Source organism: Capsella rubella, unplaced genomic scaffold (genome assembly GCF_000375325.1).
Source record: "Capsella rubella cultivar Monte Gargano unplaced genomic scaffold, Caprub1_0 scaffold_8, whole genome shotgun sequence".
In the NCBI taxonomy this organism is placed as follows: Eukaryota; Viridiplantae; Streptophyta; class Magnoliopsida; order Brassicales; family Brassicaceae; genus Capsella; species Capsella rubella.
In genome coordinates this window covers 12333305-12465324 of record NW_006238916.1, presented here as the reverse complement: position 1 = coordinate 12465324, position 132020 = coordinate 12333305, and the positions used below count along the sequence as shown (strand labels likewise).

General features: G+C 35.0%; 33 protein-coding genes, 2 long non-coding RNA genes, 2 other non-coding genes and 1 pseudogene across 42 annotated transcripts in view; 22 read left to right on the top strand and 16 right to left on the bottom strand.

Annotated features, from left to right (window-relative positions):
* Nucleotides 1-158, bottom strand: part of LOC17876765 (zinc-finger homeodomain protein 1) — a 1149-nt gene extending 991 nt beyond the window's left edge. Inside the window, exon 1 of the mRNA XM_006280836.2 lies at nucleotides 1-158. This exon is cut by the window's left edge and continues 991 nt beyond it. Coding sequence (XP_006280898.1) covers nucleotides 1-53 — 53 coding nt within the window. The 5' untranslated portion in view covers nucleotides 54-158.
* A 3094-nt stretch (nucleotides 159-3252) lies between these two features.
* LOC17877048 (esterase FUS5) lies at nucleotides 3253-5268 on the bottom strand. Its single transcript, XM_006280912.2, is given in 7 exon segments — nucleotides 3253-3495; nucleotides 3654-3755; nucleotides 4062-4206; nucleotides 4408-4449; nucleotides 4577-4675; nucleotides 4911-5234; nucleotides 5236-5268. Coding segments are annotated over 7 exon segments (840 nt in total). The 3' UTR covers nucleotides 3253-3400.
* Nucleotides 5269-7668: 2400 nt separating this feature from the next.
* On the top strand, nucleotides 7669-8388 carry LOC17876031 (classical arabinogalactan protein 7). The gene has a single exon (XM_006281258.2). The coding sequence runs from the start codon at nucleotides 7792-7794 to the stop codon at nucleotides 8176-8178; it is 387 nt and encodes a 128-aa protein (XP_006281320.1). The 5' UTR covers nucleotides 7669-7791; the 3' UTR covers nucleotides 8179-8388.
* Nucleotides 8389-11136: 2748 nt separating this feature from the next.
* Nucleotides 11137-14759, top strand: LOC17875840 (protein DETOXIFICATION 27). The gene is made up of 9 exons (XM_006280315.2): nucleotides 11137-11481; nucleotides 11588-11875; nucleotides 12176-12429; nucleotides 12523-12609; nucleotides 12849-12905; nucleotides 13700-13938; nucleotides 14036-14154; nucleotides 14231-14320; nucleotides 14435-14759. Exons 1-9 carry the CDS (start codon nucleotides 11206-11208, stop codon nucleotides 14483-14485), a joined length of 1461 nt encoding a protein of 486 aa, XP_006280377.1. The 5' UTR covers nucleotides 11137-11205; the 3' UTR covers nucleotides 14486-14759.
* A 3011-nt stretch (nucleotides 14760-17770) lies between these two features.
* On the top strand, nucleotides 17771-18768 carry LOC17875680 (protein MIZU-KUSSEI 1). The gene has a single exon (XM_006282257.2). It carries the CDS (start codon nucleotides 17771-17773, stop codon nucleotides 18530-18532), a length of 762 nt encoding a protein of 253 aa, XP_006282319.1. The 3' UTR covers nucleotides 18533-18768.
* A 1570-nt stretch (nucleotides 18769-20338) lies between these two features.
* LOC17876258 (agamous-like MADS-box protein AGL75) lies at nucleotides 20339-21205 on the bottom strand. The gene is given in 3 exon segments (XM_023777679.1): nucleotides 20339-20497; nucleotides 20499-21149; nucleotides 21152-21205. Coding segments are annotated over 3 exon segments (864 nt in total).
* Nucleotides 21206-22904: 1699 nt separating this feature from the next.
* Nucleotides 22905-24483, top strand: LOC17877280 (transcription factor bHLH99). The gene is made up of 3 exons (XM_006281696.2): nucleotides 22905-23310; nucleotides 23491-23880; nucleotides 24015-24483. Exons 1-3 carry the CDS (start codon nucleotides 22909-22911, stop codon nucleotides 24102-24104), a joined length of 882 nt encoding a protein of 293 aa, XP_006281758.1. The 5' UTR covers nucleotides 22905-22908; the 3' UTR covers nucleotides 24105-24483.
* A 2348-nt stretch (nucleotides 24484-26831) lies between these two features.
* LOC17875855 (homeobox-leucine zipper protein ATHB-5) lies at nucleotides 26832-29069 on the top strand. Its single transcript, XM_006280770.2, has 3 exons — nucleotides 26832-27300; nucleotides 27689-28101; nucleotides 28230-29069. Exons 1-3 carry the CDS (start codon nucleotides 27234-27236, stop codon nucleotides 28695-28697), a joined length of 948 nt encoding a protein of 315 aa, XP_006280832.1. The 5' UTR covers nucleotides 26832-27233; the 3' UTR covers nucleotides 28698-29069.
* Nucleotides 29070-33604: 4535 nt separating this feature from the next.
* On the top strand, nucleotides 33605-33689 carry TRNAM-CAU. The gene is given in 2 exon segments: nucleotides 33605-33642; nucleotides 33654-33689. It is a non-coding gene; the product is annotated as a tRNA-Met (tRNA).
* Nucleotides 33690-35486: 1797 nt separating this feature from the next.
* Nucleotides 35487-36135, top strand: LOC17876999. The gene has a single exon (XM_006281189.2). It carries the CDS (start codon nucleotides 35535-35537, stop codon nucleotides 35997-35999), a length of 465 nt encoding a protein of 154 aa, XP_006281251.1. The 5' UTR covers nucleotides 35487-35534; the 3' UTR covers nucleotides 36000-36135.
* A 193-nt stretch (nucleotides 36136-36328) lies between these two features.
* Nucleotides 36329-41488, bottom strand: LOC17875066 (LMBR1 domain-containing protein 2 homolog A). 2 transcript variants are annotated; one of them, XM_006280010.2, is made up of 14 exons: nucleotides 41072-41488; nucleotides 40442-40530; nucleotides 39969-40127; nucleotides 39541-39754; nucleotides 39149-39235; nucleotides 38938-39077; nucleotides 38697-38777; nucleotides 38519-38583; nucleotides 38147-38322; nucleotides 37891-38021; nucleotides 37700-37781; nucleotides 37384-37597; nucleotides 37200-37300; nucleotides 36329-37128 (listed from the first exon to the last, which is right to left on the bottom strand). In XM_006280010.2, exons 1-14 carry the CDS (start codon nucleotides 41237-41239, stop codon nucleotides 36631-36633), a joined length of 2205 nt encoding a protein of 734 aa, XP_006280072.1. In that variant the 5' UTR covers nucleotides 41240-41488; the 3' UTR covers nucleotides 36329-36630. The 2 variants fall into 2 exon arrangements, with proteins under 2 accessions (XP_006280072.1, XP_023643820.1); XM_023788052.1 differs by having other exon boundaries at nucleotides 39969-40105; nucleotides 41072-41162.
* Nucleotides 41489-44123: 2635 nt separating this feature from the next.
* LOC17877365 (lanC-like protein GCL1) lies at nucleotides 44124-45449 on the top strand. Its single transcript, XM_023787486.1, has 3 exons — nucleotides 44124-44249; nucleotides 44389-44615; nucleotides 44696-45449. Exons 1-3 carry the CDS (start codon nucleotides 44124-44126, stop codon nucleotides 45276-45278), a joined length of 936 nt encoding a protein of 311 aa, XP_023643254.1. The 3' UTR covers nucleotides 45279-45449.
* Nucleotides 45450-45716: 267 nt separating this feature from the next.
* LOC17874795 (actin-related protein 2/3 complex subunit 5B) lies at nucleotides 45717-47046 on the bottom strand. 2 transcript variants are annotated; one of them, XM_023787501.1, is made up of 5 exons: nucleotides 46831-47046; nucleotides 46376-46510; nucleotides 46226-46298; nucleotides 46048-46148; nucleotides 45717-45944 (listed from the first exon to the last, which is right to left on the bottom strand). In XM_023787501.1, exons 2-5 carry the CDS (start codon nucleotides 46471-46473, stop codon nucleotides 45809-45811), a joined length of 408 nt encoding a protein of 135 aa, XP_023643269.1. In that variant the 5' UTR covers nucleotides 46474-46510; nucleotides 46831-47046; the 3' UTR covers nucleotides 45717-45808. The 2 variants fall into 2 exon arrangements, with proteins under 2 accessions (XP_023643269.1, XP_006282145.1); XM_006282083.2 differs by having other exon boundaries at nucleotides 46376-46506.
* Nucleotides 47047-47190: 144 nt separating this feature from the next.
* Nucleotides 47191-48439, bottom strand: LOC17875477 (ras-related protein RABA4a). Its single transcript, XM_006280990.2, has 2 exons — nucleotides 48164-48439; nucleotides 47191-47694 (listed from the first exon to the last, which is right to left on the bottom strand). Exons 1-2 carry the CDS (start codon nucleotides 48394-48396, stop codon nucleotides 47247-47249), a joined length of 681 nt encoding a protein of 226 aa, XP_006281052.1. The 5' UTR covers nucleotides 48397-48439; the 3' UTR covers nucleotides 47191-47246.
* A 391-nt stretch (nucleotides 48440-48830) lies between these two features.
* Nucleotides 48831-51670, top strand: LOC17874615 (polyadenylate-binding protein 2). The gene is made up of 6 exons (XM_006279435.2): nucleotides 48831-48981; nucleotides 49098-49197; nucleotides 49405-49475; nucleotides 50847-51038; nucleotides 51138-51265; nucleotides 51360-51670. The coding sequence occupies exons 1-6, from the start codon at nucleotides 48859-48861 to the stop codon at nucleotides 51406-51408; spliced, it is 663 nt and encodes a 220-aa protein (XP_006279497.2). The 5' UTR covers nucleotides 48831-48858; the 3' UTR covers nucleotides 51409-51670.
* Nucleotides 51671-51761: 91 nt separating this feature from the next.
* On the top strand, nucleotides 51762-53419 carry LOC17877368. The gene is made up of 3 exons (XM_006280817.2): nucleotides 51762-52487; nucleotides 52777-52887; nucleotides 53040-53419. Exons 1-3 carry the CDS (start codon nucleotides 51852-51854, stop codon nucleotides 53190-53192), a joined length of 900 nt encoding a protein of 299 aa, XP_006280879.1. The 5' UTR covers nucleotides 51762-51851; the 3' UTR covers nucleotides 53193-53419.
* A 113-nt stretch (nucleotides 53420-53532) lies between these two features.
* TRNAM-CAU lies at nucleotides 53533-53617 on the top strand. Its single transcript is given in 2 exon segments — nucleotides 53533-53570; nucleotides 53582-53617. It is a non-coding gene; the product is annotated as a tRNA-Met (tRNA).
* Nucleotides 53618-53815: 198 nt separating this feature from the next.
* LOC17874946 (probable LRR receptor-like serine/threonine-protein kinase At5g65240) lies at nucleotides 53816-57650 on the top strand. Its single transcript, XM_006282307.2, has 12 exons — nucleotides 53816-54190; nucleotides 54316-54444; nucleotides 54561-54693; nucleotides 54775-54849; nucleotides 54973-55116; nucleotides 55220-55291; nucleotides 55377-55442; nucleotides 55534-55604; nucleotides 55714-55854; nucleotides 55943-56284; nucleotides 56370-56764; nucleotides 56854-57650. Exons 2-12 carry the CDS (start codon nucleotides 54372-54374, stop codon nucleotides 57166-57168), a joined length of 1827 nt encoding a protein of 608 aa, XP_006282369.1. The 5' UTR covers nucleotides 53816-54190; nucleotides 54316-54371; the 3' UTR covers nucleotides 57169-57650.
* Nucleotides 57651-58264: 614 nt separating this feature from the next.
* Nucleotides 58265-63264, bottom strand: LOC17877337 (myb-related protein 308). 2 transcript variants are annotated; one of them, XM_023784703.1, is made up of 7 exons: nucleotides 62673-62745; nucleotides 62505-62585; nucleotides 60681-61012; nucleotides 60383-60447; nucleotides 59505-59974; nucleotides 59289-59418; nucleotides 58265-59198 (listed from the first exon to the last, which is right to left on the bottom strand). In XM_023784703.1, exons 5-7 carry the CDS (start codon nucleotides 59635-59637, stop codon nucleotides 58529-58531), a joined length of 933 nt encoding a protein of 310 aa, XP_023640471.1. In that variant the 5' UTR covers nucleotides 59638-59974; nucleotides 60383-60447; nucleotides 60681-61012; nucleotides 62505-62585; nucleotides 62673-62745; the 3' UTR covers nucleotides 58265-58528. The 2 variants fall into 2 exon arrangements, with proteins under 2 accessions (XP_023640471.1, XP_006279657.1); XM_006279595.2 differs by lacking the exons at nucleotides 60383-60447; nucleotides 62673-62745 and adding an exon at nucleotides 63224-63264.
* Nucleotides 63265-65157: 1893 nt separating this feature from the next.
* LOC17876795 (50S ribosomal protein L29, chloroplastic) lies at nucleotides 65158-66641 on the bottom strand. The gene is made up of 2 exons (XM_006281140.2): nucleotides 66230-66641; nucleotides 65158-65495 (listed from the first exon to the last, which is right to left on the bottom strand). Exons 1-2 carry the CDS (start codon nucleotides 66566-66568, stop codon nucleotides 65313-65315), a joined length of 522 nt encoding a protein of 173 aa, XP_006281202.1. The 5' UTR covers nucleotides 66569-66641; the 3' UTR covers nucleotides 65158-65312.
* A 110-nt stretch (nucleotides 66642-66751) lies between these two features.
* Nucleotides 66752-70155, bottom strand: LOC17875884 (transcription factor TGA1). Its single transcript, XM_006280602.2, has 9 exons — nucleotides 69876-70155; nucleotides 68694-68875; nucleotides 68499-68579; nucleotides 68348-68407; nucleotides 68182-68259; nucleotides 68026-68089; nucleotides 67673-67944; nucleotides 67359-67586; nucleotides 66752-67267 (listed from the first exon to the last, which is right to left on the bottom strand). The coding sequence occupies exons 2-9, from the start codon at nucleotides 68862-68864 to the stop codon at nucleotides 67115-67117; spliced, it is 1107 nt and encodes a 368-aa protein (XP_006280664.1). The 5' UTR covers nucleotides 68865-68875; nucleotides 69876-70155; the 3' UTR covers nucleotides 66752-67114.
* A 4142-nt stretch (nucleotides 70156-74297) lies between these two features.
* Nucleotides 74298-74799, top strand: LOC111829082. Its single transcript, XR_002832647.1, has 3 exons — nucleotides 74298-74383; nucleotides 74477-74603; nucleotides 74718-74799. It is a non-coding gene; the product is annotated as an uncharacterized LOC111829082 (long non-coding RNA).
* A 995-nt stretch (nucleotides 74800-75794) lies between these two features.
* Nucleotides 75795-76274, top strand: LOC17876311. The gene has a single exon (XM_006282268.2). The coding sequence runs from the start codon at nucleotides 75897-75899 to the stop codon at nucleotides 76125-76127; it is 231 nt and encodes a 76-aa protein (XP_006282330.1). The 5' UTR covers nucleotides 75795-75896; the 3' UTR covers nucleotides 76128-76274.
* Nucleotides 76275-76358: 84 nt separating this feature from the next.
* LOC17877362 (NADPH-dependent 1-acyldihydroxyacetone phosphate reductase) lies at nucleotides 76359-77816 on the top strand. The gene is made up of 3 exons (XM_006281448.2): nucleotides 76359-76915; nucleotides 77111-77270; nucleotides 77360-77816. The coding sequence occupies exons 1-3, from the start codon at nucleotides 76576-76578 to the stop codon at nucleotides 77709-77711; spliced, it is 852 nt and encodes a 283-aa protein (XP_006281510.1). The 5' UTR covers nucleotides 76359-76575; the 3' UTR covers nucleotides 77712-77816.
* A 300-nt stretch (nucleotides 77817-78116) lies between these two features.
* LOC17874780 (U-box domain-containing protein 38) lies at nucleotides 78117-80259 on the top strand. The gene is made up of 2 exons (XM_006282079.2): nucleotides 78117-78380; nucleotides 78485-80259. Exon 2 carries the CDS (start codon nucleotides 78485-78487, stop codon nucleotides 80150-80152), a length of 1668 nt encoding a protein of 555 aa, XP_006282141.1. The 5' UTR covers nucleotides 78117-78380; the 3' UTR covers nucleotides 80153-80259.
* LOC17877058 (regulation of nuclear pre-mRNA domain-containing protein 1B) lies at nucleotides 79052-83269 on the bottom strand. 3 transcript variants are annotated; one of them, XM_023777777.1, is made up of 9 exons: nucleotides 83121-83269; nucleotides 82914-83016; nucleotides 82447-82694; nucleotides 81827-81982; nucleotides 81554-81710; nucleotides 81289-81431; nucleotides 81177-81212; nucleotides 80496-81000; nucleotides 79052-79138 (listed from the first exon to the last, which is right to left on the bottom strand). In XM_023777777.1, exons 2-8 carry the CDS (start codon nucleotides 82987-82989, stop codon nucleotides 80497-80499), a joined length of 1320 nt encoding a protein of 439 aa, XP_023633545.1. In that variant the 5' UTR covers nucleotides 82990-83016; nucleotides 83121-83269; the 3' UTR covers nucleotides 79052-79138; nucleotide 80496. The 3 variants fall into 3 exon arrangements, with proteins under 3 accessions (XP_023633545.1, XP_023633546.1, XP_023633547.1); XM_023777778.1 differs by lacking the exon at nucleotides 79052-79138 and adding an exon at nucleotides 80279-80404; XM_023777779.1 differs by lacking the exons at nucleotides 79052-79138; nucleotides 82914-83016; nucleotides 83121-83269 and having other exon boundaries at nucleotides 80279-81000; nucleotides 82470-82644.
* Nucleotides 83270-84743: 1474 nt separating this feature from the next.
* Nucleotides 84744-85845, top strand: LOC111829064. Its single transcript, XR_002832640.1, has 4 exons — nucleotides 84744-84840; nucleotides 85058-85144; nucleotides 85243-85391; nucleotides 85729-85845. It is a non-coding gene; the product is annotated as an uncharacterized LOC111829064 (long non-coding RNA).
* A 3550-nt stretch (nucleotides 85846-89395) lies between these two features.
* On the bottom strand, nucleotides 89396-90832 carry LOC17875993. The gene has a single exon (XM_006280669.2). It carries the CDS (start codon nucleotides 90666-90668, stop codon nucleotides 89622-89624), a length of 1047 nt encoding a protein of 348 aa, XP_006280731.1. The 5' UTR covers nucleotides 90669-90832; the 3' UTR covers nucleotides 89396-89621.
* Nucleotides 90833-95400: 4568 nt separating this feature from the next.
* Nucleotides 95401-96977, top strand: LOC17877323 (succinate dehydrogenase [ubiquinone] iron-sulfur subunit 3, mitochondrial). Its single transcript, XM_006281529.2, has 5 exons — nucleotides 95401-95607; nucleotides 95714-95829; nucleotides 95934-96172; nucleotides 96414-96623; nucleotides 96706-96977. The coding sequence occupies exons 1-5, from the start codon at nucleotides 95430-95432 to the stop codon at nucleotides 96890-96892; spliced, it is 930 nt and encodes a 309-aa protein (XP_006281591.1). The 5' UTR covers nucleotides 95401-95429; the 3' UTR covers nucleotides 96893-96977.
* A 562-nt stretch (nucleotides 96978-97539) lies between these two features.
* Nucleotides 97540-100251, top strand: LOC17876764 (inactive TPR repeat-containing thioredoxin TTL3). The gene is made up of 4 exons (XM_006279666.2): nucleotides 97540-98682; nucleotides 98766-99134; nucleotides 99443-99776; nucleotides 99863-100251. The coding sequence occupies exons 1-4, from the start codon at nucleotides 97742-97744 to the stop codon at nucleotides 99992-99994; spliced, it is 1776 nt and encodes a 591-aa protein (XP_006279728.1). The 5' UTR covers nucleotides 97540-97741; the 3' UTR covers nucleotides 99995-100251.
* A 155-nt stretch (nucleotides 100252-100406) lies between these two features.
* Nucleotides 100407-101301, bottom strand: LOC17876611 (PLAT domain-containing protein 3). Its single transcript, XM_006281868.2, has 2 exons — nucleotides 101072-101301; nucleotides 100407-100984 (listed from the first exon to the last, which is right to left on the bottom strand). Exons 1-2 carry the CDS (start codon nucleotides 101135-101137, stop codon nucleotides 100523-100525), a joined length of 528 nt encoding a protein of 175 aa, XP_006281930.1. The 5' UTR covers nucleotides 101138-101301; the 3' UTR covers nucleotides 100407-100522.
* An 8071-nt stretch (nucleotides 101302-109372) lies between these two features.
* Nucleotides 109373-112395, top strand: LOC17875626 (probable trehalose-phosphate phosphatase J). Its single transcript, XM_006280598.2, has 11 exons — nucleotides 109373-109983; nucleotides 110089-110229; nucleotides 110313-110384; nucleotides 110484-110579; nucleotides 110691-110747; nucleotides 110858-110959; nucleotides 111058-111135; nucleotides 111241-111310; nucleotides 111435-111505; nucleotides 111725-111817; nucleotides 111908-112395. The coding sequence occupies exons 1-11, from the start codon at nucleotides 109705-109707 to the stop codon at nucleotides 111956-111958; spliced, it is 1110 nt and encodes a 369-aa protein (XP_006280660.1). The 5' UTR covers nucleotides 109373-109704; the 3' UTR covers nucleotides 111959-112395.
* A 1701-nt stretch (nucleotides 112396-114096) lies between these two features.
* On the bottom strand, nucleotides 114097-115158 carry LOC17876684 (ethylene-responsive transcription factor ERF057). The gene has a single exon (XM_006280866.2). The coding sequence runs from the start codon at nucleotides 115062-115064 to the stop codon at nucleotides 114219-114221; it is 846 nt and encodes a 281-aa protein (XP_006280928.1). The 5' UTR covers nucleotides 115065-115158; the 3' UTR covers nucleotides 114097-114218.
* Nucleotides 115159-117151: 1993 nt separating this feature from the next.
* On the bottom strand, nucleotides 117152-119076 carry LOC17876950. Its single transcript, XM_006280753.2, has 5 exons — nucleotides 118927-119076; nucleotides 117989-118631; nucleotides 117832-117885; nucleotides 117561-117742; nucleotides 117152-117450 (listed from the first exon to the last, which is right to left on the bottom strand). The coding sequence occupies exons 2-5, from the start codon at nucleotides 118629-118631 to the stop codon at nucleotides 117358-117360; spliced, it is 972 nt and encodes a 323-aa protein (XP_006280815.1). The 5' UTR covers nucleotides 118927-119076; the 3' UTR covers nucleotides 117152-117357.
* A 339-nt stretch (nucleotides 119077-119415) lies between these two features.
* On the top strand, nucleotides 119416-122494 carry LOC17874753 (acyl-coenzyme A oxidase 2, peroxisomal). Its single transcript, XM_006279523.2, has 7 exons — nucleotides 119416-119945; nucleotides 120204-120319; nucleotides 120410-121290; nucleotides 121368-121547; nucleotides 121639-121805; nucleotides 121891-122014; nucleotides 122102-122494. The coding sequence occupies exons 1-7, from the start codon at nucleotides 119491-119493 to the stop codon at nucleotides 122255-122257; spliced, it is 2079 nt and encodes a 692-aa protein (XP_006279585.1). The 5' UTR covers nucleotides 119416-119490; the 3' UTR covers nucleotides 122258-122494.
* Nucleotides 122495-123180: 686 nt separating this feature from the next.
* On the top strand, nucleotides 123181-124851 carry LOC17874720 (ETHYLENE INSENSITIVE 3-like 5 protein). The gene has a single exon (XM_006281913.1). The coding sequence runs from the start codon at nucleotides 123181-123183 to the stop codon at nucleotides 124849-124851; it is 1671 nt and encodes a 556-aa protein (XP_006281975.1).
* Nucleotides 124852-124921: 70 nt separating this feature from the next.
* On the bottom strand, nucleotides 124922-127810 carry LOC17875128 (type I inositol polyphosphate 5-phosphatase 5). The gene is made up of 10 exons (XM_006280360.2): nucleotides 127768-127810; nucleotides 127497-127617; nucleotides 127331-127408; nucleotides 126968-127055; nucleotides 126772-126876; nucleotides 126069-126660; nucleotides 125793-125986; nucleotides 125600-125708; nucleotides 125360-125508; nucleotides 124922-125243 (listed from the first exon to the last, which is right to left on the bottom strand). Exons 2-10 carry the CDS (start codon nucleotides 127540-127542, stop codon nucleotides 125027-125029), a joined length of 1578 nt encoding a protein of 525 aa, XP_006280422.2. The 5' UTR covers nucleotides 127543-127617; nucleotides 127768-127810; the 3' UTR covers nucleotides 124922-125026.
* Nucleotides 127811-130782: 2972 nt separating this feature from the next.
* LOC17875483 overlaps nucleotides 130783-132020 on the bottom strand; it is a 2136-nt pseudogene continuing 898 nt past the window's right edge.

Here is a 132020-nt window from a genome sequence, read left to right as displayed (position 1 = left end):
TCTTCTTGCTCCTCCTCCTCGTTGTTGTTGTTGTTGTTGTCTTCAAACTCCATTAAAGAATGTGAAACTACGTCGTTTCTGGAGAGAAGAAGTTCTCAAGAATGAGAAGAAGAGAGAGAGAGTGTGGACATTAAAGAGATTATCTTTCTCTCTTTTTATCTCTCTCTCTTTTAGATTTGGGATTTGAGATTTAAGATTTGAGAAGTGTTTTTTATATTTTTCATTTTTATTTATTTTACATTCTTGTTTTGTTTATTGGAAGTCGGAATCTAATATAATCTGTCCTCAACCACACTTTTGTAACGCTTTCTTTATCTTTTACGTATTTTTTTTTTGTTCCTTTCTTTCTAATTTTAGTTTTTAATATAGTAGTGTAGAAGAGCCAGCCATAAATCAGGTATGATCTTATTCAATTTGGTCGGACCGCTCTAACCATTATTTGTTTTTATGTCAATTATTTTTTTTTGTATTAGATTATTACCATATGTTTGTTGATTTGATTTGAGTTTGTTATAAATGTTCTGTTTTGCTGATTTTTGTTTACTAGTAATCCAAAAAAGAAAAATACAGTATAGTTTTGGACATGCAATACAAAAGTTTATTATTAGTGTGAGATTTGAAAAATAAAGAGAGGGGGATACAGTATTTAGAGATAACTTTTTGGGAAACTAAAAAAAGGGGATAGAAAAAAAACAAATAAACGAGATAATTATTTTTGTCCATATGCCAATAGCATAAATATATGCATTAATATATTTTCTGCAATAAAGTGATGGGCAGTCTAATCACATCAAAATCAGTAATGCCCTTAATAATTTCAAGGTCTGAACTTTTCTTTGTCAACTTTTCAGAATTAATAGTAAATAAATTCCTTTTAAATTATTACAATTTAGTAATAATCCCGTATTAAAATAATAAATATATATTCTGTTTTGTTTCAATTAAGTATGAGATGATAATTTCTCAACAATTTAAAGTATGATAAGCTAATTCCTCTGGACATATATTAACCGTCCGATTACATTGTGATAACGTTAGATCTGCGGCCACCGAAATATATGGTTTCCTCTATAATATTAAGTTTTTACGCTAACTAAATATGACGTACCAGCAATAATATTATTCATACGTATTTTTGATTTTATTAATGACTAGTCTCTTCATTAATTAATTCAGAGTGGAGAGGGTCATTTGTCTTGTCAACACGAAATTGCATGATGAATTTTTGCGTATGTCTTTGTATTTTATTTTATTTTTGGACAAAAAAATTAAGTAAGTTAATTGTAAAAACATCTGAAATTTTTATGGGCGCCTTGTAATTTTTTTATTCAAAAGAAAACTGCATTGGGTGAACCGTACGTGAACGAGAGAACTCGAGGAGGAAACCAACATTCGCACTCGGTACTATTCAAAGTACATCTCATATATAGAATAGAACTATCAAAATGTAAAACCAAGACACAGTAAATAAATAAACAAAGTTGTGGTGATCTAAATGTAACATTTTAAAATAATAATACACATCTGACCGTTCTTTCAGAATAATAATACTAGTAAAGTAGTAACATTTTGTGACGCATCCATGAATAAATGCGAATGTTTTTGTAAGGGCTCAAATATATCAAACGATAGAGTAGGAGTGTATTAATAAGTAAATAATTTAACAATTAAACGATCCAAACATAAAAATTAACTCCTCTGATACAATTCGAAGAAAGAAAGAAAAATGTATACTAGAAAAAAAAGAAACGAAAAATGTATGAAACACCGACTAATAATAATAAAAATATAATACTAAGACTTATAATGGATACTGAAAGACGTTTGAGATGACGTGCTGACGTGTACTTGTCAGCTGGCGGGAAACCGCTTTCCTACGTGGAGACACTCAGATGATTTGTCTCCGTTTTTTTTTTTTATTCTCGTTTTTTTCACTAGTACTCCAGTATTTACTTATTAAGTCATTATAACCTTCTTATACGTGTACGTAGTATAAATATTCTACTTTTTACAAAATGTAAACCGGAATGTCATAAATATAAATTTCAACATGTAATTCACTATAAAAAGAGACAGAATAGTTAAACCAAAAAAAAAGAAAAAGAAACATTGTGAAGAAACTATGCAACAGTTTTAAAACGGGGCTCGGTTGAATTAGAAAGTTTCCTAAGTCAATGATAGGTTCGTTGAAATTTAGTTATTGCATATCATGTGTGGATATCTTCATCACAAACCAAGATCAAATTAGTTATAACTCAATTTCCATGAGAAACAAATTATTTGTCTACTTGACTAATAATTAAAATAATCTGGTTTGTAATGTAATGAGGATAAACCGAAAAAAAACAGGCTAATATACCAAACAAACTAATTCAAGCTGATACAAGCAAATTACTCAAATTAGATAATGACTTGTGAACTGTATAAAAACTAAACAGTTAAAAACAAAAAAAGAGCTTTGCAAGCGTGAGAATAGTTATGATGGTACTATATATGTAAGTCTGAAATTTCACCACCCATGTCGACGTCTAGCTACTGTTTATTTTATATATATATATATATTGAAATGAGGGAGGGTAATCATAGGATTTGTAAATTCGATATGTTCAATCAAATATAAATACTACTAGTATCATACAAGAAGAAAACTAAAGTTTTAAAGTAAATGAAAGAAAGACTAAAAAGCAACCGACAAGGCTAAGGTAAAATAGGGTATAAGGGTAGAGAGGGGTGGATTGAAAAAGAAGTAAAACTTTTGTTTACTTACAAGTGGAACTCTTTAGATTATCATGAGAATCCATTTCACCATTATTATTACTACTACCATCTCTATAACTAAAAGGACAATAATTTACCTCATCTTCTTTTTTTCTGAACCCTCCATTCTTTTTTCTTCTTCTTTTTTTTGGCATTTTTTTTATATATATTCCCATCATTTTTCCTATAACAATTATTTACAAAAAAAAAATAGAGTATGAAATTAAAGTACAGTAATATGTTACTTCACTCTCTTAATATATCAGATTATACTATGTCGATTTTTCAAACAATTTTACAGAAATTTATTAGGACAGATACCATTATTTTGTGTAGAAAAGTATATCTTTGACGGATATATTAATGATTTAATTTAAAAGTCTTTTGTAATAAGATTATAACAAATACAGTAGCAAAACATTTAACCATCTTTGGCTGCCCTCTAATATATTTATATATACAAACTTTTAATTGCAACACATCCATTTTGGTTAGTAAATTTAATCATGACTTTTATTGAGTTGTGTCCTGGATCAAAGACTAAACCAGACAGACAAATCCAGCAGAATAATCACATTTCACAACTCAGTTTATCATTTCAAGATCATTTTATCTAATAGGAACCCATAGGAGCAGCTCTCAATCACATCAAGCTTCTTCTTACATGACCTGTTTCCTCAGGTAGCATCTGCTTAATCTTCTCGAAGAAGCTCAACACCGTCTCCCCAGCTATAGTATCTGCAAAAGACAAAGATGATCACATAAGAAATAACAAAACAAGAAGACAGATCCCTCTATATGTACTTCCCTTGTACATTTCCCTTTCCTCTTCTATAAAAAACAGAGCTTAAATGTAACAAGAAGTTAGCAATGATCAGCTTCTTTTTCTTACTAACCAAGTTTCGGTATAGTGTGTGCACTTGTATGACGGATCACCACTGGCTCTACAAATGATTTCACAAGAGCTTCACCTTCTGTCTTCAGGAAATCCCTCTCACCTGCAGAAAACAGATACATAATAAATGATGTTTCCAAAATCAATACAACCAAGTTATGCCCAATGTCATAGATGGACCTTTGAACAGAAACAGCCAAAATCAATCACGACGTTGTAGCAGAGAAGCTCTATAACATGTAGTAATGCACACATTAGATTTTATCTACACACTCCCACACCAATCTTGGCTGCATTAAAGCCACACTAGTAATGTATATAAGCTTCAGAAAACTATACAGAAAATTGGCATTGATCAAAGTAGATTACAAAATAACAAAAAAATCAAGTCAAGAACATGCGCAGAGACCTATGAAGTGGAGTGAAGGGCAACGAACTGGAGATGAGAATGCATTAACAGCAGCTTTAGGCTCCCCAAAGATTAAACCTGGAAGTTTTGCTCCGGATATTATCACCAAAAACTTGACTTTTGGCACCTTAGTTAGAGCTGTTCCCTACAAACAGTTTACAACATATAGCACTTACTCAGCTATTAATTCTAACAATAGGATTCAATATCAACTTCCCCTACAAACGGTTTGAACATCAAACACTTGCATAAAACAATAGAAACTATTGATTAAATATGTTTCATTCTTTAAAAGCACATTATGCAGATTCAGTCTCAGAACTTGGATTCTGAATTGGTTTTGTACCTGTTCCTGCATTCCGGGAATAGCCGCAGTAAGAAAAGCTCCCTGCAAGAATTGAACATAACAACACAATGGGATCAAGACTCAACAGTCAACAGTCCACAATCATAAGCTGACATATTTGATCAAAAATACAAGAATATCACTCTCAAGCATTAAAAATCAAACAAACCTGAGAAAAACCAAGAAGACCATCAAAAGGTCCATTCTTTATCATGTAGTCCTCTACATAAGCCAAACACTCTTCAAAATTCTTGTATTCCTTCAACTCCTACAAACACACACTTCAGTCACAGTCACTCGCCCAAATCAAAGTTTATGTTTACAAAATTTGACCAATCTCTCTGCTTTTCTACTGAACTTCTATAAATTCAATCCAAGTATGATCCAGCAGATTCACAAACAAAAATTTAGCTCAAAAAAATTAAATAAAAAAACAACCTTTTTTACTCTGATAGTATTAATAATGTTCAACATTGAAATTTAAAGGTTTTGTTGCGACGGACCTTGTTAGCTTGATACCACTCGTAATAAGGTGGATCAAAGAAACGCTCGACGTCCGATTTGCCGGTGGCCGGGAAAGGAGCGTCAAGGAAATCAAGATCGAGATTTCGGAGAACTGTCTCCGGCCATTTATTTAATATAATCGCGCGGAGAATCCGACCGCTAGTTCTGAATCCGTGAAGGCATAAGATTCTAGGGTTCTTCGATTTCCGGTGACTACCCTGCGCCATCGCCGTTATCTTAAACCGTAATCCCGCTCGGAATTCACCGGCTGTTTGGAAACAAGAAGACGAGTATCCTAACATCGAACAAGCACTAGTTCTCTTCGTCAGGTTTCGAATTATCCTTGTCACCGAACATATGAAAAAGCTCACGGTCTCATTGTTTTATTTATATTTTATCTGGTTTTTTTGGCAAACGTGTCACATCTGATTTCATACTATTCCTGTTCCATAACATTGCGGCTGTTAAAAAAAAGAAATTGTTGATTTCATAGTTTAAAACTGTTTTGCAAAATAATTGACTTTTCGACTTTTCAAAAGCCACAATATATATATATATATATAGCTTTATTTAACACTTACAAAAGCCACAATATTAAGTATTAACCAAAAAAATTTGTACAGAAAAGTGAGTTTACTAGACGACTAAAATTTATGTTTGAAATCGTACTGTAGTCAATTTATTTGATTGGATTTTGTTGTAAACCTTTTTTTTATTTTTTATCATACAACATTATGGTAGAAAGGCCCATAACCCCAACGGCCCGGTAGGAAAAGCCCTTTGAAATCATACTTTTTGCTTTTTGGTGACTGAATTTGATCCATATGATTAGCAATTTAGCATGATTTCGAAGCAAGTTATATGATAATTTTATGCCAAAAAACTAATAAGAATTTTACGCCAACCAAATAATACATTTTTGTTATGACAAAAATTGAGATATTTGGCTCAAAGTAAATAAAGAAATATGTACTGTTCGTAGTCAGCTGGATTTATATATATTCGGTTTGGATTGTATTCAGCTCTAAAAGATACAATGATATATATGATCTAGCACGAAACTGATCATGCTTTAATTTACAACCTATTTTCCCATAAACTAAATGTTGTTCACTTGTTAATTATGCTTCTTGGCTCAGAAATAATTAGACACTTGACTTCATGGTTTCCTTTTAATTAACGATCAACAAGAACAATATCATGTGATTTTTTTTTATTTTTTACGGTAACACGTCTCGACATTAAACTACAACGACATCAGCTTTCCCTTACATGGATTTAAAAGCATACTACAGTATGACAAAAGACAATGCATGATCTTCCGAACCAAAACTTTATATATATATATATCATATGTGTAGCAACGCAAGTTAGAGTTGCATCATTATTAAGGAATTTGTCGTTATCATCTGGAACAAAGGATCTTCCCAATCCATTGTATTTGTACTGATGTTCAAATTAATGAAAATAAAGTTGGATGTGAAATATATCTTAAATATTTGTGAAGACTTTGGTTAGGGATTTACTACACATGAAATGTAGATGTAATGCATAATCGTCGGTTGGTTTTCACATCATAAAAAAATTGCCAACTATATATGATTCGTTTCATTTTTAATCAATACCAATCATTGAAACTAAAATTATCTTCACTGTAAAATGACCTTTACAGGCTAGCTATCCCAACTGTCTCTTCTTCCGTTATGTACGTATCCTATATTATTATAGAGATATGCATTGTTTTATTTGTTACAATATTGTTTTCATTATTTCAACTCTAGTATAAAATTATCTGACAGCTAATCTCCAACTCTTGTTGTTACAAGCAGTAGAAGAAACAAGAGAACACCATTAAAAACAACAAACAATAACACGATACAACCATAGGCTGCAGTAATTAAAAATTAATCCCGATGGTCTGCTACGCACATGGGATTAATACGATAATAACGACACGGTCCTTTTCTTGATAGATCTGTATTTTTGTAATTAAGGTTCGTATATATCATTACTACTATATATATTACCGGGTGGGTGGATCGAGTAGAGACAAACATGATATTTCTTTGAATATACTAAACATACTTATTATATGTTTTTTTCTCTCTCCAATTATATATATTGACAAATTACATGAATACGATTTTTGGTGTTTAACTCGAGCTAAACCAACGGTTGTTTCCCAGTCTATCTTAATCCACTCATTTACAATTTGGACGACTTTGGAATCAACATATATGTATAGATAAATACCAATCAAGGGGCGATCAAAGTTCAATACCCCATCTCTTCTTAAACTTATCAAACCTTTTCCCCATGTTGCCTCCTATATGCGCTTCCACGCCTTGTAAAATATACAAAAATGTACACTATTGAATCATCCAATGTTATTCCTACAAAGTTGCATTTATATTAGCGCGACCTGATCATATAATAAAATATCACTTATTTATGTTTTTAGTTTTTGAAACATATTATCTTCCTTTTTTTCACAATAAAACAATCCATTATACACATATGTGTTAACGATCATATTTTCTACAACTCAAAACATTTTCACTCTTTTACTAGTGTTTCTTTATGTTATTACTTTATTTATATACGTACTAATCATGATACTAATAATCAATAACCGCATTATTATAATCTCCCCCATTCCACAAGATACTTAACTGGATACTTATTGTATAATTATTGTATATAACCCTCTCTCTCTCTCTCCAAGTCTCTATATAAGTCTATATAGCTCCTCCATGGTCATTCCTCACCTTAACCACTCTGCTTCACTCTCTATCTTCTCCCTCTTCGAATTTACAAAACAGAAAGAGAGAAATAATCTTTAGAGAGAGAGAGAGAGAGAGAGAGCGAGAAGAACAAGAAATGAATTCGAAGATCGTTCAAGCTATCTTCATCGTTGCCCTATTCGCTACCTCATGCCTAGCTCAAGCTCCTGCTCCTACTCCAACAACCACCGTCACTCCTCCACCTCCTGCCGTCGCAACACCACCACCGGCAGCAGCTCCCTCCCCGTCCACCAGTACTTCTCCACCTGCCGCAACCCCTGCCCCCACAGCTACTCCTCCTCCTGCGTCTGACGTCCCCACAGCTTCCCCACCTGCACCAGAAGGTCCCGGAGTTAGTCCCGGCGATCTAGCCCCGACCCCTTCAGACGTTGCCGCTCCTCCACCCAACGTTGCGTTCTCAAACAAAGCTTTCGTCGTCAGTACCACTTTGGCTGCAGTTATTTACGCCGTTGTATTGGCTTAGGATATTATAAAACCATTTCATTTTTTTTTTTTAATATAGTGTCGGTGTTAATTTCGTTATTTGAATTGTTTGTTCGATTTGATATGATCTGTGGGGGAATGAGTAAATTATTTACGACGGAGTTTATTTAAATGGGCTGTTGACACGTATAACTTGTCGTGGTATGTTGCTATGTAAATCCTAGCTTAATAAAAATCATTTTCATTCATTTTTGTCATTCTTTTACAATAAAAATTTCACATGGTTCATCACAACTCTTTTGAGTCTTTTATGTGTGTGTATATATATAGTCTTCTCCGGATCTGATTCCCCGTTACTTTCTCGAGATTTCAGAACTGTAAATCATGTTCTTGCCTTTCTTTCTTTTTTTATTAAACATATTATTGGATGAAGTAGAGTATGACTCCTCCAAAATCAACTACTTAACTATTCATTCTCTGAAATACTCGGATCTCAGATCTATACAGTACTGTATTATAATAATCCTCAGTGCTTAATTACTGCTTACTTAATCTTTCTTTTTATCAATCAAAACTAGCTGAGGTTAATAATAAAGGTTAATTTTCCCAAAGTTAATAGTAGAATTTATTCCCCAAAAACACAGCCACTATTTCAAGAACTACGAAATGTTTACAAAAAATGCATGAAGTGTATACACTTTTAAACCAATGAATAGCTAATTTTTGTTACATAAATATTGTTTTTTTTCGCCCAAAAAAAAAATTTGTTTTTTTTAATCAGTATTAAAAACGGAAATTGCCATTTTTCATTATAAGAGAAACCATGGTCCAATAACTTTTTCACAAGCCCCTTTCAGCCATGTCTGTAAGAAAGCCCTTTGCCTTCCCATATATGGGCTACTATTGCTGGTCCAACATCATAAATCAAATATATGAAAAGTAAATCGAAACTAGTTTCTTGAGCAAGCAAATTGATGAAACTCTAAGTACAAGCTAATACTGTATAAATAGTTAAATACATTTATACAGTATCAAATTCTGTCTTTCAGCATGCATGGTTAATATATCAAATTCTGAACTACTATTTTGTTGCAAACAAGATCAATTTTTTTGTTTTTCTCGTGCTGGAATTATGTTTTAAAACTATGAAATGTTGTTTGAAATATTGTCTTTTTTTTTTGTCATCATTTGAAACGTTGATACCAGAGAAATTATTAGTCTGAGAAAAATAGATTGTGGACAAAACTTTACTAATTAATGTCTTTGTTGGTTTTACAAAAAATGGACCGTTACTTGTTTAGATGCACTTTATACGGCTTCAAAAGCACTCAAAACCTCATCAGCCAAAAATTTTAGATTTAAAAGACCATGGACGAAATTTTCTTTGTGACATGATCACGAATTCACGATATGTTTAGGATGTGCTCAAAATGTTTTTTTTTTTTTGCATAAAGAAAATAGATAAGGCAATTATGAGATACGGATAAATGTAGTTTGTGAGACACATCACACAATATCATATGTATGCTAATTAGAATAGGGTTGAATTTTCTAGACATGTGTGGTGGTAGACATAAATAAAATATATCGATCACACCATGTATTACAAATCAACGCAGAGTCACTCAGATCAGATGAGATCATTTTCAAATTAAAAAGTCATCACTGTTTGCCTGATGCATTATTAAATCATTGATATGTGCGCACCAAATCTGACGGTTCATATGCAAAGTTTATCAGAAACTGCATCATGACAAATGTTATCTGTCACGGACGCATTGCATGGATGACATCCAATTAAGACGACAAACTTATTATTATCACAAAGGATAAAATATATCGGAAAACATTGGTCAAAAAACCAAACAATAATGTAACTTGGTTGTTGTCAGTACATCTATGGATTTGAAATGATGAATTCATGAATAATTACTTTGTGGAATAATTGTTCTAAGAAATGTTAGAGATGGTCCACTTGTTACACTTTCTAAAGCTTCTTAGGAGAAAGGAAAAGAAGAAGAAAAGTTTGATTGGAGGAAATAGTTTTCGGTTTGTTTCTAAGGCATTTCTCAAATCACATACACATAAATACATACATACTCATTAGACCATTATTAGGTAAGCAATGAGATCACAAGGAGGGGACTCTTGACGCCATGTGATGAATATAAATAAAACGTCGTTACCAACAAAAACCAATCCTACCACGTGCCTCTCACGTGTCATGCTTACTCAGTTTTCAGTAGAACTCAGAAAATGTTTACAACCTTTTTTCTTCCAGTTTTTAATTAGTACATGATTTACTTAGATAGCTCACTAGATAGCAAATCCCAGTAACCCGGTTTAAAAAAAAAAAAAAAAAAAAGCAAATCCCAGTAACTCGATATCTAATTGAGGCTAGTACGGATATATCATAATTTTGTATTAAAATATAATACTATACTTCAGTTCAAGATTGCAAACTTTCAATATCTTTTTTATATTATAATTACTCTTACCAAACTTTTTAATTCTAAACTTTTAAATCCGATGTATGGAACTCGTGGAAGATAAAAGATAAGTATGTTTGATGCCAAACAAGTGTCATGTTTTTTAACACTCACTTAATCATAATTAGTAATTTATCTTTTGTCGTCATATTTGGAATATATAATCATGCCAGAAAACAATTTTGTTCTTTCTTTCTTTCTTTCCATGGTCCATATACATATATACAAAAACATTTTAAGTCAAAGACAAATATAACTACACACAAAGTAATTACCATTTCTATTATTTGTATTTATGCATTATTTTCATATTTGGAGTTTTGTAATGAATAACGAATGGCCAAAAAAAGACATAAATACGTTTTACAAAATCATTAAATCTGAAAAAGATTTAATTCCAAAATTAATGTAAAATACTAGCCATACAGAGTTTTAATAAATAAAAAAAAACAATTCACACACGACTCACACCTCTTCTCTCGTCTTCAACCTTTCTTCTCTCACTCCTTTCTCTTTATATTTTCATTTCTTTCCCCATAACTAAAGAGAGAAAAAACAAAAACAAATAAGGGTTAGCGATGAGAGGTGACGGCGGAGAAGAAGGATCCGAGTCGGGAGTTCCACTGTTGAAAAGCCCTCACACGGCGGAGGAAGACGAAGGAGGGTTGAAGGATAGAGTTTGGGTTGAGACAACAAAGCTATGGCAAGTCGTTGGTCCGGCCATATTCAGTCGTATAACGACGTATTCGATGCTTGTCATCACTCAAGCTTTCGCTGGTCATCTCGGCGATCTCGAACTAGCCGCCATCTCCATCGTTAATAACGTCATCGTTGGCTTCAACTTTGGTCTCTTGGTATACAACAACAACAACCCTTGATCTTTTTAACTTTTTTAAAAATTTTAATTAAAAGGGTTTTCTTGAAGCTTGATATATAATAATGTGCAAATTGGTGGTGCAGCTTGGAATGGCGAGTGCGTTGGAAACGCTGTGTGGGCAAGCGTTTGGAGCGAAGAAGTATTACATGTTGGGAATTTATATGCAGCGTTCTTGGATTGTTCTCTTCTTCTGTTGTGTCTTATTGTTACCCACTTATATTTTCACAACTCCGGTTCTCAAATTTCTTGGTCAACCCGACGATATCGCTGAGCTTTCCGGTGTTGTAGCCCTTTGGATCATCCCTCTTCACTTCGCCTTCACTTTGTCTTTTCCGCTTCAACGTTTCCTCCAGTGCCAACTTAAAAACCAAGTACGTTATCGATCTATATATCTGATTCTTTACTCAAATTGTATTATTTAAGCTTCTAAGCTAATCGAAAGGCTTTTAATATACAAATATTATCAGTTTGTCTGGATTTGTGCGTGTCGGAAGCAGATCCGACCATCGGTTTATTTAGATATGTGGGTGTCAGAAGCTAACAAATTTTATATATGTTTATACATGAAGATAGTCCAAAAAAGAAATCAGAGTTTCTCTATAATAATAGTTTCTTAGATGATTAATGTTTCGAACCAGTCTTCTTTTTTTGTGTGTGTGTTGGGTTATTAGGTGACTGCGTATGCGGCAGCGGTTGCATTGGTGGTTCATATTTTAGTGTGTTGGTTGTTCGTGGACGGGCTAAAACTAGGAGCCGTGGGAACTATGGCTACGATTAATATCTCGTGGTGGGTCAACGTTTTGATTCTACTAGTATACTCCACTTGTGGTGGCTGTCCACTTACTTGGAACGGGTTATCTTCCGAAGCCTTCACTGGACTTTGGGAATTCCTTAAACTCTCTGCTTCGTCAGGCGTCATGCTTTGGTAACAATGAATACATACACTTTTGTTGGCATTAGACTAATTAAGTCCGACACAACTACTAACGGTAGATACTTGGTGTTTCTTTTGTGACAGTTTGGAGAATTGGTATTATCGGATTTTGATTATAATGACTGGGAATCTTGAGAATGCCCGAATCGCGGTTGACTCCTTGTCTATATGGTAAGCTAAGCCCACATTCATTGACTAGATAATGTATAAGAATAAGTCATGAATCATATAGTATTATACAATCATATCGCATTGCTGCTCACGTCTGCTTTATTGGGTTGTTGCGGAAAGGTTGTAGTTGTTTTCTTGTTTTTATCTTCTTTAGTAGTATTTAATGAATCTCTTTTACTATTCCACTTTTTAAAATATTGTACGACCAATTTCCAAAACAATAAACTTTTTTTCCGCAGCATGACTATAAATGGCTGGGAGATGATGATTCCTCTCGCTTTCTTTGCCGGAACCGGGTAATGTCCATTTCTTTATCTTTACATATACTGGATTTGCTACTAATTTCTACCGGTTTATAGTGATGGTCTAATTGGACCTTAATGAAATTTATAAGACTTTAGAAACTTACTAATTACAATGAACGCAGAACAGATTCGTATCTATCATTATCAACTATAAGTGTATAATACATAGTAAATGCACGTTGATGTAATTAAAAATCGTAGAGAATGCTTGCATGCTTTCTGTCCTTCGAATAATGTCCCCTGTCCCTATCCATAAGTACCCAAAATTGTCTAGATATGTTAATCTTACCTCTAAGATATTCTATAAGATACTTTCCTATGTTAATCTTAACTCTAAGATATCCTTCTTAAGGATGGCTTAAACGCATTTTGTATTAATCAACTATAGGAAGTTGAAACCTAACAGTTGGCCAATATAGTTAGTTCCTTATAGCGTTTTCTATCTGCTTCCGTGTTTGCTTTGAGTTCTTCTTCTTTTTCTATTTGTCGTGTTGTATGTATAGAGAGACTTCTACGAGGGAGGATACGATATAGTATTATTTCATCTATAACTTTTTTATCTTCAATTTATTCTGTGTGGACATAGGCCTGTTAGCTATCAACATTGTGAGTTACACTTGTTATAAAGACAAGTGTGTAGAAATTAGAATACAAATGTAAAGACAGTGATGTCGCCATGTTGGGTGTGGAACCTACGTACAAAACATTTTCTTATAAACAATATAGATGGTATAGGTTGTTTTTTTCAAACGACACCTTATTAAATATTAATTGTACGAATGCAGTGTACGTGTCGCGAACGAACTAGGAGCTGGTAATGGAAAAGGAGCAAGATTCGCGACGATTGTATCAGTAACACAATCGTTAGTAATCGGATTGTTCTTTTGGGTGATAATAATGCTTCTCCATAACCAAATCGCTTGGATCTTCTCTTCAAGTGAAGCCGTCTTAGACGCCGTTAACAAGCTCTCACTTCTCTTAGCTTTCACCGTTCTTCTTAACAGCATTCAACCGGTTCTCTCCGGTACGTCACGTTTTAGTATTTTTTTTTATTTTATTTTTACTTAGATATACCAAGTCAATGATTTTGTGATTGGGCGACTTTTGTTTGTTTGGCTTAGGTGTCGCGGTTGGATCGGGTTGGCAATCCTACGTCGCGTATATAAACTTGGGGTGTTACTATTGCATTGGTGTTCCGCTTGGGTTTCTGATGGGCTGGGGTTTTAAATTCGGCGTCTTGGTAAATGACTAATTCCTCCTCCACTTGTTTTATATGAATTGAACAATATTTTTGATGATGTTATATTTATTTATAGGGGATATGGGCTGGTATGATATTTGGAGGAACCTTTGTTCAGACATTGATCTTAGGTTTTATCACAATGAGATGTGATTGGGATAAAGAGGTACATTGGTTGTTTTGCCTTTGGTTCTGTTTTTGTTTATTTGATTTCGTATAGTGTACACTGATCGAGATGATAATGTTTGTTTTTTTTGTATGTTTTTTTAAAAATTTACAGGCGCAGAAAGCAAGTGCTCGTGTTAACAAATGGTCCAACACAATAAAATGAAGATGAGTATGCAAGTGCAAACTATTAAATAATTTTTGCTTAAGAAAACTGGTGTATGCTGTTATCGAAATGTGAAACAATATTATAACTCTAAGCCGCCGGTTCGTATATTATTATTACAGAGTGTCTCTCTGCAATTACCGCAAAATAGGCCTTTGTGATTTTTTGTTATTTTTAGCATGCCTTGTAATTTTTATTAGAAAATTGTTTTACATGTTGAACTGGTTTAATTTTGATTTCAAATTTAAACAGTAACAAAGTATTGGTTTAGGTACTTTTGTCAATGTAACTCAATGCCGCTTCTTTGATGGTTATGGTTCATCTGGTTTTAAAACCTTTGCAAAATTAGACACTAATTGATGGTCTAAGGTTAAGATTGTTGATTTACATAAGAATTGGGCACTGAAGGGAAGTATTGAAGAAATAAAGGAGTAAACTATATAAACAAAGTTCCTATTAGAGTATAGTAAACCATGTGTGATTGTAATCTAATAGTTCCTACTTCCTAAGATATGACTTGGTTTAATGCTCTCCGGAACGCCTTGAGAGTCTCGAGCTTCTTCCAGAACCTCATAACCAGCCACAAAGCTCATACAACCAAAGCTTCTAAAGCTTATCGCCTTCAATGGTTTATTGTATCATCGTCATCGATCTCTCTAGGGTTTTAGCGCTGTAAAACAAATACAAACTCATAAACTCGTAAATAACTGTCTGTCTTCTTTCTCTATTTCCGACAGCACACTTGAGTGACTACTACAGAAACACAAGAAGAACAGAACCAAAAAAAAAAAAAACTCTAAGCAAGATGTGCTAGCTCTTCCTCTTCAACAGGGGACGTAACTGCCAAGTAGACAAGAAGACTCCATACCCAAACTGAATTTTTAGGCAGCTGAAGGATTTCTTGTCGACTCGGCTTAGGCAATGCGAGTTTGCATGATTCAGTGGCAATGACTGTTGTTAACAGTAAAAAGGTCATAATATTTTGTTACCGTTGTACTTATAAAAAGAAAAATGGAAACAACAAACGCATATATATCTCTCTTAATTAATTTCCTTACTAACATGACCGTTGCGACTATAAATTTCCTTTTTTCGTTTGAACCTTTAAATTAGTTGCTTCATAAATTAAATACTCTCGCTGTTAAAGCTTCTTCTTCATTTATTCTTCTTCAAAACCTATTCTTTAAGTCATTTAAAAACAATAGTCATTCTAATTTTTAACAGTTTTTATTTGTTTGTTAAAAGGCTTAAAGCATGACTGCATGAGGAAAAAAAAGTTATACAGAGTCCCCAATTTCCAAAGCCCAAAATAAGAAAACGTTCTGTTTTTCAACAGTCGTGTTCTTTTTATAAATTTGGAGCAGTCACAATCACTAAATTTGTACACACGTCCATGAATCATGTATTAATGTGTTTAATCTATCTATATTGGGGATATTTAGGAAACGATATTATTTAGTTCCGCAGATATTATTACTCCGACAAACACAGTTTATCATTGTCATGCCATGTGAAATTTAAAACCAAGGAAAAAAGCATTAAGATATTTTCTTTATACAAAACTCTAAACGAAAATATCGTAGCTGTCGTTCTTTGGAGGATTTTAATGTAGTGCTTCCATAATTATATAAATAACCTTGTTTACATTGGCATAAAAGTTAATTGCTCTCTTGTTCTTAGAGTAATTTAATGGCGTCGTCATTGAAAAGAGAGAAATGATAAATTACCACAAAAAAAAAAAAAAAAGAGTAGAAGAAAATCCAAAATAGTTTGTTAGACAATGAGAGAAATTTAGACAACGATATATTGTGTTGTCATATCTTTTTTTTTTTTCCTTTTTTTTTTAATTTTCTTGTTAAATTCAAAATAGAAAAAGTGTATAATGCTTTTGAGTGGAAAGAATGAAAGCTATATATATTTTTAAAATTTTGTTTAAAGTAGAAAACGACAATGTATTCTCTCCAACATGCATCGTTTTGGCAAAAGAAAGAGAAAAAAATATATGCAAAAGCTTCCAACGGGGAGATAAATTATTGAAACAAAAGGTGGAATGACAAAAAAAGATTAATAATTCCAAAAGTTAAAAATTTAATTAAACGTGTTAACTGTCAGGTGGCTCTACCTGATAGATAAATACACGACTTATATGAACTCGGTTACTATGATAGTGTTATGTTATCGATTCATAGTATATAACAAATATGATATATCCCTTGTGTTAGCCGGTGAGATGACTTATTACGGTCTTTGATATCCGGATCGATAGGGGGAAAACTATTTATTTTGATCACATTGGTGATGCATGCTATAGAAAACTTTGATGATATATATGGTGGTACATTTGTCCAAATTTAGTGGGAACCATACAAAATATATTGGGCCATGAATGGGTAACAATTTCATTCCCCAGATCAATCCTTGTCGATGCTCGAATAGACGGCTGATTTGACTTTGTCGTTTATTTTCGATGTTTTGTTTGTCCATTTAGGGTTGGCTTATTACAAATTGAGCGAGTTAGATGTATCAAAAAAATATTCATATATCATCATAAAGAAAAGAAAAAACGTATGAAAATATTGTCATAATTTTCATCAAGATTGTACAACAGTCACCAGGAGTTGAGAGTTTGTTTACCATGATGAATCCATGATAGTACCATTGTACTAAGTCACTTATCATAGAAAGAACTACACAAATATATCAACAAAACTTTCGATCCATATATTATAGAAACTTGGTGATCTATATTATTTAGCAATATGTGCACGAACATAATAATCATTAAGTAGATCAATCTATATATAGATTAATTAGGATTTCTTAATACTTGATATATATAAGGTTAAATGACGAATTATGATTCAATGATTGGACTCACCACGTCCACCGTGGTTGTACGGAAATTTCCTAAGCCACCGTGTCATTCTTTTCTAGAAATAAATCCAACGTACTGCACCCTATTTTTAGTTTAATATAATACATTGTTTTTTTTTCTTTCTTCTAAGTGCATGGTAACCGGCAACTGCAATAAAATTTATTCAAATATATTTTAGTATTTAAGATAATATATAGTATTTTAAAATTAATTAAGATTGATTTGTGTATTTTTTTTTAAGAAAAGAAAGAAAAAAACAACAGCAAAAGTTTCGATCATATCATTTTCTTTTTCTTTCCATGACAATTTCTCTATATATAGACCAATGCCACTTAAACCCTAACACACATATGCACATAAAATTATCATCCTTTTACGCACAACTCAAAGAAAAAAAGAAAAAAAAAAACATGTCCTTCAGCACAAACCCACACCGTCGCCGCCTCGCCTCAACCACCACAAGCACAACAGCAGCAGTAGACTGCCATCAACAAGTTCGTTCATGGCGGCTCCTTCGCACCATCGTCCAACTTCTCCTCCCATCTTGTTACTGCACAATCATAGATCCAAATGATATTCAAGAAGACAAATCATCTCACCGCCATACCAAACCAAGAAGCTCTTCCGCGTCCTCAACCGCCACAAACTCCACTTTTACCGGAACAATATTTGGCTTCCGCCGCGGTAAAGTAAACTTCTGCATCCAAGCGACAAACTCCAAAACCCTAAACCCGATCATTGTCCTCTTAGAGCTCACCGTCCCGACCGAGGTATTAGCTCGTGAAATGCAAGAAGGCGTGTTAAGAATCGCGCTCGAATCAAACAGTAATGACGGATATGATTCACATGAAGGTCCTTCTTCTTCTTCACTTCTTACAACACCTTTATGGAACATGTTTTGCAACGGTCGGAAAGTCGGATTCGCCATAAAACGGGAGCCTTCAAAAGACGAGCTAGCCGCGTTGAAGGTCCTTACTCCGGTGGCTGAAGGAGCCGGAGTTGTTAACGGAGAAGAGATTAACCGAGATAAAAGTGATCATATGATGTACTTAAGAGCGAGTTTCAAACGAGTGTTTGGATCGTTTGATTCCGAATCTTTTCATCTCGTCGACCCACGTGGGATTATTGGACAAGAACTAAGTATCTTCTTTTTTAGATCGTCAAGAAAATGATCTTGGATCGTTTTTTTTTCTAGCATAAGGACATCAGTCGGTGCACTTGCATACCATACGTTGGGATTATTTCTGAGACTCACCGGTCGGTTTTTTTTTTTCTTTCTTTTTCTACTATTTCCGAATAGGCAAACTAAACCGGTTATTGTATCTCGTGGTTTTTTTAAGCCGTGCTTAATTAGATGAAAATGTAATAAGCATAGTTTTTTGATGATCTCAACTTGTATATGTGCAGTAGTGGTGACCATGTGTTCATGTGTTTCTTATAGTGCAAAGTTTTTTAATTTTCTATAATGTATATATCTTTACACTTTCTATTATTGTCAATAAGTTTGGGGAATAAAGTTAATGATATTAGTTGGCCATGTTTACAAATAGAATGTGTGTATACATGTATAAAATCACCAACGGAAAACTAAAAAGTATTAAATCACCACCGGAAACAATTATTTATAACAATATATATCTACTTTACAAACTAATATACATAAGTGTATAAAAATGATAATAGCAATTATATTACAAAATATTGCTAGTTTCTATAACGATAACGTATATAAAAAAATTCGTCTATATTATTTTGTTTAATTGATGAAAACACAATTGATGGTTAACGTTGATCAACCAATCAATCAAACGGGATCGCCATAACTTGCAAATTTTGTGACCATGAAAAGATCCGGATATTTGGTAACAAAAATGGTTTGATCAGAATTTCTTTTCTATTTTTGCCGATTTAAGGAATTTACCAAAAATGAAGGTACTCAGTACTCACAAATAAATCGTGTATTTTAATTCCTATAGACACGACACAAATTATATGTGAAAATGATCCATGGAGTTAGTTTTTATATTTCTCAGCTCTTAAATAAAGAAAAGCTCGTACGTGGGGTTGAGGTCAACGAGAGAGAGGGTCGAGACTCATCATGGGAGAATAATAAGAGTCCACGCGGCGAATCCTTCACTACAAGAACACTAACAACTTTACATTTAAATAATCATTAATTTTACACATACATGATACATATATATGGAGCAGAACCAGATAACTTATTTATGTAGTTATATTATTACAAACATTATTCATTTCGTGACTTTATTACTTTTGTTTGCTTAGAGAAAATGGCAAGCTGGTTGGTCTTAGCTGTTGTTGATTCCCTCTGTCTTTCCAATGTTGTTCTTTTCTTTTTAGCCATATAAAATAAAACAAAGATCAATATAAACCACAAACTAAAATTCTCTATTAATGTAACATTATGATCCACAATTTCTTCACTTTTTATATATTTAGCTTCATTATCGAATTTTGAGAGGAACAAAAATTGGAAGGTGAATGCATAAACATTTGGAATTCTTAAATTTAGGGTACTAGCGTAGTTAATCCTACTATTCGATACCAAAAAGTAATAATTTAGAAACAAAACATAAATTGATTAAACCCGATCCGCTACACCATGTATTGTTTCTTGTTTTAGGCCACAATCTCAAAAACAGATAAACTACATACGAAAATGATAACATAAAAAAACGTTACGCTAACTTCTGCGTTTAAGAGATTGGCGTTTTGTGGACGAAAGAGACGAGGAATAATGACGGCGTTAAGCGGGAAATCTAAACGTTACCATAAGTGTATAAAACGTCCTTAAATGCCCCAATTTTTCTATCTTCATCTAACTCTAAATGGGCTTGAAAAGTAATAAATTCAAGGTATGTGGAGTCTCTTTAATAGGCCCTTATAACAAATTCTCGACGCTGAATAGTATTGGAGCTGTGTTTAGAGACCGCTGTTGTTGGTGATATTACTCATCAACCTAGCTCATTTGGATAAAACTCATGTGGAACTGTGTTTGAGAGACCGTTGTTGTTGGTGATATTACTCATCAAAACCATGTTCTGATCAAAACCATTAAGCTCTTTCTGCTGCGTTAAGTGATTCGTCAACCCATAGTTATTCACTACAGATGCTTTGTACTGAAAGTAACGGTGCGTAGCCTTGTGTGTTTGAGTAACAAGGATGGTGAAAGTTTGTGTTGGTTATGTTGTCCATACACATGTTCTGGCCAAAATCATAAAGTTCCTGCTTCATCAAGTGATTTTGGTAATTGCTGAGTAGATTTGCGTGTGAAGCATTGAAAGGGGGCTGGGAGAGAATAGCATCGTCATGGTTGTACATATACAGCGAGAAATTTTCAGGATTCAAGTGTTGGTTCGGATGAACCAAGTTTGTGTTGTTCCTCTGTTTCTTCGCCTCAACAACACGAAGCCTTTCTTGCAGTTTAGAGAGAGTTCGTTCTAAGGACTGAATCAATTGAGAGAGTTGTTGGGGAGAGTAGTGATCAAATTTTGGATACCAATGAGGATACTTCACATTCTTCTTCTTCAAATTCGTCGTCACCTTGTCCTTGTCCTTATCCTTCTCCTTCTCGAGGAACTCATGAAGATTGAGGCTCTTCTTGCGTTTTCTGGCCTCTTTATACCTCAAAGCAATGTCTTTCACTTTCTCTTTCTCCTTAGGCCATGTCTTCAATTGGCCGTCTGGTCCGTAATAGATGACGCAAACCTCAATCGCACAGAGAACTGAAAGCTCGTAAGCTTTCTTGAATATGGTCTTAAGTTAAGTCTGTTGGTTAAACTTGTTGAATTACAAGACGAAGAAGATGTATCTTGCTTCATCGTGATTTTCCCTTGATTCTACAGCAAAAAATTAGGTTTTTTTTACTCGAGAAGAATTATGAAACTGAGGGTGAAACATTGTGAATTCGATAGTTGATACTGTATAGATGTCTTGGTGCCTACGGAAACTCGCATGCGTAGATATGCGCTTATACGATTTCCAATTTTTTGCATAGATTTAAGATGAAAAGGGAAACTTAAATTTATTACTCTCTCGATGGCACTCTTTTTTGAGACTATAAAAAAAAGGAAACATATGATTGAGAAACATCATAGATTCGACTATGTTATTATTAATTCTGTAACAAAAACTTGGAAAAAAAGGAAAATACTTCAGATCAACTTTGCATTTAATTTCTAGGTTTTTTCCATTTATTATATTTACTTCACAAAATTACCCAAGAACATATGATTTCTTTTGGACGAGAACCATATAATAGTCCTATTATTATGCAAACAACTTTCATGTAAATCATCTAGTTTTAATGAAGAACTTTTTTAACAGAGAACAAAAAAAGTTAAAAACATTTTCGAAAAAGTTAGAAAATGTTTCTCCCATTTAGAATAGAACGTTGTGATATACTGTACATATATAGTTTTGGAAAATTGTTGACAAAAAAAATAAAATGATATAGTTTTGAAAAACAAAAGATAGAAATTGATATCTAACAATAACTCACTAGGAAAATTACCACTGTAAACGCGTGCATCACGATCATATTGTGGATGGGATACCTTTACTAGTATTTTTTTGTTGTATTTATATATTAGTCAAGAAAATACACAATAATTGGGGATGTGGAAGTAGACAAATGTAGTAACCAGCTTGCGTAACTATAGACGACAACTAATGTCATATTCATAACGACGATCCAATATAACAAAAATTAAATCACGAATAATATTCAACTCACAACTAGCATAGTTTTCGTTTTCTCTATTAGATGAAAAGTACCAATATATCATGTAAAACGACATTGTGATTACGACATTGTGATTGTCAATCACAAATAAATATATTCATATTTAGTTAGGTCGAAAAAAATTTAGATAGTAAATTTTTTGTTTATCGACCGATAAAGAAACGGCTTCGCGAGTTCGTGATGTATATTATAACTTACTTGCAGATTTGAAATGACTTTATTATATATATATATATATATATATATATATATATATATATATATGTGTGTGTGTGTGTGTGTCTGATATGTTAGTTTACACCTTATTAGTCGTTGCAGATTTGATAAGTAATACACGTAAGAGTTTTTATGACGATGTATAAACAATAAAGTTTGGTGAAAATAAAACAAAATAGTTGATCTTATTATATAATCAAACTGCATTGATATATATATTTCTGCTAATTGTGTACATGTCAACTATGAACCACAAAATCAGCATTGAATTGAGGTTGCTATTACTAATTTAATTACACGATGGTAGCGTGTTTTGTCGAAACTATGAAGTCTGCAAATGATATGTCTCAAAATTCGTAATGTAATTAGGAAACGCCAGCTGTACTTAATATTAGTACTTAATTAAAAACACACATCTCATCACATTATATAATTCGTGTACGTTGGTTTCTAGCTAGGGCATCATCATGTCTTATATGTATGTATACATAGCCATTATTAATCAACCTTTCCATTTTCTTGTGTTCGTTTTTAGTTTGGTTGAAAAAGAGAGACTAATTAAGTATGATGTTTCAACAAGAGTACCCTTATGGATTTTCACTTGTGGAATCATCCTTAAACTACGAAATCTTGGATTTCTTCCAAAACATGGTTTTTTCGAACTCTGAAGACTTAAAGTCATCACAGCAAAATAATTCCCTTTCTTCAACGACACTCTCTTGCTCCATAGCAGAGCAACAATCTTACTCAACTCAAAACTTATCTTCTCTGCGACCACGATGTGGTTCCAGTGCCGACAACGTACCACCGCGGAAGAGGACAAGGACAACAAGAAGTGATAAAAAAATAGAAGATAAAGAGAACCAAAGAATGAATCACATTGCCATCGAGCGTAACCGGAGAAGACAGATGAATCATTTTCTCTCTGTTCTCAAATCTTCGATGCCTCTCTCTTATTCTCAACCTGTGAGTTTCATTCTATCTTTTTTTTATTTTCTTAGCATATATTTGTATCTTAGGTATAAGGCGCCTGAAAACGTTATTAGCTAAATGTTCAGTTATATTATGTTTTTCCTTAATTCATCTTAAATACAATTATAGAAGCTAATTAATAATTTGTGATTTACCGTACGTTAATTTTGATAGTGTGACCAAGCATCAATCATAGAAGGAACCATTAACTACGTGAAGAAGCTAGAACAACTTCTTCAATCACTCGAAGCACAATCAAAAGCTACTAAACCCAATGAATCACCAAACATATTCTCCAGCTTCTTCATGTTCCCTCAATACTCCACTGCCACCGCCTCTTCCTTCTCCTCGAGCCACCACCATCAAAAGAAACTAACGGCAGTTGCTGACGTGGAGGTTACAATGGTAGAAAGGCATGCCAACATTAAAGTGTTAACAAAGACACGACCAAGATTGCTTTTCAAGATGATCAATGAGTTTTACTCTTTGGGATTAAGTACTCTTCATCTCAACCTCACAACTTACAAATCCAAAGACATGTCTCTCTTCACTTTTGGCGTCAAGGTAATTGGATCATAATATTGATAACATAATTTTTCGGTTAACATAAACTTTATATTTAGTTTGACCTAACTATTATTGGTTTTAAAACATCAACTTTAATTGATATCCTTGAAATAATTTGTTTCCTGGATTAGGTAGAGGCAAGTTGTCAATTGACGCCTTCTATTAACGAGATCGCAAATGCGGTGCATGAAGTCGTTAGAAGAATTCACGAGGAAAGTTGAAATTTCTTTTTTTACAATTATATTAGCTAACATTGAAATTCTATTATTTATATAAATAAAATCAAGCTGGGGTGACCAAAAAAAAAAAAAAAAATCAAGCCCCATATAAGTCAAACAAAGTGTATAGAGAGGCTTCAAATTGCCAGACTTGGATTGGGCCTTTTAGCTTAACCGTGAGGCGGATGAGATATTAGATTACGAACGAGCTTCTTCTTCCTACGATTAAAACTTGTATATAGGTGGCCGAAACATCTGATGAAGGAAAGCAAAAAGTAGAACCCAAAAAGCCCAATTTACAAATTTTCTCCAAATATGACCATTGTTGTATCTTCCAGATTTTAAATCTGACATATTGCATATTGTTAGAGATGTTATAAAATGTTGACGCATTTGAATAAAATCTTTTGGTAATGTAACCTTTAATATTCGTATTTAAGATAATTGTTTTATGCGAGGGGTGGTAATTTTCAGATTTTTTTTTTTGGTTTTCTAAGATTATGTAATTGATCATTCATTCATTCACGTCGTGGTCAATGTTTCTAGAAGACCAAAAAAAAATTAAAGCATCAAGAATCTAGTGGAATTAGTTGCTTTCATAGGATAACCAGCTCATCGACCAAACGATCCGTATACATAAGATTATATTTTTAATGTAATACTCCAAACCCTCTTTTACTTTTTTTAGGCCTTTCAATTTTAAGATTTTAGATGGATACATACGAAATCATCATGTCAGTATGTCACTATATAAATGGCTAAATTCTTTACTAATATATCAACATTTAACATAAAGTCTCAACTCCAAGAACCTTTTTTTCTTTATTTTCCACCTTGCTTTTATATGCTTTTCCTTTTGTTAATTACTATTTGTCAAAACAACAAATCTACCTTACTTCTTACATTAATTGTTAGATTTTTATTTTTTGTAAACTTGCATTATGAGGTTCTAAAACATTTGCTAAAGTAAAACCTACTTTGAAATATACATATTATCAACGACAAAATAAAATGCAAGAAATTCAAATATTTATTTTATTATAAAATTATTGAATTCTAAATTCTCGGTTACAAGGAAATTTGTAATTGGTAAAACATGGAAACTACGAAATTATTTTTATTTAGAAAAGGTGATTAGAGGATCTAATGTTTTACGATATATTCTAAAGAATATATTTTTTAATTTTTTTCGTAGTAAATGGGCAAAGATCGTTACAGAGACAGACAGCTATCTCATCAAAGCTCTGTCGCCTTTCCCATTACTCGATTTTAAAACTATTTTGCAATTTGTGAATACCATTTGTACACCACATACCCTTCTCCTATTTACTACTATTATATTAACATTTACATGTCTGTGTGCAACTATGAACTAGAAATGTTTACCTCATGCCATTATGCAAATGACGAGCAAACAAAAGTATATCATAACATATATATAGTTAATCCCTCTTGGGGTTAAAATATGATGGGACTTTAATCATGATCATTGTTAAATACTAGAAAGATAGACAGACTATGTTTTATTATTTTGATGTTCTTCGTATATAACTCTCAAATACATATAACTAAAGAAATTGAATACAAATCATGTATATTCTATAGTCCGTATATTTGTATGAATATGAATGCCAGACTAAATACTGACCCACATTTAAAAAAAAGTATTTTGGGTGCAAATCAATTTGCATGGCCAACTACTGGACCGACTTCATCTATTCAACTTTCTTTTTTATATTTCTTTCTTATATAATAATATATGTATATTTCATTGCGTGTGTATCTGCGATATATATACATAACACTCCATGACCCATGTCTATATTAATTGTATATAAAATGAATGGTTGGTCCAGTGTATTAATACTACGATTGATTATGACATTTTAATTGGAAAAATATCAACTCTACTGTAGTCTGTAGATATAGTCCATTTCGACCATATTACAACACACCTTGATCTCTTAATTTTTTTTGTTTTCCATAGTGACTTTGGTAAATAACAAATTTAAAAGTATAAACTGAGATAAACAAATGACATTCAAACATGCGAAGAAAAGATCCCATATCGGAAGATGTGAGAAAACTTAAGTAATATATAAAGGGTTAGCACCAATCCACTTATTGCCAATTGGATTTGAGTTGGAAGCTCATAACAAACCCTAATTTAACAAAACAACTCCTTTTTTTTAATTGTAGAAAATGAAAATGAAATAGAAAGTAATATTTTGGGAGTCCACATTTTTCTTTTGATCCTATATTTACATTAACTGTTTTTACTTAAAAACATCTAATGAACAACAAATAGTTATAAAACATCGAACGAAACAAATTTTTATGTAATTTAAGTTTTAAAAGTGAAAATAATCTAAAGTCACTATTTAACAGAGGAGATATGTATAACAAAAACATACTAGTATTAGAAACTAACGATTATAATTTAATAAAGAAAGAAACTAATGATGTACGATCTAGTTTAAATGAATCTTTACCGGCGGCTCCAAAGTAGCCGAGCTGATACCCCAATGGGCAGACCATAGGGCATAAGTTTTAGATCCTGGTTCTGGATCAGGCTCTCATGAGTAAACCGGTGTCTCTAACCATTGTAAGCTGGTTTTGCATTTAATTTTATAGGTTTTTTTATTAAAAAAAAAAGGATCGCCCGAAATTCTTGAAATAAACTCAAAGATATCTCCAACACTTTCCCTAGGGTTAACCTGTCCTGTCTTATTTAAAACCCGGAGATGGAGTGAGAAGCCATCTCTCTCTCTCTCTATCTCTCTTTTAGAAATTTGGATTCCTCGGGAAAAACAAATTTCTTCTATACGAACTTTGAAACCTCTCTTCTCTCTGGCTAATATTTTCCCGAGAAAACCTGATAAATTAAAAGTCAATTCTATGTTTTCAATCTTTGATGGGATATTAATATAGTCGTGTAATTCACACAGAGATCAAAAGATTCTCCTTTCCTCTGGAGAAGATAAAGGCGAAGCAAATGAGAGAAGAGAGAGGATCGTTTCTTCACGTATTGGTCGTTTAGAGATGATTGATTTTAATCAATTACGATCCATCTAATCCTTTCTTTCGCTTCTTTAGTATAATTTACCATCTCATTAGTTCCGACCAAAGAATATGAAGAGATCACGTGGAAGCTCCGATTCTTTACCCGCTTTCTTACCAATTCGCCTTTCTACTACAGGTAAAAAAAACAAAAATGAGTCTTGCTTGTAAGTTGTATAATATTAACACTTATACAGTTCTGAAGCTGCAATTCTTATGTCTTTGATGTTCATTAGCTAAAATACTTATGAACTTTACAATTAACATTTAACAATAGCTCTTTAAGTACAAACTTTATTGTAATTGTGTATTACTATTAACTTAATAAATTTAAGTAAAGATGTCTGACAATTCCTACAATCGAGACGTTATCCTGACAAAGGTTTTGTGATTTTGCTCATGACATCATAATTATTCTATTATTTTGATTGAAATTATTCGTTCATGGGATTGGTTAAATACAATACTGTACTATTTTTTCTAATGTACTACCGTGATTAATGATTTTTTTATTTCCCTTTTTGCAGACAAACAAATAAGTCCAAGACCAACAAACACCGGCTTCCTCTATTCCGGCGCCGGAGACTACTCGCAGATGTTCGACGCTTTAGACGACGACGGAAGTCTAGATGACATGGGAGGCGTCGGACACGCGTCTTCCACGGCGGCCGAGAAAAAGCGGCGGTTGAGTGTGGAGCAAGTGAAAGCGTTAGAGAAGAACTTCGAGATCGATAACAAGTTGGAGCCGGAGAGAAAAGTGAAGCTGGCTCAAGAGCTTGCGCTGCAGCCGCGGCAAGTCGCGATCTGGTTTCAGAACCGCCGTGCTCGGTGGAAGACAAAGCAGCTCGAACGTGATTACGGCGTTCTTAAGTCTAACTTTGATGCACTCAAACGCAGCCGCGACTCGCTTCAACGCGATAACGATTCTCTCCTTGGACAGGTATCATTTTTAGTGTATACTTTTTAATCGAGTTATTTAACATAAATAATTTGATATTAAACTCAAAAGTTTGCATGTTTATTAATTAATTACACAACTTGGAATAATAATTACATTACATTTTGCAGATAAAAGAGTTGAGAGCAAAACTTAACGTGGATGGGGTCAATGGTGTAGAAGAGAACGGCGTTGTCAAAGCGGCGGAAGCAAATGAGACGGTGATGGCTAATAATAATGAAGTCTTAGAGCTAAACCAGCGTCCTCCGCCACCTCCACCGCATATTCCTACGGAAGCTCCGACGTCGGAGCTAGCATACGAAATGTTCAGCATTTTTCCACGCACCGAAAGCTTCAGAGAAGAAGATCCTGCGGATAGCAGTGACTCGAGCGCGGTTTTGAACGAAGAGTACAGTCCCACGACCGTTGAAGCGGCAGGTGCAGTGGCGGCCACGGCGGTGGAAATGTCGACGACGATGGGTTGTTTCAGCCAATTCGTGAAGATGGAAGAGCATGAAGATCTGTTCAGTGGAGAAGAAGCTTGCAAGTTGTTTGCGGACAATGAACAGTGGTTTTGCTCCGATCAGTGGAACTCGTAAAAGTTTGGGGTAGAATTGAAAAAATATAAAAACTTTAGGGGGTATGTAAAAACAAATATCACTGAAGGGGAGATGTGGTGGGAAAATGAATTTTACCCAAAATGTTGGGGTCTTATTTGGGAAAGTGGGAAAGTGACGCGAGAAGGGTAAAAACCGAGAGATCACGTGCGGTTCCATGCACGTGCGGCCGTAATCTGTTCAACGTTGAAGAGAGAAGGACAAAAAATAGTCTGAATTTATCGGGAATAAATCATAATTATTATGACAAAAATAATCGTTTTATTTTCTTACCTAAAGAATAATGTTGCGTAGGTGAATCCGTCAAATGTGATGATAAATCCTAATTACGACTACTATATTATCTTTAGTTTATGAGTAATGCGTAGCTGAATCCGTCAAATGTGATGATAAATCCTAATTACGACTACTGTATTATCTTTAGTTTATGAGCAATTGAGCATACAGTAATAAAATCTTCAAATTCTGATTATGAGCACAACAACTCAAAAGATTCTACTACAGGCTTGCAAATGAAATAGTTGCCCTACATTTTTATTAGCTTTGATGTTATGTATGAGGTCTCTTTTTACAGAAATGAGTCTGACTTTTGAAAAAACGTTATACAGTACAATTTTAATGTCTGTCATTGATCTGTTTCAAAAGTCGACATGATACGATTGCTAATAAGAATTGATTCTTTTGAGATTAAGACTGGTCTTAATTTGAGATGTCGATCCGTCAACTAAATGATATGCCTGTTAACCCCAAAATAATTGACATGGACAATAGTTTTAAACTGAGAATCTCTGTAGGAAGGTTAGTCCATTATTATTATAAGGTGGTGATAAGTTTACTACATTGTAATGAGTTAAGTTTTGATTAGCTTGTTTGTGGATAATGACAACGTTCAACATTCAAATCGCAGAAGATAACGTTCAGATCACATGCAAATTTTTATAATTTACTTGTGTTTTGAAGGGTATTGTTTTAAGAGATGACAAAGTAGTAAGTGAAGGACATGGAGAGGAAACATGAAAAGCCGAGCCGCATGATTTGGATCCTCCCTAAATATCCGTGTTTGTTTGTAGCCGTTCCTTTTTCTCCTTTTGTTACTTGGTTGCTTTTCTCGTTACCTAAAGCCATTGTTTAATTTGCCTTTTTGCTGCAACAAAAGCCCCGTCGTTCGTATGCTCTTTTGTTTATTCAAATATATATATATATATATGTTTCCATCCGCCGATATAAGGATAATGCTCAATTCTTTTACTAATTTACTCGTGGAAGTGGAACTATGAAATGAAATTGTTGTAACGAGATAACACTCTTACTAGTTGTTACCATATTTTCCACCGGTTCAAAAAACATTATAGTACAAAAGTGGCAGTGTGATTGTCTCGCTTCATTAATTCTTTTTGTTTTTGTACCATGGCATTTCGTAACCATATTTTCACCGCTTAGTGATATATTGATTGTGAGTTTTTTTTGGGTTTGGGTGACAGTCATTGTCACACAAGTGATACAACGTTACAAATGGAAACCATTAACTATCAACGAAAGAGTCGTTGTTTTAAGTATTAGATTCGAGTGTAAATCGAGTAGTTACCCGTCTTCTCGGGTGATGTTGTTTTTATAATTTCATTTCTTTTTGTTTTTCATCATCTACACACCATGCATACATATATATATATACATATATACTTTCAAATATAATAAAGAAGAAAGAAACTGCGAGAAAATAATAATAATAAATAAATAAATAAAAATGTCAGACAAGAGGAAGTGGAGAGATGATGCACATGGGATTCTGTTGAAAGAGTTACAGAAAAAAACACATTTGTTTAAGTTGGGGTTTTATCTCCATGCGGCGCGATACCGTATCCTAATCTCGCTAGATGTCAAGACATGGCAGCCGTACACGTGTTAGATTTGCACGAGATCTAGTTATATATATATATTTTAATTGTAAGAGAAAGGGGCCAAAGAAATTAAAAAAAACCCAAAAAGCAGAGGTAGGGCCCAAGTAGAGCCCAGGAGACTATAGCGGTGTGTCGCTTTCAGACAAAGACATTGGTGGAGAGCCCATGTGAGTAGGTCCCACTTTTACATCGAACACGTCACTTTTAAAACGCCGTCGCGTCACCGTTTGTTTCTTTTTTTCTTTTTCACACGTACACCTTTTTATTTTTCTTTTACACGGTCATGGTTAATTATTTGCACGTGTTTCATCATTTACCGCCGTCAAAATACTATTTTTTTTTCTTTTCTGGTCAAAAAAATAATTCTACAATAGAGGGGATAACAAAAGTTTTGTGGGGATAACAAAAGTTTTGTGAAACTTTACAATACAAAAGATGTTGGCACAAAGTAAAATTCGAGTAATATTCAATTGGGGATTTAGTAATATAGATGGGAATTTCATTCCTCGAAAAACAATAGCAAATAAAGTTTGTTCAGGTCGACTTCCACTATCATTCAACTTTTAATTGTTTAGCACAAACTACATATACGTACGCACTACTCAATTACAAAAACATTAACTACTAATTATAAATCGTAACTATGATTGGCTGTCTGATAATTAATAGATTAAATTAGTGAAAGTATAAGCTGAGAGGGAATAATTTTGATCATTAGTTTACACTTGGGGTGACATGCTCCACTCTGTCTATACAGCCATTATGCTGTTGTTTTAGGGTATCTCTTCTCTTTTCTTTTCTCTCCCACTTTTGTTGTTTGCTCTATATATATCTTTAAAAATTTATTTGTATTTCTTTGGTTGAAGTATGAGAATGAATGCATGCATGCATATATACGATTATTTCATAATATAATATGTCTTAGTCTCTTAATAATATTTAGCAAAAAGAAAAAGTGACCTTCAATGTATGTACCTCTACCCATATGACAAAAACCATCCATGGTTATATTGAAATTACCACGATCGGTTCTATCTGAATTAAATCCAAACACCACGACGATACTGTCTCTGCAGCAACAAAAAATAAAATAAAGGGTTCCTCCTTGCATTGTTGGACGCGTTACTCGTCGTAGGCATATCTACGGATACGGCCAAAAGACTTAAAGCTACTTACCTTATAGAAATATTACCACTATGTTACCGATTATTATTATTATTATTATTATTATTATTATACATCTGCAAATTGTGATTATTAATACAATTATCCCTTTATAGCTTTAAACTTTGGTACACCATTTTCTTTGCCTACCTAAGCCTACTTTATTGCTCCTCTATCGCTTGTAAAATTTCCAACTCAATGCGATGCTTCTGTTTCGTGTACGTAGTACGTATTTAATTGCTCAATTAATCAAAATATCATAGAAATGATATCAAATCAATCAAATTTAAATATTGAAAATTTAGTTTTACACTTTTACTCTAGTGTTTTTGTTTCATTTATGGGAGTTCCAAGTTATACGTCAATACTGTATAACTTATATATAGTCTTTCTGAATGATAACATTTTTAATGATAATCAGAGAGGCTGGAGCACATATATGATATAACTCGTCTTGTGTTTATTTCTTATTTGAGAAATAAAGGTTTTACCAACTAATCCAATCAGAAAACAGAAACGTTATTGTTTTGGTACAAAATTTATAATATATATATCTTATAAAAAAAATAAAAATAAGAAGAAAGATTCTAATTTTGGTCGAGAATGTTGTATAATGCCAACTTGATGCTGCCCAAGTTCCCAACCATGCATGTGCGCTTAAACTCCAAGGATATATGCTGTTTCCACATTTTTCAATATTTTTAAAAGTATACTAGCTAGCTCGTATCGTATAAAAAAAAAAAAAATTATGCGATAGCTGGAATAACCGATCGTACACAGAGAAATTTTAATATTATTTGAAGATCATCATCATCAATTCATCATCATATCCTGTGAAATTCGAAAATTTTAGTCAATTTCATCATCCGATTACGTTGCAGTTGTCTTTCTTATTTCTACAAGTCAAACTCTATTCGAAGAAAGTGATTCCGAAACTAAAATTAGAAACGAATTCAAAATGATATTTGACATTATTTCTTGAAAACTAATAGCACTACGTACTTTTGTTGTTTGCAATTAGCAAAAATAGATGTATCGTTGTAGGGGTCCAGAAAGAAGCTCGGCTTTTGTCATGTCACTAATAGGGACCCAAGATTCTCACCCGTCAGCCAAAGTTGACCACTTCTTCTTCTCACGTATGCAGCACTAAAACCCTTTCCTCCATATGCCTCGGAGTTATATATATGAAGTCATGAAGACTCTTGAGACTTACCCGCTCGGCTTATCCTATTTCCTCCTTCACCCTTCGGCTCGGCTCCAATTTGCATTTCCTACTTCACAATGATCACGCCCATGGCAATGAGATACTTCTGTGTTAACATGTCATTTACTAATTATGTGATGTAACCTAAACACTAGAGCTGGATAATTCATGTCCCATCATAATTTTAGTCGCTTTCAATTTAAGGTAAAGAAAAACTAGCAAACCTACATGCATCTACCCTAATCAATTCTCTTCGATTTTTTTTTCTTTTCGAATGGTCGTTTGTCCCTCGCTTTCTCCATGAGTGACAGTGTGATTTAATGTAACAAGTTGGTCCATTTCTGACGAATTGGATGACTAACCCATAAAAGGCGATTTTTAAGTGAAATTTAAATGCACAATAGCTGATCCATTCATAAAGATTCTGTCCCTTGAACTATATACTATACTAGTCTTTATATGTGATTTTGTACGTACCTTTTGTTTCGTTTGCCAACAGCTCCTTAATGTTAGTATGTACTTACTCTGGTACAGTACCCCTTAAACTTAAAAAAGGGTTGGGAGTTTCAGTGTTCATAAATGTATTTGTATAAGTAAATATTACTTTGGAAGTCAACAACATTGGGGTGGTGGCGCAGTTGGCTAGCGCGTAGGTCTCATAGCTACTGAGTGATCCTGAGGTCGAGAGTTCGAGCCTCTCTCACCCCAATATTTTATGTTTTAAGCTTCCTTGTTATATCATATCTACTTGGGCTTCTGGGCCTCTCTAGTTATCCAAAAAGCCGAACTCCTCACTAATTACATGCCCATCACTATCATTTTCTCAAGCACGAATGCGTGTTAAATAGTACTTGCTCCGTATATTAAAAATATATCATAAGATCTTTATATAATTCCATCTTTCATCAACACAATCTCTTACTATGTAATTAATATGTTCGTGCTATTATGTAAAAGAAAAAGACCTAGAAAAACATTAACGTGAGAAGTGAAGTTGCTTTTACTGGAGTTTTCTATATTGATTTGTTTTTTTTTTGGTTGGCGAGGTTCATAGAACATGTTTTTAAATATATAATCATTTAGTAATGGTTATAGGAAGGTTCATCGAATGAATAGAGTCATTCCGGATTAGTTAATAAATACAATAAGAGGATCTACTTTGTAATCCGATTAAAGATGAATCAAATAAAATCACTCATTCCCACGATCATGAACCGTACAAACTTCTAGATTTTCTATATTCAATTTCCCATAAACTATGGTCGTCCTTTTTGACTACACACTCACGTGCGCACGAAATTGAAGCATACGGCGCACCATTCTTCAAGAAAGAAATGAATATTACCACAAAGTCACGTACAATGTAGGTTTTAATAAAAAAAAATTTAAGTTTAATGCATTGCGCACGAGTGGGTTTGTTTATTTTGGGGTTTTACGTACGTACGCGGTTTATACAAACAAAGCGAGAGTCCGTGTCCGACTCCGAGACTGCGAGTACGAGTCCACCGGCCAACGGTCACCGTCAGAGATGATACCTAACAATTTGGTCCCATAACATGTTCAGTGTTTTTTTTTGTGTGTTAAATCAGAGCCGTCCATCCTTATCAATCTTTTTGCGTTTCTTTTGTTGACCTTATTGTCTTCTTTGTCTTTGAAATTTTATATATTTCATGTGAATCTAAATTGAGTTATATATATATATATATATAATTAGCGTCCTGTGACTTCTCTCTCTCACTTAATTACATATACCATTTTCTACGCTATTCATTAACTACTAACTGTTCCATAATATCTGGACGTTCTAGTTAGGTTTGTTTTTTTTGTTGGTAACTGAATTTGGAAACACATAAACGAAATTGCTTAAATCAAAAATGAGAAATACGTGTCTAAAGTTTTATAAATATTAAATAAAGACGGAGTATAACTTAAAATGATTAGTTAAAGTTTTAAACAGTTTTTTTTGCTTATTAAGAAATAAAAATAAAATTAAAAGATACTTGAATCCAAGATTTTTAAAGATACTAAACTATATTCCAAATTTTAGTTGGATATTTTCATTTATTTAGTTGACACTAGTAAAGTAAAGAATCTAGAGTTCAAATCAATTTAAGGAAGAAAAAAACTATAGTTTTACGGCAAATATCTATTGTTTCGATTTTGTTTCGCTAGATATTTTGAGTATTAATACAAATAATCATTTTGTAAAGTTTGACAAAAAGAACAACAATCATTTTCTAAATTGTGAAATGCAATAATAACCAAGCAATATCAGCGTAAAATGAAAAGATTGAAAAAAAAAACAGTAATATGGCTCAAATTTTAATAAGTGGTCCTTTACACGTCAGAGATGTTACTTCTAAGAAAGCCCCGTCAACACAGCGAAACCTTAAATGACCCTTTCTTTGGTTATATACCGACGTTGAAGCAGACGTGGCAACATTTCACACGTAGGTACGCACGTGCGCGTGTGCGTGTGTATATATATATAAATAACTACACAACTCTCTCCGAGAAAATTTAGCAGACGACGAGAAGAAGAAAATTAGAAAAATGGAATGCAGAAAACACAACCACCATGGCAACAAAGGAGTTTGCCCTTCTTGTTTACGAGATAAACTCTCTCGACTACCTAATACGACGTCGTACTACGTCATCCACCGATCCGATGATCGATCTGCTTCTTCCACAACCGTTTCGTCTTCTCCGTCGTCTCCGGCGGTGAAGGATCATCGGAGAGCTGGTTCGATGTCGATGTCTTTCGCTGTGAGGGAAGCGTTGAGTGGTAATCTGATTGAAGCTTTAGGTGGAGGGTTGAAGAAAAGCAGATCTATGGCGCATGTTCCCAGGGATTACAATATTGTTAGGGATTCGAAGAAGAAGACCAAGGAGAAGTTGAAATCTACTACGGTGAAGAAGACTGGGTTTTGGACTAAGTTGCTTCACCTGAAAGGCAAAGGCGGTGCTGCTGCCGACGTCGGTGGATTGGTTACTAATTCACGGCAACGAGTTTATTAAATTGACCCAATTTTAGTTTTTTTTTTCCTTCTGAAATTTTATTTTTGATGTGTACAGTTACAGATAAAGATATTAAAAATGGTGGAAAATGATGAAAGTGATTTTCTGATAATATGTATGAATTTTTTTTTTTATAGAGATTAGTATTACATACTGAAATTGACCAAATGATACTACCAAAATTTCCTCTGATTTGACCAACCAATCAGTGATTTCGATCATATCCTAAACTTGCGTGTTCGAGTGACTTGTTATTTGCAATTTGGCATCACAGGTCACAGGAGTCATGGATTTTATAATCAAGAAATTTAATCAATAGAACTTATAAAGAAAGCTGTTTTGTTCATTATATATAACGGTAAATTTATGTATATCAAATGGTCCAAAAAAGTATATTATAATAAGTAATTAACATTGAACATATAAAACCTACAACACAAAAAAATGGCCCCTTCCGAATGTTCCGTTATGAGATTTGTAACATTCAAATTAGCTTTTCATCAGTTTCTTGTAAAATTGTTCTATACTATGGGAGTATGGGTGACCAAATCTGGTGTTTGCTTTGCTTTCTTTCACTCAGCTTCTTCTGTTAAATGCAGTCTCTTTTCAGTTTTCATCACCATCTTCGTAGTCAAACTTCATCATCGTCATCGAGATAGGGCCCGTGGTCTACTGACCGGTTTTTCAATCTCTGGAATATCTCATCTAGCGACTGTGGCACTGATGAAGTCACTACTCTGCTTGTGCTGGTTAGTGTTGTTGTTTCTGGGCCCTGTCTTAGTGGAAGAAACTTCTTGGTTGCTACATTTTCTTTAAAACTCTGGATTCCTTGTTTCATGTTTCGCCATGTGGAAGCCAAACGAGAAGATGGCTCTCCTGATCCTTCACCGCTACTTGGACCTGAACTGTCTGTTTCCAGTAAGGACACTTTAGCTGAAGCCATGTTCTCTGGTCTTGTGATGGAAGATGGAGAGTGTTTGTTCTGTTGTTCTCTAATGGCTGCATATTTGTTAGTGATTGCTTCTCTAGCTGATCCATATTTACGGGACATATCATCTTTCGGTGAATTCCCTTTTACTGCGTCTATGTCATAGCTCGACGACATCTTCATTTCAACAGAAAAATTTTCCTGCAGATATCTTAGTCAGGCTTTGAAACAAACACTATGCTTTTATATGTTATTATGGGTTTACTACTTACAGAGAAATTGCTTCCTGGTTCAATGTCAACATCGTTGAAGTTCCTTGCTAATGGAAGAACATGCTCGCCGACTTTTTGTCCTTCTTCGAGCCATGTTCGTTCTAACGATTATAAAAGAAAGGAAAATGAATTAAAACATGAGTTAATGATCAAATATCAGAAAATATTACTATGGTTTTTTTACCTTTTTTAAGAATCATTATCCCCGAAGGATCAAACCCGTCTGTATCCTCGCTCTCTGTTTGAAATCTAAATCTTTTCCAACTACCAAAGTAATTAAATATGCGATCAAAGAAATTGCTTGCAACTAGCAATGTGTAGATAACCATTATGAGTGGATAGATTTCATTGAACCGTTGTCCAAAGACTGGGACAGCATCATCAATTCTACCCATTTTCTGCAGAAACAAATAAAAAACATTGCAAACAAGCCCAATTAGTTTGATTTTCAAAACCTTGTAAGCAGACATAATGCGCGAAGGGTGAGATGAAAAAAATACCTTCTCAAATATAGTTTCGGAATGAAGTTGAATAAGATTAATAAAATTGTAAGATATTGGTGGCGCATATCGAGCAATCATCCTAAAGAGATACATATAAACCATTTATAAGCAGATACATATAAACCATTTATAAGCATGTATATTTTTTATACTGTATTAAAATAGACGATGGATGGGTATTCACTTACGAGCAAATCATTAGTAGATTTACAGAACTTGTTTGTCGAGGCGTCAAGGAATAAATCATCAGCATCCCAATTTTAAAAAGTGAATAATATGTACAGACGCACATATACACCAAAGGTACAAAAGCAAATGCCTGGAAGCAAAGTGATCAAGATTCAAGAGGAAATTACAGGTCAGTTGAAACAATTTGCTAATATAAGATAACAAGCTATGACACGCTCCATCGAAGCAAGAATTGAGATGTAAAGTATAATATACCTGCACTAGCAATTCATCGGATTTGACAGAGCTAATAAGTATCGAGAAGAGGGACAAGTCCAGTTTGCTAAGAAGGAGAGTTGCCTCTGCTAAAAGGATAGCAGCGGACATAATCCCCATAACTACTGCCAACACCATCTGAATTTGTTTCTTCAATATACACCTCCACATAAATTCTGCCAAAGTAATAATGTGCAAAAGAATTCTCATGCCAGACTTTTCGACAGATGAATAACCAATCAGCAACTCTATTCAGGGATGATTTCATTGGTTCTATATTTTTTCATTTCGAAGTGGGATTTTTTTCCACTTCAGTAAACACGTTCAGAAGGTTTGGAGAGCAAATGAGTACAGAAGTATTTAAACACTTACCCAATGTATCAAGAATATCCCCCATTTTTCCAGTTCGACTAGCTCTGAAGCTCGATATGTATTTCCTGAAATATGGTGTAACAAAGATGCTTAATGTAAAAGGCATCATTAACTTAAGATAATAACGGAAGAGATAATTATATAATGTACGAGAGAGATGAAATGATTGAAATCTGACCATCCAGTTGCATCACGGCGTTCATAATTCTTCATTGTGTCTTCAAGAACAAGGGCCTCAGTAACATAAGTTAGATACTCACTGCAAACATCCATAGTAACTTAGTAAGACATTACTGAGAGCGGGTTTCCTTATACTGAGATATCCATATATTCAGCAGCAACAGTCTATTACTGGAACGAGTTTCGTAATAAAATATCACAAGTAGTTAAAACAGGGCCTATAGAAAAGTTCTCCATACCTTTTATATCTATAATATTCATCCTTAGCATTTCGAAGGTGGCGCCTTAACGTTGCCATCGACTTTTCATCTGTGTCATAGTCCATATCATTTTCACCCAACTGACCACCTTGTGGCTTAAATGATGGGTCTTCCCTGAACTGTATACAGATTCATCAATAAAATTGGAAAAGTTCAAATGTATGTACACATATAAGGATAGTGAAAGTACCATTTTAGCCAGCATAGCATCTATTACATTCATGTATGGTCTCATAGGATCGCGCTTGGACATTTGAGTTGAAGTCGCTTGAGCAACCTAGCAAGGCAATGGTTATGAAGCGATAAACAGTCTGACAAGAAAACAATACATTGTGCTCACAATTTCGGGAGGGAGCACAGTATAAAGTTGAATTGCTAAAAACTCAGGGTCCCTTGCGTGAAGTAAATTCACTTTAAATACAAAGTCTGCTAATTGGAATATCTCCCTCGATCTTAATAGCACCAATGATGATGTCATGTAATAAGAAGGTATAATAAACGAAATTCTAAACAAGTTTGAAGCAGAGAGGGAATATTCAAGCGGATGAGAGCAAAAACTTGTTTAACCCAGATAACACTTACTACAATCGCATTTGAAAGTTCTTGATGAGCATTATCAAGTTTCACAGCAATTTTGGCAATTTTGTGCGAGAGAACTTTTTGGCGGGTGGTCCAATCTGCATTCTTCCAAATGGTCTTAGGTATTTCGCTCAAGCCAAAGCCAAGAAGAAATGCACCAGTCACCAGCCCAAACGTATTTGAACATGCCATAGCATAACCCAGAATGCTTCCTTTCCTGTTAACATACAGGAACGACTCAGTCAAATAGTCAAAAAATGAGAAAGATTGGGCACCAAATATTCTAAACCCAGTGAGTCATATATCATCTATAGCTAGACGATGAGCAATTGAGTTGCAACACTCAGATGCATTTTTCAATAAAATGCTAATGACAAAGCAAGAGATACAAAGCCAATATAAGTATGTTCAATCATGAAGGAACAATTTACCAGTTCCTGTGCATCATAATGAGAAGGATAAGACCGAGAAGACCAATGAATCCCAGAACTAGATAGAAAACTAAGTTGACATGTACGCTAGTCTTCAATCTCTCTGATACGGTAAAGTCTCCAGCATCTTCAAAACCCTGAATAAGGGGCACCACAGCCCTGTTTAGAGGTAACATAGTTTAATATATTGGTAATGTACATCTATTAGCTACAAAACAATGTATATGGATTGTTAGGGGTGCATTTCAATTCCTGTCAGCTAAAACAAATTTACAGCTAAAAGATAACAATCATGTATATGAACTTATTTGACATACACGGGACACATCCTGTCATGCTAACTAAGGTAATCTTTTCAAAAATAATCTGGTTTTACCACCTAAAATTGATCAAAAGAAAGACACATTGTACTACAAATATCGTGGAAGACATGTGTCAGAGGAAAGGCACTGCAAAGTTCGACCAGTTCATACCAGGTGAGTAGAAACGTACTCCAGTATGACCAACTCCATAAGAAGGAAATGGCGCCATTTTCAGGATGATCAGGTTGCAAAGATAGTGTCTGCAGAACAAATGAAGCAACCAAATTCAAATGACAATCTAATCTCCTAGTTTCGCCTAGTATTGGTTCAAATCCAAATCAAACAAGGCAACCAAAATTTAGCTATTGTTTCATCGCAAATTAAACCATGAAACTTTCTCAATAATATTACTCAATCGCTCCCAACGGCGAGAGACCTAAGCTTACTACTATCCCTAAACATAATACTTTTGACTCCCGAAAAAACTGGTACTTCAAGCTTAAAAACCTTAAGTAAGTCTGTCAAACTCTTCCAACATCAAATACCAATTTCAAATTAGGTCTCACATATGCCTATAAGCCGTATTCAGAAACCACATTCTTCTTGAGCTAAATCTTAATCCTACGTACGAATGATCTTATGAAACTTTCCAGGCATCAGAAGAAAAGCCCTTCAACTATATCTCACACACGATTCAATTCCAAATAAACCAAGATAACTCCTACAAGCTCGTAAAGGCCAATTCGATCAGAATTGCACTAGTCCGAGATTGAAAACGAAACTAGGAAAACATATGTTTACCGTCCAAATGTCGGCAGGAGCGAGGATGATAACGGAGACGGAGCAGAACCAGGTGTATCCAACGGTGATAAGAACGTAACGCGGAATCTCCGGTCCGGCGAAGTATCGGAGCGTGGAAACAACTAATCCTAGGGTTAGAGGCAACGAGATCAGATAGAAAACCCACATCTCCCTCTCGATGCAGTAGAATCAATCAAAATTAACGAACAGATAGAACAACCCCAGCTTTTCAAAGGTATCGATTACGCCGCCCGCGAGATCGCTCGACTTGTCTATATGTATGCTAGCGCGTGAGAGCAACGCGCCGATGAGAGGAACTGAGGAAGGTCTCTCTCTCCCTTGTTGTTCAGTTTTCGTTTTTTCTTTCTTTCTTCAGTTTGTTGGTTCGATCTCCGTCCGGTTCATTGACAAAGAAGAAGAAACAGCTTTTTTTTTTTTCCTTTTTTTTCTTTTTCAAAAATGGGGAAACGTAAATATTTAACTTCGTTGAGAATTAGTCTGATTAATAATAAATAATTTTCCTCTTTTCATATTGTATAAAGATTAGATAATTTCAACCAACAAATCTAAATTAATATAGTAATATAATTTTTACGTTATGAAAGATACGTTGTATTTTATCCATTAGTACTCTGATAATATAATTTGGAAGTAATGAACGTCATTCATTGGTTGTTTTCTCAAGGAACGTACTTTTCTTTCTTTTTGTTTAAATTAAAAAATGCTTTCTTCTCGCGCAGGCAACGAGTTTCTGAGATCATGCTGCGCACTTTCACAGAATATTTATGGAATGAAACAAAATATTTTTTCTTTGTTTTATTAATTAGTGGTATTTCAAAAACAAAACAAAAACTCCACTACTTATTTATAATTGAAGAAAAATTATTTAAATTCAACAAAGTTATTACCTCTAGGAACTGGGCTGGACTTCACCTATGATATTAAATTATTAATAGTCAGAAACTGGGCCTGATGAGTCCTACATCCAAGATACTTTGATAAATTAAATATGAGCCTGGCGACACCAACATCCAAGATAGGTTTATGTCGTGGTTTCTCATTTGAGTTCATCTGTAGTTGTTTGGTAATACTAGAAAAAAAAACATATGGTTAGTGTCCAAGTTAGTTAAAATATCCGCGTGAAAGGAATATAACGTGATTCACGTTTCCCAAACGTGTTGCTGTTGCCAGGTCACTGCTCTAATCTACTGGATTCATGTCCCATATGTGAAGACTATCTTAACTAAAAAAATGTCTAATTCGTAATTGACAAGGTTCACATTTATACGCGTTCACACTTGCCTGTTTTAAAAATAGTACTACTAGTAGTTACTTATTAATCCCTTCATCAACTAAAGCATTTACTGATTCCATTAGTCTTTCTTATTTTAGTATTGAGATTTTCTCAACTCAATTCAAATCTCTGTATTCCTCTGATTTATTAAAAGTATACAGCATCGACCGTTCGTACTTGTAACTCTATCCGTTCCGTCCATATCTCCTTTAGCCAGATCCAACGGGCAAAATGATAAGAGCCGACAAGACCATCATGACACACGTTTAGGTTCTATCCTTCCTGCAATCAGAATCCTATACCGTAAACCCCACTTCCCATTTCCCTTTCCATTTTTCTTAGTACTTTTAATAGTTAATAGTACTCTTACCACTCTTTTATTTTCCAAGATGCCCATAGTCATTGGTTTTACTAACATCCATAAGCAAATGCACAAAACTACGAAACACTTGTGGAACTAAAATCATACTGAACTGAACTACCTAAAAGTAAAATCAAAATCTGGCTGAGTTTATGTAAATTAAATTAAACTGAAAAAGTCTTTTGGCATTTTTATAAGAAGCTATATCCAGCTGAACTAAACTGTATCACAAACAAAAGTCAATAATTATTAATTTTATCCATAAACTAAACTATAAAGTGGGTTGAGCAAATATTTTGTCCATAAACTAAAAGAACTTCTGTTATAATTGTACATATCATTAATAGCTATATAACTTGTTCAAACAAAAAAAAAAATATTAGCTATATAACATCCACAATTTAATTGATTTAAATTTTTGATAAATGTATAAGACCAGTTCTAGAAGAGAGCATTTGTCGAAAAAATAAAAGCCATAAACTATATAAATAGCGGCTGTTAGTAAAACCTCTAAAATATAAATATAGCGTCCGTATCTGATTCTCTTTCTTACATATATAATCATATCAAGATCAAGAGTGAGAGAGAGAGAGAGAGCTATGTCGTCGTCGGCGGTGGAGTTCGTGGCCGAGCAGCGGAGATGCAGCGACGATGGTAGTAACGTCGGAGAGACAGTAAAGACTGGGGAGCTTGATCATTTGCATATGGAACCGTCGGCTCCGTCAATTTCTCTCCCTACGGAATCTTTCCTCAGAGCAGCAACGTTACTCAAGAACCAGGTGCGTACGACAAGGACGTAAACCAGAACCCCGTACCGTACGTTGGCTCATATATGTGTTCTTGGTATAGGTTGTGGAGGCCACGTGGAAAGGCGGTGTCGAATCTCTTTCCCCTGGAGGTTCGGGTGCGGTGCTGGATCCGTCTGTGTACACAGGACTACTCGGCACAGCGTTCACCTGCTTGAAGTCGTACGGGGTCACGAGGAACCATCAAGATCTGCTTACTTGCGCAGAGATAATCGACACGTGTGTCAACGTTGCACGTGCCACAACCAGGTGAAAATATCTTCGCCACTACGTTCCTTAGCCGAGTACACATCAAAATCAAAATATCATATTTGATATTAAAACACACACAAAAATGTAATCTAACCACTCTGGAAGAATATTCTGAAAATAAACTTTGAATAACTTGCCTGACAGAAAAACACATGGGCAGATTGAGTAGCAGCAATACAAAGATGTCAATTTTATCCAATTATTATTATCGTCACTCACACTACTACCATGAAAATTATGTAAATCTTTTATCTATGGAATAATATCTCTATACACCCATTCGAAATTAATTCAATTGTCGTTTTCTTACTAATAGTAGTAGTAATTAGATTTTGATTTATGCTAATGAATAGGCACGTGACGTTTTTATGTGGAAGAGGAGGAGTTTATGCACTTGGTGCAATCGTAGCCAACTACAGAGGGGACCTATCAAAGCGTGACCACTTCCTCGGTCTTTTTCTTGAGGTTCCAATTTTTTTTTTCTTTTTGACTTTTTTACTATTTCTCATTTCTTTGGCTTACACCATATCTTCACTCTTTTCGTGAGATTTGGTCTAGTTAACAGCGTGGTGGACTTTAATTTATATATTTTTCTTACGAGCAGCTTGCGGAAGAGAGAGAGTTACCGGCAGGACCAGAGGAAGGAGGATTTGGGATGTCATATGACCTTCTCTATGGAAGAGCGGGTTTCCTTTGGGCTGCTTTGTTCCTTAACCGATATCTCGGTGAAGGCTCTGTTCCTGATCATCTCTTATCGCCTATCGTTGCTGCTATCTTAGCCGGTGGACGAGTTGGAGCCGCAGATCATGAAGCTTGTCCTCTGTTATACAGGTTTTTGCAAAGCGCAATATAGATTAGTGTGATCCTATTTTCGGTTTAGTATGAATTTATCTTAGTTTTGTGGCTTTTAGGTTTCATGGGACGCGATTTTGGGGTGCGGCAAATGGATTAGCTGGAATCTTGTATGTGTTGCTACATTTTTCATTATCTGAAGAGGACGCCAAGGATGTTCAAGGGACATTGAGGTACATGATGAGTAATAGGTTCCCCAACAGCGGAAATTACCCGTGCAGCGAAGGGAATCCGAGGGATAAGTTGGTCCAATGGGCTCATGGAGCAACTGGTATGGCCGTTACTTTGGCTAAAGCATCTCAGGTGTTTCCAAATGAAAGGGATTTCCGCGAAGCAGCCATTGAAGCAGGAGAAGTAGTGTGGAAGAGTGGCTTGGTGAAGAAGGTAGGTTTAGCTGATGGAGTTGCTGGCAACGCCTATGCTTTCTTATCGCTTTACCGGTTAACGGGAGATGTTGTATACGAAGAGAGAGCAAAAGCGTTCGCGAGTTACTTGTGTCATGATGCGGTAGAGCTCGTGAGTATGACAAGGCAGGAAACAGAACATGATTATTCTCTTTTCCGGGGACTAGCTGGACCAGTATGTCTCTGGTTAGATCTTGTGTCGCCGGTTGATTCTAAGTTTCCTGGTTATGAGATATAGTTTAACACCCGGTAATTTTCGATAACCTGTTGGTTCGATTATGAAATGTCTTATGAAACGATCTTAGGTTCTCCGGTTTATTCAACTTTCAATAATTTAGGGGGTGTTATTCAACTTTGTATTTTAATTGATTTGGATGTATTTCAAAATCTAGCGTTATTTAACGATGTATTTTAAAAACCACAATAAAATCTGCTGTTATTGGATTTAACATTTGTTGGATGTATTTTAAAGTATTTTAAAACAAGCGTTATTCAATTTTCAATGGATTTTGTTTTCTTTAAGATTTTAATGTATTTTACATCTAAAACACGTACAAACACAATCCTAACACTTTTCAAATGATTTCATCTCTTTCATACCAAATCCATCTTAATTGTATTAAAAGGCTATTGAATTTTAAAATCCACCCGTAATTAAAATCCCTTAAAATTCTCCATCTAATAACACCCCCTTATTGAATTAGCTGAGATTTGGGAGAAACATTCATAGAAAAGTAGCATGAAAAGATCAGCTCAATGGTTTGAAGTTTAAACGGTGTTGGCGGTATCAGTAAGACAACGGAGAATGCAGCCGAGACCAGCTCTCTCTGTTAGTTTCTCGTGAATCATCAAACACTGATCGCATGTGGGTTCGTCCCCAGTCGAAAGGCCTCTATACAAGTACCTGATCCACATCATTCAAGTAGAGAAAAAAGACTTTGACACTGACTTCATCATCAAGCTAACTAATATCTAGCAGAGGAAAACATTAGATGCGAGGGGCTTACTTCATTAGAATATCGTAATACTCGGCATCAAGGGCATTTAACATTCCGTCGATATCCCTTATCGCCATTATAGCTTTTTGCACAGCTATCCAATTAGCTGACTGGAAAGCAACCATTTATCAAAACTCACATCATCTTTTTGGTCAAGAACAAACCACTAGTGAGGAAACAGAGAGACCTTGCAACGTTCATCGAGAGTTTTCGGAGACGAACCATCGAGAGCTGTTTTCAGAGCTTCGATATGTTTGTACCTGCACAAACAGAGTAACTATTTAAGGTCTTCTAAGAAAGTAAACAAAAAAAAACAAAAGGAACTTTAGGGTTATACTGTTTGAGTAAGCTCTCAATCTGCTGCGATTTGGTTTCGATCGTCGCTATTATTGCCTCTGCATTATCAGCTTCAACAATTTCTGCTGCTCCAGCCATTGGATCTCTCTTTCTCTAACCCCTCTAGCGAGACTATCTGAAACATTATTAACTCGTGTCATTAATTTTTTTCAAGAAACCTAGAAGTTGTGAAATGGTTTCAAGCAATTCGAAAACTTGCTAGTTGCTACATAGTAAGGAAACAAAGAGGATTGGGAAGCAATGCAAAACATGTCAAGCTCAAGCCCATAAAAAGCCAATAAGAGAAGTAACGATCACGAAAAATCAATTCTGCTCATGTAAGAAAAATCCAATGCCGATGGTACACCAATTTCTCACGGCTTCAGATCATCAGATCATTAATCCAGAAGTTTTAGGATCAAATCATACAAGGATCGACCAGGATTAGAAGCTTACGTGAAATGAGACCGAATCAAGCGATCGAGTGATGAAGCGTCCACGAGAGAAATCCTCAGACGTAGCAAGAGAGATCGAAAAGTTGTTATGTTGGTATATAAATTTGTATAAAATAAGAAAATTCATACGTCAAATGAACATATAAAAGTTCTTCGAGATTGCAAAGTAAATCCAAGTTGATCAAATTAAAATCCAATTTGACCTTTTAAGATTAGTTTTTTTTTTTGTGCCGAGAAAGATGGGTTTGCTTTACTTGGATTAAATACTCAAAACCCCCCATAAAAACTGCTGATCAAGCAACAAATGAATCACACAACTCCGGATTAGGATAAACATCCCAACCAGAGTCTTACAAATATCTATATATATATATATATATATATTGTCAAGTAAAATTCAAGAATTGAATTGGTTATCTAAGAGTTACAACACATGTTACTCTTCGTTGGTATCACTTGACCAGGACCTGGAACAATATCAATCTTCTTACCGGCAAGTGACCCGGGATTACCGTTCTCTTGATCTTCACTCGCAGCCAGACTTTTCTTGTTCACAATGTTGAAGATCTCTGTCAAAACCGTGGAGAAAGCGCTCTCAACATTAGTTGCGTTAAATGCAGATGTCTCCAAGAAGAACAAGCCTTCTTTCTCTGCAAACTCTTTAGCATCTTCGGTCGGTATTGCTCGTTGATCAACAAGATCTGACTTGTTCCCAATAAGGATGATCACAATATTCTTGTCTGCATGAGCACGCAATTCCTCTAGCCATCTTGGGATATGATCAAAGGTTTGGCGTCTGGTTATGTCATAAACTAACATTGCCCCAACGGCTCCTCGGTAATATGCACTCGTTACCGCTCTGTATCTGTTCAACCAAACCCACAAATATACAGAGAGAAAGACTATATAAGCATATGATAAGCATGGAATGTGGTGATTTGCTTATTCGACAAAGATTAAAAAAAAGTCTTCAAGGTCTGAGATTAAGCCAGTCAAATATATAGAGACTTGATGAAGCATCACTGAGAACTGTATATACTTTTTTTTTTCGATTCTGTACCAATCATACAACTACGGAAGCTGCTTTGTAACATTGAAAGAGAATTAGAGTCTACTCTACACATCATATGAAATCAAAATCTCAGATTATCCTAATTGTACTTTAGATCTTCGAAATTCGTATGAAGACCGAAAAGCTTATATCAGAATTCGAAATCCTAAACTAAGGTATCATCTATCATCGGATCCAGAGACACAACTCAAATCTTACGAGATCTACGTTCAAGCAATTGAAGTAGCTAAAAAGTTCCGGAGAGAGAGAGATCGGAGATTACCGTTCTTGGCCGGCGGTATCCCAGATCTGAGCCTTAACACTCTTGTGGTCAATAACAAGCGTCCTAGTCTGAAACTCGACGCCGATGGTGGCCTTAGAATCCAAACTGAACTCGTCTCTCGCATATCTAGCTAGTATCTGCGATTTCCCAACCGCTGAATCGCCGATCAGCACCACTTTGAACACGTAATCAATCTTCTGCGACGGATCTCCGTATCCTCCTCCACTCGTCATCGTCTTCAAATCTCTCTCTCTCTCGCTGAGTCCTATGTTTCAAGCTTTTACCGAAAAGTGAGCTTTTTTGAAGTTTTAAACGCAGAGATCTGATACGGTCGTAGTTTTGTTTGTTGTCGTCGTTGTCAACTATTTAGTCAATACTGGATGACATGTTTAATTTTTAACCGTTGGATTTTCCCGGCTCGAATCTAGAAGCTGATCTGACAGATACGACAATTATCTCTTCTCTCTGCAGGAGGACGCATGTTTTTGGCTATGATGTCATCTACTACAGTATCTCTTCATCGAATGTTAAAGCCTTTTAAATTTGGGCCATAGGGCCCATCAGTTTAAGATAATGGCCTGGATTCGTTGATTACGTGTCGCTATCCGAGTTGACGAAAAGTGCCCTAAGCCGTTTTTTATCAGAAAAACAAAAGAACAAAGCAAACGTCGCGACGGAGAGAGAGAGAGAGAGCGATGGAGGAAGAGGAGCACGAGGTTTACGGGGGAGAAATTCCCGACGTCGGCGAGATGGATGGAGATATGGAGGCTCCTAATCCCGATTTGGATATGACTGCCGCTGATGATGATGCGGTTAAGGTGGTCTGCTACGCTCGTTTTAGCTTACTGTTTTGTTATTCTTAATGTGATCGATGATCTCGTTTGATTTGTTATCGCGTGTGTATCTGTTTGATTGGTGTTGTAATACATACTAGGAGTTGGATGAGATGAAGAAACGATTGAAGGAGATGGAGGATGAGGCTGCTGCTCTGCGTGAGATGCAGGCTAAAGTCGAGAAGGAAATGGGAGGCCAAGGTTTTTATCTATTTGATTGTTTTTTCGTTCTATGATTCGGGTTTTTGATTTCACCGTCGTGCTTCCCGTAATTCGCTTGGTTTTTTTAATCGTCAGTTACTTGGTGTTTGGATCCATCTTTGAATTTTAAGAACTGTGAATTTAACTATGTCTATGCTGTTGCTCTGCTTCTTGACTAAATTTTTTTGTCCAATTGTGTTATTGCAGATCCTGCTAGTATTGCAGCAAATCAAGCAGGCAAGGAGGAGGTTGACGCTCGATCAGTTTTTGTTGGCAATGTAAGAACGCTTATGTTTTTACTTGATTCTTTCTTTGAATCATCTTAGCTTCTGGTTGATTTCATAATTCTTACATCTTATTAATCTAGAATTTTCTTTCGACTAGACTTTGAATTGCCGAAATCAGTAGCTCTGTTGATATAAAACCCTTTTCGTTGCCGATTTTAAAGTTATTATAATACACCTATGAAGTCTATAATCTGATTCTGTTCTCTTCTTGATCCATGATTGTATTCTCTACGTGGAATTTCATCAAATTTCGTTCTTAATAGGTTATGAAGTAGGTGAATATATCACTAGTTAACCATTACTTTTGGTGTGATGTCACACATCTTTGTTACTATGGCTTGCGCTAGATTCCAGTTCAATGAGAATTCTAGATTAGAGTTAGTGATTAGAGTGAAGACTACATCTTCGTCAATCCAAAATTAGTGAAGGAGTTTGTTGTTAGTGATATTGAGGGTATTTACAACGTAGATTGAGTCTTCATATTGCTGATGGAACCTTAGAGACATATATCATTCATAATTTCATATGTCTATTTATTAGTCTGTTCAAATTTGAAATGTCTACAATTTTTGTTTTTGGCGTTCAGTTTTGCTTTTCTTATGATGTTTCTCACTACAATCGCAGGATTGTTCTCATTCCTGAAGTTCTTATTTGCTCTGGGTTATCAATTAGGTTTTTTGGGGTCATTACATTTTTCCTTTAATAGAGTTGAAAAAGATCTGTTCTGTTTTGTTTGGAACATGATGAAAAAAGCTATAAAAAAATTGCAAAAAGAATAAAAAAAGCTAAAAAAAAAAAAGATAAAAGAGAAGAAGTCAGTACGTTTTAGAGCATTAGGAAATGTAGAAAAGGAAAAATGTCATGACTTTGAAGGAAAAAGAGATATCTGGAGAGGGGATAATGTTTGAGTGGAGTATTTTGCAATCCACCCTCTAGGGGATAACCTTTGAAGAGCTGAATCAAGATGCTGGGTACTTTCTAGTCAAGGCTCATAGCTGCTATCTGCAGAGATTTGGTGAGAGGCAGCTGTTTGATGCAGCTGTTTGATGCAAACATACAATAAAGATTGTCAAGTGTATGCTCGGTACACAGCATAAGGGATCTTTTAAAGTGGCTGCTCAAATATACTAGGTTCCACTCTGCTTTACTTGGTGTTCTTGTTCATTTTTGCAGATATGAAAAGAAAGAAAGGTTTATGTGGCGTTGATGTGTTGTTTGATGAAGGATTAAAACAGGAATGATTTGTTGGATTTCTTGTTCGCCGAACTTGTTGATTTGATGGATTACTCTGTGTGCTCAGTGAAAGACACCATGGGTTATACTTGTTTGGTATATAATATAAAGGTTTATTTCACTGTGCAGGTTGATTACGCTTGTACTCCCGAAGAAGTGCAGCAGCATTTCCAAACATGTGGCACTGTCCATCGGGTGACTATTTTAACAGACAAATTCGGGCAGCCAAAGGGATTTGCTTATGTAGAATTTGTTGAAGTAGAAGCTGTTCAGGAGGCTCTACAACTGAATGAATCAGAGTTACATGGTCGTCAACTAAAGGTACACATGATCTTACTATACCATCAAACCGAACACTTTTTAGCAAGGTGTAAGAACTTGTGTTTTCATCATTTCTCATCTGGCTTGAATAAATTTCAGGTCATGCAAAAGAGAACAAACGTTCCTGGATTGAAACAGTTCCGTGGTAGAAGATTCAATCCGTACATGGGTTACCGTTTCCGCAGACCTTTCATGTCTCCTTATATGTATTCCCCATATGGATATGGGTAAGTTGGTTTTAACACCAAAACATATATTGATCGGGGTCACACAGCTTTTCTCCACTTCTCACTCTTTTTTGTGCGAATGTATATGTTGCAGGAAAACTCCTAGGTTCAGAAGGCCGATGCGTTACATGCCGTACCAATAAAAACCGTCATGGTTAAGCATAGAGCGGATTAGCTATTGGGAGTGGATGCGTGTATGGGCTATACCCATCCTTTATTGAGCTTTCTTTATGACTCTGGCTCTTTGGCCTTTAGAACTTTTCTCTTAAACATTTTCGAACCTAGACTGGTATTATAAGTTTCATATCGTTTTGATATTGAATCATATCATATTATAATTGGATCAAGTGTCAGTTATATGCCTGTGAGTGTTGACTATATAAGGACAAAATAAGAGTTGACTTACTTATTTTGTGTAAACCATTAAAAGTTGACTTACTTATTAGTTTAAGCTTATTCGGCGCATTTTAGGTATATGCTATTATGCGCCCAGTTTGAGCTTCTCTTATGTTGAGGACGTTAAGGTCGTAGCCATTTCTCGCATTGGTTCAGTCAGTCACTTAGTTGCAGATCCGAAAAGACGATAATGTCCTTATCGCTTCCTTCCCGATACGCTCTCTTCTCAGGGTCGACTCCTGTTCGCATCAGCAGGAGCAACATCTGCTTCGCCGTCTCCGCCGTACAGCTTTCTCGCCGGAATTCTATATCATTTGCTAAGCCTATCCTCCTCCGCCACGTCATCTCTACCGAGTCGAATTTCGAGATCAATCGAGATTGTAGAGCTCGCGCGTCTTCCATCGGATCATACGAAGAGAGCTCTTCTTCTACAGACCTTGAAGACGCCAATTCTGATGGTTTTGATTTGGGGAGCTTTGTTTCATTCGCGGAGGCGCTTTGTATTATATCTTCCGCCGTGATTTCGGTGGTTCTCGCGGTGAATTACGTGGTGGTTGGTGAAATTGGGAAAAAGGTTTTGTCTTTAGGTTTCGTTGGATTGGTTGGTTCAGTCGCCACTGGTTCGTGGCTTAGACGACGGCAATGGAAGAGGATTTGCAAAGGAGCGAGAAAAAGTGAAGGGACGAATTTGATTTGTAGGTTGGAGAAACTTGAAGAGGATTTAAAAAGCTCGACCACCATTGTTAGAGTTCTTTCTAGGCATCTGGAGAAGCTTGGGATTCGGTTTCGGGTCACCCGAAAAGCTCTAAAGGAACCAATTTCTGAGGTAAACGATCCGATTGTCCTTTTTCTCGAGTTTTGCTTCAAATGCTTCCACACTGTAAAACTTTGATTCTCTATGTGAAATTGGATGAAAGGAACAAGTGATGATTTGGGAGCAAGTAACAAAGGTTTTAGACTTTTAGTGTTTAAACCAAGATTTTGGATAATCTTGCTGAAGAGATTGGGAATTTTCCAGTTTTCAGTATCTGACTGATGAATGTAGCTGTCTTTGCATCAAGTTTAGTTCTTTTGTGCTGTATGTATCTAAAGAGTTTGGTTTGTTTTGTCCAAAGACTGCAGCTTTGGCTCAAAAGAATTCCGAGGCCACTAGAGTATTAGCTGCACAACAAGAGATTTTAGAGAAGGAGCTAGGCGAAATTCAGAAGGTTCTGCTCGCTATGCAGGTATTATTTCAAACTCGAAAACTGGTTTGTATGTCCATTAGTTAAATCAATGTGTAGTAGAAGTGTCTTCTAAGCTAATACCATGGCTAAATTGAAGTTGTCGATAACTAGTTTCTTTTGAGCTCATGAAAGCTGGCTTTCTTGCTTTGCAGGAACAACAGCGAAAGCAACTTGAGTTAATCCTTACAATCGCAAAGAGCAGCAAGCTGTTTGAGAGCAGTAGTAGCAAGCAAGCACCTAATGAACAGAAAGCAAATAAAGCAGCAGAGGAACCCTCAACACCCAAACAAGTACTCGTTCAATAAACTAGCTACTATGCAAACACACAAGAATCAGCTATGACAATGTGTAAGTTTTGTCTAGACAAGTTTTTCCTGGACTCTTGAACCCAAGGGAGAAAGAGAGGGAGAGAGAACGAAAACAATGAAATATGGAGAGGTCACTGTAGTATTGTTGCTGTATTTGTCATCATTGTTTTGGGTTTGTAATTTCCACTTGTTTCCTTTAATAAGAAAGTTCTTGATGATGATGATTTTAGAAGTTTCAGTTTCAGATGAAGCTATTGATTCACTCGAAGCATTGAACTAAATAACTAAGGCAGATCAAGATATGATTATATACGCGAATTAGAGATGGAATCTCCAAGGGGTGGTGGCGCAGTTGGCTAGCGCGTAGGTCTCATAGCTATTGAGTGATCCTGAGGTCGAGAGTTCGAGCCTCTCTCACCCCAATTTTTTATTTTTCTCCTTCTTACAGTTTTAATCTCTATTTTTCGTTGTTAATCACTGTCAAAGCATCATAATGATTAATTAAGCACGCACGAAAAGCAGTTTTACGAGCACTGTCGGCTTTTTAAAAAACAAAAGTCGACCTTTGACTAGCCACGGCGACTATCATAATTGCGATTTGCTTCGAAGACTTTTTTCCATCTAACAGACAACAAAATTGTAAGGAAGAAAGAAAAACAAAAGTTTGCTTCTTTTTTTTTGGAAGAGAACAGAGTTTTACTTTCTCTTCCAAAGAGTTTTTTCATTAAGGAAGTGGGGAACCATCCAAGTCTGAACAAGTATTGTTGCCTTGTTGGTTGTATTCGACAGAGTGAATCTTTCGTGCTGGAATTATTCTTTTTTCCCTTTTTGTATTTTCTTCTCTGCTTCGAGTTTCTTTTTCTGCTCTTCTTAAATCTCTGTTTCTCAAATTTGGCGTCTTTCAGATTTGGGTTTTATCTCTTTCTTTTTGTTTTCCGTGAAAACTATTGAAATCTCTGAGATATTTGGATTTTATCTTCCGGGCAACTGAAAAGGTTTGTTTTTTTTTGTTTCTATTATAGAATTTTGAATTTCCGTAGTAGATCCACTCTATCTATCTGGTAGTATCTACTAAGCTTAAAGATATGTTGTAATTTTTTTTGTTCGAATGTTCTTGTAGATGTCACAAGTTCTCAGAATCAAACATTTTGAAATTTGCTAGCTCTTTTGAAAAAAATGGCTCTGGCTTTTATCACTGCTTTGGTGTTTACGTGTTTATTATGGTCATCTGTGTCACCAGATGCTCAAGGTAATTTCATTTCTCCTTTATATATTCTGAATTCTCTTTGCTACTTTCTACGTTTTGTCTAAGTGTAGATTTTTGTTACATTCTTTGCAATTCCAATATCTCCTTTCGTTTTTCAGGGAATGCGCTATTTGCTTTGAGGAGCTCGTTACGTGCATCACCTGAACAGCTAAGTGATTGGAACCAGAATCAAATCGATCCTTGTACTTGGTCTCAAGTTATTTGTGAGGACAAGAAGCATGTTTCTTCTCTGTAAGTTGAAATAACACTGAGCAAAATTTAGTGACTTTGGGTTTAGAGAATAAAATTTTGCTATATGGTTGTGATTTGCAGTACACTGTCTTACATGAACTTCTCGTCCGGAACCTTGTCTTCAGAAATAGGAATCTTGACTACTCTCAAGACTCTGTAAGTGGCTACTTTGACATTGTGAGCTTGTGGAAAGTTTGCATTTTTGTCTGCATTGTATTGAAAAAGTTTCTGTAAGTGTGTTTTGTTATACTGAGGAATCTTTGTTTTTTCTGCTCGTAGTACATTGAAAGGAAATGGAATTATTGGTGGAATACCAGAATCCATTGGAAACCTGTCTAGCTTGACCAGCTTGGATTTAGAGGATAATCAATTAACTGGTCGCATACCATCCACTCTCGGTAATCTCAAGAATCTCCAGTTCTTGTAAGTGATTCTTCTCTCTCAAATGTCTTGAAACTTGTTTAACATCTTTGGAACAAAGAATAATAAAGACCATGACTTTGTTTCTATGTTTGGCCAAGCGCAGGACCCTCAGTAGGAATAACTTAAACGGGACTATCCCGGATTCACTTACGGGCCTGTCAAAACTGATTAATGTGTGAGTGGTTGTTCTGCGTGTTTTCTTTTTCCCGTTATGCCTGAAAACACTATTCTAAATGCTGTTGCTTGAACTACTTCTGCAGTCTGCTCGACTCAAATAATCTCACCGGTGAAATTCCTCAGAGTTTATTCAAAATCCCAAAATACAAGTTCGTAAGAGTTTTTAGTTTCAAAACCCAAATGTTTACAGTTTCCATTTATCTTTATCACTAATACTAGTTTAGTCTTTCAAATTTATAGTTTCACAGCAAACAACTTGAGTTGTGGTGGCACTTTTCCTCAACCTTGCGAAACATTGTCCAGTCCTTCAGGTAAAATTACAGAAGCTTTCTGATGCATACTTCCATATTCATGTTTTAGTTGCTATTTACCTTACTTGCACAGATTCTAAGTAGATAGAGTCTGTTTTTACTCTGATAGGTGATTCAGGCAGTCGAAAAACTAGAATTATTGCTGGAGTTGTTAGTGGGATCGCAGTTATTCTCCTTGGGGTCTTCATGTTTTTCTTCTGCAAGGATAAGCATAGAGGATATAAACGTGATGTGTTTGTCGATGTTGCAGGTATGTGATAGTTATCTATCTTTCTCGTTTATGGTTTCATAGCAACTATAGAAATGGTCAAATCTTTATATTTCAATTTTGGTTTCAGGTGAAGTGGACAGAAGGATTGCGTTTGGACAGTTGAGAAGATTTGCATGGAGAGAGCTTCAATTGGCTACAGATGAGTTCAACGAAATTAATGTTCTTGGACAAGGAGGCTTTGGGAAAGTTTACAAAGGAGTGCTTTCGGATGGCACAAAAGTGGCTGTGAAAAGGTTGACTGATTTTGAGCGTCCAGGAGGAGACGAAGCTTTCCAGAGAGAAGTTGAGATGATAAGTGTAGCTGTTCATAGGAATCTGCTTCGCCTTATCGGCTTTTGCACAACACAAACTGAACGCCTCTTGGTGTATCCTTTCATGCAGAATTTAAGTGTTGCATATTGCTTAAGAGGTAAAAAATAAACAATAACTTAACACTTTTGGTCTCAGGAGTTTAAGGTTTTGTAATCAGGATTTGCGGGGTTTATAATATGCAGAGATTAAACCCGGTGATCCAATACTGGACTGGTTCAGGAGGAAGCAGATTGCGCTAGGCGCAGCACGAGGACTTGAATACCTTCATGAACATTGCAACCCGAAGATCATACACCGAGATGTGAAAGCTGCCAATGTGTTACTAGATGAAGACTTTGAAGCAGTGGTTGGTGACTTTGGTTTAGCCAAGTTGGTAGATGTCAGAAGAACCAATGTGACTACTCAGGTCCGTGGAACAATGGGTCACATTGCACCTGAATGTATATCCACAGGGAAATCATCAGAGAAAACTGACGTTTTTGGGTATGGAATTATGCTTCTAGAGCTTGTAACTGGACAAAGAGCGATTGATTTCTCGCGGCTAGAGGAAGAAGATGATGTCTTATTGCTAGACCATGTAAGTAATGTTACAATCATGTTGATCTTTTATGTTTCTTCTCAAGCTTCTCACACTGTGATTAACAACAACATTCTCTTGGCTTTCAGGTGAAGAAACTGGAAAGGGAGAAAAGATTAGGAGACATTGTAGATAAGAAGCTTGAAGAGGATTATATGACGGAAGAAGTTGAAATGATGATACAAGTTGCATTGCTTTGCACACAATCAGCACCTGAAGAACGACCAGCGATGTCTGAAGTTGTGAGGATGCTTGAAGGAGAAGGGCTTGCAGAGAGATGGGAAGAATGGCAGAATCTTGAAGTCACGAGACAAGAAGAGTTTCAAAGGTTGCAGAGGAGATTTGATTGGGGTGAAGATTCTATTAATAATCAAGATGCCATTGAATTATCTGGGGGAAGATAGGAAAAAATATACTTTGACTCAGAAAAGATAGAATCATCTGATCGATCACGCTGTAAAGTAGAAGAAGAATCAAATGGTTCTTCACCAGTATCATCATCAACTGATCTTTTAACACTAAGAAAACAGAATCTTATGCGTCCAAGACTTCAGTTCCCTAGGAGAATAGATACTATACAAAAGCACATAACCGAACAAAGTCATAGTGTGGGATTCTTGGTCATGACATGAGATGACACATCAGAAAGAGGCTCCTCTATGTTCTGAACAATGAGAAGTTGAGAAACGTCATTTGCTTGGCAAGTCAAAGCAACACACACATACCGAAGGTCCCATAAATGGTCTATAGGCAATTCTGAACGCTAGCTTTAACCTGCAAAGCCATAACAATAACCTTTCACTTCATATTACGCAGAAGCTTGTAAGCCTCTCGGAGTTGTGTCTTCCTACACAAAATGTTTCAAAATGTTGCGCAGTTCAACCAATCAGGCACAAAGCTTATATATTCAGCTTATATAACTATATAGATAAAATCATCATCCAAAGCCTAAGAAAACAGAGCGACTCTTTTCAATGAAGAAGATAAAAAAAAAAAAAGGAAGCTTTGAAGACGATTCAGTTTTTAACCAAACCCTAGAAGAGTATCACCAGTAATCAAATTACTTGTAACGTAGAGAGAAACAACAAAGAGAAAAAGATGTTTTACAAACTTCAAAGTAAGGTAATAAAATATTTTCTCAGATGGAAGAGATCACATTATTTAGATAAAGGTCGGAAACCTATTGACGGTGGTGATTTGATGTCATGTGCAGTCTCAACGGCCATGATTAGACTCTTTTGTTCACCAGGCTCCCAATGAGTACTTTTCCTTTTTTCTTTTGGCAAATTTGAACCGTTAGATTCATTTACTTGTTTCCTTTTTCTTATATTTCCTTTTGTTTTTTTTCCTATTTTTGTCTGATTTCCTTTTTTTAACTACTACTTTCCATTTTGTTTTTTGATTAATTTGCTATTTCCTTTTTTTTTTTGGCAACAGTGGCTGGTCCAACAGCGTTTATTAAATTTTAAAAAATAATACAAAATAATCCAGTGATTATGAAATTGAAAAAAAGAACATTTTTACTACACAAATTTAGAAATAATCATCTGAACAATCGTTCGTTGGCCTTTCTCTACGGTAAGGATACACATTCAAACATATAGAAATTAGAATGTTCTTACGAAGAACACACACAACATGTACATTCTAAGACATGATCACACATTATATGAATTAAATGTAGAGATACTGAACCAACATGCACAACAGTACCAAACAAATCCAATGACGAGCTCCTTTGAAACATATACATGCATACCTTACTTAAGATTGATAAGGAATGTCTGGAAACATGGAGTCATCAAATAGTTGTTGATCAGGCCATTCTACAGCGTCTGTGACTGCTACTTCTTGGTCCTGGCTTGAGGAGGCCTGGTTGCCACAGAAGCCATCTACACTCTGAGCACAAGGATCATGAAAAGGCAGCATAGTTTGGTTTAAGCTCGGGGGTTCACTGAACCATATTGGAGAACTTTTTTGACTGAAGTGATTATCGTCTAGAGCTTTGAGGGATGGGAGGTTGTTGTTGAAGTCTTGAAGATGAGAACTGAGAAAACCTAGGTCGAGATTACTGGTATTAGAGTTTTCTTTGATGAGGAGATTGAGAATGCTCAAGTCATTAGGGTTAATACTGGTACTACTCATAGGAGGAGGTTGAAGAAGGTATTGGAATAGCTGGAGCTTAGCCATCTCAGCATGGAGATTCAGTAAAGCTTGTTCTTCAATTGGAACCTGGTGCTGCAGATCAGCAACTCCTCTTAGGTTAGATAGAGACATGAGCTGAGATAAGCTTGAGAAGATATCATCAGTTCTTGGCCGATGGGTCATGGGGTCAAAACCCATCTGGATCAGCTTTTTCTTCAAATGAGTGTTCCAGAAATTCTTGATCTCATTGTCTGTTCTTCCAGGTAAATGGCTTGCAATCATTGACCACCTTATAGAGTCATTACCAGTAACATTTTAAATGAGTGTCACGAAGCAAAAAAATCCCAGGTAATAAATCAAGAATCAGAGGAGTTTTTACTTGTTGCCAAGAACCGCGTGAAGGTTCAGGATGGTCTCTTCTTCTTCCGGGGAGAATTTTCCTCGCTTAATGTCCGGTCTCAAATAGTTTGTCCATCGTAGCCTGCAACTCTTCCCACACCTGTTAAGACCTGCATAGAGAGAAACAGATATTCACAATAGACTCTTATACAAACAAACACAAAACCAGATTTCATTAATGCCTTAAAGATAGTACCAGCGAGCTTGGGAAGGGCACTCCAGCTGCTGTGGCCATGTTTGTGAATATATTTGATGAGTTTATCATCTTCTTCAGGCAACCATGGACCTTTCTTCAGACCAGCTTCATCTGAGCCAGGAGATCTTCCCATGTTTGATCAACTTCTGTATCTAACAACGGTCTCTCTCTTTGTTTTACCTTCTCTTTACTATTACTTCTTCAAAGATTTGGTCGCTTGCCTCCTATCTTCACAACCACTAACTGCTTCGTATTTCTATATTTATATTAAGCCAAGCTTCCCTCTCTCTTCAATGTCCATTCACCACGTGCTTCTTTCTTATTTGCATACCAAAACAGCCCATGTCGCTTTCACCCTTCATATTCCCTCACAGACGTACAATATAAACACGTACAGTACTAAGCAATACGAGAAATCTTCTCCTTTCAAGATCCTTGATGCTGAGTCCTATGGTTCAGTCATTAGAGACCTGCAAACACAATAACATGATCAGTCACATTCCCTGCGGCAGAAAATATTTCAAACTTTCTACAGAAAGGAGAAGACAAATTTGACAAGAAAGCTTCACAAACTATTCAAATATTTTTTTTAATCATTGGCTCACAAAACAAAACAGATCAAACAGTTTAAACATTCTTCTTTCATCTATTTCTTGACTCATTTATGTATTTGGTATACGCTAATATGTATAAAAAAATTATATTTGTATTTCCTTGGTATCAAACCATGAACCGTAAGAGTCTTAAGATACAAGAGAACCAAAAGAAAGAAACAGAATTGGTCCAAATGAGGAAACTATAAGTCCTATAGTCTTGTTTCTCAAGACTTTGATCTTGAGGAAGCAAGTCCTGATATAGCAAAATTAGGTAATACTTACAGAGATTTCCTACTCAAAAATGCTTTTTCTGGTGGGAAAAAGATGCTATATTATGAAACCTGCAACTGAGAACATATCAGGATAAATGAGAACTTATCTAGTGGATTTTGGATCTATTTTTTGATCAAATATATAAGCTATTTATGATCCTATCCTACTGATCATTCATAAGCACAGAATTATATGATTCAGTGAAAAACAAATTAAAGAAAAATGCATAGAAAGCTGCCAAAGCAAAGCAACAAGAGATAGACAAATGTGTCCGACAAAGTATTGGTATAATGAAAAGAGAAGTTACTGTTGATAATGGTGACAGGCTTGAAGTTGACACATTTTTGTTGAAAAATAAAAGGAGCTTGTTAGGGGAGAGGTTGGTGCAGAAAATGATCTAAATATCCACCCATCTTTGAAACCTACAAGACTTTCTCCCCTCACTGCTTCTGCATTGGACCAAATGGCATTTCTTGTCTTGTTCTTCTGTGTCTTTTCCATAAAGTATATCATAGGGTTTCCTGCAATTTTCTCCAATGAAAGACAATTGGCCTTCAAGAACCACAACTCTTAAAAATACATAGAGAACTGGAAAAAGGAAACGTTTCCACCACATGAAGACATCAAGCCTGTAATAGCCTGCATCAACGAAAACTAAATAAGCATCCCCAAGGAGGCTTTTCAAATGCTCATCAAGGTTTTGGATAATAACAGATGCTATTGTTGACTATGAAAATATTCAGGAAAAAAGAAAGACTTGAGTTGCTTGTTCATCTAGGGTTTCTCAGAGTTGGACCACAACCTCACTGGAAGGAAGCAGGTATAGTGTATATATTAAAATATTAAGGAAGGCACTAGGTTCATACTAAAATAATAGATTTTGAGATACGCTATGTCACTTAAACCGTTCCTTTCCTCTAATATAAAACTAATAAAATGGTTGTAAATGTCAGCTAAGCAATTCGATTTGCTTCTTCTCCCAAAGTTCCTAACCAACACATCTAAACCCTGACTTTCAAAGCTGCATTTGATAAAACTCTCACCTCTCCCTTATTGTCTGTAAATGCAAAGAGTATCATCGAGCTAAGTAAGGAATGTATTATTCAGATACAAATACACAGAGTCTATGTGTATCTCCAAAATATTAGAGAATTCCAAGATGGTTGTGCTGAGACGTGCATCAGCATCGGTAAAGATTTGAGTTCATTAGTATTTACAAAGGAACATGTTTAATTTCAAGTTTTCAACTGTTCACATGGAAGAAACCTCAAGTCAAAAGCCTTATATATTCTTTTTTTTCTTATAAAACTTAAAACCTTAGAGGCTATTTAAGTTGCTGATTTATATTAATTTTATTGTTCAAACATGAGAGCTTAGTACGTGAAACATGAGAGCTTAGTACGTTAGCCATGAGAGCTTAGTACGTTAGCCATGAGGGTTTAGTTCGTGGCTAAAGCTCTTTCATTGATGACACCATTTTACAGCTACAAGACAGTGAAAGATATCAGGGAGACAATAGCACTGCTATCTTAACTATATCTCTACGAAAAATCAATTTAGATGCATCAGAAGTAATTTTTTCACTAAATTCTTTTCAAGGAAAATGTGTATAATCAATCACCTACAATTACCTGAGTTGCTCGGACCAGAGGGTGATCCTCAGATCCTGTATTAAAGAAGTGCCTTTGATTAAAAAAGCCTACTCTCATCGAGGAGATACTAGATGTTTGATTCCTGCAACAGAACCTAAGATAGACAACAGAACAAAACATAGAAGAAGCAGGCAACAATCAACATTGTATCTATCAAACCAGTGTCAATCATATTAATGCCTCTACGCATGGCCACAACTAAAATTAGCCAACTGTACTGTGTCACCTAGTACATATATATTGATGAGACTGATCTATTCCACATACAAGCGAAGAAAATTGTATTCACAAGAAAGATATTCTAGGCTAAGAGGCATATATAAACGACCATTGAGATACATTTTACTTCAGCAGTCAAAACTTTTCAACTTAATAATCCTATCATAGTATGAATCAAACAGATGCATTGACCTCACTCCAAATGTAGACGAAGGATGCTAATGCTACAGAAAAGCATGTATACTTATAGAAGACTGTACCTTTGCATTATCTAACCTCAGAATTCTTGAAAACCAATCCATAAAGCCAAAACAGGATGTCTTCATGAAGATCCAAAGAATCTGACAAGGCAAAAATAGTTAGAACTGACCAAAATATTCTTTATTCAATCCAAATTAGAATGATGCAGGTAGTTCATAAATCAACACCTTGGCCACACTTTGAACTAAGAAAATCAACACTGCCAAAAATAGGCCTATTAAGGTGTTTCTAAGTGATTTGGACACTCCACCTATAACACATTGGTCTAAGGCAGCCAAACCGTATTAGTATGTTGATAGCACTACTTAGTCAAAATGCACATAGAGAACAATTATTTATATATTTCGTAAGCTCAAATTAGTAGTATAGATGTTTGTGGACCATCATCCTAAAAAACAAAGAGAGAAAAGTTAGTATATGCTAGAACGAAAGTAAGGAAAAAGACCATTTAAAACAAGCTAAGAGCTCCAGCTTTCACATTAATCAAGAGGAGAATATTAAAAAAAAAAAAAAAAGCAGAGCTGAAAACTTCGAAAACTTTCTGTTCATGTCATCATGTTATGATGTACTTGAATGTTGAATCTTCCTACAGTCACTTTATACCACCAATCAATATATAGTATTGCTCAAACCCAGTGAAAAAAACAACAAGCTATCAAAGATGCGTATATACAAAAAGAAAGCAAGCTTGAAAACCTAGAACTTAGAACTGCTTTACCATATATATTGAAGATATCACAATTTCTTCGTGAAATAAATTAAAACTTGCTCTCAAACCAGTGATGGTGAATGAACAAAAAAAATTTGGGCAGAAGCATCAACGAAGCTCGGAAGTTAAGAGAGTCGATCTTGTTCATCATATTCTTCACAAGCATCAAGAAGAAGACAAGAAGAAAATCCAAAAGACCCTGCAGATGTAACAATTTATGCTTTTAAGGAATTAGTTGTTGAAGTAAAACAGGCATAAAGGGTTTGGACTTTTGACGAAAGCAGAAGACCAACACAAACACGGAGGAAGCTTTTTGCATGAAAAGCAAATCACATGTTGTGTGATCCAGAAGTACAAAGATCTTTGCATGAAAACTATACGTAAGACGCTTACATAAATAAAATAATCTTGTCAAAAGCATCATAGAAAGCTGTGCAAAGCTCTAAAGCACATGGCTGGAGTTGGTAATACAACAAGTCTTCATAAAAATAGATCCAATAAAAAAAACACAAAGCTATTCATATGCAAACCTCATTTATCACCATTAGATATGCATTTTTGTCATAATTTTCTTGTACTTAACATTAAAATACACATATGCTTCAACAATGGACCTTATTAATTGTTTCTCAGAAGATTAAGAAGTATTTCTCACACAAGTCTACGCTGAGAAGTTGACAACTTGGTCAGTTAAAAAGGCAAGATATGAAACTCTTTAAGTGTAAACTGATGGGTGTGAACAGGAGAATGCAGCTGTCAAACTCAACTTCAGATGAATCTGAGAATTCAATTATAAAATTTGCAATAAAAATTAAAAATAAAGCTACAGTTTTGACCACTGGTCATACAGTATAGAATAATTGTGGGCAGATAGATCGTTTCAAAAAATCTTTTGACTAAACTCTCGGATGTAAGGTATTAGGTGAATCATAGTGGTCCAGATGGCTGCTATTTGGACAGTTTTGTAAGCTAAACTAAAATGGTAATGACAAATAAGTAGAACATGTGAAAATCCACCATGGCTAGTAAAGAAGAGCATATCACAGCAAAACATGCTACTAACAACCTTGCATCTTGTAAGTTTCTTGGATAAAAGGACTAGATACCTGCTGCATCATAACGTATTCTTATTGCTTGAAACAGAAACATGACTTGTGACTGAAGCACTTGTGTTCTGCAAATGTATATATAAACTATCACTGAATTACCTAAGTATCAGGGGATGGCAGATCAGCTCCTCCAACTATCACTGAAGCTTAGCAGCATCTCACTGACTTTAACTCAAAGTCTTGTTGAATAATATGAATCCAATCTGCAAAACAAATATTATTTTCAATATGAAGTGGATTAGAAATTAGAACATATTACCTGTAGATAGTTGTAGTATTTAAAAATATGTTTTGATTGGGTCGTTTTCAAAACCTTGTAAGAAACAGGAAGATAACAAAGGGAAGAATGACTAATTTAAGATTATCTTAGTCCGTACTTATTGGCAAAAGACAACAACAGTACACAAAAACCAAACCCAAAAATGTTGTCTAATGCAAAACTGAGAAAGTCAACAAAGATTCTTCCGTTACCTTCGATTCACATTACCCACTGATTTAATTTTTGACGACGGAATGAATCGGCTGAACTTGTCTCGATGCCCTCAAAATCAGAAACATCATCGCTCCGGAAAAGACTACAAGGCTCCTCCTCCTCCTCTCTACCACTGGACTACCTCTCGTGCAAGCCTTTATATCATTTCTCCCGAAAACCTAAATTACGTTCTCAATTTTCCCGCCACTTTTTAGATTTTTCCAGTCATTTTTTTTTTTTAAATCAAAGAAGAAAAATAGAACAGATGGCCAAACCAGAAAAAAAAAAATAGTCCGCTTCAGAAAGTATATATCTATCACTATAATTTTTCTTACTTTTAAGTTTTAACTTGAGATTCTGAATCAGGTTGGATAAAGATTTAAACATTAAACTTGAGAGATTCTTGAAAATAACAAACTAATTGACAAGGAAAGTTTACACCAAAAATAAAGAAGGTTCAGCAGCAACAATAACAGAGAGTAACAATCTCGAGGGAAAATACATCGATGGTGGTTTCTCAAGCAGATTTGGCAGCTTCAGCTGCTTCTTCTGCAGCTTCTTCCTCTTGCAGCTTCTTTAGAGAAGGAGGTGGTCTTGGTACAATGCTTTTCTTCCACTGCCTGTCAAGTTTCCTCGACAACCTCTTCTTTATCCCTTCTTTAATCTCCCTCTCTCTTTTTACCGTCAACATCCGCGCTACCTAATTTACCCCACAACAAAAAAGTATCTTTAGTACCAGAAAAAAAAGAGACAGAGGTAAGCCACTTAAGATTGGTGCATATAGCCACTTAAGTAACTGAACAAAACATAGCTCAAATCTCTCAGGATTCATGTCTCATTGAAATCCCGGCAATCAGGAAGCCAAACCAAGTAATTTTCATCTATTGGCCACTTCAATGAGTTAACAAGACACTGCAAAAAGCTCAAGATTAAGAACAATAGGAGAAGCTCTCTACAAGACTCTATATAAGAACATGAACTCTCGGCTCTAATCTCTACACAGAGATTGAACTGAATGTTAAATGTCTAATTCCATTCCATCTCCTAACAAAAATGTTTAGATATCGCAAAGCTATGGTCCTTGGAAGTTAGCAGTGACTAATCCACATTAACCACCATTGCTATAGTTAGAGGTTACTGTATAATATGTAAAACACACACACTGGTTGTAAAAGTTGTCTAACAACGATTTCCAGTTTCTACAGTGTGATGATTTGAATGTTTCATCAATAAACCATAAAATCCCAGTTGTATTAAACCTTTCAAAGACTCTTGAACTGCAAAATCGATTCTCTTTACACAATTCAAACTTACACAATACATAGAACCAGCCAAAATCGAGCAATTGCAATCACACAATTTGACTAATTCTGCATCATAAAAGAGGAATTTTTAATTAACGAAACGAACCAACACAAGGAAAAAAAAGCTTACTTGTTTCTTCATTTTTCGAAAGTCGCTTGATTTGAACTCATTTCTCGCCGATTTCTGGAGACGGAGCATAAAAAGCTCTCCTTTAAGGTCAACAACCTCCTCTTGTAGCTGCTCCGTAGTCTTCGATCTTATCTCTTTCAATTCCGCCTCTCTTTTCGACATCATCACCACCGACGGTTTACGAGTCGACGAAGCCGTCGCCGCCGCCGCGGGCACGCGAGCAGAAACCTGGTGCTGGATTCTTACGCCATGGAAAGAAGAAGAAGTTGAAGTCGCCGAAGCAGTTCCTATACGGAAAATCGCCGCCGTCCCCGGCGTAGCAATTGAGAGACTAAGCATTGTGGCTATGGCGGAAGAAGGAAGAAGAAGATGAGTTCACTCTCTAGCGATTTTTGAGGATAATGAAGTGAAGAAACTCTTGAGATAAGGCTTTTCTTATATCTTTCTATTCGCCCCTCAATTTACCTTTAATTACTTAGAAGGTCCAAATAGTATTTAAAACTACAAACGGAAGTCACACAAAACATAACAATTTAGATTAACCCCTATAGTTTTCTCACATATACATTCATTAATAATAGGGGAATTTGGAATCAAGTTTATATAATCTGACATGTTTACAATCAAACAAACATTCGATAAAACTTTTCGTCTCTTTTAAAAGCTACAAAGTACAAATTTTTGCACCCCATATTTCCTGATATTTACAACTTATATCAATACATGTTTTTTCAAATTTTCTGATTCAGCCGCAGAGTAAAAATAATCATCAGCAGCAACCCCCAATTTATTCAGAGTAATCCTCTGTTTTGTTTTTTTCTTCAGATGCACTCATCTTCATTCTTGAGGTCTTTCATTGGTATGCTTGGTTCAAAATCTCAATAACTACGTTGGTTCACGGTGTCGGGTTGCCCAACTTGAGCTCAAGGCTCTAAGCCGTTGAAAATACTCACCAAGAGCTAATAATCCTCGAGCCGCTTGTCGTGTGGTCAGGATCCGATACATTTGTTGCAATGTCTCGTGTCTCAAGTGATCAGCCTAAGAAACAACACAAAGCAAATCGTCAAGAAACTAGTCTTAAAATGTGTTATGTTTTGATTCATAAAAATAAAAGAGATTAGATCATTACCTGATTTACAAAACTGACCAAAGCTTCTAATCTATCCATTGCAGAATTCACTTGAGGAATGTAGCTTCCTTCACCGAGTTGACCCCCTGCAACGCAATCCGCAAGCGTGTGTTGCAGCTTCTCCATACCTTGAGTCAACGCATCTTCAGCTTGCTGACAAGATTGTCTTAGATTGCATACATCTAGAATTTGTTGATCCGTCAAGATATCAAAATGTGGCAAGAGAACCTACAAAAGAAAACATCTAAACATTGTAATCCTGTTGTTTCATTCGACACAATAATAACATTTCGTGAGATTGTTCTTTGTTTTACCTTGAGAAGATCCGACGGTCGGAATCCGCCAATCCACAAGAAAAACCGTTCTGCTGAAGTTTTCCACATCCCTGACATGACGAAGAAGACATCCGCTTTTGCAGCGGTTGATTTCATTTTGAAGAGCTCGAAGTAATGTTTCATGGCGGTTTCAACTAGCAAACAAAGCTCGACATCGTTAATGTGTCCATGTAAAACCGTTCTTAGTTCACATATCTGTCTGTTCTGTTCTTCAACCCAATGTCCATATTCCATTTCAAATGCAGCAATCCCTGCAAATCATATAAGTTTCACCAATCAAAATCATGATTCTTGATATGTATAGAAATAGACTCATTGTTCTTGATACAAACCTGGATTCATGGTTTCCGAAAAACCGAGGGAGTTAGTCTCTATTCCGTTCCCCACATAGAATCCCTGAGAACATACAATATCTATAAGAAACTGCAATATGTTTTGGAAATCAAAAGAAAGCTAATATGTACATGTTTAGATTTCATTTCATTAACCTGCTGTCTAGCACGATCGAGTTCTTGCTCTAACTGAATTAGCTTCAAACGGCTTGTTTCCAACTGCTGAACATAAGCCTGCAAGTAAACACACGATCAAAACCTCCCTACTGAATAAACAAACAGAAACTTTATTACTAAAGGAGGGAGAATAATGTCATCATACCTTCTTGCGCAAGCGACTTTTCCTAGCAGCCTCGCGGTTTTGCGCAAGCCGTCTCTGTATCTGTGACGATATAAAGATTCAGTCTATACAACCCGCGGAGAAAAATATGATTAAGAAACCGATAGACGAGCATTTGTGAATAGTTATTAACCTTATCAGGATGTCTAGACGTGGAAGCTTCTTGATCAAACATGTGAGGAGTTCCTGCTGTCCCATGGGAAGTATCCTCTGACTAAAATACAAAATCAAAATATCAATAAATGAAACTTTTTCAGAATTTTGAAAACAAACCAAGAAAAATTATCATCAAGAGACTGAAAGACCAATGAAGCAAAAAAAAAAGTACCAAGTTGTTGTCTAGTTTCTGATTATTGGGTATAATAATGTGGGTTGGTGTGTTCATATTCCCATTGCCAATATTGCTCTTGAAACTATCCCCCCACATACCGAATTGATGGACAGGTTCATATATGCCAACTCTTCTCGGTGGCACAAAATGTGTCGATGTCGAATTCATTTTTTCCGCAACTGAAGAGATTAAGAAAATATAAACTTTTTAAACAATGTGTAAAAGCATCCCAAACCAAGAAAACGAAGAAATTCCAAAGAACATAATCGGAAAGGATAAGCATATTAGGTCTCAACCAAAAGTTAGATCACACAAAAGTCAAACAAACGTAGCAAGTAAAGCAAATAGTAGAACTTGTAAAGTCTTCAATGAAAAGAACAACAAATTCACCTCCAAAGATATTATACAAAGAAAGAAATCTGAGAGGGCATTTCAATAGATTCTCTAAGACCTTGGAGAACACAAAGAAGATCACTTATATTGTAATGACAGCCAAGTGAACATAAATGATTTTAACTTTAGGTCATATAATCATCCGCCTACAAATCTATATAACCTACAGCGATAAAAAGAAACCATATCCCATCCAACAGTGTTTGGAGGGTGTCAAAATAGATAATATACCATAGAATTTTTGTTAAGCAGAAAAAGAAAAAAAAAAAGCCTTGGGAAGACAAGTTTCCACTAATTGGAATGTCACTTTTATATTTCAGCACTAATAGTGGACCAACTAAACATAGTTTAACAGTTAAACGACTCCCCCAAAAAAATAGGAAATTTCCATTCATTTGCTTTATTAAATTCTTGTACGCAACTAGCTAGTAAAGAGATAACATCAAGAAAAGAAAAAAAGGAAAAACCAATCATGAAGTCAAACCACACCTATCTAGAATTGAAGATTGAAAAGGTTGTAAATCTTATTATTGCAATACTACAATTTTGGGAAATATTCGAATCAGTTCTTTCCAGCTTCATTTCCAAGCAACCAAGAAAAAAAAATCATTGAAGACGAATCGATCGAGAGAAGAAAAAAAAAAAGGAACCAGAACAAAACCAATAAGAGCAAACAAGACTTTAAGCTTTTTAAGTGATATAAACTAGCAAGATTAGGATACAAACAGAGTAAAAAGCCAAAGTAGAGATGTTGTCTAAGAAGAGAGAAAGATCTGAAGGCCGAACCTTGTGATGTAATCTGGCGTCAAACTTTTAAAAGGAAAGGCAAAGTTTTGTCGCGAAAACCATATGAAAAGAGAAAAAAGGAAGGAAGAAGGTTTCAGGCTTTCAGCGACAAGATCGGACGTAAAGCCAAGAAGAGTGGAGTTGGAATCCGACCGTAAACAGAAGGCACTTTAAAAACTCTTCCTTCTGTCTGAGAAGAAACTCAGGTCTCATCATCTTCAAGTAGAAGAAGAAGAAGAAGGATGAATAATCACGACAACTTAAATGAGGAGACCTTTGGCTTTGACGACGCTGTTATTTTTTTATTTATATATCTTTCTTTTAACTCTTTTTTTTTTTTGTTATATAATGGTTTCTTTCTCGGTGATTTTTGTCTTCAAGCATAACTCAAGCTACAGTGAGTCAAAACCTAATTATTACATTTTTTTCTATTCTAAATTTTCTCAATTTTATATATCAAAACACAGGACCAGAGTAATCTGTTTGTGGAAATAAAAACGATACGGTTTTTTCACATATCAAGTTTTGTTTGATGGTGCAAAATTAATTGTTTGTGAATAGCAGCGAATTAATAGGTATGAACCACTGATACGCAATCGAATCTTAATATTTTCTTAAGATAATAACTTTGATTATTTAACTTAATTATTCGTTTTACGAAAAAAAATATATATATATATATTCAATTGTCATGTCTCTCCACTACCTCGCACGCTGATGTGCGCACCAGGTAGATCCATTTTTTTATTCTCTTCTAAATTCTTCCTTTTTACTTATATATGTATTTTTTCCTTTTACTTTTTTTTTTTTTCTTCTTCTAGTTTTATTACCTTGCGCATGTATGCTTCTCTAACCTACGCATTCGTCGGCGATAACTTAAATACACGCGACAGAATCTAGCGCGTGTCAAAGTATGTAACACTCAGTCACTCAACCAGAGAAGACATGAGCGCGTGTTTGATTACTCACGGTGTTGCAATTAGGAATATGGACAACTCCAGAGTCTGCTTCGATTCTGATGACATATTATTAACGGCTACTTCTAATATTTACTAATTAAGTAATTAACTACTAATCTCTGTAATCAAAACCTTTTTATTTTATCCCAACAAGCTAGTTTATATTAACATTTTATAAACTCAAAAAAAATTGATGTTTATCCATATATCATAGCTGTCTCATTGAATAGGTTCAGACTGACTATTAAGAAATTATTTTAAAATAATTATAATAACTACTTATTATAATCTTTATTTTTAGCAACTAGCTATATATAATCTATTACATGCTGATATAATATTGGTTAAGCACGACCGACCCAGATGAACAGTTCAAACAAGCAACATTTATTTTATTTTAAAAATTCAAGAAGGTATTTGGTCAATTTGTATATAGCGAACCCATTTTGCATTAAATTAGTGGAATGTAATTAGTATTTCAAACAAAGATGATAGCATTAGTTTAACATACATTCTTCGTGTTAATAATAAAAACCATAACTGTAGAAATACGATTATATTTTTTAAAACAAATGATTATATAGCCTTTGGGAGCTCAAACAGGCTAGATTAGTAGAGTTATTTAGGTGAAGGAATCACCTAATTAATATTGCAGCCTTTTTAAGTGATTCAATTTTTAAATAAAACAAATTTGGCTCTTCAAGCTCCATAGGAGACATTTGTGCATCTTTGATTATGATTATACTATATAACATTAATTAATAATCGTATTGGTGTGGAAATAATGAAAAAGTTGTACATGTCTTCTTTGATTCCTACATATCGATTTAGACCATAAACCCCATCATTACTCATAAATAGGATTTAACTTACAAATAAAACTAATCGAATGAGATTTTAGCTAGAGGATGTGTCAAAGATGACTAACTGTTACATTTGTTTTTTTGTTTTATTTCTCATTTATTCACTTCTTGTATGTATATGCTTTGCCGTCTTTATGCATGTAGCATTATTTTATCAAAATAACTGATATATCATTTAAGGGTTACGATCATTATATGACGTAAGATGTTCATGGACATGCATATAAAAATACATAGAGAAAGAGAGAAGATAAGCTCCACATATTAGGTACACAATAAAGATGAATTAAAAAAACAAAAATATTTATAAAGAGATGCATTATCTAATATTGGATTGTCTAGTAGGAGGAAACTAACTACAACAGGATAAGTTTAATAAGTAAATAAACAATTTTAATAACTGATTTTTTTGTTGTTTTTGTGAAACCTATTCGATGGTGCAAATGATGTGTGTATAAAGTTACACAACTCAAGTGATGGTTGCTTTTTTATCCCTATGATCCATTGTGAATGATTGACATTGGTTAAATTCCATTTCACACTCTATCCACATATTATAAAATAGCAATATTATTAGTTTAGAATTTGAAAAATATAGATACTATATATAAATTATGAAATCGATAGATAAACATCATGCATAAATACCATCTGCAAACTTTCTATAGTTTTTTTCTGCGCAAAACATCTTTCCCGAATCAGCTGAGCAGCTTCCAAAACTTTTTGGTTCTTGACTTACTCAGATGAAACTGCTAATCGATATAATTTTCGTACTAATTATGATATTTAACAATTATACTTACATGATTGCATATATTTTTTTCTTTCTTTTGCCTGAAAATAAATAAATGATTATCGAGTTTATATCACAATATTATATTAAAAAAAATCTATTTCACACTCTATCCACATATTATAATATAGCAATATTATTAACTTCAAATTTGAAAAAAATACAAATACTCTATATATATAAATTATAAAATCGATAAGATAGAAAAAGAGACGTCATGCATAAACACTTAGCTTTTGCCTATTTGTAGAATTATTCTCGAGTGCTATCTTATAAAGTGGTTTGCCACCACGAGTGGCTACCTGGTGTTTGGATTTTCAGTTTTTTTTAATTCATATTATTGGCATAAACGATGATTTCCCATCCTTGTAAAATAATTATTTATATGTATACTAATAATTTTATTCTTCTAACCAAAAAAATAATGGAGCAGTACTATATATACAAAGATTGGTCGTATCATAAGACATATATATAAAATGTATATAAAATTAAAACAAATTTAGTGTAACTAAACCAATCGTGGAATGAAACTAATAGCTTTTAAAAATTTTCAAAATACAGGAAACTCGTTGACGTAATTGATTGGTCGATATATTTTTTGTACTAATCATGATATTTAACAATTATACTTACAGCACATATATATATATATGTATATATATATATTTGTCCAGAAATGAGTAAGTGACTATCGAGTTTATATCACAAAAAACTGTAGTTTTTGAGTAGTTTTGTGAGTAGTACATGTTGATAGAATTGGATTCATGCAGTGGCACGTGCATGCGCTTAAAAGGAGATGCAAACTTTACTAATGGGATGATTAATGAAATATTATAAGTGAAAATCATACCAAATTTTCTTTAAAAAATTGTTTAGGGACGTTATTAGAACTTAGAAGTAAAGCAACCTTTGGCCCCCATCATTAGACCATATCTGATTCATTATTATAATATGATAGTATAATATAATGGATGATTGTGATATATATATATATATATATGTGTGCTCATGTATATTCACATTTGTGATTAGTGATTGGTGATTGAGAAGACGTTTTGGGTCATTGTTTGCGTCATACGACCATGTATCTTGTTAATTAGCCACTTTTATATACATTCTTAAAGAGTACTTTAATTTTTCCTTAAAGCTTATTAGTCTATTGCGTAAAAAGTAAATATTGCGATATGTATTGCCCAGGACTGGTATTGTTTTGTATTGGGCAAACAAAACAACCAAATCGTATAAACACATTTTGTAGAGATCTGATTCTTGTGTTAAAAAAATGGAGTGCTTTAAGAATTATTCGAGAAGAGATTCTCGATAGAGAAAAGAAAGATTACACAGCAAATTAGAATACTAATTAGTGTACATTAAAAAAGGGGATTAAGAATAAATAAACACAAGGGATCCATGCCCCTACGAGGCTCGGAAAGACTTCATACAAGTTCATTTTCATAGGGTATAAAAGAAGTCGATCCCACATATATATCCACTTAGGTGTAAAGGTGTCGTGCTTTAATAAGTTGGATTTAACAGTGAATATATAGTTTTTTTAGCTGTGTTTTAAATAAATAATATGAGCTACTGTGTGTACTTGTTTGCCAATAGAGATTCGACTCCTAATTGTCGACAAAACAAATATAAGACTCCTTAATCGCCTCAGCCTTTGACCTGTCCAAGTTAAAAAAAAAAAAATCGACTAAGTATTTTTGGATCTTTTTTTTAAAGAAAAATATTTACGAGTATTCAGATAATAAATAACTCGTACGCGATCATTATACAAAAAGTATATGTTCGGATAATTCTGAAAGATCGTTTTCTCCTCTTTCTTTTTTCTTCTAAAGGCGCTAAGAATTCAAGAAAATTGGAGAAACAAATTGACAAGAAAAGGTGGGTTGGAAAAAGAGAATAAATAAATTTATAGTACAGTTCTACTTTTCAGCATTACTAATTTCAAATTTTTGTTTTTCTTATTCTGTAAAGTATTTTATCTTCATACTAATAGTCAAAAACAACAAAAGAGAAGCTTTGCTGCAGCCTGCAGGAACAAAAAAAAAAGAGAGAGAAGAAGTACACACCAAAGAAATTGGAAACTTTCACACGTTTTAAGGTTTACTTCATTTTCTTCTCTGCGTTTATAGTTTCCTTTATCCTTATCTTCTTACTTTAGGAAATAAACCTTTATCTTATCCTCTCTCTCTTTTTTTTTTCTTTTTTTTTGTAGTTCAATTGGACACTGTTGTATCTATACGACACAATGTCACAATGTATGTTTAACCCCGATTTAGAAAACAATAACATCACCGACCAATACAAATTACCAGTAGTAGGAAACAAATTTATTTCCTGAAAGAAGAAATTTGAGTAAACAAAATCAGAAGATGTGATCAGAAAAAAAAATATATATATTGGTATATTGATTATAGCAATTTTTAAAATAATGATATACGTATACCAATCGCTATCAGACACTATACAATTTAGTGATATAAGTTATAACTGGTCAAATGAATGTAGTAAAAAGATCAATGATCATGCAAGTTAGCTTTTTAATCTTTGTAAAAATGATCATATATAGTTTAATCCGTATGGGTTTACACACAAGCAAATATAATGGGTTTACATATTTGGTTTTAAAGAATGTAATGGGTCTTCCTTTTAATAGGCCCATAATATAAAACTCCAAACAAAAATAGATAATAAGAATTATTGGACTTAATCTTGATAGTGGGCTTGATGCAACTTAGGTTGGATCACAAACTTCAACAACTTTAAACTACACTTACTTTGGGAGTTTAATTAACTGCAGTTTTTTAGTTTTAAATCCCAAATTAACTTTGTTTTTTTGGTAGGCCAAAGTAAATTTTGTTAGATATTCATTTATAATGTATATAAAAAAAAACAATTGTTCAATAATTAGATAATCCCTTTACTCTTAGTCTATAACTGCAATCTATTATATATTAAAAAAATTGAAAAAAATACTAGGAAATTATTCATTTGACAAACCTATAATCATAATTTTTTTAAAAATGAATTAGTGATAAGAACCATACGTAGATGACACGGACCTTGAGACCCACTCAACAAAAAGCTTTCCACACAAAACCATTATTATTTTATAAAACCGACCGAGCCAACCTTCTCACGAAAACTACCTGTACCAACAGATTCGGCACCCATTTTTTATAAAATAAAACCATTAACCAAAAGTTTTATATTAATTACAAAATCATAAACTTAGAGAAACTATTGACCCAACCTTATCCATTACCCCGCTACAGCACGTAAATTATGCACTATATATATATAATACAACTCGTTGAAGAATCTCAGATATATTTTAAACCAGAGAGAACCGAACAAGCATCAGTGATCAGATAAACCGGAGATAACCGATATAATGGCGGACATAGCGATTTTGGTTGCGGAGGAGTACGAGAGGAGGATGAGCATGAGCCGGCATACGGCGGTTTCCACATCTGCGGCCCCGGCGGAATTCGATTGGAGGAAAATAGTTTCGGCGAAGATGACTGTCGCAATTGACAAGTTGAATTTTCAGAGTTTGAAGAACATCTCCGAACCTAAATCTGAGTTTGCAATCGCCGTCTCTCATGGCGTCTTCTCTCCTTGATTCCCATAGTTTCGTTTTTGTTCATAGCTAATTTGTTTTCCTTAACCTATGCTTTCTTTTCTTTTCTTTTTTTTTGCTTTGTGAAGTTTTATGTAAAATAACTTAAAGTATGTGTAAATGTATTAATCAAATTATGTGTTCATATAATGACTTTGTCTTCTCTATTTACCAAAAAAAAAATGACTTTGTCTTCTCCGGCGAATCACTGAGAGTCAAAAGTAAAAAGTGAAAACAAATCTCAGGGACTTAGTTGCATACGTGGAACAAACTTCTGGGGAGAAGAATTCTAAAATTTTAAAACTATCATCATCATCATCGTCATCCTTATACTGTGTTGAGGAACTTCAGGCGTGATTTTTGCAACTCGACCCTTTTAATTCTCCCTTTCTCTTAAAACAAGTTGTTTAGTAGAGAGTTTATAAGATTTGGTAGTTGCTTGAGCGAGAGGATGGGAAGCAGCGGTGGTACACCAGTGGTGCTCATCACGGGATGTTCTCAGGGAGGAATCGGCCACGCTCTGGCGCGTGAGTTCTCGGCTCATGGTTGTCGCGTAGTGGCGACGAGTCGATCGCAGAGCACGATGATCGATTTGGAGAAAGATCTCAAGTTTTTTGTGGAGGAGCTCGATGTTCAATCGGAGCAGAGCGTGAGTAAAGTTGTGTCCAAAGTTATCGACAAATTTGGTCAGATCGATGTTTTGGTTAATAACGCCGGAGTTCAGTGTATCGGACCTCTCGCCGAGATTCCGATCTCAGCCATGGATAACACCTTCAACACCAATGTCTTCGGTGAATTCATACATTTTCGAATTTTCTTCGTGTTTTATGCTCACCATATGTTTGTTAAAATTCCTGACTCAACTCTTTCATGTCTTCTGGTATATGTTATTCCATTGATTGACTTAACTCTTAAGTGATTTGTTTGGTGGTTTGGGATGTGAGAGTAACCTCTACAAGAACTCAACTCTTAAAAGAATTTTGCAGGTTCCATGAGGATGACTCAAGCTGTTGTACCTCACATGGCGTCTAAGAAAAAGGGAAAGATTGTCAACATAGGAAGTATTAGCATAATGGCACCAGGACCATGGGCTGGGGTTTATACCGCATCAAAAGCTGCTCTTCATGCTCTTACCGATACGTTAAGGTTTTTCGATTTCAGCAAATCTTCTTTCTTCAGCTTTTGACTCATATTATCTGAAACACTAATTTGTTTTGTGTTTGTCTCCTTTCTAGGTTGGAGCTTAAGCCATTTGGGATCGATGTAATCAACATTGTTCCAGGAGGTATTCAATCAAACATAGCTAACTCAGGGTTAACAAGTTTCAACAATTTACCTGAATTGAAACTATACAAACCGTTCGAGGAAGCTATCCGTGAGAGAGTGTTTCTGTCGCAAAACATAAAGCCAATACCCACTGAGGAATTTGCCAAACAGACCGTTTCCGTGGTGCTGAGGAAAAATCCGCCGGCTTGGTTCTCTACAGGAAGGTTATCGACCGTCATGGCGATCATGCACCATATGCCGATTTTCATCAAAGATTTTTTATTGACTAAGAGCTTTATGAAAAAAGGAAGCAAAACCTAAGTAGTAGTGTTCTTGGTTAAGAAAAACTGTCTAAATGTATCCCAGAAATGAATATGTTGACTAACCATGTTTATATCGTACCTTATACTTTGGTACGAACGTTTGTATGGCAATTATCAGTTTAGCTTTGGTGCAATCCAACAATGCATCATCAGAAGATAAAAAGAGAAAGTGGTGAGAAGTACAAAAAAGTTATGAAACCTTTTCTTTTTTCCTAAAGCTAAGAACGGTATGGATGTCCATCATGTTTAGTGATAAATCCATATCATTTATTTAGAGATGCAAATATATCTCAGTGAAGTGAATTCCCACCTTTCTAAAACATATTACTAGATTATACTCCAAAACGATTAATTACATTCCAAGTTCATTAGTACATATGTTTTAGGATATAAATGTGGTTTTTTTTGTAGGTGTTTGACACACTTGACCTGAAAAGGAAAGTAATTTTCAAGCCTATTCATTTGGGTCCACCTATAATAAAATACAGTCAACATATTCGAAAAAAATTAATACGTCCAAAGTTAAAAAATATTTAATCATCATCACTTCTTGAAAACAAAATAAAAATCAAAAGTAAAGAAAAAAAAAAAGTCAGTAGGCCACAAAATCCTTCAGTTCAGGAGGAAGAAGACGACTCTCCATCTTCGTCTCAGAAAATCTCCCAAGGCATGAAAATGAATTCAAATCCCTAAATTTCTCCCAAAACCCTTTTCAGATAAAATCACACTACTCACCACCACCAATTTCTTGTAAACCGTTGATTTTTGCAGATGGGTAAAAACGGACGGCTCAGATGGAACCCTTTCAGCCACAAATCGTCTTCTTCTTCCTCCTCAACATCTTCCCGACAACAACAACGACAACAACCTCCTGTCGAATTCCTCTGTCCGATTTCGAAATCAATAATGTCTGACCCTGTTGTTGTGTCTTCCGGTCAAACCTTCGAACGTGTCTGTGTTCAAGTCTGCCGTGACCTAAACTTTATCCCCAAACTCAACGACAACGACGACGACAACGACGACGACGACGACGACTCTCAACCCGATTTCTCCAACGTCATCCCTAACCTAAACATGAAATCAACAATCGACACTTGGTGCTACAGCGTTGGCGTCTCACGTCCTCAGCCACCTGATTACTCCACCGTCGAGCGAAATCTACGGCAACTGATGCCTCTACCGGACGTTGAGATTCGTGTCTCCGAGCAGGAGCTTCTCAGAGCTGTAGCTCACCGTGCTCCGATGATAATTCACCACGCTGATTCTGAACTCATGGGAAGGAGAGACTTCAACTCCACGAGCTCTTCTGATGAATCTGTAATCGTCGCTCAGCAGAGTCCATTCATTCCTCTTCCTCTAACGACCAGACCCGCTTGCTTCTCTCCGTCCCCATCATCCTGTTCCTCCGAAATTGAAACCCTAACGCTGCACAGTCCAGAAGAAGACGAAGTGATTTACGACAAGCTTAAGAGTAATGATATTTTTGATCAAGAACAAGGTTTGATTATGATGAGGAAGATGACTCGTACTAGCGATGAAGCTAGGGTATCACTTTGTTCTTCTCGGATTCTTTCTTTATTGAAGACTATGATTGTTTCCAGATACTCTCTAGTGCAGACAAACTCTTTAGCTTCGCTTGTGAATCTTTCTTTGGAGAAGAAGAACAAATTGACCATTGTTCGTTTGGGATTTGTTCCCATTTTGATCGATGTTTTGAAATCGGGATCAAGAGAAGCTCAAGAACATGCTGCTGGTACAATTTTTAGTCTCTCTCTTGAAGATGATAATAAAATGCCCATTGGTGTTTTAGGAGCGCTCCAGCCATTGCTTCACGCGTTACGAGCTGCTGATAGTGATAGGACACGGCACGATTCGGCCCTTGCGCTTTACCATTTGTCCTTGAACCAGACGAATCGGTTGAAGCTCGTTAGGCTTGGAGCTGTTCCCGCTCTTTTCTCCATGGTTAGGTCCGGTGAATCAGCGAGCCGAGCGTTGCTGGTGATTTGTAATTTAGCTTGTTGTAGCGAAGGGCGATCGGCTATGCTTGATGCGAATGCGGTTGCGATTCTTGTGGGGAAGCTATGGGAAGAGAGAACGGAGGAGGCTACAGAGGCTCGATCTTCTTCTTCGGCGCGTGAGAACTGTGTGGCAGCATTGTTTGCGTTAAGCCATGAGAGTCTTCGATTCAAGGGACTAGCGAAGGAGGCAAGAGCTGTGGATGTGTTGAAGGAAGTGGAGGAGAGAGGAACGGAGAGAGCGAGAGAGAAAGCAAAGAAGATTCTACAGTTGATGAGAGAGAGAGTGCCGGAGGATGAGGATGAAGACGGCGAAGGATCAGTTGACTGGGACCGAGTTATCGACTCAAATGGTTCAATTCGGTCTAGGTTCCGAGTTGGTGGTCGAAATAGAATGTTCACTCAGAACTCATCTGGCTTCTAAGAGTGGCATTCCATTTGTTGTTTGTATAGACATTGAAAATGTATGATTGACAATTTTTGTAACTTTGACTTCTAAATAATTGCAATGAACATGACTGATGTTAAATACTTTGTATAAAATTCTCAAGATTGTGAACCCATTTGAAACTACTGCATACACAACAGAAGTCTAATTATGTTACAAATAAGTAAACTTGCCTAAACAGCTTAAGGTACAAAGATTTGCAAGACAAAAGATCTGAGTTTCTACTTTCTACAATGCATCATCAAATAAAAATAAAGAGACTAAGTCAGAAATTAATCTACAGCTAAAACTAAAAAAATTTTGGTTTGATTTTACTAACCTTATGAATGGTGTGGAGGTCCAAAATACATCATACTCGGGGGCTGAAAACTCGGACCTTGTTGCGATTGTTGCTGAGCTGTGTTTGGTTGATTATTCATCATATGAGGCGGCATTGATCCAGGGGGTGGCGGCAATTGACCAGGCGGCATTAGCGGAATGTTACCAAATCCATATGGTATAAACTGCTGCGATGCAGCTGGATTTGGGATCATGTGATACTGGGGGTTTGGAGGAGGATTTGGAGGAGCAAATGCATTTGTGTCTGCACTATTCGATTTGGTTAAACCAGAGGTCTGCGTAGCTTCAGCAGCAAAGGAAGACAGAACAGAATGCATAATCATTGATGAATTTGATGACGAAGTTAGCATTTCTGCCATTGCAGCTATTGAGGCAGGAGTAACTTTTGCTGATTGGCCAGATGTTCCGTTGTTACTGTTAACCGGTATTTCATTATTGAGCCGTTTCTGCATGTTTTGGGCTTCTTCTGTTTGCACTTGTGCTACCTGATGATTTAAGACAAAACACCATTAAAAATTTGATGCAAGAAAAAATACCACTTTTTTTAACCAAGATTCCATTTTTATAAGTAGTTCTCAGGCATATAACCGCATAAGGAGATTGAACCATCCGAATTTAGACTGGAAACTTCTAGAAATAAGTAATATAAATCAATCATTACCTGTATCTGAGATTGAAGATTCTCCAGTTCAGATTCCTGACACACAAAACTCAGTAAGAAATCAAAATGTCTAAACAAACTATTTAGCTTACAGGAATGAAAGCCCCTTTACCTGTTCGCGTAGGGCTTCCTTAAGATGTTTTACTAGGGATGTTCTATTTTCTTCAATAGATCTAAGTTTCTCAACAGATTGTCTCAGAGTGATTTCTTCTTCTTCCAGTTCTTTTGCCAGTGTTTTTCTCCTTGGGTCTTTTGCTGAAGACAATCAACATTGAGAACCAGTGTGTGTTTAATAACCCCGGGTGAAAAATGTGATAGCGTCAAAAATCAAAATGTAGGGTTTAAGAAGACAAAGAATATTTGCTAAATATGTTTACCAGTGGAGCAGGCGTCCTCAACATCTTTCTGCATCGTTCTGATACGTTTAACTGTAGACTTGCATTTGTTTGTCTCTGTCTCTTCGTTTAAGTTCTCTGTACGAACCAGATTAAATGCAGACACTATCTTCTCCGTCACACCTCCACTAGATAATTTCTGGTAGCGAAAAAGAGCAAATGGGGAGCTAATGAATCTGATTAAGACTCAGGAAAAAAAAAACTGAACAAATCAGGACGGATTGATTAGAGAAATAAGGAAAGAAAGATTGTTACTGTTTTGGCAGATTTTGAATCCCGTTTCGAAGATTTGGATCCCCGTGATCGTTTTTTATTGACATCAAGCGGTGGAGGAGCTTCTTCTGAGAGCATTACATCTTTAAGACTCTTTGAACGAGACCCAAAAACTCTTCTCTCTTCCCATATAGTAACCTATTAATTATAAAAATAAAATATCGATGAACAAAAACCCTTTATTTGTTAAGTCCCAATCAGTATCAATTTACTCTAAAATCAACTACAGACTCTTCATCTTGAGAGATAAGAGAATCACGCATATAGCAGCATCAGAAAACAAAGGAAAAGACACTTGTTAAGATAAAAACTTAAAAGCAATCAACTCCACTGAGTAATATCAATATCCAACAATAAAACAGTATACTAAAAATGAAAAATAAGATTCATGACTAAGTCAGCTATTGAGTATTAATGATTCAGAGAATCACAACCATAAAAGCCACAAGAAAAGTACCTGCACCAAAAAAAAAACATAAACATCCGACTTTATTAACCCATTTGCAGAAAACATGTTTCTCCCTCAGTTTATGGTTTAACACAATTCGAGATTCTAGTTAAGCACGACAGAACAACAAGGCCAATTCCATACAAATCATTACCAATCGCGAGACCACGCTTTTACCATGGTCATCTCCCAAGGAAAGAAGATCTTTAAGAGCACCAGGGAGAACTTTCCAGAACTCTTGCACAAACTCATTACCCTGACGCTTGCTGTTCTGAAGTATATCGTTAGCAAGGTACAGGAGAGGCACTTTCTGAGATATCTCTGTACTGTGAAACTGTTTCTCCCATGTAGTAACCACCAACTCAGCTTCACTACGATGGACAATGCACCACTGTGACAGAGCTTATCCCAGAGAAAAAAAAATGGTTAAGGACCAAACAATCAGATATAACCAAACAACAAAAAGACTTGAGTAAACAAAATTGGAATGTGAATGAGCTAATCCGAAAAGGCTCAAGAACCAAACAATCAGAATAGCAATATACTAAACACAGAGATGTAGTAATCAACCAGCAATATTGAAATTAAGGCAATGAATTGGAATTTCAAAAAAAAGGATACTTTCGATAGATTGCTGAGTGCTGTTGAGCTTAGCGAGCTTGTCAATCAGTATCTCTTCACTGAATGGACTACTCATCCCCAACCCAATATCAAAATCAAAACCCTAGAGAGAAAAAAGAGGACGAAGCTGAAACTCTGGATGGTTTTTACACGAATTAGATGGATAATCAAATGAATAATTGATACAAGCTTGGCGAAAGCAAAAACCTTTTTTTTAATTAGCCAAAGGGAGAACGCGGCGGCGGAGAGCAAATCTTTACGGCGGAGCGTAAACCAAAAACCTAGAAAGACGTTCTCTTTGTCCTAACGCCGTCTGCCACTCATTTTTTCATTTTGGCAATTTCCTTTTTTCTCGATCTCATTTTTTCATTTTTCCCACTCAATTTTTCACTATTTTCTATTTTGGTTCATGATTAAAAAAAAAAAAAAAGAGGAAGATGAGGATTAAAAGTTAAAACGAGACGGGTTAAATTTATTTTTACATTAATCCGATGTTTAAAAAAAAAAACAATGTGATGAGCTATGAATATATTGGGCCTCAGTATGATCTAATGAGCTTATTCTGTAGTCTGCCTTTTCATCAAATATGTTCTCGGCTGTGAAGCTTCTTGAGATGGGCTTAACATCATAGTGGGCCTAAATGTGAACGGTTTTTGTTGTCGTGTCAAACTCATTCACAAACTTAGGGAGTGACTCAAAAGTTTACAACGGTAAGAAAATATAGACGTTAAAAATTATAGCCGTTTGGGTCTCCCTAGTCTCTAGGCCAGGCGAACGTTAAGATGAACTGTTGTGTAATAATTGTGTAATAATATATTCATTTTTACTGTAGGTGTCGACTCACTGAGAAACGGTAATATATTTGAGACTCAAAATTTTACAACGGTAAGAAAATATAGACGTTAGAAGCTTGGCTATATAAAGCGACCCTTTGCCCACAATCCTACTTCACAAAATTATCTCTTCTTGTTCTCTACTTTGGTTCATGACGGTAAGAAAATATAGACGGTAAGATGAACTGTTGTGTAATAATTGTGTAATAATATATTCATTTTTACTGTAGGTGTCGACTCACTGAGAAACGGTAATATATTTGAGACTCAAAATTTTACAACGGTAAGAAAATATAGAAGTTAGAAGCTTGGCTATATAAAGCGACCCTTTGCCCACAATCCTACTTCACAAAATTATCTCTATTTTGGTTCATGATTAAAAAAAAAAAAAAAGAGGAAGATGAGGATTAAAAGTTAAAACGAGACGGGTTAAATTTATTTTTACATTAATCCGATGTTTAAAAAAAAAAACAATGTGATGAGCTATGAATATATTGGGCCTCAGTATGATCTAATGAGCTTATTCTGTAGTCTGCCTTTTCATCAAATATGTTCTCGGCTGTGAAGCTTCTTGAGATGGGCTTAACATCATAGTGGGCCTAAATGTGAACGGTTTTTGTTGTCGTGTCAAACTCATTCACAAACTTAGGGAGTGACTCAAAAGTTTACAACGGTAAGAAAATATAGACGTTAAAAATTATAGCCGTTTGGGTCTCCCTAGTCTCTAGGCCAGGCGAACGTTAAGATGAACTGTTGTGTAATAATTGTGTAATAATATATTCATTTTTACTGTAGGTGTCGACTCACTGAGAAACGGTAATATATTTGAGACTCAAAATTTTACAACGGTAAGAAAATATAGACGTTAGAAGCTTGGCTATATAAAGCGACCCTTTGCCCACAATCCTACTTCACAAAATTATCTCTTCTTGTTCTCTACTATACTTATCTCTTTATAGATTTACCATTCTCGTAGTTTTAGAAAGCAAAAGTTTCGTCTCTTTTTTATTGTTTAGAAAAATAGAGTGGGAGATTGAGAGAGCAAAGTTTCGTCGTTGAAGTTTACTCGTAGCCAAACTCTGCTTTTAAGATTGGTAAGAATTTGTTATTAGGATGTTTCTCTAATTCTTTTTTTATGAACCATGTAATAATATAATCATAATCTCGAAGCATTTTTTTATGTTCTGTTTATTTTGTTTATATTTAATATTTAAATGTGTTCATTTCTTCTTCCTGCTTAAACAATGTCAGTCTCGATTCTACATCATATTTGTTAACTCATTTCCTCTCTGCTCTATGAGGAAAAACCAGAAGTGGGAGGGCTCGTGACATATATATATATGTCTGCATCGTAATCAAGAACCAGAGGTGATTTCAGAGTCTGCTTTTAAGGTTTTGGTAAGAAGCTTCTTTTATGTCCGGTTTTTTTTTAAATGCGTTTGAAAATGAAGAAACAGATGGTTGATCTTTGAAATCTTTTTGATATATAAATGTAGCAATTACACGGAGCAGATGACAATGAACAAAGAAAACATGTCACTGTCGCGGATACGTTTAGTCAGCTAACACTAAGTGGTGCTTGTGCCGGAGGAATTTTTTCCAGCTATGACTGACTAGTCCTGATGTATCGCCACTTTATTTCACGGTAAAATTTTTGTACTCTCTCTAGTCTCTTTTTGTTATGATTTAAGATCTTGTAGGTTATCGCCATTTTATTTTTTGATGGATATTATTTCCCAAGATCACTAGTTATGGATAGATATATAAATATTACGAAAGTTTTCATTTTTACTTTGCACGAATTATGTCTATTCTAGCTTTATCCATGGTTATAACACTTATTGAATTGTAAATAGTCATCCAATTCAAAAATTATGTTTAGGAATCTTATAATCCAAATTTACAATTGATTAGATAGATTAGATAGATAGAATCTTTGGATACAAAATTACTTCTATTTATATAAATAACTATTCTCGCAGATTGCTTCTAAAGAGAGCGTTGCAAGAAAATGGCAACTAATTAATGAGAACGTTGCAAGAAAATTGTGCCAGTCGGTACAGCAAAATTAAAGTAGTGCCCAAATCCAAAAAAACATAATTAGGCAACTAATGAGATTATCCCTATATTAGTAAAAGAGAAGTACAAAAAATACTTCCGGGTCGAGTCAATTTCAAAAAATTATCTGAAATTTGTAATTGGATCTTTTAAAGTTGGATAGACTAATGGGTTTGGATTCATACACTTCCGGGTCGAGTCAATTTCAAAAAATTATCCGAAATTTGTAATTGGATCTTTTAAAGTTGGATAGACTAATGGGTTTGGATTCATACACTTTCCAAATCTAATTTTTAGTATTGTATTATTTCCATAATATTTCCATAACTAATTATATGATTTACTAATATTTCTCTAACTAATTTAATACAATCTATTTAAAAAATATTATTCTTCTTTCACTTTTATTTGATATTATTTTTAATTTATGATATTATACTATATAATATAAATATTTAATAAAAATTTAACTTTTTTTTTGCATATGTTGCAATTTGAATTTTTCAAAACGGACATATAATACTCAACTACACTCGGTTAAATATTTTAGACAATGGTTTAAAATCAATATAAGTATGACCAATATTAAAACCATTGTTACATGAGCATATTTAAAATTTCAAATAGTTTCAAAATATTATAAATAAAAGGTTCAAATATATAAAACTATTAGAATTTAAAATATTGAAATATTTTTATTGATAAAATATATTATATATCAAACTATGTAAATTTTAGATAATTCACGGGTAGTTTGCTAAAATCACAATTATAATGATAAAACAAGTTACGAATAATGTTTTTTACGAAATGAATTCTGTTACGGGTCGGACTTTAAAAAAATATATTGTAAATATGTAATTTTTACGTATATTACTACTTTTACTACAAAAATGGTCAAAATGAATAATTTATCGAAAAATATTATTTCGTGCTGTTAAATTTTCACTGTTTTTTTAATTGTATCAAAACTTAGTATATGATTATTTACTCGCTTTTTCCTTTATTATTTTATTTAAACTTATTATACAAATATATGATTTATCATAATCGACTGCACTCTAACAACATTAAAATGTAACATTCTAATCCTTCAAAAATTATATATTGTAATTATTTTCCCCGCGCTGTAGCGCGGGTCCGAACCTAGTTAAGTACACATAAACCATGTCAAATATTTCAAAATACTTACATTCACCACTAAATTTGAAAATATAAAAGATTAGCAGAATGTTCATTTCGTAATCGTATTATTGCCTTAATTTACAGTTTTGCAGTCTGCGCGATTACGAAACGAACATTAGAGTTTAATGATAGATATAGCTGATTAGAGTTTGGAAACTATTTTCAAAGTGCAAAATTTAAGTGGTTGGAGTTTGATTTAACCTACTTTATGGACTTTATGGCTATCCCTTAATCTCTAAATTCTAAAACTATCCTAAAATCTCTTTATTTAAAAAGTTTAAAACGTTGTTAGGGTCCAAAGTAAAGTTGATCTAGTAAACGTTTTCAGAAAGCATTTGTGTAAAATATAGTGTGTGATCGATGGTGATAATGAATAAAAAGGTTTTCACCTTTGCAAAATCAGTAAAGTATAAAAACAGTGGGCGCATAGCTACTGCTAAAAAGGCCTGTCCTGTCTTGCCTATATGGAAAACTCATTATATACCCTTCTTTTATTTATTTTTCTCGACTAGTGGATCTTGTATACAGAATATTATTATTCTGATTTTAAAATTATTATTCTGTAAATTATGAAAAAAAAAGTTTTCATCGAAAATAGAATTATAACTTCTTGAATAAAAAAGACACAATTTCGATATGATGATTCAAAAACTCATACGACATACATGTATATGCATTATCAACGTGGAAACATCATTGCAAAACAACAAAACTGCTTTTGTTTTCTCTCTCTCTCTCTCTCTGTATCTCTTGTTTTGCCCCCTAAATCTTCTAAAAATCCTTTGCCTAATCATTTGGATATTCCAATCTCCACAACCGAAGATAATATGTATGAGAGTTTTTTAATTTCATAAAAATCCATGTTTGTTTATTATATATCATTAAATTTGTATACATAATTCATACATTGATAGATACATCAAAAAGGTTTTTCCCTTTTCCTGAGTTGGTTCTTTATTTTTTTCTCTTTTCAGAAAGCATTTGTGTAAAATTTTCACTAAGTGGAGACAGAGATATTCTGAATTAGTTGAAGCGAAAAATATAACTCATTTATTTTATTTTTTCCCCTCAAGCTACAAATTAAAACAATAGGAGAACAAATATATTAATATGTGTTTCTCGTCTTAGTGGAGAGATCAAGAGCAAATCTAACTGACATAATTTCACTGAAAAATAAAAGAAATGGCAAAAGATATTGGCGAGAAAATGAGTATTGATTTTCAACCATGATGACGAAGAATATATATATATATATATATTGTAAACTTAATTTTACAACATCAATAGATTAGAGAATGTTGATGTTGAGTTCAAAAACAATATTTGAATTAAAAGTAATTAACCAATTTCTGTAAGAACACAGAAACAAAACCAAAAAAAAACAAAAGGAGAAGAAGCTGAAGTCATAATCAATTAAACAGTTTGTATATATGTTTTTTGTATGAAATAATTTGGTTAGTAAACGTGAAATCTCTCACAATCGATGTAACCATCGAAGTTTGGTTTGATGAATTATCATTATATAATGGTGACAACTTATAATTAAAAATAATTACGAGACATGACGATCTGACGTGTTGAATGACGTATGTTTTCCTTAGGATTGTTTCCGAAAGGGATAAATGACGTATCAGATTATAATGACGACGCATTTATATTACTTTAAAATTTTTTGATATATATATATATATTACGTTAAAAATTAGCTTATGTACTACCTACAAAAAAACAAAATTAAAATTTTTAAAAGATGAATATATATCGTGAAGTGTCATGTGAGTTTTCAAATAAATAATATGAATGAATTTAGGGTAAGCGGCGGCTAACGATTCCCTAGATCTCGGCACCAATCACTCTCTCGCTACATAATCTACATTTTTTATATTACAGGCAAAATAAATTAATAGATGTTTGTGTTATTTGTGCAGTTTCATGTTTCTCTAGTAGCAGTGCCCAAGCTTCTGTTTTAGGGTTACGTATGAACCCTAGTTACAAGAAACTCTCAACATTTTTCTTTGCCAAAAGTAGATGCATGCCATCTTTTTTGGGTCCCTTATAAGTTTAATTATGCTCTATAGGCACATGCTTTCTTTATATATATATAAAAAATTCCAATTTCAAATATATATATAAATTAATACTTACGAAGCCATTGATATCTCATGGCACTAAGACCAACATTATTGCAAGACTCTTAAACCCCAAAATGGGTATCTTGCAACAGTGTTTTGTATCTAATATTAGATACAAAACACTGTTGCAAGATACCCATTTTGGGGTTTAAAATTCTTGCAATAATGTTGCTCTAAGATCAGATGTTCAAAATCATATATATACACATCCAGAAGCGACGGATAAAAAAGGAATATATCATTAAAAGAAAAGAAAAAAAACAATGTTCGAATATGTTAAAAGTCATTGTTAATTAGAGAAGCTTTTTAGAACATAGATTCCAAAATCATTAATTAATGTTTCCATTCATCATATGTTTTTTTCTAAGATTTCTAATATTTGTATTTTTATGGTAAGTAATAATAAAAATACGACCATAATGTAAAAATGTTAGATGAATGAATCTAATCAGAAGAAGAGATCCACGATAACTCCACCATACCTTCATTTCTCACAGCCGCTAAATATTCTCCGATCCAGAAGCAACATGTGGTGTGTAACCATCCGATCTTTGGACCATGGACTGATCATCATCACCATTGATCGATCTTAACAGGTCGTTATCATTCTCGGCTTCAGTACTCTTGTCTGATCCACGAATATTATTTAGGGTTGGCTGTGTCATCGATGACGACGAGACCATGATGTTATGAAGCCCCTCAAAGTTTGTTCCAACGTCCACGTGTCCAAAACCATTACTCGTCGTTCTCGAGCTCGAAGGTTTCGACTTTTCACATAGAAGGGGTTGATCCCGTAAAAGGTTGTTGGGAGATTGGTTGTGGAGAAAAGGGTTTGCGATGTTTTGCGCGTTCATGTTAAGGAGAAGATGCTGCTGATGATGATGATACTCTGAAGGAGGAAGGTAGTGATGATGATTCACCGTCGACGGAGAGATGAGTTTGTGAGGAAAGGGCTTCAAGGGTCGTGAGGATGAAGAAGAAGAACCGAAGAGATCAAATCTTGATCTTGGAAAAGGAGAAGAGGATGATAATCCGGTGAAAGGAGTTGAAGGGTTACCGGTGAATTCTTGAACCATGGCTCTGAAGTTGGATGTGTCGGTGGTCAAAACAGTCGTAGGCGCTCGTCTCGAGACTCGAGATCTCTTCTTTGGATTCCGTGTTGTCGCAAGACCGTTTTTCTTGTCGGTTGGGACGGAACAACTGGGACTAGTTGTGTTTGGAACTGTTCTCAGATTTTGTTGAAGTGGGTTTGTGAAGAAGACTGGTTCTGATGAGATCGGTGGAGGAGGTACTGCTCTAGGGCCATCGGTGGGTTTTGTAGCCGTTGTTGACCAAAGAGGATTATCCGTTGACCAAGCTGTGTTGAAGTAGTTAGCTATGAGAGAGTCAAGCTGCGTTGGGACGGCGATGTTGGAGCAGACGGTGGTTGAGTTGTGGTTGAGTAAAGCAGAGATTGATTGATCGGCGCGTGAGTCGTACTCTTCTTGATCTCCTCCACCACCACCGCCGCTGGATGATTGCATGCTACTACTGTTGCCGGAATCCATGGCAGGAATAGAGAAAGGTGATGGTTGTGTGACTTGAGAGAGAGAGACAGACAGAGAGAAGAAGAAGAATGGGGATGAAGGAAGAGGTTATGATGATTTTGTTTTGGGGGGGGGTTGTAGAGAGAAGAAACTCAAAATAGGAGGAGAGTGTGAAAGGAATTGATGGTTGTGTGGGAGAGAAAAAGCCAATAAAAAGTTGACAGCTTATTTTATATTTTGAAAAATCATAATCTTTATATATAACTCTACAACTTTTTTTCTCACTATTTTACCTTTTGTTCCACTTTTTTCTTTACTTGAAACTTGAAACTTTGAAACGTGAAACTAGGGTTAATTACATTTTGGTGAATTAAAAGAGAGAGAAGGTTTGATACTTGATAGAATTAAGATATTGATCGTTCACAAGAGTTTTCGTAGCAGCCCACTAAACTTAGGGTACAGTAGTTTTTAATTTACAACAAAAAATTTCATAGTTTTTTATATTAGCCACATAATTTACATCTGCATTACCTTTTTCCATAAATGGTTTGTTCGAATGGCAATCGTCTATCAAAAATTTCTTTCAAAACATAAGTGATTCGCCTTGCGACTAGAACCAATTTTTAAAAGCATCAACAAAAAAAAGAAGATTATTCTATTAACTAATAAAATGAGTTTGATCATTATCATTGCGCTATCTTTTTAATGAGTGCTTCGAAATGTTGTTTCCCTATATGTGAATGGAATAAGAGGAATTGTAGACGGGTTTTACATATATTGACTTCTAGGGAAAATGATTAATTTATTTATTTAGTTAGGTTTTACAGATTAGAACGTTTATACAAACAAAAAAAGTATTTAAATTTTCTATATAGTATACACAATCAAATGGTAATATAGTTGAAACTATCACTCCTTTCTTTTTCTTCTCATACTTTCTTTTTAATATCTGATAAATTTCAGATTAAGCGATTATATGTTTTAAGATGTAAGAGAATGATTTGTTCGTAAAGTAGAATTTTAATGAGAGGCTAATATTCAAGAGTCGACGTCTATGTGACTATGTGAGTGTTACTATATATACGTAGATGCGTAAATTACATGTGAAATAGCAACATTTTGGTTATGTTTAACAGAGACATGTAACAGAAGTTGTCAAATGGAGCACAGCCTTTGACCCAGTCTACATTTTGAATTTTATGTTTCCTCTTATTTATTTTTTGTCCTCCACTCCTCCTGATTCAATCGTATTCTTGTACGTTTCTTCTATCTTATACAAGAGATTATATAATGTATAAGGTTTTTTCTTCTCTACAAACGCACTAGAAAACACATACTAAAATGTGTGTAATCTGAAAAATAGAAGTTGCTATTCTGAAACCAAACTATATTACATACGTCAACACAAATTTTTCATAGCCTTTCTTAAATAGTTACCGCAAAAAGCATATTGTCTTTATTTATAAGTACCCCTATTTTTACCAAAATGTAACACATGTTGAAAAAGAAAAACAAATAACTTGGAGTACTTTTTTTTATAACTTTTGTTTTTCACCCTTTTATGACATTAATAATTTAATCTTGGTCAAATACTAATTAGTTTGCTGTTGAAAAATTAGTCGGTTTTTGTTATATGGGAAAAGGGTGGTTTAAATATAATTTTCAAAATCAATTGATGATAATAATATCTTTCAAATCGTAATTTAATTAATCGTTTTCGAATGGTAGGTCCTTGTATATTATTATGATTGTATGCGACATACAGGCTCCGAATGGTAACCATACCGCACTACAAAACCGCACCGCAACAGTGCTGTAACAATGTCAAAATATCTACATATACATATATATCTATATATTTTCGCTACTATTTGAAACGCACCGCACTTCTCCCGCAGAAAAAACCGCAGTTACCATTCGGACCCACAGTTTTAAACAAAGCGGATAGATAATTCAAAACCGCGCACACCTACGAACGAACTATATACAGTTCAGAGGTGCAAAACATTTTCCTCTTACGTTACCAAAAGAAAAATAATCAAAGAAGCCTTTTTTTTTGTACTTTTAATAAGTTTCCACTTTTCTGTTTTCTTTTTTATATATTTTACAAATATCCGGTCATTACTTTGCTTTTTTCCTCAAGGATTCCGAGAAACAGCATTTTTATTTTAATTGCTTTTCATTTTATCACTGATTTGATTACTTATTAGTTATTACAGTATTATGTTGATTTATACTACTAGCTAGCGAGATAAATTAGAGGTGACTGTGTACTTGTTGTTGAGGTCATTGTCGTACTATTTCATAGCTGTTGTCTACTTTGCCTATATTTGCCTTTTTAAAAGACCATATCTTCTAGTGAAATCCCGAGATCTAGCACCTCTCTATCTTTTAGTTATTTTTTAAAAAGTTTATTTATTACTTATTTGTGCATAACTTTTTTTTTAATCTTTTTAAAAAAAATAAGGGTTGAACTTAAAAACATATCGACGAATATTGTCTGTCAACATACAAAAACATGTTGTTTTGAGTCATTAATTAGTTTCGAGTATATATATCTTTTTCCGGTGATACCATTACTTTAAACGTGTGTAAGCAACAACAAAAAAAAAAGAACAAGAAAAAACCATGTAGATGACATCTCAACTACAAATTATAGTAATAGTCAGTTGGATGACCAGCATGTAGAGATTGAGAAATCATGGGTGAAACACATCCTAGTGTTTTGTAAGTTAATAAGTTACGTTATAGAATGTGTTTTGATATGCTAAATCAATATAAGATTAGAGGCAACATCAAATACACATGTTTTAACATAAAATGTTAGGTTACATCTGAATCGGACCTTAAACTTTTTAACTTTTCTGGCGCTAGAGCGCTATCAAATCACTCACCTTATAATTATATATATCCCGTTTATTGGATTACTTTACCTAATTAAACTAGATATCCCTATATAGTAATCCATGAAATTTTATTACACAAAGTATATTATATGCTATTAAAAAAAAAAGAGTTAACAACAAAAATGTTTGGGAGTTGGAATGATGATAAATACCTATGATAGAGACCGAAAATAATATACCTATATACGGAAGCAATATACATACCTAATAAATACAAAAAGAAAAAAAAAAAAGAAAAAAAAAACGGTAGATGTAAGATAGTTTTCATAAAAAGATATCGTGACATGTTAGAAGATATTAGATTTGATTACACCTTCCACTCCCTAATAACACAATTTGATTTGATAACCTTTGACACTGTTACATGTTATCTTTTTATGGCCCCCTAAATATTATTAATTAATACGAAGTTAGTTGCTATTGACCGGACTTACACATTTCTCAATCTTTAATTTATTCAACCTTTTAACCAGGATTAACCATAAATGTATTACTATTGAAATATTAATATAGAGTGCTCAATATAATGTAAATAAGTCAAACTGTATATCAGTACAAGAAATGGAAAAGCTTATTTAAATATATTAAGATGTTTGATGTGCTATGTGTTTTTTTTCTTTCTAATATTATTATTCGAGCATTAATAATTATTTAACGTATATAAGACTATATTTTTTTATTTTCCTTTTCAAGAGAATTTTGTAAGCTGTTACCCACAGTTAATCAAGCAATTATAATTATATTTTATTCAAACACAATATATATATATTATATGCCTTTCCACTTATAAGAGTATTTTTTTTTGTTTTGTCCGTTAGGTTTTGTTGGTTTCCTCACTGGTTTTTATTCTTTAACATCCAATCAACTCGCTTGGAATGCATCATAAAATATATCTAAATTTACATAATTCGCATCGTCTCTTATAATTAACTTTATTTTTTGCGACTTGCGAGTACCACGCTGCTAATTAAAGAATTTGGAGACGATGCGAATTATTTGTAATACTAGTTTTTTTTAGTATAGTTTTATCATTACAACATCAAGGTTAAATAGTATGTATGTTACTGTTAGTGATTTAGCTGATAACACCATACACGTGACTCGTGAGACCACCAATTTAACTAATTATATTTTTTTAAACAGTTAATAATTATCTATTATACTTCATATAAACCCATATATTAATTCCACCCTCCAAAAAAACAAAGATCTACAGTGTTAGATTTGATTCCCAATGTAGTAAACAATATCTACTAATAGGTTAAACAAAAAAAAACTACATGTACGGCAGAATATTAATAACACCAATATCATATAGTATACAGTCATGATTCAAACAACTAAACATGAGCAGATTCAAACAAGAAGTGAGAATTTTCCAATGGAGAAGAAGGATGTGCGTGGATTGGTCAAAGGTGGTCCTGCTGCAGACAAAGAGACATGCCACGTGTCATATCTCTTGCAAGATCAATATGGATCGTTGACTTTTCTGTTGCAATATGTTTGTCTGGTTTTGTTGTTTATACGAAGAAGAAAGCTCACGATCCAATGCTCCTCTTTTTCAAACTAACACATTACACACCAAACTCCAAAAGACCTTATTTAGTACTCTTTATTATCGACCCGATCCGAAAGCCTTAATCACGATAAATACTGGGCTTTAATATGGGCTTTAATGACGTTTTTCAAAGATTTTGTATACACGAACACGTTGGCGCACACGTACCACTGGACTACATTAGTACATCCTTTAGGCTGTCCACGTGTCACCTCCATGCACTGTAGTTGGGTCTCTCTTTTCCTTTCTCACCAAAGAGGTTTTATTGAAAACGAATTCCGAACGATTTCAACGGCTTTTGATCATAGCAAACAGAGAATGTCTACTGTCTTGCGGATGCTGCGGCAGAGGATCTGCACTCCAGCGACGGAGAAAGTACGTTTGAGCAGTAGCCTAAGCGGCGGTGGAGATTTTCCCATCTTAAAAGGCCATAAAGCGGCTCAAGATTTGTCCAAAGATACTCTAATATCCCATGAAATAACAAAACATAAACAAGGTATGAATCAAGTTATATAATAGTCACAACTACTTACAAACTTGTTTTTTTTTTTAAAGCAGTGATTATTCATCGAATTACATATATCCGTCTGATTTACAAACAGACCAACACGAAGAAGTTAAGAAGGAGTTCAAGATTTACAGATGGAATCCTGACAAGCCTACCTCCAAACCATTTCTTCAATCTTTCTTCGTTGATCTGTCCACTTGTGGTCCCATGGTAATTAATTAACTCAAAACTGTTGATCAAGTAGTTCCACAGGATTAAATATTAGTATTAATTAATTTGGATGTGTTATATATTGTACTACTTGCTATATATAGGTTTTGGACGTGTTACAGAAGATAAAAGCAGAGGAAGATGCGAGTTTGAGTTACAGAAGATCATGTAGAGAAGGGATATGTGGATCTTGCTCCATGAATATCGATGGTACTAATACTGTCGCGTGTCTTAAACCCATAAACCCCAACACGTCGAAGCCCACCATAATTACTCCATTGCCTCACATGTACGTCATCAAAGACCTAGTCGTCGACCTCACTAACTTTTACCAACAATACAAGTAAGTTAAGCTACCTTCTTGAATCTCTTATCGATCTCTCTCTCCCTTTCTCTCTCCATGTTTTTTTTTGCATCAGTCTATGGATATGTTGACGCAAATTTCTGGAAAATGAGAGACAAATTTAATAACATATACGAATTATAATGTCTCATGATTTGTATGAGGGAGTCGCTTAGTGGTTATATACTTTACATTGCTGGGACTATATATACTGTGTTGTGTTGTGTCTTTGAAATTAAAGATCAATGGAGCCGTGGTTAAAGACGAGGAAGCCGCCAAAAGACGGACGCGAACACAGGCAGTCACCAAATGACCGGAAGAAACTAGATGGGCTATACGAATGCATATTGTGCGCATGTTGTACCACATCATGTCCTTCTTATTGGTGGAACCCCGAAGAGTTTCCAGGACCCGCGGCTTTACTACAAGCGTACCGTTGGATCAGCGACAGGTATAAAAGTTGAAGTTAAAACGGTTTTAAGTTAAATCCGGGTCCATAAACATCGTTTTTCGTTTTTCTTTGATTAACGCAGCCGCGATGAGTTTAGACAAGAGAGACTTCAAGCGATAACAGAGAACGAGACAAAAGTTTATAGATGCAGAGCAATCAAGAACTGTACGGCCACTTGTCCTAAAGGACTTAACCCAGCTAGTGCCATTTTGAAAATGAAGTCTAGGCATTTGTTCGCCGATCCGGTCGATAGAACCGAGAGTGTTTAGACTAAATTCATGATGCGGATCGGACAATGGCTCAATGTACTTTCTCTTAGGATTGTCATTGTAATAAGAGTTAAATGTTTTAATACGTGTCTCTCTAGCTCTATTCCTTTTATTGATACAGTATAACTCTTTAGAAAAGATCATCGAACACGTTTGTTACATGAAAGGAAAAGACGTGCTCTCCATAATAATCATATAATCTAAATATAGAATCTACTGAGAAAAACACGGATTAGTTTACGGACAAATCTCCCACTTTCTTTCTAAATATTCTCTTTCTCTTACAAGACCGAGTCAGCAGGCAACAATCATAATAATTATAAAAAAAAAAAAATCAAATAACAAAAAGAGTAAGAGCTGACAGAGAAGAAAATAAAAGATGAAAAAACAGAAAAGAGGAGAGAGGTGATGAACTAACCAATAATGAATCGGCCTCTCAATTTTCAAACTCACCACCAACTCATTTTGACATCGAATAACAAAAATGCACAGACATATATTTCCAGTCGTTACTTTTTCTTTTCTTTTTTTCACCTAATTATTAATTAGTCCCTTATTTTTATATTTCCCTAGTAAAACCAAAAAAAAAACATAATGACACATATTATAAAATTAATGACACCAACACAAAACACGAAACGGAAGAATCTTCGTTCTTCTTTACCGTCCGGCCGAGAAAAGCCTAATCACATCTTTCTTCTCTATTCCTCTTTTTAAACATGAGATCTCTTTCTTCTCATCTCCATTGATCTCTGTGTTTCAAATCTCACCATCATCATCATCTTCTTCTTCTTGTGATTTGTTCTTTGGGAGGGAGAGGGGTTTCCAATTCTAAGGCCGGTTCTTGAGATGGAGGAGAACACGGCGGCGGCGGCCGAGAGACGATCGGGTTGTGGTTTATTGAGTGTAATGTTTGGTAGACGTGGCTTGTGGACCAAGAAATCTACTGCAGCCGATAACGGTAGCCAGAAAAGCACATCTACGGCTGCAACCGCCACAAGCAACATTCAATTCACTAAATCTTCTGGCACCGAGTTGAAGAAGCCTCGCGATGATCAGAAGGTTTCCGCAGAGCCAGTCCAGAATAACAAGATCCAGAACCGACAAAATCAGAACCAGAGATCCGTGGTTCCGTCAAAACCCTCGTCAAATCAATACCCTAATAATCATCAATTAGGGAGCTACGAGAGTCAACAACGAAGTAGTTATAACAACAATAGTAATAGCGTTGATCCATATCGAGGAGGGGGACAGAGGAAAGTGCCAAGAGAAGCCATTGGTTTATCGGGTGAGCTTGAGAGCATGATCACCGATCATCAGAAAGCAAGAGGAGCCAATGGATTGGTTCGTGCATCTTCTAGCAATGTAATGTTATTTGGAAATCTTGGCAATTTGAATCAGACAGGACCAGTTACGGCGGGTGTAAATTACGGTAATAACAATGGATATGGCGTCAAGAGGACTACGATGGCTGCGGCATCGGTGACTACAACAAAAAGTCAAGATCAATCAGGATCTTTGTGTAGAGCAATCTCAACAAGAATGGATCCAGAAACGTTGAAGATCATGGGGAATGAGGATTACAAGAACGGTAATTTCGCAGAGGCGTTAGCATTGTATGATGCAGCCATTGCGATTGATCCCAACAAAGCTGCTTACCGTAGCAACAAGAGCGCAGCTTTGACAGCACTCGGGAGAATCCTTGATGCGGTTTTCGAATGCAGAGAAGCAATCAGAATTGAGCCTCATTACCATAGAGCACATCATCGGCTGGGTAACTTGTACCTCAGGTAATCGAAAACCCTCAAAAATCATAACCCTTTCTTAGTTTCTTATATCAAAACTATATAAATATCTTACAAATTTCTTATAGGTTAGGAGAGGTGGAGAAATCAATATATCATTTCAAGCATTCGGGTCCAGAGGCTGACCCTGAAGACATTGCAAAGGCGAAAACCGTACAGACCCATCTCAACAAGTGCACAGAAGCTAAGAGATTACGAGATTGGAATGGTTTGATTACAACAACAACAAACACAATCTCTTCAGGAGCTGATGCAGCACCACAAGTATATGCATTGCAAGCAGAGGCTTTGTTGAAGACGCATAGACATCAAGAAGCCGATGAAGCTTTGTCTAGATGTCCTATTTTTGATGTGGACACCAGTACTAGGTACTATGGACCCATTGGTTATGCTGGTTTCTTGGTCGTCCGTGCTCAGGTTCATTTAGCCTCTGGCAGGTTTGTTTGTTTTCTTCTTTCCAGTATTGGTTTATTATCTACTAACCGCTCTTAAATTTTATAATTCCGGTTTTTTGTATTTTTGCTTGTTTTGACCCGGTCAAATTCCAAGTTTCATATCATAAATAAAGTACCGATATCACATTTAAAGGATCGGTTTACTGTTACACGTTTTGGTTTTCTTGTTATAACCAGATATATATCTAGAGTTATACTGTATTTATATAACTTTCATTTTAAAATCCCGGTTCGAAGTTATGTGCGGGTCTTCAATTTAAAAATACCGGTTTAATTTTTGATTTTATCAGGTTCGACGAGGCGGTGGAGGCGATTCAACGCGCCGGCAAGCTGGACGGGAACAACCGAGAGGTGATCATGGTTTCACGGAGGGCACAGGCGGTGACGGAAGCTAGGTTCAGAGGAAACGAGCTGTTTAAAGCCGGGCGGTTCGAAGAGGCTTGCGCCGCCTACGGCGAAGGATTAGACCACGATCCACGAAACTCCGTTTTGCTCTGCAACCGCGCGGCTTGCCGGTCAAAATTGGGTCAATTCGATAAATCTGTTGAGGATTGCACGGCGGCTCTATCCGTACGTCCGGGATACGGCAAGGCTCGGCTCAGAAGAGCCGATTGTAACTCGAAGGTAACAAATAAAAAATAGTGGGGTCAATTGATAATGAATAAGAAAATTTGGGACTCTATCGTAATTATAAGTAATTGCGGGTGCAGATCGGGAAGTGGGAATTGGCGGTGGGAGATTATGAGATATTGAGAAAAGAGACGCCGGAGGATGAGCAAGTTACTAGAGGACTATCAGAGGCTCAACAACAACTCATGAAACGCCGTGGACAAGACTCTTGAGAATTTTCCGGTGATTTTTTATATGCAGGACTGAGAAAAACACGGCCGGAATATTCTTCGTTCGATTTTATATTTTTTGGGCCGGCGAGCGACAACTAAATGACAAAATTGTGTGAATTATTTAATTTCATATTTTTGGGCTTGGATGATCAAAACTGTTTGTATAGGAATGAGATTGTGGGGATACTGTATTTAGCTTTACAAAAGAAACAAAAATTTGTCCATGGTAACTATAAAAAAATTTCAAATCAAAAAAGTTTCCGACAGAGTGAAGAACACTATCATATTTTCACTATTATTTCTTAAAACACATTTCACATATATTAAAAAAAAAACTTTTATTTAACTTGCTCTCCATATTCTCATATTATATACATTGATCACTCAAAATGTCAAGCATTGCAATACAAAATAACACATCTATTTTCATTTTCTTTATTAGAGAAAATAAACACCCACAAATTCTCAAATCGCACACGGAAACGTTACATTTTGACCCCAAAGTAATGAATAAATAACAATCTCGCATTACATCAACGTGGTCATAACGACTCGCTGATTCTTGACCAAGTCCGAACAATGGTTTCTAATCGCCGACAGCTCATACGGCGAAGCATCACGAGCCAGCCATTGTTCCACTGTAAACTTCTCCTGAGAACAACTTTTCCGACGGCTCTCACTCATCGTCACTTCCACGTAATTGCAATACCAACCGTGATGATCACCCGAGCCATCGGATGTCAGATTCATCGCACAAACCGGACCCGAGAGACAAGAACCTAGACCGCTGAAAATATCGAGATTGCCCCTCTCGAAGTAGTCATGAAATGGACCCATTAGACCTCCCCATGACACCAAATCGGAGATAACTGCGTCTTGACCGTAACTGTCGTAAAGACGGAGGCTCATCACGGAGTCTGTACCGGCTTTCCATGCCGTACCGGTTCGTATGTAAACCGTGAACACGCACATGTCTTCATCATTGTCCAACTAATTAAAATAACACATTAATATCATTCAAATGTAACGATTATACGATTTGTGTGCGTACTTGCATGTTCCAAGGAAGTGACTTACGGCGATTGCGACGGCGGTGAGGAGGAGGAGACTGATGAGGAGGGTGGAGCTGCCGCGTGACATCATGGTCTTTTATATCTCTTTTTGGTTCGTAAAGCTAAAATTGTATGAAATTGAGAAATGTTGAAAAGCTTTGAAATTTATGGTAAATCCTTTACCTGTGTCACTGTGTGGCTTGAGAGATTGTACAATAATACAGTTTATTAATAGTTTATGTGGAACTGTGGATATTCCGGTGGATTAGCTATATTCAGTTGCAAGTACCAATGACTTGTTTGATTTTTTCCAACTGATGTTTTTATTTTATTCTATTTTGTCAACTGCATCCCAATCCTCAAATATTATTGGGCTTCTCAATTGATATTGGGCTTATATAAACCCATATCAGAGTGGGTTTTGTTTTGGACTTTACGAGCATAGTGTTGTGTCTTATTTTGTATTTTTGGTAAATGTAATGTCTTTTAAATTACTAATTAGTCCATTTAAAAAAAATCATTTATAAATATAATATTTTCCCCAAAAATATTATCAGCTATATAAACATAGCAGCATATGCCAATATTTGTCAAAGCATATGCTCCTGTATGATTTGCACTCACAAGATGCTCTTAAGATATTAGTAATTGTTTGTCAACATAAAACATTAGTTTATTTACCAAACGAGTTTCTTATTTCGAAATTTTATATGGCCTCATTGTCACATATATTCGTTGATATTCCAATTGAAACCAAGTTGGGGTGTGCAACTGTGTGCATCCACCAAATTACAGGGCCTAGATTAATTTGTCCCAAAGAGTCCCAAAGCACATCACATTTGATTATTTTTATTCGAATGCTTTTTGCAATGTTTTCTTTATGAAAAAAATAATATATATAGAAAACTTCGAAGAGGTGATTTGTGAACCGTTGAGGATTCCATCAAATCAGAATCTGATATCATTTTCAAGACACCCACTTGTTAATTATACAACGACGACCTTGGAATAATTTATAATGTTGGAAGACAGAAAAAAAAAAAAAATGATAATGTTCTACTCTTAATCAAAACCAAAGATCTTCTTGTTTTCTTTTTCAATTAATTTACTTTTATGATTTTCGTGGAATATTCTGATTTTCTAAAGAAAATTAGATGCTAGCTATTTTTAATTACTTTTGCAAACCATGCGGATTTAGGCGTGAGAATGTTAGATTTGTCTCTTTTATTTCAATACAGTATTTCACTTATTTGTGATCTATCTCGCCGTCTTCAGATTCTTAAAGGTAAGTTGGTTCTATTTGTTTTCCAATTTATTAATCAAGCACCGATTATTCTTAATTTTCTTACCTTAGTTAAAGACATTGTCTCTACTTAAAAATATAATTAATTATATCCAAACCTCATTCTTTTTTTAACTACTGTGGTTATAAATGTTAATTAGTTCTGAGATGTTTAGTTTAATAGTGTTCTTTGAATATATGAGAGCTTGTTGCCAAAAAAAAAGAAAAGAAAAGAAAGATAGATATAGCCTTTATTATTATAGAGAGGACTAGAGAGATGCTGCCTCATCAGTTCATCACCCACGATAAGTCGATAACAAAAAAGTATATACGATAAGCCGATAATTTTCCTTTTTGGTATATAGGGGATAAAATGAAAAAGACAAAATTATGAATAACAACAAGAATAGTAATAACATTGTGTGTGTGTGTGTGGAAGTATGCATTTTTTTTTTATCATAGGATAAGGCCACTATGTAAAAGTATTTGATTAATAATGCGGGGATGTGTCGATTTTTTATCATTAAGTTTTGATTTGTTATCATCACTAATTAGTATTAAGTAATCCATAAAGTTTTTTTTGTTTCTTTCTCTCATACCCAAAGGGATAAGGGGTTAATGACTACTAGTGTATATGGGTTATAAATTTTCACATTTTCACCTATGTGTTCAAATCATTGGGCTCTCTGTTTTGGTTAGCTGAATTTCATATGTGATATAAATATTTTGACTGAAAAAAACAAATGACAAGAAAAAGCAACTCGTACAGTGACAAAAGAATCATCACACCTTTTGTATTTCAATATACTTTTTTTCTCTCTCTCATTAGCAGTGTATGTGTGGGTCGACAAATAAGTGGCAATTCATTTCCCATCCTCTCTTTCACTTTGCAAAAATTTACAGAATTAATAAGTGGGGAATTATAATAACAATCTTAAAAAAACATAGTTAAAATATATATATATATATATATATATATATATATATAGATTGTGTATTAAAATTAGGTATTAGACTTCTTAAAATAAATATGATGATTGTATACTTAAAGTTAGTTTGTCTTTTAGTTCAGTCCACTAATAAAAAATAAATCCAACACTGTTTTGATTGTACTAAAAGAAATTCAAATGATGTTTAGGAAACAAATAACATAAATAGATAATAAGGTAATGGGCCAGTAGTGGGCCAGGAAGGATTCAGAAAGCGTAGGAAAGCCGTGGGGGGATGACAAAGTGGGCCCATATCCACGACCGAAAGTAACCGTTTTTTTTTTTGGTTTTGTGTAAAAAAGGCAGCGATACCGTTAGGCTTTGGCAGTTGGCTTCCGTTTCTTTACCTTTCTACTTTTTTCTATTTCACATCATCATTCGCTGATATTTAGAAATAAATCTTGATTTATTAATTACACAACGAGCGTTTTTATATACCCAAAAAAAAAAAGCTCAAGAGATACGTGTGTATATATATATATATATATATATATATATATATATATATTTATGTAAAACATAATTACAATTCTTCAAAAATCTATTTTTACACAGACTTTTAAAATCGAAATTTGATACCAATTATTAGAGTGAATATATAGCGTAATAGGGTTTTCGGTATAGATGGAATACGATTCTTTATTTTCCTATTCCACGTGATGTTGTGGTCCAAAGCATATTTTTATTTCAACAAGAATATTTACGTTAAGAATATTTGTATTTCTTTTTTTTTTCTTGCGACGTCTGCTAAGCTATGATTTTCGATATTTCTTTTTTTTATGTTATTTGTGTGCATGTTTTATAATACTTATATAAACTTTATGGAGTGTTTGATAGTTTTGTAGTAGTTGTTCCTACAGATTTTGTAGTAAAATCACAATCTCAATAGTTTCTGGTTTCCTATAATAAAACTCATAAGTTTCATGGGAAACAAAAGATCGAAACGTGGTAGCTCCATAATGCTTCGACAGAGAAAAAGAAAAGATAGGAGCAGTGATGAGAAACACACTAAACCCAACGACATCGAATTAGCTTCTTTACATGTAATCACACTCTCATACCTCACTTCATCACTACTCTTTACACCGCATTTGCTACTACTTTTATTTCTTTTAAATTATTTCCCCCCCCCCCCCCAAATATCACATCAACTACATTTAAATTCTTTCTTCCCCCAAACAAACAAAAAAATCACGTCAACTTTTTCTTCTTCTTTTAATATATAGAAAATGAAATATCAATAACTTGGCCAATATGCCAAAAACCTCATGTCAGTTTAGACACGTTAAATGTCCCCAACTGATATTGACCTTCTATTATTGCCACCAAGTTTAAGCTTCCCATTCAAATTAGTTTCAGGCAGTGTAAAATGTTGGCATTTAACTAGTAGCTATATTTCTTCGTTATATACATTCACAAAATACTATTTTGGGCCACTTATCGCAACAATATGTACCATAATCATTAGGCTATATATACGTCTGTTTCGGTATGGTGCGTACACGGAATTGAATAGTATATGTAATTTATATAACTTATTTAAAATAATTTCTTCTTTGCTGAAAACAATAGTTCTATGATATCGACTCAAAACATTAGGCTATTTTGACTTTAAAACAAAAGAGCACTAGTAGGAATTTCAACTAAAACAGCATAATTAAAAATACAAAAAAGGACCTAATACTATAACTCCGGAAAATTATCAACAAAGTCCTTCTTAACCTATTGATGGGATCAGTCGGGAAGAGACCAAACATGTGGATTTGGGTGCGTGCACGTACGTACGATGAATGCATGTCTTAGTATTACTTTTTTTACTTAACTTGCTATGTGTTTTTTTTTCTTTAATCTTGTGTGAAGATGAATCTGCCGACCACTAGAGAGGGCTTTGTGTTCCAAGAGGGACACGTACCGAAGTAGACCACACGTGTGGTGTCGGTTAAGAAAGAAGGATAGATTCAGACGAGTCATATGGTTTGGGCAGCGAGGGACAAACTCCTGACACGTTATGAACCTTTTTGAAACTTTTAGGACTAGGACTTGGTCCGGTCCATGGCCGGCGATTAAGCCTGACACTTCGATTGACTTCCACAACAACGTACATAGTTATAATAATTGAAACAATCGCCGAATATGAAAGTTGAAAAAACAAAAATGAAAGTTTTTATTTTGTTCAGTGAGAAAAAAATGAAAGTAAAATTGAAAAAGATGTTCTAACCCCATCATAAATAAACAATTTTCGTCAAATGAGAAAAAAATAAAATAAATGACTGTTGAGGAAAACATCACGTTAATTAATTGACGATCTGTATAAGGTCAAGAGAAGTATCGTAAACTTCGCGGATGTGCATGCACGTGTAGCTAACTAATTCACAATCAAAATTTTTGAGACATTAGTTATATGTTGAATCGTCGCCAAAAGAAATGTTTAGATGTTAAATGAAAACAATTAAAGCTTAACTTACTTACACAAATAACAATAGAAGAAGATGTTCAAAGGCGTTGATTCAGCCGGAAAACACGGGTTTGCTTTTCAGTTTATATAACTTTAAAAATTGGGTACCAGTCAAGAACCTTATATAAAAAAATGTTTGATTTCCTAACAAAAAAAAAGAATGATTTGCAGCTTTATTAATTAATAATAAATGTAAAGGTCTAAATTCCATGGCTAAATTTGAAACAAAGGATCGAAAGAATCTATGGGATCACCCGTGAAGCCTGTTTCTTCAAGCATTACATAGTTCCTTACGTCATCGTTAACTAGATATGTCCGAATTATCTTATATGGCAAGTAACTCAAATAATCAACAATACTATACCCCTCTTTTCACATTAAAATTTTAGCTATTTTAAGCCTTCGTAAGAAAAAAAAAAAAAAAAAAAAACAGAAACTTCCTATGAATGTTTAGCTTTAAAGAGAAACCGTAAGGAAATTATGGTACAAATATATATATTTTTTTTGCAGCATTGATGGCGTTCACATCAGAGAGCTCGAGTAATTTTTTCAATATACATCGAATCGGGAAAAAAAAAATTGGAAGCACATGGCAAAACGAATAAGATCCTAAAGAAATCAAGAATGTATATATTTATTAATCTTGTTAAATGATTCCTTAAGAGACTGTCCAATGTGTCCATCATCTAGTAGTATTTCCCGATGGTTTGAATGTTTATTAATTTGTTCATAATGCATCATATAATTTACTTGATAAAGAATTACTGTACTCTTTTTTGGTCAACATTGTATCAGGAATATATTACGGAATCTTAAGTTCACAGATGAAAATACAAACAAAAAAATGTGTTCTTTACTTCTTTTGTTCGTATAGCTTATTTGAAAAGGAGTTTTCATACGAACAATAAGCTTTTATTTAAAAGTTGGTTAGCTGTGTTGAATTATGAATCCGTGTTTGGTAAGCATTTATTAGATAAAAATCGTTTTTTCTTAATCCCCAAGATAAAAAGAGAGGGTTATAAAGAGATCCATCACTCAGTTGAAACTAATAGTTATGGTTTTGATGAATCTTTAAATGTTCTTAGCTTAGGTGTTGTTGGTCAGAAAGTCAAACGTTCCTTCCACATCTCCAAGAATCTTATTCGGTAGTTTAGAGCATCATCAATGTAAGATATAAGATCCTCTCATGTGTAAATCTTAAGTGTAAGAACCTTGCATTGATGATGACCTTATAGTCAAACCAAAATAATGTAAGTCTATTGGCTTCGTGCACATTGACCAGCTACTTCAAAGTTTAAAGTTTAAACCATAAACGACTAAACGTGATCAAACAGAAGACTGAAACTTTGCCTTGAATAACACAAAACAGATTCCTCGTAAGAAAATTGAATTCTTGACCTACCGTACCAACTCTCCCTCCTCCCCCAAAGTAATTTTTACTCTCATTAAAACTTATATTTATATTTCTCTCCGAGTTCCTAGTATTAATATTAAAAAAAGTATTCGAGTTTGTTCTTTTGACCAAGTACCAAACTACTATGAATTTTGTATATCTAACAATAGGGAATGTAGTAAGAGCATATTCCCACGCGATCCACAGGTTCGATTTGATTACATACGTATTAGTAGTACATATAGTCCACAGGTTCAACAAACACACCCCGTATCTGATATATTTTAAGATAAATTTATTTGTGTTTCAAAAAAAAAAAAAAAAAAATTATATAAGACTACTAGTAGTATAATTTTTTCTTCGTTTTCCAGTTATACTTTATACTGTATATACCGAAATAGTTATAGTACAAATTTAGTATTTTCGTATGAGGGAAATTATATCTATATATAGTTGTGTTTCCAAAAAGAAAATATATACGTATATAAACATATAGTCCATATTTAGCTGTCATCAACAAATTAAACGCAATGAAATAAAAGTCATACTATCACATTAATTTGAATATGTGGAGATTATAATGGAAAACTTTACAATATAGCACTATTAAATGGTGATATATATATGTAATATGCGTTGCAGCCGCAGCTGGTTTTGACAAAAATGGGTGCTTTTGTTTTTCAAAGACAAGGGGCGTCTTCGAGTTACACTTTTTAAAAATTAAGTAAACAAATAATTTACTAAAATCTCATAAAGCTTATTTTGTAACATCTTTGTAGGTGCGAATGCGCATATATACATGCATGCAAACGCAATGACACATGTATATTTCACTAGATTGACACCGTTTCGTCACAAATATTGTGAATGTGATATGTTATAATAAAAACCTAAAAACTTATCACTAGAGACAACATAATTTGATAAGTACGAAAACCCAAATGGGGTCGATCGGGAGATAAATCCAATGAAAAGAAAACGGTCCAAAAACCAATATCCACGTGCAAAGAAACCAGAAGCGTTACCACTTACAAATCAAATTCAAATTCTTCTAAGACCAATGTTGAAGCCGGGATCGACTGAAACTTTCTTCAAGGGTCAATCTTATTTACGTATGGTATGAGCCTTCTTAATTCCAGCCTTTAAAGAAACAACGTACTGTATATTTGATGATTTGTATTTCTTATTATAAATTAGGTTTAGTAACTGTTGAACGATTTATCCTATATACCTCAGAATTTTTATTTTGTTTGCTTGAAATATTAAATAACTAGGATAAATTATAAGGCTGTGTTGATCCATCCATTGTGTATATAATTTTTCATAATTTAAAATGTTTGTATCTTTCTGAAAATTTTCTCCATAAACTATAGATCTGTCAATTCATGAACAAAAGTTAGGTATATAAGAAAGTTCGAGAGCAATATTGGTTTTATTACAATATGATGATTTATCTTAATAAAATGTAATGTCATTGTTAAGTATCGTACGTGTTGCTGTATGCATCACAATTCACAAAGGGTCGGGCTCATACAGTCATTTTAGATTGTTTATGAAATCGGTGATGTCTTTGTAATTGCCAAGGCAACTCAATATGTTGGATAATTTAATATTCGGATACACCTATATATACTTTAGCATGGCAAAAGTAAATAAAAAACTATATTATTAATTTTAAACGATGCATTATTTTTAATTGTTTTCGGAATAATATAGAGTATTTGTTCCGATCGTGAAAGTTTTTGGGTTTGTATATTATGGGTGTTACAAAAATTCTGATTAAACAAAAGAAACGGTTGATATCTAAGTAGATGTGGACATTAATTGGTTAGTGAAAATATATATAAAAAGAACTCAATTACTTAGTTATATTATATGATTCGATCATATAAAAAAACATATATACGAATACGACCTAGACGAATAAGACATTAGAGAGAGGGTGAAGGAAGGTAGGGGTGCTTCTGCTTCCTTTGCATTGGGGACACGCGGCAACATAAAGGAACCATCAATACGAAGAGAAGAGTCACACCACCTCCTCCTCCTCAGGCCTCAAGGCTCAAAAGCTGGGCCGGCTCTTGTAGGTGCCCCACATAAGAATCCTCGGTCCCATGGCTCCCACTTGTTACAAGTAACAAGTGACTCTCTCTCTCTCTCTCTCTCTCTCTCTCTCTCTCTCTCTCTCTCTCTCTCTCTCTCTCTCTCTAACTCTGTGATGGCTTGGTGCTTCTATAAAAGCCACCTTTGGGTCATCGCATCTTTCCCACACTATCTCTCTCTCGTCTCTTCGAACACTTCAAGAAACACTAAACCAGATTCCTAAAAAAAAACACAGAGCAACTTCACTTCTTCTTCTTTCCTTTGTTCTCTCAACAACTCTCGTTTTCTCTACATCTTCAATCTCTGATTTTCTTACTGGGGGAAGTTTCAAAATTCTCGATTTTCTTGTCGAGAAGATCTCTAAATCTCACTTCACCTTCTCTGTTTTCTGGAAATCCCCTGTTTTCTTTCCTACTTCTCTGTTTCATAATAGTAAAAAATGGTGAGCCAAAACGTCGTCGTAGCAGATGCAAAGACCGGGATCATAACTGTCTCTACAGTCTCTAACTCGTCGGTCTTTACTCCTTCCGCTCAAAAACCACCGACTGCTCCTGGTTACATCTCAATTTCCAATAAAAAACTCCTCAAAAACCTCGAGATCAATGGAGCTCAAAGCCAAAGACTTACCTCTTGGGTTGACTCCATGAGAGCTTCTTCTCCTACCCATCTCAAGTCACTTCCATCTCTCTCCGCTCAGGAAGAACTCAATTCTTGGATCGTAAGCTCCATCCATTACAACACTTTCTTTCCAGCTAAATTAAAACAAAGAAGTCTGTTTCTCGCATAGATTGCTAAATTTTCTTTGTCTTTTGATTCCCACTAGAAACGACATCCATCAGCACTCGACATGTTCGAACGTATCATCGAAGCTGCCAGTGGAAAGCAAATCGTCATGTTTCTTGATTATGACGGTACTCTTTCTCCGATCGTCGATGATCCTGACAGAGCTTTCATGTCTAGCAAGGTTCTTATAAATTAATCAAGATCTTTTTTTTTCTTTCAAAATCTCTACTGTCGTTTATATTAAAATTCCGGTGTGTTTCACAGATGAGAAGAACGGTGAAAAAAATGGCTAAGTCTTTTCCAACTTCCATAGTGACTGGTAGATGCATTGACAAGGTACATTTTTGTTAAATAGTTTTATTTCACATTTTCTTAACAAAATCTGTTAATGAACTAATCACAATTTGATATGTGTTTTTTTGTTTTGTTTAATAGGTTTATAGCTTTGTGAAGCTAGCAGAACTGTATTATGCTGGAAGCCATGGAATGGATATTAAAGGCCCAACTAAAGGTTTCTCAAGATACAATAAGGTAGATAGATTCCCTAAACACAGAGATGAATACAAAATTTTAATTCTGATTTTCCTTTTTTGGTGTGTTTGTGTGTGCGTATTTTGATCAAAATTAACTTTTGGATTTTAGGATAAACCATCTATTTTATACCAACCAGCCGGCGACTTTCTTCCCATGATCGATGAGGTAAATTAAATTTGTATTATTACTACTTTTTTTGGTTTATCTTTTCTGTATTTAATTTCTAGAATTTAATTTTTAACGAAAGTTTTTATTTAAATTTTTTTTTTCTTCAGGTGTATAAGCAGTTAGTGGAGAAAACCAAATCAACAGCGGGAGCCAAAGTGGAGAACAACAAGTTCTGTCTTTCTGTTCACTTCCGTTGTGTCGACGAGAAGGTAAGGAAAATACACAACATGATACAGTGTAAAAATAACAAAATTTCCCGATTGATGTATAATTAATTGCCTTTTTGTGTTTTTTTGAAAATTATTAGAAATGGAGCGAACTAGCTTTAAACGTTCGGTCGGTGGTAAAGAAGTACCCGACGTTGAAACTGTCTCAAGGTCGAAAGGTATGACGTGACGTATCTTCTTGTTGGTGAATGTTGGATTAACGTATCTTTGTCTTGCATAAGTACCGAGCCATAAACGAAGTGATTTTTTGTACTTTTAAACAGGTTTTTGAAATCCGACCTATGGTTAAATGGGACAAAGGCAAGGCTCTTGAGTTTTTGTTGGAGTCACTCGGTGAGACTCTCTCTCTTAATTGTTTGACTCTTTCATCAACAAATTAATATGCCTCATAAATGTGCCTTTTATAAATAAAATTAAAAATAATTAGATTCTAAATCTAGTATCTTGGATGTCGCAGGATTTGAGAACAGTAATGAAGTATTCCCGATTTACATTGGCGATGATAAAACCGATGAAGATGCATTTAAGGTATACAATTCAGTTCAAATGAAAATTGTAAAATATTTTATTTCATTTTTTGTTGTTGTAAGTATTCGAAATTATTGTGAATATAAAAGAGCTTTTAAATATGTGCAAAAAAAAATATCAAAAATTAATATTGCTATCAACAAAATAATACTCCAAATCTCATATTTATAACCAATTAAATTTCACACACTAGTTAATTGCGTTTAAATCTAAATGTAGGTGCTACGAGAGAGAGGACAAGGCTTTGGAATTCTTGTCTCCAAGTTCCCCAAAGACACGAGTGCGTCGTATTCTTTGCAAGACCCACCCCAGGCAAGTACTTATACCATTATACATGTATGAAACCGTATGTTTATACGAGTTACGCAGTTATAATGACCTTCTGGTAACGTATATTTACAGGTGATGGATTTCTTGAAACGGCTGGTGGAATGGAAACAAATGCAGCAATAAACATCGAAGAGGCATTGAAGTACATTTAGTAGTCTCTTTAATGAAATAATAATGATAATCATAACCATAAGTGCATATATATAATATATGTATAGATAATATGTCCATATATCCCTAACCTATGATGGACTAAAGATGGTACAAGATCCTCATATATAGGTTGATTTTGTTCATCATAACTCTTTTCTTTTAGAAAAAGAGGTTATATGAACAATTAATACGGGGACTTGGGGATATATATATATAGCCTTCTATCTTTATTGTTTGAAGGCAATTTTTTTCACTTTTCAAGTTAGGCTTATTGTATGGGAAGGGGGTATATATAATATTGGTGATACCTTTTGTAAAATTACAATGCAAAATATGTATCATTTTATGGAATATATAATATGATTATATATTCAGTTCTTTTATGGAATATATATTCAGTTCTTTTATATCTTGTACTTGTCTTCATAGTTAGAAAAGAAAAAAACATATAACTACAAATAATTCAAGAACGCGAGATTTAATAATTAAGATGTAGATTGTCGACTAGTGAGACTTGGACACATATCCTTGGTAGGTCCGTAACTTTATTTATCACGACATGAAAAGATACAGAGTACTTGTGCGAACAATGACCGAGACATGACAAATTCTCCAACTTCCAATTCTTGTTTTTGTTTTTGTTTTTGTTTTCTTCTGAATTAAAAGTACAATTTCGCTTTACAAAAGAGAAATAACTAAAGGACAAAAACGTTCGTCCGTTAACTTGCACCGCATGAGAACCTACATGTTAAGTACGTGTTCCACTTCATGTCCATATCTCACCATGCATATATGCATGTTGGACTTCTCGTAGATCCTTAACACGTGTCGACGTTGGAAATGTCGGTCCACGCTTCGAAATCAACCATTCATATCTAATGTTCACCTTTTTTTTATATATAATAAGGGATCATGAATGAACTTATGTTAGTAGTAGTAGTATATGAATAAATGTGCACATGGTGATGCATGTGAAGGAGAATGCCTTAACGATGGGGAGCCACATTCCATGGACACGTATCCATGTTTTTACCATTTCTCTGACATTCTCAACTAACCAAGATGGTTAATTAGTTCACTAAATAATTGACAATTCCACTGGGAATTTGGAATTATATATATATTTTTTAATATAAGTCATTAGTCTGGACTTCTCTGGTTCATGCTTTTTCTTAACAATAAGAAAGAAAAAAAAATAATAATAAGGGAATTTAATGAAAAAAACCCTCAACATTGGTGAAATCAATTTTTAAACCCTCAACTATTTTTTTAGTAAATAAAACCCTGAACTAAAAACATTAACAAATTTAACCCTCCACCTATAAAAACCTAAACACCCGTAATAATCTCTTCTACGCAATCAACGTTTGTTTAACTGAAACAAAAAAAGACTAAGCATTAGTTTTTAAATACAAAAATTAACAACAAACCTTCTCTTAAGAACCTTCGTTTTCCATAAACGTTCACACGTCGAATAATAAATCACAAAAAAAACTCTCAAATCATGAAATCCTAAAACCTCAAAATTCCAAATGTTGAACGGTTAGTGAAAAAGAAAATAAAGTAGGTTTAATAGGCGATTGACACAGAGTTAATCGAGGGTGAGACGCATAATTAAATTTAATGATGGATGACATTAACTCATCGAGTCTCCATTATGGTGTGAGGTATTGAGAGAACATATGTTTATTACATATGGTTTGAATTTTGTAAAATATTATGGTAAGTCAAATTTTTTTGTTTGTTGTTGTAAATATGTTTCAGAATAAGCATTTTGCATAAAATATGAGAAATTTTATATTTTCCATCAGGAATTGCAGAATACTATAATCGAAAAATTGTGTTGTGATCGTAATATGTTTAAAAATATGCCTAGTGGTTTTCGTTTTACTGTTCAGCTAGAGTATACGAAATTGTTAACGGTATAAATGTATGCTTTTATAGACGGAGGGTTAAATTTGTTAATGTTTTTTAGTTCAGGGTTTGATTTATTAAAAAAATAGTTGAGGGTTTAAAAATGGATCCAACCAATGTTGAGGGTTTTTTTCATTAAATTCCCTAATAATAACTATGAAAGTGTTGAATGTTTTCCAAATAATGTAAGTCCATTTAAAAAAAAAAGAAGTCCAAAAATTATTGGATCTGATTTTAATTTACAGATATTGGGCTCTTAAAATAAACATAGCCCAATAAACGGCCCATTAAAACAAGACTAGTAGATCAAATGGATTCAGAAGAGTTTCTCTAGAGCGTCCCAATCAATCTCCAAAGAAGGATACTTGTTCAAACCCATCAAGAAACTCTCACCCTCTTTCATATACTCGCTTGAGAAATCCAACAACGTTACATCCGACTCAGGAGAAGTTCCCGAGCACCCGGATACAAAATCCGGTTCTTGCTCCGGTTTATAACCCGTGTAATGGAAACCAGAGAACACGTCCTCTGTTTTGGCCTGTTTCTGAAGCTGAGGCAGAGTAAGATCAGAGCTCTTGCAGACTGTTTCGATCTTTGCGCTGATAGACGGAGACAACGTCTGTTTGTAGTCTCCTCGAAGAGCAACGATGGGGAAGTTGAGACGAGCGTTGTCTCCTCTGATCTTATGAGCAGCTTGATCGTAAGCTAATGCAGCTTGTTCAGCAGTTTCGAACGTACCGAGCCATAACCGGGTTCGGTTTTTAGGTAGACGAATCTCAGCAACCCATTTGCCCCATTGCCTTTGCCTCACGCCTCTGTATAGCTTAACCGGTTTGGTTACGACGTCGGTTTTCTTCATTGGGGTTGGTTTAGCGGTGAGAAGATGACCACTTCGACGACGAGATTGGTGGTTGTGTCGGAGATGTAACTCGGTCTGAATTTGGAGGATTTGAGCTGAAGTGAGCTGGTTTAGCCCAATCGGACCGGGTTGGTTAGATACCAGCAAGGCTTGGTTATTATTGGGGATGAAGTCAAAAGGAGGAGTGAAGGTTTTTGGGGTTGATGAAGAGGAGGGAGAAGAAGGTGAACTTACCTTCATGAATGGTTCAAGAGCTTTCGTGAACTCGTCCATGTAACCATTCATGTTTAAAGCTATTGCCATTTGTATACAATAAACGAAAAAACAAGAAATGTGAGAAACAAAGAGTAGTGGTGCTTCTGGAGAAAAGAGAAGGAAGACGAAGAGCTCTGTTAAGAAAAAAGAGAAAAGCACACTTACACTTACACAAACACACACTCACTAAAAAAGAGAAAACGAAGATTTTATGTGTTTTTTTGTTTTGTATTTGAAGTATTCACGATCTTCTTGGGTTTGATAGTTTCGCCATAAACTTTGGCTTATATATGTGTGGCCGTTTCTGCCATGGGGTTTTTCTGTGGTGAAGCCAATGATGTCGATGACGTCATGTGTAAAATCAAATGCATTTAAATAATTATATTAGTATGAAATTAAAACGCGTTGACAATCGTTAATGTCTACTTAATTCGTTTATCTTTTATTTGGTGTCTCAATTACTCAGGGCAAAGTTATGAAATTTTACAATGTAAGTGTTAAGTCTATTGCATATTCAATTCAAATCAGCAGCAACCTACTAGTAGAACTAAAAGAAAAATCCATGTTACAACTATAGCATAAAACATTATCGAGTGCAAAAGTATATGTAATCTTTTTACACAAGTGGACATAAATGAAATTTTGGGAATATGACTGTAATAATCTTACCGGATTATTGAATATCTAGTATTTTTTAGATTATATTTTTAATCCAAATTAAGTAATTATCCGAAGGGAGTGATTTATATGTGTAAAGTAGGGGATAAATCATGAAAAGAAACGAAAAAGAATTGAAGCCAATCAGCAATGAGTATGTGATCAAAAAGTACCAACATAGACGTGTTCACACGTTGTGTCCTACGTGGACTAAGACTTGTAAACTACGCAAGGCACCTTCTTCACTCTCATTTTAGCACAACAATTTATTTCAGTTTCCTCCCTTTTTTTTTTTGTTAGTATTTAGAAACCGACAATGATGATTCATTTGTTCAGAATTTTAGACATTTCATATTTTAAAATACATTGAAAATTTTAATTATAAGATAACATAGTATAAAAGAAATGAGGCTCTCAATATTAACTAAGGAAATATGGCTCAATGTCAAACTATAATACACATTTAAGAAAAAAGTGGTCAATGTCTATAATATAAAGTATAACTTTAGATTTTGAGTTTTTTTTATGAGCTTTTTTTTTCTTCAGGAAAAGCATGAGACTTATAGGTTGCTTCTCGTGAATCTTCTCTGCTTTTTTTTTTTTTGTTTTTCTCTAATGGATTTTGAAGATATTTATATACCAATTTCTATTTAGTATTAGTAGCATTTTACAAACACGAGTCTGTAAGGCTAATCACAAAGCTTGAAGCTTTTGGAACTAAACAGAGACACGACTATATATGTGAATACAAACATTAATCAATTTGTTTGAGATCCCTTCGGAACAGAGTTAAAGATTTTTTAACCAAAAAAAAAAAGAGTAAAAGATTTTAGTTTTTTTATGAAAATTTAGTATTAAAACCCCTCAACTAAAGATTGATAGTAAATAAACCCCTTAATTTTATATTTAGTAAAAGACTTTTTTGTGTATTTCCAGCGCTAAATATCATATGTTGACTATTATTGCAAACGTTTTAAATTACAAGACTCTTTTCACAAATTTGAAAAACCAAAGTACGTATACACACCAAATTTAATGGTGTGAGATTTTTTTCTTAAATCGTAAAATCGACCTAAATTTAAAGTTGATAAACATGCATAAGAGAATTCTAAACAGAAATAACAAAATAAAAAGAAGTAGAGGTGAAACCGCTAATCCGTTGACTATAGAAGCCAACCTTTTTCAAAATAATATAAAATAGTTGACTTTTGCATGTCAAAGCAGAAACAAATCAATATCCCCTATTCTTAATTACTCCATTGCTAATCTAATAGACATGATTAGGTAGCTAATCAATAGTTATCATGATTCCGTGGACCTCTCTATTGATTTAATCAGTACCTATTGTAATTGCTACCTCTTACTTTACTTAGAATTCCAACAATACTTAAATGAAACTTTTGATTTTTTAAACCCTAATTAGTGTTTGTAAGGGACACTAGTAGTAACAAAAAGGATGATAAATTCAAATAGATACATACATGCAAACACAGAGATCAATATGGCACCTATTCTCAAAGGACAGATACAATTTGCTAGAAGAATCAAGTATAACACTAAACATTGATGCAACAACAGATGATGACAATAGAAGTTATAAATACATACATGAGTTGCTTTAAATATAAGGAAGAAGGTTACAGAGAGTCTTACAGCATCCAAACCAGTAAAGAACAATCACTACCTAAATGTTGTTGTGTTGAGGTGCTTTCGACGCTCTCTCCAGATCAATCTTGCAATCCTCTCTCAAATCTTTCATGGCTACAAAGCTATTCTGCTGCAGATTATCAATTACAATGGACATCAAAACTCAGAACCAAGTTTTACTCAATTAGACACTTTTGGAATTTTAGTTCTGCGAATCCAATAGAGCTCTGAGGAACTTACAAGGTGTTTGCTTTCACGAGCCAAGATACCTTCCATGTTAAGAAACAGAGATGTCCATTGACCCATGACAGTTTCTGTATCTGCAGAGTTATTGGAGTTTTCGGATCCATAATTATTTGTTGGCTTTCCTTTACCATTCCTACGGATCAAATTACTAGCTTCTTTCTGGCTCTTCTTCAACACTGCATCCAACACAGATTTCATATGACCATACATATAACTAACCAATATTATCCGAAGCTGAGTTTTGCAGTGTAATTTGAACACTTACCTGATAATCGACCTTTGATATCCTGGTAGTGAAGATCTGACCAGATGTATGCAGCTGAAGACATTCATTACATCCAGAAAACTAAGTTAGATCATCTTATTGGTAACAAAAGAGTCAGTACTAACAAAAAAACAACACACTAAAGAATCAGGCAAACCTTTGAGGCAAAAAGAACAAGAGCAAGATTTAAGCTCGTCGTCAGCTTCCATATTATGACAAACAATCCCCATACCGTCAACATTCGAACATCTGTTCATACTAAACGATTTGATAGTCTGAGAATTAGAAAACAACAAACCCGCCTCTTGGTTATTGCTGCTGCTACTAAACACAGTCATGGCTAAGTCTTCACCAGTAACAGCATCAGTTTGACTGGCACAAACAGTCATGTCCGAGTCCTTCTCAGACATGTCCTTAACAGCATCACTATCATTAACACCTTTCGAAGGTTCAACAGCCATATCAACCGCATTGGTCTCACCCTGGGATTCTTTTACATCGAAGTTTTCAGAATCCCCAGCAAAACTAATCTTATTATCATCAGAAGAAGAACCTTCAACTGTATCACTAGTCCTAGTACTCTCCTTGACCAAGTCGTCTACAACTAAACACAACCTCTTGGAAAACTTAACCCCGGAGCCTTCGCGGGCAACAAGGGTCTTACCAGAATCATCTCCAGATTTCAGAAGCAACTCACCAAGAAGCGACGAAAGCCCTCTCTTGCTAGGAAGATTAGTCATATCACACAATGCAAGACGTGTTTCCTTGGGCACTACTAAGCTGCAGCTTTCTCCAGTCATCTTTATAAAATAAACCCACAGCAAAAATGAGAAAAACTTTCCATTTTCAAACTAGAAATGCAGCACAGCACAACACTCCAAAAATCTAACATTTTAAACGAAGATACAAAAAAAAAAAATCAACAAAACCCTAAAGTGTAGAATTAACACCAAAACTACGAAATCGAACAAAACCCTGTTAAATTCGAATTCGTAAACTGAGAGGACGCAAGAAAACGAAACGATTCGTACATTTCAGAAATGAAGAACCCTAAAATCAACAAAGAACAAATCAATTGTGTTTGGGGGTACTAACCAATAGACTGATAACATCCGTCGTTGACTGGGAAATCTTGGTTTAAATCGGAAGAAGAAGAAACTCACACAGGCGTGTGAGTAGAGAGAATTAGGGTTTATTTTTGAGGAGGTTGAGGCGGGAACAAATCCTTTAGATTTCCCCGATCTAGATTTTGCGTTTCGAATTTACCATTTGGCGTCGGATTTAGCGGAGAGTCACGCGGTCCCGCTTCCGCACTCTTTAACGGGCCACAACTGATCATCCATCTAAACCCATTGGGCCTATCATAACGAAGCCCATTATCTATCCAAAAACCTTCTTTTGCCACGTCAGGTCAAAATCTTATCAGACAGAACAGGAAAGGATCACCTCGAAAAGCACACCAAAACGAGCCAAGATTTTATCCACTTACATATCTACACGTCATTTGATTACTACGTGTCCACGTCATCTTCCTTGCCGTAAAAGCATCCACCTTTTCATAAAACAATTCAGACGATTTTCTAATTTTGACAATTTTAGTTCATACTCCAAAGAGAAAGGAGAAAACTTTCATCAGAATTCGTTGAAACTTTTGTATTCATGGAATCGCGGCGAGGGATGAATCCGATGACGGAGGAGGAATCTTCCGAGCTAGCTGCGATGAGGCGGATCCAAAGATTGTCTTCACATATTTCTCCCGCCATGACTGCGCCGCCGTCGCTACCGTTGGTGCAGGCGGAGACGTGTTCATCGAGGGCGAAGAAGTTGGAGGTCAACGGCCAAGCGTTGTCGCTGTACATGAAAGGGAAACACATGGATATACAGGAGAAAGTTTACGAGTTTTTCAATTCCCGACCCGATTTGCAGACGCCGATCGAGATCTCCAAGGACGATCATCGGGAACTGTGTATGAATCAGCTGCTAGGGCTTGTTAGAGAAGCTGGGATAAGGCCGTTTAAGTATGTCGCTGATGATCCGGAGAAGTATTTCGCGATTATGGAAGCTGTTGGAAGTGTTGATATGTCTCTTGGGATCAAGATGGGAGTTCAATACAGGTTAGTAGTTCAAATTGAAAATCTTTAAAGGTTTCTACCTTTTCCCACATTAGATTTTAGAGATTTCAAGATTTGACCTTTTGGTTTTGTGGTGTTGATTGGAATAGTTTGGTCTTGTCTTGTGTTTTGACTTTTGAGTAAGGAATAAGTGATTATGTTAGTATTGGTGAGAATTTAGCTGATTTTACAGAAATTTTGATAGATTCAGCTATGTAGTATTCATAGTGTGCATTCAATTGTTTACACGTATATATGCAGTCTTTGGGGAGGCTCTGTGATCAATTTAGGAACCAAGAAGCATAGAGACAAGTATTTTGATGGCATTGACAATCTCGACTATACCGGTTGCTTTGCCATGACTGAACTCCACCATGGTGAGTGATGACTAATACTCTCTCAGCATCTAATACTCTGTCTCAGTTCATGCTCTGTACTAAGTACTTATCTTTCTTTGTTTCCTCAAGGGTCAAATGTTCAAGGTCTTCAGACCACGGCCACATTTGATCCACTTAAAGACGAGTTTGTAATTGATACACCTCATGATGGAGCTATTAAATGGTGGATTGGAAATGCTGCAGTTCATGGGAAGTTTGCCACTGTTTTTGCCAGGCTTATCCTTCCAACTCATGATTCCAAAGGAGTCTCGGATATGGGTGTTCACGCCTTCATTGTTCCCATAAGGGATATGAAAACACACCAGACTCTCCCTGGTGTTGAGATCCAAGACTGTGGACATAAGGTGGGACTTAATGGAGTGGATAACGGTGCATTGAGATTCCGTTCTGTGAGAATACCTCGCGACAATCTTCTCAATCGTTTTGGAGATGTCTCCCGAGATGGGAAGTATACAAGTAGTTTGCCAACAATCAATAAAAGATTTGGGGCAACACTCGGTGAGCTTGTTGGTGGTAGAGTTGGCCTTGCATATGCATCTGTTGGCGTCCTTAAAATCTCTGCAACGATTGCTATTCGTTATTCGCTTCTAAGACAACAATTCGGTCCTCCAAAGCAACCTGAGGTCAGTATTCTCGATTACCAGTCTCAACAACACAAGCTCATGCCGATGTTAGCCTCCACCTATGCATACCACTTTGCAACTGTATACCTTGTGGAGAAATATTCAGAGATGAAGAAGACTCATGATGAGCAATTGGTTGCTGATGTCCATGCACTCTCTGCTGGGCTCAAATCCTATGTAACGTCTTACACCGCCAAGTCGCTCTCTGTTTGCAGAGAAGCTTGTGGAGGGCATGGTTACGCAGCTGTTAATCGATTTGGAAGCTTGAGAAATGATCATGACATTTTCCAGACATTTGAAGGAGACAACACAGTGCTTCTGCAACAGGTCCTTCACTCTTTTTAGAAACTTTCACTTTCTCTTGAGAACAATCACGCTCATAGTTTTGTTTATTTTTCTTTCAGGTGGCTGCTGATTTATTGAAGCGCTATAAAGAAAAGTTCCAAGGCGGGACGTTGACAGTTACATGGAGCTACTTGAGAGAATCAATGAACACTTATTTGTCTCAGCCAAATCCCGTTACAGCACGTTGGGAAGGTGAAGATCATCTAAGAGATCCGAAATTCCAGTTAGATGCTTTCCGGGTGAGTTAGTGTTTTGTTCTACATAATCAATCTCTATGATTCTCTTTGTCTTCATTGATTACAATTGTTTACTTTACATTTGTCTCCTCAGTATCGAACATCGCGATTGCTACAAAATGTGGCAGCGAGATTGCAGAAGCACTCAAAGACTCTCGGTGGTTTCGGTGCTTGGAACAGATGCTTGAATCATCTCTTGACACTTGCAGAATCTCACATTGAAACAGTCATTCTCGCCAAGTTCATCGAAGCTGTTAAAAAGTAAGGATCACACCAAAACCTTTCCTTACAAACTTCAGAAATCAAGTTTGTAAATCTCTTATTACAAATCTGTTACTTTCTTCAGCTGTCCGGAACCGAGTGCAAGAGCTGCTCTGAAACTAGCATGTGATCTTTACGCATTGGACCGAATTTGGAAAGATATAGGAACGTACCGTAACGTGGATTATGTGGCGCCTAACAAAGCTAAGGTTTGTTTTGTTGTATGATATTAATCCACAAGTGACTTGTTTCTCGATTAAAATGGTTCTAAACAAAAATCTTGTTCTTGTTTGCAGGCAATTCATAAACTGACAGAGTATTTGTGTTTCCAAGTAAGGAACGTTGCAAAGGAATTAGTGGATGCGTTCGAGCTACCTGATCATGTTACTCGAGCACCAATTGCGATGCAGTCCGATGCTTATTCACAGTACACTCAAGTAGTTGGATTCTAAAAAAGTGAGACAATGATCTTTTGATTCCAAGCAAAGAAGGCAAACAATTTACACGGGGTAGAAAAGATCCGCAGCTCTTTGTATGTGTCTTTGCAATTGTTTTTGTTGTTTCCACTGTAGAACACAACCACAAAAAACAAAAGTAATAATATTGTCAGAAAAGCATTTTTTTTATGAATTTGGGATAATATTTGTGATAAGCACATAGACAGAAACCTAGCGTACTACTTTATGAAATCGATGATTTGATGATTTACATAAGCACATAGTTCATATCAACCAAAGATATCGATGATTTACACCGACTTTGATATAAAAAGGCGTGGGTAAAACGTGGATGGAGGTGTGTAAATTGCAGAGGTCATATGATCCCTCAAATCCCTCACATACATCCAAAGCTCCAGAAGTGTCATCAATCAAAACCATCCTTTTAAGATCAGAAAATTTTCAACCTGACATCATTTTGCTCTTTTAAATAAATGTCAAATTGTGTCGGATGACATTCCTAATGATGTAAAAAAGTTTTATCACTAGCGGAATTTTAGGTTACAACCCAATTGTTAATTCCCCAAGGTAACTCTTGCCATATGAACACATTATATTTTATTTTGAGCCGAAACCAAAACATTACTTTATTTCATTTTGCTTTCTTAGGACATGCAATTTTAGTTCAGACACAGGACGAGCAGATCTCGACACGTCCCTCTCCCAACATGCACACCTCTTCCCTTCTTTTAATTAATTCAAAATATCAAAACACAAGATCATGAACCATCCATGTAACTTAACCGCCAATAAAGTCAAAATTTCAATCATGTATATAAGATGAATTCGAGCAATCGCAAGGGATCATTTGTTTTTACAAATCATATATAAATATATAGATAATTATAGTACTGAAAAACTATACACTACAAAAAAAAATGGTGGAGGTCCAAGATTTAGAACCACTTAGTCCAATTCAAGACGAAGATGACGATGATTTCGTCGAAGAAGGCGAGGACGAATTTGACCGTTTTGGTGAAGATATCAGCTACGACGATCTCAAGAAACGCATGTGGAAAGATCGAAACCTCATGTGTAAGCTCAAACAGCAAAAAAGAGATAATCATAACTCCGTCATCTCTTCGCCGTCATCTTCCACGTCAGCATCCTCCTCCTCCTCCTCTGCTATCGTGCGCCGAGCAGAAGCTTCACGCCGCAAGAAAATGGCTCGTTCTCAAGATTCGGTGTTGAAGTACATGATGAAGATTATGGAAGTTTGTAAAGCTCAAGGTTTCGTTTACGGAATCGTACCGGAGAAAGGTAAACCGGTAACTGGTTCATCGGACAGTTTAAGACGTTGGTGGAAAGAAAACGTTCAATTCGATCAAACCGCTCCAAACGCTGTTTCTGATTATTTGACATTAGCGGCCGCGCAGTTAATCTCGTCAAACGAGTCTCTAGATCCGAATTCGTATATCCACATGCTTCACGAGCTACAAGACACGACGTTAGGCTCGTTGTTATCAGCTTTGATGCAACATTGCGTGCCCCCGCAACGGCGGTTTCCATTAGAAAAAGGTTTGGCTCCACCGTGGTGGCCGAACGGGACGGAGTTATGGTGGGGAGAGCAAGGAGCAGCGGCGTTTGAGCACGGTCCCCCACCGTATCGGAAACCGCACGATCTTAGAAAAGCTTGGAAAGTGAGTGTCTTAGCGGCTGTGATTAAACACATGTCGCCCAATTTGGAGAGAGTGAGACGGCTCGCCAGACAGTCCAAGTGTTTGCAAGATAAGATGATGGCGAAAGAGACTGATACTTGGTCTCGTGTGTTGAACCAAGAAGAAGCTCGTCTCAATCGCCTCAAGATCTCAGATGGCGAGGACGAGGATCCAGATCAAGAACCGGCAAGATTCACTTCTTTTGATCAAGAATCCTCACTAAATACCTGTTTTCTTGTAGCGCAAGATCAAGAACTGGCGGGATCAATGAGGAAAGACAAAAGGGTTGATCAAGAATCTTCCCAGGACGACTGTTTTCTTGCAGTGCAAGATCAAGAACGGAGGAAAGAAAAAAGGGCTGATCAAGAGTGGTCGCCAAATGCTTGTTTTCTTGTCGATCAAGAACCGTTCGGTAACAAGAGAAAAGGTGAGTTTGTGGAACAAGAGGCAATGTTATCTAAGGTATACACTTGCCAAAACGTGAGTTGTCCTTCGAGTGATGTGAGTTTAGGATTCGTGGACAAAAACTTGAGGACAGGTCACGAGATCGAGTGTCTCTACGGAAATCAAGAACCAATGAACCATAGTAGCGGTGGCTCTGACGGGTTTGTTAGGTCGATGACTACGAGTGACGATGATTACAGCGCGAGTTCGAGAGCAGAGGACACAAGAGAATATCATTATCAAGATGGAAACTGGCTAGACTATCTCTGGTTCGAGAGGTTACATGACTTAAATTGTTCTGATCAAGGATTTGAAGATCACACAAACACAGTAGATTTGAACCAATTACCAGATCATTCTGATTCGAAACAGACCATGAACGAGGAAGTTTTCTCGTTATGGGACATGGGTTGTGAAGACAAAGATATTTATATGTCTCAAGATTGAAATCATCTCAACTTTGGAATATATATATTCTCTAGTTATAATGTATTAAAAAGAGAATTAAGAGAAGAAACAGAGAAAATTTTGTTGTTGTTTGTTGATCATCCAAAACTATACAATCAAAGAAATAAATCTTTTTTTTTTCTTGTCATCTTTTTCAAAAAGAATTGTAACAATCTTAGTCATAAAAACTATGCCTTTGTGGAATGCAATCTTCAACCAATCTTGAAGCCGCACACGAATAACCTTTCCTGAATCTACCTTTGTTCAGACTCTTCACATCAACTTCTACTGCAAAGATCGCGCAAACCGGTCTATGATCCGAAAACCGCGATTCGCCACGAATATATGAAAGCTGTTCTATACCTTCACCTTTCCACAGAATCCGATCACACCTGCAAACGTTCCAAATTCAAACCACGCACAAAAACAGATATCTTAACAAATCAAAAGAACCACAAAAAGACATGGTTTGTGTTTAGGATTAGAAGTTTAGAACTTTGGATAGTACCAAGCAGGAGTACGGCGTTTTTTCTTAGACTTGGTCATTTCACCGGCGTAAGCATCTGAGTTCTGAGAGTACTTATAGGTTGGTGCAAAAAATATTTGACCTTCTTGAAATCCTGAGAAGACTCTTCCTGCTCCTCTTTCCATGTTTAGCTGGATCATTTCAAGATCAGAGAAGTGTTAGTAAAGCGGGAAAATAATTAAGAATTCAAAAGACTACAAGAACATTTTTATAGAACAAAACCTGGTCTCTCTCAAGAAGAGTGTCCCAATCATTGTCTTCTAGTAATACTCTTGTCTCTTCATAGGTTAAAGCAACTCTGTAGTTCAAATCTCCAAGCCAAAGTACTCGGCTACAATTTCCAAAACATACTCTCTTAGCAGGGTTTTAGTAGCTTGTACAGAAAGAAAATGATAATGACTTCAAGGAAACATACTCATGATCAACGATTCTCTCGGGTGCACGACAATTAGGGCTCTTAGTAAGTTTAGGGAATTGAGTATGTTTCAGAATCTCAGCTACATCTGCGTTTCTTCTCAGCTCATCACCTTCTTTCTCACCAGAGGCCAAATGGCTACACACAAAGCAAAAGCTCGTTTGGTGCAATGACATGCTTATAGCAATACATCCCTGAGAAAATAAAACACAAACATTCAGATTCTCTTGCTTATGTCAGAATCTTTGATATATATTAGGTAAAAAGTTGTTTTACCTTGTTCCCTAAGCGACCCATGATTCCTCTTCCAACAGAATCAAGTCTAAGATGAGATATATGTGGAATCAACTCTTTTCTAGCCCAAACAGACAAAAACAAACCAACCATTTGTTTACTCGCAATCAATCGATAACTCATTTGCCCTGGCATCTTCCTAGTCGGAGGAACATCATCAAACAAGAAATTCTCATGAACCCTAAAGTTCTCAGCCTCCACATTGTTAATATTATCTGTCATAGGATCACTAAACTTTTTCGATCTCCTAGCTTCCCAAGCAACCGAGGTATCGATAACCGGACAATTACAAGTCTTCAAAAGACTGGAATCAACTCGAAAGTTTCTGCTCAAGACTTTAAGATTGGGTCTTTGGAAGAAACTTAGACTACTTGGTGTTCTTGATTCTTCACTAACACCACAACTAGTACTACAAGCAGTTGTTCTTGAAGCAGAGAATGCTGCATTAGAATAAACAGAGTCTTGTCTAGGTTTGTTCAAAGCTTGGCTTATTAAAGCTAACCATTTAGCTGCAGGCTCGTTATCTTCAACCACTAAAACGTTTCCTGCACTTAGAGGAACAATCTCTTGAAACCTGATATAATACAACCAACAAAATGAAAAATCAATACAAGAAACGTAATAATGATTGAAACTTTATCAAGAACCATGAACCTAATTATTTTCACTCAAATCAATATCATACCCACAGATATATAAATCTGCTGTGCCTTCAACGAGTAAGAAGTCTTCTAGGTTAAGATCATTGTTTGGTGTTCTACCTCCTACGTTCCACGTAGCTAGAAACACCCTGAGAGATATTCCAAAAACAGAGAGTTTGAATCTGAAACCCAAAATTTTTTTAAAAAATAACAGAGAGAGACAGAGATTGAATATGAAACCTGAGTTCACGAATCTCTGTTGTAGGAGCCATAGGCCTATCGAAACTCGACAGATTCAAGCCTTCAATTCCAGGACTTGACTTTCTCTCTAACAAAATTTACCAGGAAATACAAATCAACACTTTACATTGCTTAGCAATCAAACATAGGATCAAGAAAACCCTAAATTTGATTATAAGACCTAACGAAGAGACGAGTCCATATCCAAAAAAATAAAAAAAAATCTTTGACAATGTAGTACGATTTTAACATCGCTTTCGTAATCATGTGAAAAATGTCAAGATTTTCCTGGTAGGTTACCCAAAAAAAATCAAATTATTCCTAACCACACATTGAAAAAAAAAGGAAAAGAATCAAAATTACCAGAAACAGTTTTCCAAATCATTGGAGAAGTGTTGTCAAGAACCGATTTCCTACGTGAAGCCATTGGTCGCTCCAAATCTATCAAAGGAGGCATGATCCAAAAAAATATATGATTTTGGTTTTCTTGTGATATACGTAAAATCGGGTTGAAGGAGAGATTTATTACCATTATTGTTGTCGTGTTGGTCATCGTTAACTTCTCTGTAGTTCATATTATTATTAGATGCATCTTCTTCTTCTCCTTCTTTACCACATCGTTTTGATCCGAAGATCTTAGGAAGAATCGACTATAACAAGAAAAAGTTGTAAAATTTAATTAATTTGAGAATTTTAATGGGTTTCACGTCGTGACATTTTCTAAGAGAGAATCAAAATATTTGTTTTAAAAAGAATAATAACAATAATTGAACAAAGGATTGAGAGGGGAGAGAGAGAACCTTCTTCTTCTTCTCGCTTCGGAGGCTGTTCTCTGAGTCGCTATCTTTATTGGAACTCATTCATCAAAATCTTCTAAACAAAACAATTAACTAAAAGATTACAAATGCATTAATCTCTGTGTTAATATAGAGATTTTGGAAAATCGTGCAGAGAAGGACATTTTCTTTATTTTTATTTTCATTTTTGCTTTCCTAGGGTTTGATTTTTCCACGACTATTTGATTTAAGTATGTATTGACACGAGCAAATTTTCTTTTATTGTAAGGGGATGTTAATGATTCATTTATATATATATTTATGTATGAAAAGTCATTAAACGAATTCATTATAATACAAAAAAAAAAAAGAAGAGTTAAAAAAACGAATTTTCTAAGAGGGTTTGAGAAGATCAGATTTTGGCGCCAGCTCCTTCGGAGATCTTAATAACAGAACATACTCAGATTATTATATAATTCGTGTTAGAAAGTTACAGTTAACAAAATATGAAATCTTGTGTTGTTTTGTTGGATCGTTAAATTTTATACTTCTTTAAGAAAACCATTAGATCAAGCAAGAGGGATAAACTACCCCAAAAGTTAGCTACATACATTTTGATACTAAAGGTTAACCATATACTCAATTATATAAGCCAGATTTTGCATTGATTAATATTTAATTACAATATGTTTAGTTTACAATTATTATGAAGAACTGATCACTAATGTAATTACCTTGTATGCAATCATTAATTTTGAATATCTGATTTTGTTTAAAATTTGTAAATGTTTTTAATTACTAAGTAACAAAAGCTTTCTCCTCTAGAAAGATTTTAATCAGATAAAAAAGTAATACATGGGGTCAGATTTTAAAATCGACAGATTCCCAATATGAGTTAGAGGGCTGCATAAAATACGGATAAATTTTGCTTGAATTTAGATGTCTATGTTTTTTGGATAAAGGTAGAATTAATTTAGATATGTTATAGTTTTCACCATCTTTTATAACCTAAAATTTGATGAGAGGAGATACTCACATACCACAGCGTTAGCTAGCTAGGAAGGTCTCATACCATTATATAAATCTAGACTCATCAGCCACGCGCGATAACCGAGATCTATTGTACCAAGACCAAGAGAACGGGTGAAAATATATAATATGAAGTACTTATGTTGAGTTGTTGACGATAATATGATTTTGAATCTCTATTACTCAAATCATATAAAATGAGAAACAGACAAAAAAAAAATGAAGAAGCTGCTAAAACATAAAAATATCGTTGTTTGGACAACTTATATCTTTCTTTTTTTAAGCATTGGTTTACTGAAACATCCCTTTAGCCGCCTTCCTGCGAAAACATTGCCACTAGAAGGCCACACATTACATTACCAAGCTAGTAAAGCAAATACATTAGACATAAACATTATTATACATACCGAGGTGGCTTGTGGTGGCATTTGATCTACTCCGACGTGGCACGAATGAAGGCACTTTACTTCACAAGATGATTCACTCATTGCCGGCGATGGCATCATCGTCAATGTCATCATCATCAGTGATGATTCATCACTATTCATCATCACCAACATACACTTCTTTTTCCATCTTGTTGTGTGTTTGTGTCTGTGTGGTATGTAATTCGTGTGTTGATTTACTTTACTGACTATTATATCAACCTCTACTGATAGCTGTTAACCTTCTCTTCACTATATTGGAACCATATCGTTCTTTACTTTGACTATGTAAATGTTACATAGTCAATAATCTCTTACTAAGGTCAACGGTAATCAGGTTTGTTCTAATCTACTATTAGGGTAGACCAATAAAGTATATTCTGGATTTATTTCTTATTATTTTACCATTTGACCCTGTGAAAAAATAATTGTGTTACGATGAGCCGATATAACTAACAAATGGGCCGAATGTGGGCTTAACCATGACAGCTAAGACAATTCTTTACAGGCTTTCCTACTTCAGTTCTCTTTCTCTGACACCTCGACTTCTTATTAGGCATGTCAATTAGGGCTAAAGCCCACGGACTAGTTTGGCCCGGCCCTGAAAAACATCGGGCTCGGGGTTAAATATATATGTCCGGAAAAAACCGGACCTTTTGGGCTAAGCCCATTCGGGCTAAAGGGTTTTTTGGGCTTAGCCCGGTCGGGCTCGGGCCGGCCCGAAAAGCCTTTATACAAATATATTTTGAATTTTTTGAATATTTTAGTTTGATTAATAGATTTGATTAATGATACAGTTTTCATATTTACTTACTAATCTTACTTATTACTTTTAAAATATTTATACAAAGCTAAAACTAAATATATATATAAGTATCATGATTTTGAAATCATCAAAATATCTATTAAATTTTGACTCTATCTTATACTTTAAAGTATTTTAGTTCAATGTTTTATTGGATTAAAGTGTAAATAATTTATTTGGCTTTTATTTTTTTCTCTTAAATTAAGTTAGTTTTATTGAATATTGATAAGTTATTTAAAATTTGATGCATTATTTTTATAGTAGACCTTTAAATATAGTTTTTAAAAAACTATTATGAACTTAGAAATTATTTTTTTTATCGGTAAATAAAGTCCCAAAAAGCCCGAAAAGCCCTGTAGCCCTGTTAGGGCTGGGCCAGACTTTGAAATATAGGCTCGAAAATTTTTCGGGCTGGACCGGGCCGGGCTCACATATATGAGGGCTTTATGGATTTCGGACCGGGCCGGGCCGGGCTAACCCGATTGACATGCCTACTTCTTATGAGTTTTTTTTTTTCTCTTTCTTTGTTTTTATTTTATGATATCATCAAATACGTTCTCCCTGAAAAAGAAAAATTCAAATTTTAACAGCTAACTAAATTCATGACTAAGAATATGCTGTAACTTTGCCACGAAGGTAAAGTAAACAACTAACCACTAGCGATTAATAAATAACAAAATGAATAGCTTTGGGCTAAAGGTTCTTCAGGCTGAAGAAAGCAAAACTTTAATCAACTCTTATCAAATTCCTTATTTCGGATAAGAACACACATATAAAAAAAAAAAAAAAAAAAAAAAAAAACATTCGAAACAGTCTGTGATCATGTCTCCGAAACAGTCGAGAGATATCTTTATTCCATGTTTTTTTTTTTCTTCTTCTATTAACTTCTCCGTAGCAAGGGGAGAAAGGGTATATTTTCCAATAAATATGTATAGAGAGCTTCCTTATGATTTACAAATAATATATATATGAACTTTGTTACTTCTTTATCTCTGAATCAGCAAGGATGGTGTAAAATCAGCCGATGATGATGGTTACTTGAGAAGCCGGAGAGTCTCCGGTTGTTTGCTCCCGAAGCTATTTTCCGGCGACATTGCTCGTTCATCCTCTGTTCCAAGAACTTTCTTCATCTCCCTCATCTGTAAGAAGTTTCCATACATTTCTTTTTAACAGATGCTTAATATCTCCACTACAAAATCTATGTATATTCATATATGTAGTATGTATATTAAGAAATACAGTATAAACTTTAAGAGCATGCCTGCTTTTCTTTTGTTGTTGCCACTTTAAAAATCTAGTTATGGGTTTTAGTACTTAAAACCTGTAAGAAGCTTTTCTCGACATGTTCTTTCTAAAGCATTTGTTAACTGTTAACACAAGAGATTTAGATTTCGAGAAGCATGTTTTCTTTTAGATATAAAAATATCAATCAAAGTCAAACTTTCATACGTATGTAGTACATGCAAGTGCATGTTTTATCTCTCTATCCAATGATCCTTATATTGTGTGTAAAGTGATTACTTAATTAGCTTCTAGAAACATAAAGAGGTTGTGTCTTTGTTACCTGTCTAGCGAGAACCTGGTTTTCTTCTTCCAGCAACTTCTCCTGTCAGGACAAGATCATTAGGTCATTAGTACCTAACGAATTCTAAAAAACATCCTCATCGCAGTTTGGTGAGTTCACCGAGGGAGAATTTGATCAAAATTTTCACGACATCTTTTTTACTAACTTTTCATTAGAGTTTTACTTTAATGAAACCACACAAATAAATCAATAACAAATTCATATATCTAGAGAGCTAAACTTGGTTTAGTGTTCTGCATACTCTCGAGGTTAAAAGGATTCAAGAATCAGCATAGCCTACAATGGGGCGGACAGCGATTAAAACCTACAGCACTTACCTTATCCTGAAGGGTCTTCACATGTTCCATTATTAGCTCTGTCTGCAACAAGACATCGAGGATTGTGTCAATTGGTAAACATGATCCAAATACTGTTTTGGGAAAACGAAGTAGAC

Coding starts and splice junctions, on each gene's coding strand:
- LOC17876031 (XM_006281258.2), top strand. CDS start 7,792: ATGAATTCGAAGATCGTTCAAGCTATCTTCATCGTTGCCCTATTCGCT.
- LOC17875840 (XM_006280315.2), top strand. CDS start 11,206: ATGAGAGGTGACGGCGGAGAAGAAGGATCCGAGTCGGGAGTTCCACTG. Junction 12,430..12,522: donor TCGTCAGGCGTCATGCTTTG/GTAACAATGAAT, acceptor CTTTTGTGACAG/TTTGGAGAATTGGTATTATC. Junction 12,610..12,848: donor GTTGACTCCTTGTCTATATG/GTAAGCTAAGCC, acceptor TTTTTTCCGCAG/CATGACTATAAATGGCTGGG.
- LOC17875680 (XM_006282257.2), top strand. CDS start 17,771: ATGTCCTTCAGCACAAACCCACACCGTCGCCGCCTCGCCTCAACCACC.
- LOC17877280 (XM_006281696.2), top strand. CDS start 22,909: ATGATGTTTCAACAAGAGTACCCTTATGGATTTTCACTTGTGGAATCA. Junction 23,311..23,490: donor CTCTCTCTTATTCTCAACCT/GTGAGTTTCATT, acceptor TAATTTTGATAG/TGTGACCAAGCATCAATCAT. Junction 23,881..24,014: donor TCTTCACTTTTGGCGTCAAG/GTAATTGGATCA, acceptor TTCCTGGATTAG/GTAGAGGCAAGTTGTCAATT.
- LOC17875855 (XM_006280770.2), top strand. CDS start 27,234: ATGAAGAGATCACGTGGAAGCTCCGATTCTTTACCCGCTTTCTTACCA. Junction 27,301..27,688: donor AATTCGCCTTTCTACTACAG/GTAAAAAAAACA, acceptor CCCTTTTTGCAG/ACAAACAAATAAGTCCAAGA. Junction 28,102..28,229: donor ACGATTCTCTCCTTGGACAG/GTATCATTTTTA, acceptor TACATTTTGCAG/ATAAAAGAGTTGAGAGCAAA.
- LOC17876999 (XM_006281189.2), top strand. CDS start 35,535: ATGGAATGCAGAAAACACAACCACCATGGCAACAAAGGAGTTTGCCCT.
- LOC17875066 (XM_006280010.2), bottom strand. CDS start 41,239: ATGTGGGTTTTCTATCTGATCTCGTTGCCTCTAACCCTAGGATTAGTT. Junction 40,128..40,441: donor AGTACGTTTCTACTCACCTG/GTATGAACTGGT, acceptor ACCTCTAAACAG/GGCTGTGGTGCCCCTTATTC. Junction 39,755..39,968: donor ATTATGATGCACAGGAACTG/GTAAATTGTTCC, acceptor GTATGTTAACAG/GAAAGGAAGCATTCTGGGTT.
- LOC17877365 (XM_023787486.1), top strand. CDS start 44,124: ATGCTAATGAATAGGCACGTGACGTTTTTATGTGGAAGAGGAGGAGTT. Junction 44,250..44,388: donor TCCTCGGTCTTTTTCTTGAG/GTTCCAATTTTT, acceptor TCTTACGAGCAG/CTTGCGGAAGAGAGAGAGTT. Junction 44,616..44,695: donor GCTTGTCCTCTGTTATACAG/GTTTTTGCAAAG, acceptor TGTGGCTTTTAG/GTTTCATGGGACGCGATTTT.
- LOC17874795 (XM_023787501.1), bottom strand. CDS start 46,473: ATGGCTGGAGCAGCAGAAATTGTTGAAGCTGATAATGCAGAGGCAATA. Junction 46,149..46,225: donor CTCTCGATGAACGTTGCAAG/GTCTCTCTGTTT, acceptor GTTGCTTTCCAG/TCAGCTAATTGGATAGCTGT. Junction 45,945..46,047: donor TATTACGATATTCTAATGAA/GTAAGCCCCTCG, acceptor GATGTGGATCAG/GTACTTGTATAGAGGCCTTT.
- LOC17875477 (XM_006280990.2), bottom strand. CDS start 48,396: ATGACGAGTGGAGGAGGATACGGAGATCCGTCGCAGAAGATTGATTAC. Junction 47,695..48,163: donor GATACCGCCGGCCAAGAACG/GTAATCTCCGAT, acceptor TTGGTTGAACAG/ATACAGAGCGGTAACGAGTG.
- LOC17874615 (XM_006279435.2), top strand. CDS start 48,859: ATGGAGGAAGAGGAGCACGAGGTTTACGGGGGAGAAATTCCCGACGTC. Junction 48,982..49,097: donor CTGATGATGATGCGGTTAAG/GTGGTCTGCTAC, acceptor AATACATACTAG/GAGTTGGATGAGATGAAGAA. Junction 51,266..51,359: donor TATTCCCCATATGGATATGG/GTAAGTTGGTTT, acceptor TATATGTTGCAG/GAAAACTCCTAGGTTCAGAA.
- LOC17877368 (XM_006280817.2), top strand. CDS start 51,852: ATGTCCTTATCGCTTCCTTCCCGATACGCTCTCTTCTCAGGGTCGACT. Junction 52,488..52,776: donor TAAAGGAACCAATTTCTGAG/GTAAACGATCCG, acceptor TTTTGTCCAAAG/ACTGCAGCTTTGGCTCAAAA. Junction 52,888..53,039: donor AGGTTCTGCTCGCTATGCAG/GTATTATTTCAA, acceptor CTTGCTTTGCAG/GAACAACAGCGAAAGCAACT.
- LOC17874946 (XM_006282307.2), top strand. CDS start 54,372: ATGGCTCTGGCTTTTATCACTGCTTTGGTGTTTACGTGTTTATTATGG. Junction 54,850..54,972: donor TTGACTACTCTCAAGACTCT/GTAAGTGGCTAC, acceptor TTCTGCTCGTAG/TACATTGAAAGGAAATGGAA. Junction 55,292..55,376: donor CTGTCAAAACTGATTAATGT/GTGAGTGGTTGT, acceptor CTACTTCTGCAG/TCTGCTCGACTCAAATAATC.
- LOC17877337 (XM_006279595.2), bottom strand. CDS start 59,637: ATGGGAAGATCTCCTGGCTCAGATGAAGCTGGTCTGAAGAAAGGTCCA. Junction 59,419..59,504: donor TGCCCTTCCCAAGCTCGCTG/GTACTATCTTTA, acceptor CTCTCTATGCAG/GTCTTAACAGGTGTGGGAAG. Junction 59,199..59,288: donor CACGCGGTTCTTGGCAACAA/GTAAAAACTCCT, acceptor TGACTCTATAAG/GTGGTCAATGATTGCAAGCC.
- LOC17876795 (XM_006281140.2), bottom strand. CDS start 66,568: ATGCTTAGTCTCTCAATTGCTACGCCGGGGACGGCGGCGATTTTCCGT. Junction 65,496..66,229: donor TTCGAAAAATGAAGAAACAA/GTAAGCTTTTTT, acceptor GGGGTAAATTAG/GTAGCGCGGATGTTGACGGT.
- LOC17875884 (XM_006280602.2), bottom strand. CDS start 68,864: ATGAATTCGACATCGACACATTTTGTGCCACCGAGAAGAGTTGGCATA. Junction 68,408..68,498: donor CGTCTAGACATCCTGATAAG/GTTAATAACTAT, acceptor ATATCGTCACAG/ATACAGAGACGGCTTGCGCA. Junction 68,090..68,181: donor TCGATCGTGCTAGACAGCAG/GTTAATGAAATG, acceptor GTATGTTCTCAG/GGATTCTATGTGGGGAACGG.
- LOC17876311 (XM_006282268.2), top strand. CDS start 75,897: ATGGCGGACATAGCGATTTTGGTTGCGGAGGAGTACGAGAGGAGGATG.
- LOC17877362 (XM_006281448.2), top strand. CDS start 76,576: ATGGGAAGCAGCGGTGGTACACCAGTGGTGCTCATCACGGGATGTTCT. Junction 76,916..77,110: donor CTTCAACACCAATGTCTTCG/GTGAATTCATAC, acceptor AGAATTTTGCAG/GTTCCATGAGGATGACTCAA. Junction 77,271..77,359: donor GCTCTTACCGATACGTTAAG/GTTTTTCGATTT, acceptor TCTCCTTTCTAG/GTTGGAGCTTAAGCCATTTG.
- LOC17874780 (XM_006282079.2), top strand. CDS start 78,485: ATGGGTAAAAACGGACGGCTCAGATGGAACCCTTTCAGCCACAAATCG.
- LOC17877058 (XM_023777777.1), bottom strand. CDS start 82,989: ATGAGTAGTCCATTCAGTGAAGAGATACTGATTGACAAGCTCGCTAAG. Junction 82,695..82,913: donor CACTCAGCAATCTATCGAAA/GTATCCTTTTTT, acceptor CTCTGGGATAAG/CTCTGTCACAGTGGTGCATT. Junction 81,213..81,288: donor AGGAAGCCCTACGCGAACAG/GTAAAGGGGCTT, acceptor TTTGTGTGTCAG/GAATCTGAACTGGAGAATCT.
- LOC17875993 (XM_006280669.2), bottom strand. CDS start 90,668: ATGGATTCCGGCAACAGTAGTAGCATGCAATCATCCAGCGGCGGTGGT.
- LOC17877323 (XM_006281529.2), top strand. CDS start 95,430: ATGTCTACTGTCTTGCGGATGCTGCGGCAGAGGATCTGCACTCCAGCG. Junction 95,830..95,933: donor TGTCCACTTGTGGTCCCATG/GTAATTAATTAA, acceptor TGCTATATATAG/GTTTTGGACGTGTTACAGAA. Junction 96,173..96,413: donor AACTTTTACCAACAATACAA/GTAAGTTAAGCT, acceptor TTGAAATTAAAG/ATCAATGGAGCCGTGGTTAA.
- LOC17876764 (XM_006279666.2), top strand. CDS start 97,742: ATGGAGGAGAACACGGCGGCGGCGGCCGAGAGACGATCGGGTTGTGGT. Junction 98,683..98,765: donor CTGGGTAACTTGTACCTCAG/GTAATCGAAAAC, acceptor AATTTCTTATAG/GTTAGGAGAGGTGGAGAAAT. Junction 99,135..99,442: donor GTTCATTTAGCCTCTGGCAG/GTTTGTTTGTTT, acceptor TGATTTTATCAG/GTTCGACGAGGCGGTGGAGG.
- LOC17876611 (XM_006281868.2), bottom strand. CDS start 101,137: ATGATGTCACGCGGCAGCTCCACCCTCCTCATCAGTCTCCTCCTCCTC. Junction 100,985..101,071: donor TCACCGCCGTCGCAATCGCC/GTAAGTCACTTC, acceptor TATTTTAATTAG/TTGGACAATGATGAAGACAT.
- LOC17875626 (XM_006280598.2), top strand. CDS start 109,705: ATGGTGAGCCAAAACGTCGTCGTAGCAGATGCAAAGACCGGGATCATA. Junction 109,984..110,088: donor AAGAACTCAATTCTTGGATC/GTAAGCTCCATC, acceptor GATTCCCACTAG/AAACGACATCCATCAGCACT. Junction 110,230..110,312: donor GAGCTTTCATGTCTAGCAAG/GTTCTTATAAAT, acceptor TGTGTTTCACAG/ATGAGAAGAACGGTGAAAAA.
- LOC17876684 (XM_006280866.2), bottom strand. CDS start 115,064: ATGGCAATAGCTTTAAACATGAATGGTTACATGGACGAGTTCACGAAA.
- LOC17876950 (XM_006280753.2), bottom strand. CDS start 118,631: ATGACTGGAGAAAGCTGCAGCTTAGTAGTGCCCAAGGAAACACGTCTT. Junction 117,886..117,988: donor TTGTTCTTTTTGCCTCAAAG/GTTTGCCTGATT, acceptor GAATGTCTTCAG/CTGCATACATCTGGTCAGAT. Junction 117,743..117,831: donor TATCAAAGGTCGATTATCAG/GTAAGTGTTCAA, acceptor TGTTGGATGCAG/TGTTGAAGAAGAGCCAGAAA.
- LOC17874753 (XM_006279523.2), top strand. CDS start 119,491: ATGGAATCGCGGCGAGGGATGAATCCGATGACGGAGGAGGAATCTTCC. Junction 121,548..121,638: donor TCCAGTTAGATGCTTTCCGG/GTGAGTTAGTGT, acceptor TTGTCTCCTCAG/TATCGAACATCGCGATTGCT. Junction 122,015..122,101: donor TGGCGCCTAACAAAGCTAAG/GTTTGTTTTGTT, acceptor TCTTGTTTGCAG/GCAATTCATAAACTGACAGA.
- LOC17874720 (XM_006281913.1), top strand. CDS start 123,181: ATGGTGGAGGTCCAAGATTTAGAACCACTTAGTCCAATTCAAGACGAA.
- LOC17875128 (XM_006280360.2), bottom strand. CDS start 127,542: ATGAACTACAGAGAAGTTAACGATGACCAACACGACAACAATAATG. Junction 126,661..126,771: donor GCAGATTTATATATCTGTGG/GTATGATATTGA, acceptor GTATTATATCAG/GTTTCAAGAGATTGTTCCTC. Junction 125,244..125,359: donor AAACGCCGTACTCCTGCTTG/GTACTATCCAAA, acceptor GAACGTTTGCAG/GTGTGATCGGATTCTGTGGA.